General features: G+C 35.8%; 3 protein-coding genes and 1 long non-coding RNA gene across 4 annotated transcripts in view; 2 read left to right on the top strand and 2 right to left on the bottom strand.

Moving 5' to 3' along the window:
• Window positions 1–24,377: 24,377 nt before the first annotated feature.
• On the bottom strand, window positions 24,378–120,830 carry LOC140755102 (uncharacterized). Its single transcript, XM_073090301.1, has 8 exons — window positions 120,583–120,830; window positions 54,884–55,256; window positions 51,050–51,561; window positions 43,147–43,248; window positions 40,423–40,531; window positions 38,902–39,048; window positions 31,956–32,090; window positions 24,378–25,606 (listed from the first exon to the last, which is right to left on the bottom strand). The coding sequence occupies exons 2-8, from the start codon at window positions 55,098–55,100 to the stop codon at window positions 25,488–25,490; spliced, it is 1,341 nt and encodes a 446-aa protein (XP_072946402.1). The 5' UTR covers window positions 55,101–55,256; window positions 120,583–120,830; the 3' UTR covers window positions 24,378–25,487.
• LOC140755110 (uncharacterized) lies at window positions 115,455–119,233 on the bottom strand. Its single transcript, XR_012103734.1, has 2 exons — window positions 115,783–119,233; window positions 115,455–115,689 (listed from the first exon to the last, which is right to left on the bottom strand). It is a non-coding gene; the product is annotated as an uncharacterized LOC140755110 (long non-coding RNA).
• A 12,635-nt stretch (window positions 120,831–133,465) lies between the features above and the next one.
• LOC140755092 (uncharacterized) lies at window positions 133,466–134,766 on the top strand. The gene has a single exon (XM_073090288.1). It carries the CDS (start codon window positions 133,545–133,547, stop codon window positions 134,730–134,732), a length of 1,188 nt encoding a protein of 395 aa, XP_072946389.1. The 5' UTR covers window positions 133,466–133,544; the 3' UTR covers window positions 134,733–134,766.
• A 6,489-nt stretch (window positions 134,767–141,255) lies between these two features.
• Window positions 141,256–144,179, top strand: part of LOC140755214 (uncharacterized) — a 3,566-nt gene continuing 642 nt past the window's right edge. Inside the window, exon 1 of the mRNA XM_073090426.1 lies at window positions 141,256–144,179. This exon is cut by the window's right edge and continues 642 nt beyond it. Coding sequence (XP_072946527.1) covers window positions 141,488–144,179 — 2,692 coding nt within the window. The 5' untranslated portion in view covers window positions 141,256–141,487.

The following is a 144,179-nucleotide window of genomic DNA, read 5'->3' as shown; positions in this document are numbered from 1 at the left end:
ACTCATGGTAGTGCTACTGGTTTGAAGTGTGGTAAGGGAGACTTACTTTTCCGAGACGTTCCTGCTTAGTCCTCAGGGGCAGCAGCGTATCTGTGATCAAGTAGGTATCCTATCTGGGGTTGATTTAAGATGTCCATGAGAGGCAGCGGCATTTAATACATTTTTTTAATTATTTGAATTGATGCGCAAAGCTTTTGGTATTTTCAGTCTTCTTATTCAAAGAACTTGTCGACAAACTCAATCTAGCCTTTTTGAAGATAAATTAACAAGAATGGAAAACGATTCATAATATTTTTGGAAAGTGAAGTAATTTTTAATCACATACTACATAGGAAAGTAGATTCGATGCACATTCAATCAAATTGTACACACCTTCATTAGAAAAGTTCCGTCAATAAACGTAAATTATTAGGTGAGGTAATATCCCAAATCTGATCCCATGTATCTCTTCAGGGATTTTCCGAAGCAAATCTCCTTTTCCGGGAGCGGGTGATAAATGCCTGTGCCAAGTTCTGAAGCGTATTTAATTGTGATCCTGAATGGTTGTGACGTAGCCTTGGAAGATTCGATTTGGGATTAGGATAAATGTTTTCATGACAAATGCGGAGATTTTTTTGGAGGAGTGTGAGTTTATTGTTGTGTCTGTTCGTTTATGTTTTGTTTTGTTGATTTACAGAAAGACAAAGATACAGGGATACAAAAAACGTAGGTGTTAGAAGGGAAATCAAAATTTGTCCTATATTTACGCCTGGTCGAAATTATTTGGATGATGTTTTAGTCACTATCGACGTCATATCAATTCCAAGTAGAAGTCATGCTAAATTATTACAAATTCATTGCTTTCTCCAACTTTATCACAATCTTCACATCATAAGACGGCTATAATTGCTTTTGCGACAATTTCCATATCCCAAAGTTGGACATGGCTCTCCCCCAAACAAGAAATAAATAAAGCTTTGTGCACTAATAACCCGTGCACTAATAACCCAGACAAGAAATCTAAATTGATTAATTTGATGTCTAGCCGAGAATCGAATCCTGAACCCGCTGCCTGTAAGGCTGCCATAGTGACTGCATTGCCCTGCATGTCATGTACCATAGAACATCTGGGGAATACTCCACCACATTACTACAATACGAGATAAAGACTAAGCTATGTCTAAGGTATGAGAAAACTGATACGGCCTCCGATAAACTATGCAATAATACAGGACCAACAACTTAAAGTTTCCTGCAAAGCAAGAACACCATCACTTTCCGACCGCACCCCATGTTGATTCACTTTGAACGACTATTTACACAAGCCAGTCTATACGCACTACTGATATATGGCAGAAATAGATGTGGTGGTCGTTACAAAGATGTTAATAAGACGCTTTTTAAACTCACAGCCCCACTATAGGATGTACTATGTCATGGGTACTGTGGACAAATACGCATGCAAATAGACAAACACCCACACTTAGATGAGAAATCTAAAATCATCATCCAGATATCTGTTGGCCTGAACGAACCTAGAACCCTCTGCGCGTCAGCCCGGTATGGTGACTGCTTCGCCACGGGAGCGAATAAGGACCTACTATTTAAACTTTCCTCCGAAGTAAGAATTTAACCATAAGACCGTCAGTATGGAACCCCACCCCATGTTGAATCATTTTGTAGAACGACTATTTACACATGCCAGTCTATGCGCACTACTTGTATATGGCAGAAATAGGTGTGTTGGAAAATACGCTCTCTATACTTACAGCCCCACTATAGGATGACCTATGTCACGGGTGTGGACAAATACATAGGCGAATAGACAAACAGCTACACTTAGTTCAGAAATCTAAATACATCCTCCAGATATCGGTCTGGCTAGGGACCGAACCTGGAACCCTCTGCGCGTCAGCCCGGTATGGTGACCGCTTCGCCACAGGAGCGAATAAGGACCTACTATTTAAACTTTCCTCCGAAGTAAGAATTTAACCACAAGACCGTCAGTTTGCAACCGCACCCCATGTTGAATCATATTGTAGAACGACTACACAAGCCACTATGGGCACTGCTGATATATGGCAGAAATAGGTGCGGCTACACAGAAGTTGCATCGACCATAGCTCTCTGAATAAACCACGTTCTCTCAATTAATGATTACTTACGAGCAAACGATTAAGACGTGAATCCGCAGCAATAAACTGTCGAAATAAAATCCGCAGAGTTCCGTTGAAATAGCAATTTCCACGCCTGACCAACTGTTATTGTGGGCGCGAATGATTTATTTTATTAGTTCGCAAACTAATTTATCGCTAAGCCGGCGATACAATTTTACGAGCGGAGTGCAATGCTCGAAATTTTTATGACTAAGCGCTTGTGCAAACTCGCTACTATTTAGCGCATTTCATTTGATGAATGATGTTTATATTGATTTGGCTGTTGTTGGATATTAATGCTTAATGCATTACAAACTTTGAAACGCTATATTTTAAAACTAGCTGACCTGGAAAACTTTGTACCGCCTCAAAATCTATTTATCAAATATATTTCATATAAAATATAACCTATGTTACTCGTAGATAATGTAGCTTTCGAATGGTGAAAGAATTTTAAAAATCGGTCCAGTAGTTTTTGAGCCTATTAATTACAACCAAACAAACATGTTTTCCTCTTTATAATATTAGCGTAGATGTAATGAAAGATACAATAGTAACAAACAGGTTCATGATTTATTTGATGATGCAATTTACCTTTAACCTTTTTACCTATGCCGACAGAACTTTATAAATATTTGTTACTCATTATAATATAATGATGCTATGGGCTGTTCGTCATGATACCAGTTAATTAAGTGCTAATACAAAAGCCTTATATATATAATTTGCGATTGACAATTACATTACGTATACATAATAAAGACATAAATGTATTTTTGAAGAAAATAAATTATCTGTTAATTGGTGGTTGACAAACCAAATTGTCTACCATCAATTAGTCTCGAGAACTTTGAAAAGACCGGGAAAAAATGAAATTCGTAAGAGATGCACCTTTGACATTAAAACTAATATGACTATTACACCTATTTCCATACTGTTTCATTTAGTTCTCTATTATGTCTATTAACTGAAGCTACAAATAGGGTTCTTTGTGTCAATTAGCTATTGATAATGGCGTACATTAACATAGCGCTTACTTTGTTTTATTTTATAAAAGATTCGATTTTTTAAAATAGACTCGCGACTTCTCAATAAAAAGTAGCAAGTCTAACAACATAAGGGCGGTACTACATGAGCGATAGCCGACTGCCTCCGCAGAAGTCGCTAACGACAACCTTCGCCCACTCTCGTCGTCAACAGTAACCATTGTATCGTCATCAACCACTCGCGGCAAGAACTGTCGCTCGTCTATTACCTCACTGTCGTTTGTGTGTTCCCACCCTAATCTTGAACCGTTTTATCGCACCGTAAAAGACAGTTTAACTTCAAGTTGATTTCCATTTGATATGAGCGCCATTAGTTATCATAAAAACGAAAGCGAAATGTACCAGATAGCTGCAGACAAATCGGCATAAAACCGGGAAATTTCGAATTGATGCGAATTTTAATGAGTTTTCTTCTGATGACTTCATTTTCGTTGTTTTTGAGATAAAGCGAAATTTTAACGGATTCGATAAACGTTTCGCTGCAGAATCTTTTATGCAAGTGTTTTTGGGTTAGCAGATAAATTGGGAATTTGTTTTGCACTGTTTTTAAAAGATTTAAGTGGAAAGTTTATAGTCCACCGGATTGTAAGTCGTCACTGACATCCAAGGGGATCTGTAACTATCTGCATATGGAACAGGGATTCTACCTGAAGCGATTACATATAATGTTAGTCCTGAGGACAGAGGTCGCCTTTTATATAGGTTAGTCAGTCAGTAATTTATTAATTAAATATGATTAACTTTTATACGCGCCATATAAACACACACTAAGACACCAAATAAACACACAAAGAAGACTTCATAAATACTAAGACCCAAACAAAATTCATCTTTTAGTTTTTTGCTTGTTTGGAGATTGAACCTGGAACGCTCCACAAAACAAAGACCGCCAGAAAGTGCAAGACATGACGATAGCTGTACCAAGTACGCAAAATTTCCAACAATATCCTTTAGGACCACTGCTGGGCTCGGGTCTCCTCTCAGAATGCGAAGGATTAGGCCATAGTCCACCGCGCTTACCAAGTGCGTATTGGTAGACTTCACATACCTTTGAGATTGTTTTTAACCGACTTCAAAAAGGAGGTGGTTATCAATTCGGCCGGTATCTTTTTTTTTTTTTTATTTCTCAGATATGCAGGTATCACGATGTTTTCCAAGCCCAACAGTGGAACACAAAAGCTTAAGTTTCAAAATTTAAAGTCATTTGGTATTACAATTCTATTGCCTTTGCAAATATGTTATTATCACGGAACATAATATGTACTGAATGTGTTATGTATTACGCATTACAATGTATTATTTGCATTTAAAACACTTCAAATGAACTCCATTCAGTATAATAATCAGGTCAATGTGACTTTAGATTTAATATTGTTACACAATAGAAAGTTATCAATTTATAACAAAGGAACAAAGTAACAATTAATAAATAATTATTATATTTATATATAGTCTATAATGTAAATGAAAATACACATTTACCTGCGTAATTACTGTATTTGGTTTGCTGTGTCTGGTTTGAAGAACACTACCCTTAGTATGTGTTTTTACGTTTTTGACATAAATGCCTGTTTTTGTATTTGTTTACGTATTTCCCATACATTTCTAAACAGTTCTGATACAGTCCGCTAGGGGCGTTGATTAGAAATGTATAGGCAAATAGGTAAACAAATACAAAAACAGTCATTTTTTTTATAATATAAGAGTAGCAGACGAGCATGCAGTCCACCTGATGGTAAGTGGCTACTGCCGCCCATGGACATCTGTAATAAACCCCAGATAGGATTAGATATTCCTACCTGAGGTCGGCCACAGATGCGCCGCTACCCCTGAGGACTAAGCTGGAATGCCTCGGAAAAGTCTTTCTCCCTTACCACACCCTTCAAACCGGAACACAGCAGCACCTAACACTGCAGTTATTAGGTAGAAATAGGTGTGGCGGTGGTGCCGCCGGAGTCGAACCACAAAGGGTTCTACCACCTACAAAAGCCTTTTTGTTGAAACGTAAAATCTCATACTGAGGTACAGTAGTTTATTATATTAGTAAATGAAACATTACTATTGAACTATTGCTAATTAATTTAGTCATTATAACCGCATTGAAGCATTTCTTACGGACTCTTTTAGTAAAATAGAAGTGGATATCGAGCATACAGTTCATCTGATGATAAATTACCACTGCCTCTCATGGATATCAACCATTGATAATTATACCTATTAGAGGAATGATTAGATAAGATTAGAGCCTTACTTTAGCCACAGTACAAATATGGAACAGTATGGAAACTAAAGCTAGTTAATCCAAGCAAAAAAAGATAATTCTTATTAAGTATTATACTTTTAAATACGGAAAAAAGTGTAAAATTACAGCTTGTGATACAAGTTACTTTGATTTTTTGTAGATCTTCAATTTGTTATTAATTACGGCATAACCTTTTACGAGTCTTGACGAAAGCATACAAATGAAAGAAATAAATGATATGAATAATCATAAAAATGAATTAAAAAAATTACAACTCCGGTTTTTATAAAGTCGAATTCAAACAGCCGTATACCACGCAATACGCTCGTGTCATTTTTAAAAATATCGCGGAAATAAATAGCTAACAAATAGCAACATGACCACTCGTTTCGATGCGACTCTCGCTACTGCAGCACTGCGAACACCGCTTAGAGGTCTCGTCGATGCGCATGTTTGTGTGAGTGTGCCGTTTCGAACGCTTTGCCCTACAAAACTCAACCACAATCTCCCTAGTTTCCATACTGTTCCATATTTCTACTGTGGCTTAGGTACGCAGTAATTTAACATTAAAAAATCTACTTTCTACTTATTAAGTTGAATAATTTACTACTTTACTTACTTTTTGTATTTAGTGCTTGTCTTATAACATGTGTGTACCTAAATTTATTATATTTGATTGTTGTAAAGTAAAATTAGTTTCTACAAGCGAATTTCAACAATAAATTGGTGAGTTACTAAAATATTCTCATACAATTCCAATTTCGCATTCGAAAACTGATATTTGTGTAAACCAATTGAAACATTTATCGTACTTAGCGAAATTTTGATTGCATTACAAACCTTGCTGAACATTTTACTGGAATCAGTCATAAAGTTTCCAGACATTTGCTTTTTTCAGGCAGATAATAATGATCCCGAACAGCTGTTTCATCGAGTTATACAAAGTTATCGAAAATTCTGACTCTGTGATATAACTCCTGATCGCTTAATCGATTGTGCTTAAATCGTGTTATCTAAAGTTCTTTATCGAATTTAGTTTAATAATAACCATTTAAGATTATAATTGTTCTTATTATTTTATTCAAAATGCATATCATTAGACGAGATTTTGCCCGCGGCTTCGCTCGCGTTACGAAGTAATATTATTAAGTAAGAAGATTTATACAAACTTTCATCCCCTATGTTATCCCCTTGGGGGTAGAATTGATCAAAATCCTTTCTTAGCGGATGCCTACGTCATAACATCTACCTGCATGCCAAATTTCAGCTCGATCCATCCAGTGGTTTGGGCTGTGCGTTGATAGATCACTATGTCAGTCAGTCACCTTTGAGTTATATATATTTAGATGATCGGCTGCATGGGTCCACCTGATGCCAAGTGACTACTGGCGCCCGTGAACGTCTGTAATCAACCCCATGTAAGATTAGAGGTCACCTACAGATGCGTTGCCACCTCTGAGTACTAAGTTGAAACGTCTCGTTCAAGTATGTTTCCCTTATCACTTAATTCTAACCAATAGATAATAGAGCAATACTTAGAGATGTATTATCGTGCGGCAACCTACGAAATCGAACTACTAAAATGGTTTTACCACATTATTCATTCTTATTCAGTCGACCATTCAATGGTGGTAGAAACTTTGAGCTCTTTCCCACTAAATACCTTTACTTAGGAGAATATTTAAAAAGTTGCAGCCATAATAAACGAAAAATATCTTACATTTTATGTAAACCGCTAAACAGATTAGTACCTACTCAGCACGCCGAACTTATTCAATGCCCTCTAAACTTGCAAAGAACAAGTTCCATACTAACAAGTTCTGAACAAGTTTCTAGAAGTCTTGGGCCGCAGACTGACCGCTAACTCGCAGTTTTCTTGTATTTTATATTTAGATCGCTTTAACATCTTATATATAAAATTCTCGTGTCACAATGTTAGTTACCGTACTCCTCCGAAACGGCTTCACCGATTTTCACCAAATTTTATATGCAATTTCAGTAGGTCTGAGAATCGGCTACTATCTATTTTTCATACCCCTAAGTGATAAGGGTTGTTCACCCTTAACATTTTTTTATTTATATGGCAACACAATGTATTGACCATATTATAATTAAAATGTACGTCTTTTTTATAATATAGGAGTAGCACAAGAGCATTCAGTTGTGATGGTATGTGGCTACTGCCGCCTATTGGCATCTGTAATCAACCCTAGATAAGATTAGATTCCTATCTAAGGTTGGCAATAGATGCTTTCGCTGAGGACTAAGTTGGAACGCCTCCGAGAAGTTCGCCTTCCTTACTACATCCTTTAAACACGAACACAACAGCGTTTGCCGTTGCTGTTATTAAGCAAAAACAGGTGCCTTTGAAGTCAAACCTCAAAGCGTTCCACCAACTTCAAAATACATTTTAGAGTTGTTGTATGAAAGTTCATATACTTCGTGGAAAGTATCGGACTACTTACCACGTATGCAGACTTCCATATCAGGTTTAAGATGGAAAGTATAAGTTCAGTAGATCGTACTTTTATTTAGAACTTCACTTGGGATTTAAAGTTAATATTGGATACTATAAAAGGTAATAGTAAGTAAAAGACAATAAATACTACTTAAGAGTACTTACTTATGGAAGTACCTATATTTATTTGTGGTTATTTATAAACCATTAATCTGTAATTAGACTCTACTCTAAATGCAATTTATCTAAATCAATTCTATTCAAATTTCTAGTTTAGGATATATACTTTGTTGAGACGGATTTGAAATTATGTTAAATTTATACTTTTAATAGCAAAATAATGTTTACAAGTTTTAAAGCCAGCTATAAGAAAGGTATGGAATTCGTTTTATTTATAAACGTTATATGAGTACAACTGACCTTTCTATTCGTCTGAGTCACATATTTTAGATATCAGGCCAAATTTATTACCCAAAATTCAGCAAATTCGAGATTTGAGTACAATGGACTCGTCAAGAAATCCATTAGATTATATAAAAGTATCCGATGATTAACAGTATAAGGTTATCAGAATCCGAACAAGAATATAGAAAATGCTTACTCGCATAATGTTAAAGAGCCACATTTTATCATATCGGGACCAAATGGAAGTGACTAAGCGTTAAATTCGACGTCTACAATATAAACGGGGGCGTTAACACGATCCGCCCGTTAAACGAAAGTACAATTGGAATGGGTCCATTTTATTTTACAGACTCCTTAGGGGCCAGATAAAGTATTTACGCGAGATGTGACACATTGTGTCTTACTGAGAACTGGTAAATTAAGAACTATGAAAAGGTGCATAAATTATTCATTGGGTCCATTTTCCTTAACAGTACTTTACCTGGCCCCTAAGGAGTATTTACGTGAGAGTTGACACTGTATCGTATCGTGAGCAGGAAACTAAAGAACTTTGAAAACGTTAATAATATTTTATGAAATTGGTTTATTTTTCTTTACGGGCTCCAGAGGGGCCAAATAAAGTATTTACGTCAGAGCTGACGATTTGTGTCGTATAAAGAGCTGCTAAATAAGGAACTATAAAATACTCGTAAATATAAAATATTAGAAAAACATAATTATTTAGAAAACAAGTACTTAATAATTCTTGTGAAACAGAAATAAATATTTAGTAAAGAAAATTTAAGTAAGCAGTATTCCAACCCGATATTAAAAACAACTATCTACCTAAATAAATAGCTCTTTATTAGATAGTGTACTACATATTATTAGTATTATATATTACTGTGTGTAATGTGTATAATAAAAAATTACGTGTTTATGTGTATATTAAATTTTATTAAACAATTACGATAATATTAGACTAATCCTAGATACTTCCTTTTAACCCATCGTATTAATTCTGCCAGGTCATTCAGCTGAAACCATATATTATACTTGAATCCAATGGGGTATTTGAATGCACTAACCACATTGAGTACCGTATCTAATAGTATTAGATATATCAAAGGGCTATTCTATGTATCGGGCATATTCTAGTTAAAGCCTTGTTAATGAACGGGTAAAATCTAAGCGTATAAAGTTTCAATGCATCATGTTCTAGAGGCCCACATAAACACACGTGTATTGGGAAGAGCGAAGGTAATCAAAATTTTGTATGCTGATGGAAACAGTTATTTATTAAATAAATTTTAAACGCTAATAAAGGTTTTGATATTGAACCTAGAAAAAATTCTATATCTCCATTAGAGAACTTCACGTTTTGATTCTGTAAATGAGGAAAATAATTTTGTTACAATCTCACAACCACGTCATTAGGATTATTTCAATAAAATTTAATATAAATATATATTGAGATCAGAGAAAGTACAGAGGTTACGTACTTTCTCAAAGGTAATTGAATTTCAAGTCCAAATATAAATTAGGGGAACGCACTTCGTGCTTCTTGGTAATTATTTTATGAAGATAAAATTGATAAAAATCTGCTGAAAAAATAAAAAACTCAAGACGAAATCACCTTTGAAGCTAAGACCTATATTTCTAGCTTATGGTACGACAAGTCCTTCACCAAATGAATAGGGTCCTCCGAAAATTGAAATGAGCTGATGGAATTTCATCCAAACACCCCGATTTGGTCGGGAATTGTATTGGTTCTTTTAAATTTTTTCCGTTCTTGTTTTCAAGAATTTCTCCACATAAATTTAACAAGCTTCTAATGAGGCGTAATTTTTGGTATTTTGCCCATTACTTTCGTTAAATATTTTTAAAACAGCTTTAAGCATCATTTTTGTAATCTTAAGACTTCATTTACCTCTACAGATCGACATAAATACAGATTCAAAAAGTGTATTGAAAAATACAGTTTCGTTTGCTACTAAACAGGGGACTATCGAGAGCCGTAGATTTATCCAGTGCACCGTGTTTTGAGGTCTCCAGTTGCATTCCTTAGAAGTTCCTGGAATAGTCTACGAAGCCCGAGGACAGCCATCGCGTTGTTTTAGTGGTTAAAATGTCACATAATGCGTATCACTCCCATAACACCGAGTAACTTTTAAAGGTTTCCCTGTCAGAAAAATAGGGTACCATTGCTATAAGTAAAAATTTGATGGTGTTAGAACCCTTTGTGGTTCAACTCCGGCGGCACCACCGTTACACCTATTTCTTCCTAACAGCAGTGATAAGCGCTGCTGTGTTCTGGTCTGAAGGGTGTGGTAAGGGAAACTGAATTTTCCGAGGCTTTCCAGCTTAGTCCTCAGGGGTAACGGTGCATCTGTGGCCGACCAGAGTTAGGAATATTTAATCCTATCTGGGGTTGATTACAGACGTTCATGGGCGGCAGTGGACACTTACCATCAGGTGGACTGCGTGCTCATCTGCTACGCCTATATTATAAAAAAGGAATGATAAATAATAAAATTAATGAATGTTCATCTCGACAGTCATTGGAATATCTGGAATATTTGACGTTTGTGTACTGTATGACAAATTAGCACATTGGGAAGTACACCCTTTGTACAATACCGCTCGCATTCCAACCTGACTTATGGTACATTACCCAATAGCTCTTCCGGTCAGCAAGCCAGTACGTTGCATTGGTACCATACTTGTGTACAATTGTACTGTTATGTACATTTCCACTTAAGTTACTTCTAGTAACATCTTGTGAGCACTGCCAGTGATAGCCTAGTGGTTAAGAAACTCGGCCTCTCGATCGAGAGGTCCGAGGTTCAAATGCCAGGCACGCACCTCTGATTTTTCAAAGTTACGTGCATATTAGAAATTAACTATCACTTGCTAAACGGTGAAGGAAAACATCGTAAGGAAACCTGCATACCTAAGAGATTTATAAAAAAAAATCTCAAAGATACGTGAAGTCTACCAATACGCACTTGGCCAGCGCGGTGGACTAAGGCCTAATCCGTCTCATTCTGTGAGGAGCCCAGCTGTGGGACAGTGGGTTGATGATGATGATGATGATACATACTTATATACTTTCGTTTGTATGCATTAGTTAAGTAAAAAGCTGTTTGACATCACCTTAATTTAATTTATTTAGATTTAAAAAAGAAAGAAAGAAAGAAATCGTGTTTCGCAGTTTGCGGACGCGGCGTCAGCTATACCAGCGCACAAAACTATGTTCTTTTCAATTTTGAAACAAAACGGCTACTCCGTGTACACGGCGGAAGAGAAAAAAAATGCTCAGTGAGTTCACATCGTAATGGGATAACTGGGTTGATGACGATGTTCCATTGTGGCAAACATTCCTATTCCTAATTTCCATGGCTTCCAACTCTGCGCCAGTTTCCTTTTTAGCTTCGTTTGAAAAATTGATTACGTACACAGTTTTTGTGCCTCTTATTCAAATTTCGTTGAATCGTGTGGGCGTGGAGCCTTCATTATGATTTTTGTAGTGCAATTTCAGAGATTCGCGTGTATATTCTAAAGTTAACTCGTGTGTATAATGTATGTAGAGATTTGAATTTTAAATTTTATTCAGTATTACTTTAAGAGTTGTTTGTTTTTCTGTGATGTTCGTGCTACTGGTTTTATATTTCACTTTAAAAAAAATTGAAGTTAATAATTACAAAAATATTTTTGATTTTAAACAACTCCTACAGGTAAAAGATAACATTTATTAGTATATATTTTACCAATAAATCCATAATACAAGTGTACTGTATTTAATTTTTAAAGAATGGGCTAAGGTGCTTAGAGCTAGGTATAAAATATAATAGTTACGTAAAATACATAATAATATAACATTTTCTACAATTAAGTAAGTAATGCAATGCATTCAAAAATAAATTTCTATTTTTATCACTCGCTTATACTGATATAGTGATAATATCGCGAAAGTACATATATTATTTGATTAGGACATCTACTAAGTATATATACAAAGTTGGTTTGTATTCACTAATTTAAATTAAAATACATTGGACAAGAAATATTAATTAAAAAGACAATTTAGCAGTAACATGTTCTGTAACAAATTGATCGTAATTCAGTTAGTCTCGACGCCGGCTTCCTCACGTCTCATCACTTTCTAAATTGATTCGTTCGTGTCTTACTTACCGTATGACGTTGGAGATTTTTTCGCACTGTCTTCTATTACTTGCTTATGATACTAATATTGGTCGGGTCAAATAATATATATATTATTATGTACACACTGTATTATTAAATATCAATTAGTTAGTAGTATGTTGCCAATTAGACTTAAGTCAGTTAAATCTCGACCCCGTCTTCTTCACCTCTCGCCTCGTTCTAAGTTGATTCGTTTCTTTTTCACTTACTGTATCATATTGGTATATTTTGTCTTATTGACGCCCATTTCTTATATAAGTTATATTGGCTGTGATAAATTATAAAGAATCATAGTACATATATCATTTCCCTTCTTGTTTTCAAGAATTTCTCCACATAAATTTAACAAGCTTCTAATGAGGCGTAATTTTTGGTATTTTGCCCATTAATTTCGTTAAATAATTTTAAAACAGCTTTAAGCATCATTTTTGTAATCTTAAGACTTCATTTACCTCTACAGATCGACATAAATACAGATTCAAAAAGTGTATTGAAAAATACAGTTTCGTTTGCTACTAAACAGGGGACTATCGAGAGCCGTAGATTTATCCAGTGCGCCGTGTTTTGAGGGCTCCAGTTGCATTCCTTAGAAGTTCCTGGAATAGTCTACGAAGCCCGAGGACAGCCATCGAGTTGTTTTAGTGGTTAAAATGTCACATAATCCGTATCACTCCTATAACACCGAGTAACTTTTAAAGGTTTCCCTGTCAGAAAAATAGGGTACCATTGCTATAAGTAAAAATTTGATGGTGTTAGAACCCTTTGTGGTTCAACTCCGGCGGCACCACCGTTACACCTATTTCTTCCTAACAGCAGTGATAAGCGCTGCTGTGTTCTGGTCTGAAGGGTGTGGTAAGGGAAACTGAACTTTCCGAGGCTTTCCAGCTTAGTCCTCAGGGGTAGCGGTGCATCTGTGGCCGACCAGAGTTAGGAATATTTAATCCTATCTGGGGTTGATTACAGACATTCATGGGCGGCAGTGGACACTTACCATCAGGTGGACTGCGTGCTCATCTGCTACTCCTATATTATAAAAAGAAGAGATAAATAATAAAATTAATAAATTATTCATCTCGACCGCCATTGAAATAGCTGGAATATTGGACGTGCGTGTACTGTATGGCAAATTAGCACATTGGGAAGTACACTCTTTGTACAATACCGCTCGCATTCCAACCTGACTTATGGTACATTACCCAATAGCTCTTCCGGTCAGCAAGCCAGTACATTGCATTGGTACCATACTTGTGTACAATTGTACTATTATGTACATTTCCACTTAAGTTACTTCTAGTAACATCTTGTGCACTGCCAGTGATAGCCTAGTGGTTAAGAAACTCGGCCTCTCGATCGAGAGGTCCGAGGTTCAAATGCCAGGCACGCACCTCTGATTTTTCAAAGTTATGTGCATATTAGAAATTAACTATCACTTGCTAAACGGTGAAGGAAAATATCGTAAGGAAACCTGCATACCTAAGAGATTTATAAAAAAAAATCTCAACGGTACGTGAAGTCTACCAATACGCACTTGGCCAGCGTGGTGGACTAAGGCCTAATCCGTCTCATTCTGTGAGGAGCCCAGCTGTGGGACAGTGGGTTGATGATGATGATGATGATGATACATACTTATATACTTTCGTTTATATGCATTAGTTAAGTAAAAAGCTGTTTGACATCACCTTAATTTAATTTATTTAGATTTAAAAAAGAAAGAAAGAAAGAAATCGTGTTTCGCAGTTAGCGGACGCGGCGTTAGCTATACCAGCGCACAAAACTATGTTCTTTTCAATTTTGAAACAAAACGGCTACTCCGTGTACACGGCGGAAGAGAAAAAAAATGCTCAGTGAGTTCACATCGTAATGGGATAACTGGGTTGATGACGATGTTCCATTGTGGCAAACATTCCTATTCCTAATTTCCATGGCTTCCAACTCTGCGCCAGTTTCCTTTTTAGCTTCGTTTGAAAAATTGATTACGTACACACTTTTTGTGCCTCTTATTCAAATTTCGTTGAATCGTGTGGGCGTGGAGCCTTCATTATGATTTTTGTAGTGCAATTTCAGAGATTCGCGTGTATATTCTAAAGTTAACTCGTGTGTATAATGTATGTAGCGATTTGAATTTTAAATTTTATTCAGTATTACTTTAAGAGTTGCAATTTTTTCTGTGATGTTCGTGCTACTGGTTTTATATTTCACTTTAAAAAAATTGAAGTTAATAATTACAAAAATATTTTTGATTTTAAACAACTCCTAGAGGTAAAAGATAACATTTATTAGTATATATATTTTACCAATAAATCCGTAATACAAGTGTACTGTATTTAATTTTTATATAAAAGAATGGGCAAGGTTCTTAGAGTTAGGTATAAAATATAACAGTTACGTAAATTAAATAATAATATTGAATTTTCTACAATTAAATAAGTAATGCAATGCATTCAAAAATAAATTTTTAATTTTTATCAGAAAAGTTTTCTTCATTAGCGTGTCCAAATATAGAAAGTAATTATATTATTTTATTAGAACTTCTACTAAGTATACATACAAAGTTGGTTTGTATTCACTAATTTAAATTAAAATACAGTGGACAAGAAATATTAATTAAAAAGACAATTTAGCAGTAACATGTTCTGTAACAAATTGATCGTAATTCAGTTAGTCTCGACGCCGGCTTCCTCACGTCTCATCACTTTCTAAATTGATTCGTTCGTGTCTTACTTACCGTATGACGTTGGAGATTTTTTCGTACTGTCTTCTAATACTTACTTATGATACTAATATTGGTCGGGTCAAATAATATATATATTATTATATACACACTGTATTATTAAATATCAATTAGTTAGTAGTATGTTGCTTAACCAATTACATAAGTCAGTTAAATCTCGACCCCGTATTCTTCACCTCTCGCCTCGTTCTAAGTTGATTCGTTTCTTTTTCACTTACTGTATCATATTGGTATATTTTGTCATATTGACGCCCATTTCTTATATAAGTTATATTGGTCAACCCCAGATGCGCCGCTACTCCTGAGGACTAAGACGGAACGCCTCGGAAAAGTATATCTCCCTTATCACACCCTTAAAACCAGAACACAGCAGCGCTTAACACTGCTGTTGTTAGGCAGAAATAGGTGTGGCAGTGGTGCTGCCGGAGTCGAACCACAAAGGGTTCTACCACCTTTAAATATTGATTATATTTGATTCCAACTTACTCTGTATTACTTCATTTGTGATAAAACACAATTAATATAAAATCCTTACAAATAATGGTAAAAAGTCGACTTGTGTATTACATGTTCCGAAATAAATTGAACGCAATTCCATTCTCGACGCCGGTTTTCTCATGTCTCATCTTACTCTAAATTAATTTATTTTAGGCTTACTTATGAACGGGGATATAAACGGATATTTGAATTAGACTTTCACTTCTTCTTAATATTCCTTACATTTCATTAAAATATTAGGAATATAAATGTTGAATCCTTGTCAACTTGTAAGTGGGTAGATGTAAAAAATCGTTACATTGCTAACGACCAGTCGTTGTCTTGTGTTCATCGAGAACGTGCACACATTCTGTATGTGCCCTCTTGCGGATGTTTTATACGTGTAGTAACCGTGCTACCGAGTGTGTCTTGTGAAGTGCATAGATATTACTCCTCCAGAAGACCAGGCCGTACGTTTGTTCGAGCTAAGTGACAGCGCTGTGCTCATCATTCCTGACACGATTAGAGTCTGCATCGATCGTATTAGAAGGCAAGATGATGGTGTTACGTGTATACTAATCGTGCTACCGAGTGTGTCTTGTGAAGTGCATAGAAACTACTCCTAAGGAACATCAGGCCGTGTATTTTTTCTAGTCCTGTGGCAGCGCGGTGAGCAACCTGACACGATACGAGTCTGCAGATTGGAAGGCAAGGTTAGTGGTTTTATGTACCTACTTATCTGCTTTGATCTGGATTATATCATGTATTTTTAATTACGTAACATGTCTCTGTAGCTATCCTTAGCGTAAGCCTGTGTTACTATATGATGAACACAAACATAAAATTATAAATAATACTCAAAATATCAATTTGTCTGCAACCTATTCCGAATCAAATTGGATGCAATTCAGTTAAGTCCTGCGCTGGTTTATCTGTCTTATCTTGCTCTGAATTAATTTATCTTTATCTTACTTACTGTGTGTGTCGTTAGGAAGTTTCTAATTGTAAAGTTTTGAAAATAAGAGTAAATACAAAGTTAAAAATAGTAATGTAAATATAAATTCGTTTGCAACAGGGCTTCGAAGAAAATTAATGCAATCCAATAAGCCTCGGAGCTGGCTTGCTCATGTCTCATCTTATTTTAAACTGATTTATTTCTGTCTTCCTGTCCGACCTCGGAGACATATTTGATTTAGACTTTCACTACTCTATTAGTATTGCGTTGATTAAAAACAGAATTAGAATAAACACAATCTTTAAAAAGTCAATTTATCTGTAACATGTTCCGAAATATATTGGACGCGTTTCAGTCAAGTCTCGAATTCAAATTGCTATTATTACATCTTGCGTTGAATCTATTTATTGCATATATTTGATTATATTTTATTTAAACTTATAAAAAATGTCTTTTTTAATTTTGGTACTCTTAATTTGAATTATCGTAATATAAAATCGTTTTTTTTTTCAAAAATACTTTAAGTAATTTACTTAATACCTAGTAACAAAAAATATTTAAGAAGACAATTTTTCCTTCAACGTTGTACAAATTTATGCTACAAAGAGGGAAGGCATTGGATTATAACATTGGATTTTGTAAACATTTCACATAATTATTCCGAAAAGTTCTACTTTAGAACTGAACGTTTATTTCCGTGAAAACGTCAACAAAGTTATAATTGATGCAATATAATAACAGTGCAACGGAAAGTGCTGCATTAAAAAACATTTGACTTCATACGTCACTAATCCATTAGGCTCAATTCTATTTTTGTTTATATTAGCTTTGTAGATAAAGTTCTCTTTCACCGTTATAGTAAGAGATAATAAATTAGGATAGGATAGACCGTCAGGACTACACCCTCCAACTTCAACTACTAGGCTATCTATAGGCTATATATAACTGCCTATTATTCATTAATTTATTTTCCGTGAATAATACTTATAGATCGTTTATAGTATCGATACAATTTAATTTAAGAATAAATGTTATTATGTATTCCTCATTTGAATTAAAAATAAAGGTAATGTATTCATCAATCAAAACTTCATATGCTTTCAAATTCACATTTACAAGAATTGTATAATTGTATAATTCACATTTAAAAGAATTGTATAATTTCATTGATCAAATTCAGAAACTTAGTCAAACTTAGATAATCACGAAAACCCCAAAAAAGTCGAAAATAGACGTAACAGAACGTCAGAGCAACGGAAAGCTTCATTAACAAGCATTTGATTCCGTCACAAGCCAATTAGCGTCAATCGACGTTTCGTGGTGGCGAGTGCGTGAAAATATAATTGCTACACTGTTCTTGTCCAATCAACTGTCTGGCGAATTGACTGGTAACTTTATAACAAAGTTATTGCAAAGTTTATAAAGCTAGTGACTATCTAAATTACTAACTTATGTACAATATTGTATATGAAACTAAATAGTAACTTTATGTGCGTCTGTAACACCAAAATGAAGAAATACTAGTGAACTGACTTTCAGTTTAATAAAAATATTGAAATAATGATTTTAGTGTTCAGATTTTATGGGTTGTTGACTTAATTAATAAATTACGTGCATAAATAAACTTATGCGTACCTATTAAAAACATCGTAAAATCTTATATATAAAGTTATTTACCGTACTCGTCCGAAACGGCTTCACCGATTTTCACCAAATTTTATATGCATATTCAGTAGGTCTGAGAATCGGCTACTTTTTATTTTTCATACCCCTAAGTGATAAGGGTTATTCACCCTTAACATTGTTTTTATCTATATGGCAACACAACGTTTGCTGGGTCAGCTAGTTTAATTATAATATTAATAGTACCCGACGACCCTTAATGACACGATATTAGGACCAGAATAAAAATAAATATATTATATAAATCAATATTCTATCAAAAATGTTGTGTGTAGCTCAAAGAACTAATGAATGACCCATTTACAATGTAAGAAATTTAATTTAATTTTACGTTAAAATACCCAGTAAGTTTGCTTTAGATTTCAATATCCACATCCAATTTTTCACACCGAAACAAAACGTTCACACGTTTCCAGTATATTTCGTTATAAGAAAAAAATATCTGATAAATGCTACGGACTACATACATTATTAGCCAATATTTGATTTCAAACGACAAACCAATTAGTAGCAATTTGGTTTCTGTTGTAGTCTGTTCTGTTGAAGCGTGAAATTGTTAATTGCTGTTGTTGTTGTGAGATCACGTGCGTAATGACATCAAATTACAAACAACAGAAGGACACTTTTGTAACATTTTGACGTGTTTTTATTTTTAAAGCAAAGCTTTCGAATATTTTGTGTCCATATCCGACCATTTTGATTTCTTACACCATGTTGATTTTCCGTATACAATTGTTTTTATATGATTCGTAACTTTTATTTACTTTCCTAGCAATGGAATTTAAGACTTAGCCAGAAATCGCATCCGTGTTAGGCAAATTTATTATTCTTATCGATCAACACAATCAAAACAGGTTGTTCGATGAAATTAAAAATCAAATTATGTGTTCAGATTGTTATAGCGAGAAGGATTAGGCCATAGTCCACCACGCTGGCCAAGTGCGTATTGGTAGACTTCACATACCTTTGAGTTTTTTTTATCAATCTCTCAGGTATGTAGGTTTCCTCACGATGTTTTTCTTCACCGTTTAAACAGTGACAATTAATTTCTAATGCGCACATACATTGCAAAAATCAGAGGTGCGTGCCTGGGATTGAACCTCGGACCCCTTGATCGAGAGGCCGAGTTTCTTAACCATTAGGCTATCACAGGTATATTAGGAATATAAAAACCCTTATGATTTGCTTACTTTTCTTAGTAAATATTTATTCAGTGTATGTTCTTTTGTTATAGCATCAAACCTTCGACAAAATACTTAAAAAAATGCTTTTTGTGTTATAAAGACTCGCTACAAAAGACTGAAAAGCGAACTTTTTGTGTGAATGCTGTAATTTTACAGCCTCCAATAGGTGAAATACCGGTACGAATTAGGATTGTGCAAATCCATTGGCACAGAGCCAGACTAAGGCTTGTGTTCCATCGTAAGCTATAATCTAAAAACTGGAGGGAGCGATAAAAATATTATGGCTACAAACGTGTCTTTAACATTATGGATATTATATATACAACAGTTTCTCATTGAAACCTCTTTTTTCATGACGTATAAAAGGCAACAAGCACGGCACTCAATACCGAGTAGTCCATTGATCTGTAACCAATCTCAAAATGAATTAGTTTTCCTAATGAACAAAAGAGTGTGAATTCTACTAATTTACACTTTACCAATATAATAATTTCTGAGATACATATACTGTATAGTGCATTTCATTTATTCAGAAAAAAAATTAAGTAATTACTTATAGTTGACGACCGTTGGAGAAGGCACCATACCGGTCTGACGTGCAAAGGGTTCCGGGATCGATTCCCGGCCAGACCGATGTCTAACCCGATGATTAACCGGTGTTTGTATATTCGTTTGTGTGTGTCCATAGCACCCACGATACAGGGAATCTTAGTGTGGGGCTGTGAGTGTAGAAAGTTTTTTTTTTATAGTGAGTTTCGAAGATATCATCGCTTATCGCTTACTCGCATATAGCAGAACTTGTTCGCAGCAGTACTTAAAATACTTTTTAACGTATAAAACGATTTAAGTACTAAATAAAAGCTCTTGCATAACTTTGTTACTATTCGCAAAGTACTTGTAAGTAAGTGCTAGGTTTAATTAAAATACTACTTAGAGTTATTATTGCAGATAATACTTGTAAAGTTATAAGTATTTATTAGCGTATAAACATTTTGGTTATTTCACACTATTTTTAACTGGTTTGAAATTTGTAGGTTTTATTGGAACCATTATTTTTATGATAGGTACTAATTTAAGTAAATTTTAAGTCTGTCTAGTGTTACAAGACTAACTTTTTAGCGTTTTGCTCAAAGTAGACCTAGAACCAATCTTATTCAATTTTTTGGCACTAACGTCACGTATTTTTGACTTAAAATACCATTGTTATACGCTTTCTTATTACGAATATAATCAGACTTACTGAGAAGTCTGCGTTAAATAAGATATTTGTTCGATATCACGCGTTCCAACTTAGTCCTGGGGATATATCTGAGGCAATATATCTCAATATATCTGAGGCAGACTTCAGGTAAAATTTAATTCCCATTCTGGGTATGAACATTTATTAAAATGTCCATGGGCAAAGTGATCACTTACCATCAGATGAACTGCATGATTGATTAATTCTTCAAATCTTCAAAAAAATATATGTGATTTAAAAATAATAGTGGTTTCGACGTGGTTATATTACAATTTTTAACAAGTTTTTTAAAATATAAGTATAACCGTATTAAAAGATTATTAGGATTTAAATAAGAAAGAAGATTTACATAAAATATTGTAAGTGATATAACGGAACAAGAAATATAAGAAAAAGTAAGATAGATAAAATGTACAGGAAAAAGTTCGCTAAAAGATAAACAAGGCGATTGTTATTCACGATGCAAACTACGGAAGAATAACAAAATCTCTTTCAATAAGGGTGAATTGAGGATTTTTCATAAAATAGCCCGTTAGATTTTATTAGATTTTATCATTATCACGTCGCCTATCACTATACTTAGTGAACAGAATTTAAAGATTTTTTCCTAAAAAGTAGCGAAAAAATTCTAAGTGTGTGAGCGAAGAAAAAATGTGGATCATGATTTTAACGAGTAGGTATGTATGTATGTTCATTTGTTCTCTTATAACTTCTAAACTTTTTGAAGGTAGAACCCTATGTGGTTCGACTCCGGCGGCACCACCGCTACACGTATTTCTACCTTGTAACAGCAGTGTTAGGCGCTGCTGTGTTCCGTTTTGTAGGGTGTGGTAAGGAAGACTACTTTTTCGAGACGTTCCAGCTTAAGGCTTAAGGGGAGCGGCGCATCTATGGCCGACCTCAAGTGGGAATATCTAATCCTATCTGGGGTTGATTACAGATGTCCATGGGCGGCAGTAGCCACTTACCATCAGGTGGACTGCATGCTCGTCTGCTACTCCTATATTATAAAAATAACTGGGTGGCCTTTTAAAAATCAGTCACAAGCTTCCTCTGAAGCTAGTTAGCACTTATCTTAATAGCTCATAATTTAGGCAGCTCAATTTGATTTTGACTTCAGTCTACACATCGAGTGGTTACATATTTCCCGTTACAAAATGTAGCACACGAGCATACAGTTCACCTGATGGTACATATTCGTGGTTTGCCCAATAATATTAGGTCCGAAATAAAATTAAGAGGCGATACCCATAGATTAGTAAAGATTACTCACTCCTAACAACAAAAAATGTAAGCAGTTTTGACGATTAAAATTTCACTTTCATCTATTTCCGTGTTTGAAAAATATTTAAAAAAATGTAGTTTTTAGAGCATTTACTAATGAAACGATATTTCTCCGCAATTTTTCTTCGATTTCGTGTTTTTGCACCACATAACTGCACGTGCGCCATTGTTCCGCGTAAACTACACCAAGACAGTCGGAGACGTTATACATAGGCTGACACATAGTCAGCCATTTAATGGCTTCCTTCAATTACAAGGCGGTGAGATATCTATACTTATCAATGGCAATACCAGACAAATTAACCGATGATGAATGGAGGATAGACGACTATTTGTTATTCCTTCTTTCTGTGTGTGTTTAGAAATGGTTCCAGTACACATTTTCCGTTTAAAATGAAAGGTGTGTGAACCGAATGATGTTTTTATTATAACTCACTTAATAGCATCGTAAGCCTATTCCCATTCATCTGATGGCAAATAATACAGCCGTGCCGTGAAATATTCGTAATTTGCCCAATAATATTAGGTCCAAACAGAATCAAGAGGCGATACCAGGCAAATTGACCGGCAATGAATAGACACGGCAACAAAGACCTTGTCCCATTTAGACCTATCTGCTCCAGACTCCGAAATCACTGACCACTCCAATTGAATAAGGGTTGAATTAATAGGAATTTGATCACTAATCAATATTAAGTATGATGAGTTGAGGTCTTAGATATAACGTTCTAGACGAGGGTAGAGCTCTTTACCAATTTCTGCCTCATAACAGCAGTATTCAGTGCTGCTGTGTTACGGATTGAAGAGTGATCTTAATTTTCCAAGACGTTCCAGCTTAGCTCTCAGAAGCAACGTGTCTGGGACTGACCGTTGGATAAGATATTATCAGAAATATTATCTGGGGTTGTTTACAGATGTCCATAAGCGGCAGTAGCCACTAAACATCAGGTGGACTGCTTGCTCGATTGCAACTTCAATATTATAAAAAAAACCTGTGCTTAGTTACAGTAATATTGATGATAAAACGGGATTATTTGGAACCTCATACCATAATCTAAGCGTGGTTGAACAAGCGATATCAGTGAAAGATTGTAACATCACGGCCTAATTACATCGCAGCGTGTGACATAGCTTCCGCAGTTTGTTACGAAGTAACTTTACACAGCGTCAGGTTGTGGGTATAACTTTGTCTTTTAGTATGCTCTAAAGCTTTTTGGTTGAATATATTAGTGGCTGCTATTTTATTAATAGACTTTAGAATAAAGTTCGAGGTTCCTGGTATATTTTGTGAACAGTTTTCAATATTTATCGGTATTACTATAGGATACATACCTTTTTTTTTTTGTTTGCGAGGGGGAAACCTTCAAAAGGTACCCGACGACGTGGGAGCGACGCCGGGTTATGTGGGATTTTTACCGCACTACAACCCCCCCGGTGGCCGTCTTCGGCGCTTGGTGGAGAACTCCGGGATCTCCGATGTAACACAACCGGAGTCCTCCGAGCGCGATGCCCCAATCGGACTCTTCCCTGGGGGAGCAGTTTACGCTCCTCCCACACACCTAGTGTTTACAACGGTATGCGGCCACACACACCGTCGTCCTTCCCGGGGCTACTTGCTGGACGGTTCGAGCTCCCACCCTTGCCGCCCGCAACCCCAGAAGCCCCCTTTTAGTCGCCTCTTACGACAGGCAGGGTATAGGATACGTACCTAATAACGGCACTGTTAAGCACTGATGTGTTCTGGTTTGAAGGGTGTAACAGATACACTTATCCGAGGCATTTCAACTTAGTGCTCAGAGATAGCGACATATCTATGATTAATTTCGGATAAGACTCTCATCGTATCTGGGCTTGATTGGAAATTCACATGGGCGGAAGTAGGCACTTACCATCAGTACCCTTAGTGCCAGTTAGTAGTTTTTACGTTTTTACAAAAATGACTGTTTTTGTATTTGTTTATCTACACTAATGTTATAAAGAAGAAAACATTGTTTGTTTGGTTGTAATGAATAGGCTCAAAAACTACTGGACCGATTTTAAAAATTCTTGCACCATTCGAAAGCTACATTATCTACGAGTAACATAGGCTATATTTTATATGAAATATATTTGATAAATAGATTATGAGGCGGTACTAAGTTTGCCGGGTCAGCTAGTTTCCCTTATATTTCCAATCAGTTCTGATACAATTCGCTAGGGCCGCTGATTGGAAATTGTATTGGCAAGTACGTAAACAAATACCAAAAGTCATTATTGTAAAAACGTAAAAACTCATGCTAAGGGTAGGTACAGATGGACTGCATAAATAAAACATTCTAATGCTAATAAATAAAACAAAACGAGCTTGGCACGTTAAATTCAAAATTCTTATGTATTCTTAAAATCATATTGTTATGACAGATAATTTTACATAATATATATCGCTTACTCAAGAATATATTTCACATAATATTTACATTTAACATTATTGTACTCAATTGGTATACTTTCATTATTATCAACTGCATTAAATTGATCAACTTTGATAATTTGCGGGTTTCCAGCTTTAAGATTATTTGTTTCTAAATACAAAAAAATTGCCAAAAATGTATTTAAAATTGGAACAGTATTTAGTAATGGAGGCAAAATAGGATAGTGTTTACTTAAACTTAATGATTTTTATCGACAAAACTTCATTACCAAATTGGTTTAAAAAAATGTTATAAAACCATCTTGCGACACATTACCATGGTATAAAAAATCTTATAAATCTGTTTAATTAAGTAATTAAAAGAAGAAGGATGAAATTATAATACCTTAAGCTTCTTACAAAGATATTTGTAAAGAAGTAATTAGTTGCTACCAAGTAATCTCTTCTCAGTTTGCTTAGCACGGCTAAGTTATTAATTTCTTTCATACCTTGATATTATTATTAGTTACAAGAGAAAAAACGATATGCAGCAACGAAATAAATAATATGACATGTATACGAATATCAAATCTAAAATAAATGTAATTCTAACCAAATGAACCGATACATAAATTACTTTGACATTAAAACATAATTTTATTAACTCTTTCAATTTATTTTGAGCCGTATTATATTACTTATTGTCAAATTGTTCTCTTTAACGAATTCGGTATCTGGATCGAATGCGATCTTAGTAATTCAATTATAGAGAAGAATAAATAATAAAACAATTGTGTCACGCATTCGCTATGTACACAACACATTGGTATAGTCCGCGCTAAACTGCTAGTCCGCTCTGAAGTTGTTGCGAGCAGGTGTAGTCATACATTTGCTATGGCGTTGCGATTCATTTCTATATTCAGAGCGGACTAGCAGTTTTACGCGGACTATACGTCCAAAAATACACACATAAACCTCTTCTATAGAAACATCCAAACTCTTCTAGCTGGGAACCCGCATGCTTAACATTTGAGAGACTGAATATTTTACAGCGAACTTTGTTACTTGCTACGCTATCCAAATTCCAAATTTTGTTTGACCAACAAACTAAGAGATATGAGGAATATGAGCGACTGTAGAAGAAGAGCTGATGAAGAGTTATTTCCGTGTTGCATCGCGGCTGGGGTTTCACCTGTGGACAAAATACAAAGATTTAAGATGCTTTCTTCCCTTAAAAAAATCCATTGCTTTGCCTACTTAACATTTGACAATTTCTTCATACTAGACATCAAATTTTGATTTTTGGTAGGTTAAAACTGGATAGATTGATTATTAGCAATGGACATAAATACCAATAGTCCACATCTATGAGAGTTAAGATTTTTTACACAAATTTTTAATACATAAGAAATTTGTGTCAAGGCCGAGGCTGTGTTATAGAAACATACCAAAACGAGTACACAAACATCCAAACCAATAATTGAAATTGTATTAATTCATGAGCTTAGTTGGAGATTGAACCCGGTACCGTGTAGACCCAAATGGTGATTCCTGATAACTGATATCCGAGCGAATGGTCAAATAAACATTAAAAGCTTCCATGAACATATAATTCGTAGAAGCTTTTCGAAAATCCTTTGATGTGATCAATTTCACCTGATACTAAGAAATATCAATAAAACATACATAGTAGTAATAAATTCAAGCATTGTTAATACATATTTCAAATAAATTTGCATTTCAAAATAACTCAGCGTAACTGACCGAATTTCTAGAAAATGTTTTGGCCGAAGTCATAAGTTCGGACGATTTATCGTACAGAAGCAGACGTTAGCAAAAAGAAGTCATATATCGCGACCCGACAGAGATAGATAACGCAGCTGCTTCGCTAATATTAGAGTAAAGGGTTGCCGTACTTTATATGAATTTATTATTAGTCAATCTTATATCACCAAAACTTTTACTTTTGGGTCCTATTACAGTAGTAGTGGTTATTTTAATTTTGAGTTATTTGATTAATTTTTAAATGAATCTTAAATAGCTTGAATATAGTTTCATAAATATTAATGGAAATTTCATCTCCTTCAGATACATTTGATTATTATTTAATCTTATTAACATAAATGAGTACTATTGCTACTCTTTGTAAAAAAATATAATCACATTGAGTTTAACTTTTTTGAAAGATAGCACGAAACCGGACAATTTATTATAGGAGAAGCAGACGTTAGCAAAAAGAAGCGTTATCGTGTCCCGACAGAGATAGATATCGCAGCTGCTTCGCTAATATTAGAGAAAAGGGTTGGCAAATTTCAGCTCAATTTATTATGAAATATGAAGAAGATTTTTATAAAATGTTCCTTATATCGAAAGTGGATACTATTCTTGGGCTCATATTATACCACAATGTCCACTTGACATTCAATAACCTTCAGTCCGTTCTTGTATTTCTATTATTGAATGCGAAAAAAATGACAAACCTTTTCGATTTCTCATACAATCTAAATTAAACTACGGCTTAAGAATTCTCATTGTAATCAGTTATACGATTGCATAAAAATCCCAACGAAACTTATTCGATAAAAATTTATTCAGAGTACATTTCTGTAACAAAAATCCTCAGAAATAAGTAGATAAAGTAACTTTGTACAAAACTGAAACTCTTAATAGGTATTATGTAACAACTTTGTTATCTTCGAACAGAACTTTGAAATTCCGCGATTCTATTTCGCACTGTAGGCAAATCCTCTTCACTAATGACATGTTTGAACAAGAATCGAATCGCATTGAAATGTCCATCGTATTGAATTGTAACTGATTGTATATGAACACGGTTATATACTGTGAATATTCTGTCATTATGTCATGACGTAGTATAAGTACGAATAGGAAACTATAAAAAATCGAAATATATATAACTCAAAGGTGACTGACTGACATAGTGATCTATCAACGCACAGCCCAAACTACTGGATGGATCGGGCTAAAATTTGGTATGCTACCTGCATGTTATGTTATGACGTAGACATCCGCGAAGAAAGGATTTTAATCAATTCTACCCTCAAGGGGATAAAATAGGAGATGAAAATATTACTTCGTAACGCGAGCGAAGCCGCGGGCAAAAGCTCGTTCTAAATACGGGTAAAAGGGCACGTTTTCTACTTGACGTTAATATGTAAAAAAATACGTTTAGAACGTAAACATCTTTGTTCGATACTCCATCGCGTTTTGGCGACATGCTGCGTTCTTTATCCAAAATGCGTGTCGAAATTTAAAAAAAACATGTGTTACATAAACAAACTAACTGTAACACATTAAATGTCTGAATAACATTCAGAAAACTGTAAATATTTCACCTATAATTACATTACTGTACGTTTGGCCATATTTGCACTACATTTTGAGCGCTGGTTTAGTTTAGTTAACAAAACTGAACAAAATATTCATAAAAAAATTGTGTAACACATAGCCCTTACAATAATTCGCCTAAAAGACATTCAAAAGCTGTAAATATTTCACCTACAACATTACTGTACGTCTGGCCACAGTTGCACTCCAGTCTGAGTGCGGGCTTAGTACAGGGCAAGCGTCGGTGTAATTACTGATGCTAGTGCACTTGGCTGACGCTGGGTCGTCTGGGTCTCTTAACGTAACGTACAACGTCGTTTCATGACGGAATGAGGCAAAAATCTTTACAGAAATCCTTATTACAATTGTTTAATTTGGCACTGAATTCTTTTCTGTATTACGAGACATGACATCTCGTATGACAATTTTTTTTTTCACTTATAAATCAAGAAAACTGTGATAACTGTGTTTATATAATTATTTTTGAGTATGAAAATGGTGAACGAGGCTGGTTTTAGTACCCATTTCATTATACCTATTCTAATTCTAATGAAATAGAAATGACTTTAGTTTATTACGGAAAAATATAGAGTAAATGCATTAAGCAAAAGTGGTAATAAATATATTTGTTTCCGTTTAGCCAATGAGATAAAATCAGCAATAAGAACGTAGTTCACATGAATAGAACTGTAAGCATAGTGAGTTAAAAAGCTAAAATAAGTAAATAAAAATGTATTTTTATTTCCATAACGGAATTTAAATCTACCATTACATCTGAAGGTGGTAGAAACCTTTGTGGTTCGACTCCGGCGGGCCCACCGCCACACCTATTTCTACCTAATAACAGTAGTGTTAAGCGCTGCAGTGTTCCGGTTTGAAGGGTGTGGTAAGGGAGACAGACTTTTCCGAGGCGTTCCAGCTTAGTTCTCAGGGATAGCGGCGCATTTGCAGCCGACCGTAGGTGGGAATATCTAATCCTATCTGGGGTTGATTACAGATATCCATGGACGGCAGTAGCCACTTACCATCAGGTGGACTGTATGCTAGTCTGCTACTCCTATATTATAAAAAAAACATCCGAATAAGCTACAGCAATTTTCTCAACAAAAATATTTTCATTAAAACATTCAAATGACAAATACATAATAATAAACATAATCCTATTAGAACAAACTACGACTGTAGGTGTTTGTATTATTTGTTCTATCAACAGTTTCACGAGACCCTATCCGATGTAGAGCGGAAGAGACGGTGTAATTACCGACGCTAGTGCCACTTTGTCTAGCGCCACTCACTCACAGACCGGGCTCGTTTAGGCACCAACATTTACTATTTGAGCTCGATTCACATCTACTGCTATGAAAAGTTTTCAGGTCTACCGAGCTATTAGCACCAGTGCAAGTTTTCATTCATGCATTTCAGACACGCGTCTTTTAATTATTTCGTATTTTTTCAATAGACGGAAATAACTTCGGGCTCAAATACCTGCACAGAAAACATCATTGTAGAGAAAGTTGAACGGCCCTCGTGGATGTGTGCAAAGATGCCATAATATTTTATGTTCTGTGTTTTTACGTTTGTAGCATTTATGGTATTGCTAGTATGATTCGAGCTCTGAACTTATTAATAAAATAAATATACCTGAAGATCAACTTTATATTTCAAAAAATATTGCAGGGTATTTTATCACTATTCAAAGGAAATATACGTTATCTTTGACGCCTAATATACTTGGGTATATTAGGAGTCAAAGATAACGTATTTTTCTTTTTTAACACCAACAAACATTGCTATAGAAAACCTTGAACCAAGCACATCATTAAGCAATGAATAGGCAAAATACAGTGAAACATCCTATAGATCTTAATCAACTGTTGCACTACAGCCTATGTTCCGTTGCTTAGCGCGAGTGCAATTACTGACACTAGTGGCACTTCTGATGACTCAAGCTTTGACTGGCGTCACCTGGGTTCAACGATTTAATACTTTTAATTTAATTTTACGTATACAAAAATATTAATTAAAATTATTTATAAAATTTAATTTAATAAATTTGATTAGCATTTGGTGTGTAATATGTAATTTAAATTCAAGGCATGCCAGGTTTGTTATGTGATGTGCGTTAGAAATTGTTTAATCGGTAAAGAAAATCATCATGAGGAAATTTAACTTGAAACTTCTCCCTAAATTCTCAAATGTATGTGAAGTTCATGTTACATATATCCGCACTTGGCTAGTGGGGAATTTAGGCTCTTCTCTTTTTAAATAATACTCGTAGACCCAAGAGACGTTGAATTAAAAATATTTCAATAAGTTTAAATTTAGTACAAATATTGTTTTTAACAAAAATATTTTTATTTCCAGTACGACATATATTATTATATTATTTGGCTGGAGTGGTCCCCGTATCGATTTGACCCGATGAGGGTTCGATCCCCGGACAGACAGGTATCTGAATGACAAACATTTACATTTATGATCTCTGTCTAGGTTTTTGAGTATTCGTCTTTGTGTTACCGGTATCCACGTAGCGTAGCCTAGTATAGGTCTATGAATGTAGATTTAATATACAAGGTAATTAATGAAAACTCTTAAGAAAATCTTACACCGACTCACTGACGAAACAATGTATACCGGTGCATCAGCAGCACGGAATATTGCAAAGGAATTTCTTGTAAATAATCTAAATAAGCAACTCAAAGCTCCCTTTGGGGTTACATAGATAATGAAAGCTCGTTACGTCATAAAATATCTTTTAAGATATTACAGCCGTAATTTGAACTGCAGAAAGTTCTTAATAACAGTTTATAAGAAATTGCAAGACAGGGAAACTATGCTTGGATAATAATGTTCTATTTATGTCAAGAGAAACATTTTAAGAGGGCATAGTTTTATATTTTTACATTTTACAATTATTCACTACTTTTTATTCACTACTTAAATTAAATTTGCCTTGTTGGCTCTGTGTGTGAGGATCAAATCTTGTTATAACATTTTAAAAGCCAGCTAGCTATTACAATTGGTTTGAATGATAACGCATGATTGTATATGTAATATTGTTAATACTAAATCTAATCTAATTGAATTTAGAATAATGTCACTAGACATCTCAAGATGGTGGACCGATAGTTTTTATTCCTCCACAATAAGGATATCAAATGAAAAATTTCCAAGTAAACTTCTTTTTAAAATTCATCGCAGCGAAAATTTGCCTGAAAATAGATATTTTTATTGCCAATTAAGTTGAGAAACAACATTTAATGAACTTTTAGAAATAATACGCAAGTATTTATTTTTGCACATTGTGTAATGGACTCAAAAATACTTTTCTTACCGGAGATGGCTTTCGCTGACAAAAAACAAATGTTTGTCCGCTAAAAACTTGACGGTATTTTAAGGTTGTGTTGTAATTGAGTTTATTTTAAGATGAACCTCTTGTGAGAATCTTGGTTACATCAACATTTTGAGCTGTTGAGGTCTCCTTTCCTGGCTGGTTCGTATTTTTATTGTGACGTAACATTGTGTTAGATATTTTGAAATAAAATTAAAATGATTCTATTGTTTTTTTTATAATATTGCTAATTATGCCATCCATCTTCATCATCATTACGTCATTTAATCTTCACATTGTGACATTAATCTTATTTATATATTTTCTGGTTTTAAGACTAATAACATATTATGTTCTTTAAATATTTTTGGCTATTTTAAAATACAAGATAACGAAAATTTAATAATCATACCCCATGACAGCTTAATTACATTTCTCTGCCACATTCTTCCATGATAAACCTCGATGACCTCGATATCCCCTTATCACACATTTTACTCTTTCTCGACCCCATGCCTCCACCTCACGTCCATCCTTCCGCTTGATATTCATATGACATTTCCCTCTCTAAACCTGGATTGACCACCCACTTAACCTTGGGGTTGGTTTATTTTTTATATTTGTTCATTACATTAGAGTGTTTTAAATAACATTATATTATTATAAATCCAGGAGGCATTAGAGCATCTGAGATTTAGATATTGCCCGGGCAAAGGGTATCCTCGAGACCCGAATTTCCTGACGACCTCCCTTATTTTGACAATGCCACAATATGATATACGATGATGATGATGATGAAGTGTGCCCAGGAGTAGGACGTCCCATCTTAGCTAGCCTGGATTGGTGTTAAAACAATACTCACTTTGTACAACATGAACGGTAACGGAGGCGGCTCTGGCGTTGGCTGGTACACAGGTGTAGTTCCCCGCGTGTCGTGGCTCAGCCTTGCCTATCATCAGTTCGCTGGTCTGCCGGCCGTTGTGGACGCTGACGCCATCTGGTGGACAAACGTGTATATGATGATCGGTAAAGGAAGTAAACGATAGAGAGAAAATAATTCCGAAAATAATTCTTAGTAAGAGAGTTTTACTGGTTCAGTTATTAACAATGAATGTAACAATTTATTTTATGATGAAAGTAGCAAACGGACATGCGCAGTTCATCTGATAATGTGCCACTGCCGTCTACGCACATCAGTAATCGAGTATATATAGGACTTTGCCACTTCTGATGCCTAAAATGGTCGCCTTATACGTGGTATACGTAAGACAAAGGTCATTCAGACAATGTACCGAAAGAACTGCTTTACGCTAGATATAGGTGTGGTGATGTTACGATCCTGGTCGATCCATATGGATTCTACCAACTTTAAAAGATCAGGCTCTTCCTCCGGTCAATTACAGGCAGCAATGCATGTATGCAGAGGAAGTTACAATAGCATAGATAACTCCGCCTTACAATACCTTTTAAAGTTTGAACTATAGCTCTGTAGCACTATTTATCGTGACGCTTATAAATATAACAACGAAGAATTCTACCTCCTATAAATTCTAAAATACAAATTTAAAAATACAAATGCTAATTTCCCACGTTTCGTAATAAACATTTATTTTTCCTAGCAAAATGGTTTACATCAAGCTAATTCATTACCGTGTGTACAAAATGGCGAAATGTTTGCTGCAGGCAACGTGTCCGGTGGAACACGCCTCTTAAATCTCCTCTATGCTTCCGAGCCAAATATTTTAACATGTGAATGATAAATAACGCGCATTTTTCATGTTTTGCATTGAATTTTTTTTTCAAGAGTCAATTATGGCATTTACTGAGTAATCTGTTTTTAACGAGCTGGCGGAGCGGTTACAATGCTTGACACGCGGAGGGTTCCTGGTTCGATCCCCGGCCAGACACATATCTGAATGACGAAATTAGATACTTGTTTTGTGTCTGCGTGTTTATGTATTCGTCTTTGTGTCTATTCATGGCACCCGCGATACGTGAAATCCTATTATTGTGAGGCTGGCTGACATAGGCTATATATATACAGGGTGAACTATTCAAATAGGCCTTCAGGGCTCAATCCGAAACTACAAGGATTAGCGAAAAATGCTGAAAGGATTTACGAGGCCGATTTTGATAAAAACTAAAACGGAATCATTACTTTTTTAAAATATCATTTTCCCTAACCGGGAATCGAACACATTGAAAAAAAACATTTTGAAAAATAAAGTTTGGGATTTGGCCCTGAAGGCCCGTTTGAAAAATATACTCTGTATACGAAAACAATGTTAAAATGCAAACTTAAGTTGCTACTAGTTGACAATAGCCACCGCGTATCGTGTAAACTGCTTGCTAGTTTGCTACTTCTATATTATAAAAATATAGGCTCCTTTTTTAAACGGACCACTTTAAAATATAGAAACGGAACAGTAGAATCAAGCCAGATCAACCTAGATGCGACCAATTATGTCCGTTCCGATCTCGGCTTGTTACTCAGTCCACCACAATGCTCTGTTACGCAGGAACCTAAATGGAATTGCTTGTTTCGTTTGAAGAGCAGAATTGGGTTAGATTTGTCTCTAGTTTACTAGGTTATTCAATGAATTACAATAACAATTTGCCAGAATTTGATTTTCGTGAAAATTGTTTGTATCTGTTATATTTGGAATACTATTGTTCTATTTGTATATGATATCCAAAAAACAGTTATCATTTATATCACTTGTATTGGTTTTCTGTTTATGGTATTTGATAAAAATAAAAAAATATAGTATGTGAAGTTATTTCGATTAGCAGTTCCTTACGCCAAGATTGCTATTAAGGTGGTAAAACCCTTTGTATGTAGTTCAATTCCGGCACCATGAGCGGCAGTGACTTCTTCCCATCATATGGAATGTGCTCTCGTATACTGATATTGTATTTATTAAAAGTAAGTGTTCCATTTCTTTGTTGTGACGTACAGAACCCTCAAAAAGTTAGAAACAGAGCTGTAGAATCAAGCCGGATCAACTTAGATGCGGCCAATTATGTCCGTTCCGATCTCAGCTTCTTACTCAGTCCACCACAATGCTCTGTTACGCAGGAATCTAAATGGAATGGCTTGTTTCGTTTGAAGAGCAGAATTGGGTTAGAGTTGTCTCTAGTTTGCGAGGCTGTTCGAATTAAAATAATAATTTGCCAGAATTCGAATTGTGTTCTATTTGTATTTGATTACATACATCCAAAAGTAATGTTAATTTATGACTAATTCTGTCCGCATTGCTGTTTGTTCTATATATTTTATGAATATATAATAACACATCCAGCATTCAGTATTATTATGGGTTATATTTTCTGAAATATAATTTAAAAATTAAATTTTAATTTTTTAGTCGTAACTCATATGCACTGTATTTCTCAGGAACACGTGTACTTTTTACACCTCTTGTGTTACCCTAGATTTCTTCAATTAGGGTAATCGATAGATAGATAGATTTTTTTATCTGACGTGCCATGGATATGGAATAAAAACAAAAAATAAAATTTTAAATTCTTATTACATGTCTGTCTGGCTGGGCCTTGAAACCGGGTCTCTCTACCTTACACAGCGTTCGCCAAATCACAATTCCAGATATTTTGCCATCGAATATGACTTTGAGAAACAATTAACTGTTCTTGGACTGCAGTATACAATTTTGAACATCGAATGGACAGCAAGTCCATTTATAGTTAATTGTATCAGGCGTTACTTTGCGGAAATCCATGCTTTTAAGTTAAGATTAAAACTACTTCGCAACAATCCGCTACAAATATGTATGATGGTATATATTTTAAACCATGCAGTATGTACCACCCTCCCTCCCTCAAAGGATGCATGCAGATGCAAAAATTAAAAATATACACCACCATACATACCACCACCAACACGTGTTTCGCTCCAAAACGGAGCATCATCAGGGTTAGTTGACTCTACGACGGTTAATCGCTAAGTGACGCTGTCAACCTAATGCATGCCTTTTATAATGGTATCCAACCCTCCCCTCCACAATAAAATGTAAACAACTGATGACAGTTGTGTGATAATAAGGTTATAGATTAATTATTCGCATTAAATTTGCGAATAATCATCTGTTTACTGATTGTTGGTAAAATATGAAGTAAAGGAGAGCTGGACACATTAATTTGTTCATTCAGCAGTGTAATCCTACTGTTGTTATTGTGCTTAATAATCTCCCGTTGTTCTAATATATTAAGTCTACAGCCCTTGTCACCCGTGTGTAAAATTTCATACGTATGGTTACTTGGCACATTATGGCCCGCGTCTATTAGATGTTTAGCGAAATTTGACTTGTCTGCGTGACCACTTGTATACGCGGCTAGATGTTCGCGATAACGAATATTAAAATTTCTCCCAGTTTGACCGACGTAAACGCCATTGCAATCAGAACAAACAATTTTGTAGACGCCTGATTGTTCATGTCTACCTCTTTTTTTTTCTTTACAGTTACAGATGGATTTAATATTATTGTTTGTTCTGAAGGCAACGCTGATGTTATGACGGCGAAGTGTTTTAGCAATACGCTCTGAAATAGGACCGAGATAAGTCAAACTGGATCTATACTTAAGAGGAACCACATCCCTTGGTGCCACATCCCTTGGTGCCTTGGTCCCTTGGTGATCAATTGTATGCCTTCAGAACAAACAATAATATTAAATCCATCTGTAACTGTAAAGAAAAAAGAGGTAGACATGAACAATCAGGCGTCTACAAAATTGTTTGTTCTGATTGCAATAGCGTTTACGTCGGTCAAACTGGGAGAAATTTTAATATTCGTTATCGCGAACATCTAGCCGCGTATACAAGTGGTCACGCAGACAAGTCAAATTTCGCTAAACATCTAATAGACGCGGGCCATAATGTGCCAAGTAACCATACGTATGAAATTTTACACACGTGTGACAAGGGCTGTAGACTTAATATATTAGAACAACGGGAGATTATTAAGCACAATAACAACAGTAGGATTACACTGCTGAATGAACAAATTAATGTGTCCAGCTCTCCTTTACTTCATATTTTTACCAACAATCAGTAAACAGATGATTATTCGCAAATTTAATGCGAATAATTAATCTATAACCTTATTATCACACAACTGTCATCAGTTGTTTACATTTTATTGTGGAGGGGAGGGTTGGATACCATTATAAAAGGCATGCATTAGGTTGACAGCGTCACTTAGCGATTAACCGTCGTAGAGTCAACTTACCCTCATGATGCTCCGTTTTGGAGCGAAACACGTGTTGGTGGTGGTATGTATGGTGGTGTATATTTTTAATTTTTGCATCTGCATGCATCCTTTGAGGGAGGGAGGGTGGTACATACTGCATGGTTTAAAATATATACCATCATACATATTTGTAGCGGATTGTTGCGAAGTAGTTTTAATCTTAACTTAAGTCCATTTATACATTTCCGTTAAAATAAAGACAAGCATACAAGTTATAAAGTTTACTCCGTGACCCATATAGGTAACGTCAGTGCTTTTTAGACTAGAAAATACATTTTAAGTTCAGCCTCGGCACCCTTTCGTCGAGTGCTCGCCACTCAAATTAAATACTTTTTATAAAATAAAAATTTTCACTATCTCTCAAATATCTTCATAGACGTCGAGATTTATTATTTTGATGATAATAATTTGAATGATTACAGGTGTTTCAATAAAGTCTCTTTTATAAAGGTGTTTAGACATGTCTAGATAATAAGTATTCTTTATTATTCTAGTTTTAGTATTTAGTTTCTCTTTGATTTCTCTGTATTTCATTTTTCTCATTCAACATTAACGATATTATTTGATGTTACATTTCTTTTAAAGTAACATCAATCCATTATTTATTTATAATCCACTTAGAGTCATAACTTATGTGAAAGGAATAATTTTTATACAAGTAACTATTCCTGATAATCCTAATAATTTAACCAACAATAAATTTACCAATTATTATAAACAACATTGTTTCTCTGGTAAAGCAGCGAAATCTACGCCAGATATTTCAACATAATCCTCAACAAAGACGGCAACAAAGGTAACAAAGACTTGCGACCGATTTTTGGTAACTTTGGAAAGTAATACACGTACAAGATTTCATGTCGCCTACAGTTGCCGATAGTCGTCGTCAGTTAACTTCACTGACGATCACGTGTTACCTCCCTAACACTTTAATATTGTTTGCACAATCACTTAAAATAAATTGACGATCATAAAACGATTATTGATGTGAAACATCTATAGCCGCACGTAAAACCGATTTCTGGCGTGGCGACGCATGCCGTGGCGACGCGCCGCCACGCTATACGATGGTATATATATACAGTCTATATGCAGTAGTGTGTACGGTGTGGCGACGCGTCGCCATTCGCAATCGTAATATTTTATTTTATCATTATGACATATTTAGTTCCTATCACAATATGTTCTTTTCTGCATATTACTTTTACAAAATAATGTCGATGTTTCACATCTGCCAGGCGTCCCGTGACGGCTCACATTTTTTTTTTATAACCATGATATTTAATTAATTTCATCTCTATGACAATTGTGTCGGAATACATAGTAGTCAACTGCACATTATTTCTAAAGAACCATTGAACACGGCTTAAGCGTAATCACAAAGTATGAATGCGAAGAAACTCGCTGACACTACAATTAAATATCCGTATTACCGTCCCCGCATGTTTGCGACCATTGTTCCCTCTACAAATGCAGAATCACTATCGGAACAATGTTCAATGCACGCTACTATGGTACCTTGTCATACGGAATAAGGAACAGAATTGCGTATGCTTTACCCGCTCTATGACTGAGCATTCAAGCGACCATGCATTCGGGAGTTATAGCCCAATGGAGTCGCATTCAGCATAAAATTTTGAATAATATTGCAATTGAAACTTATGGTTGGGGATGTGTCAGCGATGACTTATCTTGGGTTATGGCTGGCTTATCTCGAAATTGAGATACATTTTTCAAAGAAAGAAATGTTTTGTTATGAGATTAGAGATGTCGTTGATTGACTGAACGTTTAAAATTTTTAAATAATTAATGTCTCAATATACCAAAATGATAATCAGATTTGAATAATATAAAAGAAAAAAAAACAATTTGAAAATTAATTCAAAGTATTTCCGTCAAGGTTTTGAAACTTAAAATAACATCTAAAAACAACATTAATTCATTATCCATATTTAAAAATACTTTTAAACATTTTGAATTTCACTGAAGATGTTGATTAATTCTGAAGATGTAAATGATATCTTTGATGAGAATATTACCAGTCTCATCGAACTGAATTCTAATTTTAGAAAATCATTTCAGTTTGTCTTATTCAGCTTCAAATATACAATTTAACGCAATAGGTTGGTACTTCCAGTAATACTAACTGCAGTTCTATTTCTACAAAAATATCTAGGATCATTTTATTCTTCCCAATAGACTTCATAGAATTGAACTATTCATTCATTCTTAGAAAAATATTTACGAACATTTGTTGTTCGACTCGGACGGTATCACCGTTTCACCTATTTCTTTCTAATAACAGTAGTGTTAAGAGCTGTATTCTCGTTTGAAAGATGTCATACTTTTTCGAGACGTTCTGAATTTAGTCCACAAGGGTAACATAATGTAGGCAACCTCAGGTAAGAATCTAATCTTATCTGTGATCTATTACACATTTTATGTGACCATAGGCGGCAGTAGCCGATTACCATCAGGTTCACTTTTCATCTTAATTGTTCAAATTTTAACAATTCAACAGATGTAAATGGTAATACTCACTTAAGTCATAGTTGATCATTCTGTTCTCGAAGTACCAGAAGACGTATGACGGTGGTTCCGTCGACCTCTTGACCACGCAGACCAGCTTGAGCATCGATCCTTCGTGGATTATCTTCTCCGACTCCCCCACTATTTCTGCATAGGCGGCTGTGGACATAACACAATTTTGTAGCATTTGGAAACAAGATATTTCTCGTTTTATCGTAATAATTAAGAGACACTGTTCATCCATTAGCACTACTCTAATGGATTAACTGTGTTCTTCGCTCTCTGTTTAAATTTATATACTCGTAGCTATATAAATGTTGTTTTGAAATTTGTTTTCTTTTTTCTTCTCTTTATCCGCCTTACGGTGGTTTAACTAAACAATCTTTCCAACGTTATGCTTTCCAAAGATAGACACTTGACAATTTCTTCATACTGGACATTGTCAAATTATAACCTTTAAATAAAAAATCGGTAGATTGATTTACGGGCGTTATTATAGATTGGAACTAATTTATAAGATCAAGTCACATCGGGACAGCTCATGGAGAGGTTAAGTCACATCGAGAACAGGCCAAAATTACGTCTAGTGGTTAAATTTCATGCGAATTTCCAACGGAGGTCACGGTAAACCCAGATATCATTGAATTGTGTAGTTAAGCTTTATCAAACAGTTTATGGACGTTTTCAAAATATCAGACACGAGTTTGCTAACATTTTGTATCTTTCTCTAATCTGAATTTCAGAAATGTTAGAAATTTAGACGTAAAAAAGGTCGTCAAGTACAGTACAGTAGAAATACAAATAGTTTCTGAAATTCAACAAAAATAAACGGTATTCAAGAATTTTCTCTATAATTCTAAGTAATGCGGGCGAAATAGGAGTATTAGGTTTTAGAATTTTCCGCGAGCCGCAGAGGTTTTTGGAAGACTGGCGGGCTGTAAAGTAGGTACACCCAAGATCTCTTCCACTACCTTCCAGACACCTTTTTCCGTCAGTACTCCATAAAATAGATTTGAAGGTGGTTGAATCCTTTGTGGTTCGATTCTGGCAGCACCACGGCCACATCTATCTATTTCTATCTAATACTAGCTAATCCGGCAAAATTTGTACCGCCTCAGAATTTATTTTTGAAATATATTTCACATGTGCTAACCTTTCAAACCTTTCCTGGACTTCCACAAATTATTCTAAACTAAAATTAGCCAAATCGGTCCAGCCGTTCTCGAATTTTAGCGAGACCAACGAACAGCAATTGATTTTTATATATATAGATTAGTGTTCAACGCTGCTGTATTCTGATTTGGATGATTTGGTATGGGAGTCATACTTTTCCGATGCGTTCCAACTTAGTCCTCAAAGGTAGCGGCGCATCTGTGGCCGAGCTCTGGTACGAATCTAATCCTATCTGGGGTTAATTATAGTTGTCCATGAGCGGCATTAGGTAATTACCATCAGGTGGACTGCATACTCGTCTACTACTTGTATTATTATAGAAAAGATGTTCTCAGTGGATCTGGTCAATCCGTAACTTACCAACAAGAACAAGCTTGAAGAAGATGCTAGTAGGCGGATGTGTGGGCACTTGGCACTCATAGTATCCCGCGTCGGCAGACGTCGCGAAGCGTATGTGAAGCGCCCAGTCCTGGTGAAGAAATTATAATATTTAGTAAAGAAGTTTTTGGAATAGTATGCTTCCTACACTGACAGCTCCACATTAGGACTTTCTGTGTCGTAGATGCCATAAATTCATCTTTAAGATATCTGTCAGGCCAGGAATCGAACCTGGATATCTCTTCGTATCAGATTGGTACGGTGACCGCTTTGCCGCAAGACATGTTACCATACCAATCTCTATTTCCATTATGATAGTAGAAAACGGAATCAGAAGAAGTTTTTCAAAATGATAATATTTTGATTCTCTGCTCGATTTTTTATAAATATTTTATTTCGAACTTCATAAAACAACCTAGATGGTCTGTTTACGCTTCTATTAAAAAAAGAAAGGAAATTTGAACGAAAAATTCAAAACATTGTATCACACGTTTGTTTAATATGTAAACAAAAAGTATGGATTTCATAACATAGGTACTAAACTCAGTTTTGTTGCTTTATTAAAATCAACTTTCTGAATCTGTAATATCTGTCCATAAATTCAGGAAATTGAGAGTTATTACTATAAGATCGTTTCCAAAGGGACAAGAAATTAAAACATTATCCTACATTGAGTAGTAATTATAATTACCAAATACCTCCCCGCTTAGTAATTAATATAAAAGAGAATAATGTACGTCACACTTACAATTTAGGAAAATTAAACAATGCCTCATGTATTAAAACCCATATAGCCACTGGGATGTGCCAAAGATTAAGTCATACAAACATACATACATACATATATACATACATACATACGTACATACATACATACATTCGAAAAACATTGCCTTCCACAATCGAGTAAAAAGTAAAACTTATCGTTTTCGTCTCAGTTTTCGTTTTAAAATTATTTACTGTACAAAACCGTAGAATATCAACCTATTCAAAATTGATAATGTTTTTTGAATATCGAAAATATTGGTACGTTGAAAATTTCATCAATATTCACCATTAAAGTAATTGCTTTTAGCTGTTTATCAAAATACGATCCATCAAAAACAGGAACAAGAAACGAAGTTCAATTGAAACTCGTTTCATAACAGTATGGCAATAAAATCAACTGTAATCCAAATCCCGGTTCTATCAGCAAATTAAACAAATTGCTCAAGTTTTATTGAAACATCGCGCAAAGTAATCACCAAGTTTGTTCTGCTAGAAAATTTCATACTATCACAATACTGTTACTGTTTCCGAGGTTATCCACTTGAATCGGCTGATTCATTCCTATTCACACATACCATAACCTCTGATTTTGTAGGAGTTTTTTAAGATTGATGTATCATAAGAGTATATAGTCCACATGATGGTAAGTAGTCACAATCTCGCATTTGATGGTGGTAGAACTTTTGGTTTGGCTTCTGAGGTACTGAAATGTTAGGCACTGCTTTGTTCTGGTTTGAAGGGTGTGATAAGAGAGAAATACTTACCCAAAGCGTTACAATTCCTGAGAGCGAGCGACGCATCTGTGCCCTACCTCAGGTAGGACTCTAATTTTATCTAGGATTGATTACATATGTCTATGGGCGCAGAGGCCTCTTACCATCAGATGGACTACAAACTCGTTTGCTATATTATAACATGTGAACTGCATCTTCCTTATTCTTATAGCTGCCTTGTGACGCCTATATTTTTTTAAAATTTGTATGGGATATAGTGCCTCTCATACACGTTGCGTGTCTCTCATACAAAGTGTTGCTAGGTACAACGCAACAATTTTATCACCGCGATATATCTAGTCTGCATGATCCACACTATATTTAGGCTGCAAAAACTGATTCTGGCAAACACAATTTTTCATTTTATACGAAGCACCCGCTCAGATAGTCATCGGTGCGTTGTGGTTGTGGTATGTGTGAATAGGCTTAGTAAAGGTCGATTTCATTATATTAGACATTCTACTTAAACTTTACTTCTCTTTTAATATTCCTTTTTACTTTTGTTTCATCGTAAAAATTGGAATTATCTATTCAAAAATCAGAATAAATAATTAGTTCAACTTTGAACGAAGCAAAATATTATTATTCACAATCCAATTCATAAGTAGGACATTTATTACCATATCTCACTCGTAGTGAATATAAATGAATGGAAACAAAGTGGTTCAAAGAACTTCTGTTTATTACAAAAACATAATAATGAGAAAGTACTCGTCATAATATTTCTTGAATTAAATTAAGATCATTATATTTTCTTGCTTTAATTTTTTTGCGTTAAATACCGTACTTTGCCTTGTATCATGATTTCCTTTGTAATTCATTTTAACCTCTGCTTACTTTTGCTTCGGTTTTGACTTTTAGTATAATCAGTCCTTCACCTCAATCCCGAGGTTGCTCACAAATCTCCATTGATAGCAGTGGCCCTTTACTATCAGGTACATGATCAGGACAACACGATCTTTTACTAATTTTAAAATTTAAATGAGTGACTGTTGCGACGTGAAAGAGTTCGAAAAGGAAGATGACATAAAACTTAATTTCAAAATGGGTGATAGTGAATAAGTACATAAAACAAAGATAAGTTATGAACATAAAAAATATACAAGTACAAAAATCGCAAAAGTATTGGTTAGTAATATAAATACTAATGTAAAATACAGATTACCTTGACATGTCGTCCATGTGCAGAAAAGAATCTGCTATCAGCGCTGTACGTAACCAGACCCACTGATAGCAAAGAATAGTCTTTTCTTCTTATCCACGTTACCTAAAAATAATCAAAAGGTTAGAAAATCTGACAAATGAAATCTTAACATAGGTATGGGTCTGTATACATAAAAGTAATCGGAATAGATAATGATAAAATATTAAATTGATTTAGTAACGTGAACGACGCAGATTATAGCTAAAATAACACAATTGAATACGATAACCATATGAACAATGTAATACTGCGATGGTTTTATTATGAAACAACTCAATTAAATTGTGCAATAAATAAGATTTAAAATAATATAAAACGGATTGTCACATCATTTTCCAGTCCAGCAAACAATTTATTTGTCCCAAATCTGAATGCAATGTTCGCAATATATAAACGGTTATTGTTGCTGCATTGCAACGTGACAAACCATTACTATGCTTCCATTATATTTAATAATACACTTATACATTCAATACAAAAGCTACATTAAAAGAATAATAGCCTTACATATCACTTCCAAAGAAAACGGAAAAGAAAACGAAATATAAAGGAAGAATGATACGATTGGATTCTAAAAGCGGTAAGGAAAAAAATGATACCCGATTTGCTACAAAGGAAATCAGTGTCAAAATAAATCACTCGGAGAGAGTGTGATAGAAAGCAAATGTACCTCCGCCCGTAAACGACAGGTGATCAAGATTTTGTTTGTAGCGAAAAAACAAAATTGTTGAGAAAAAGCCTGTTTAGGTAACGTAGGAGCGACAGTAAGCTAATTCATGAGTGACATTTGCGCTGACGACGACTGACGTCATCGACGATCGACGACTATGACGGGCTACCCACAAGCCTGTCGCAGGGGCAATCAGGGTGTATCATGGCGGTACATTTGCCTGCCGTGCAGTGTCCCAGAGTATGTTGAAATGTTTAGGTTATGGCGGCAGGAGCAATCTAAGGACCAAGGGTGGTCTCACACCCCTGCCACCCTACCACAGGGCCGATCTAGAAAATTTCCCCTCTTGCCTACACACATCACAATTAAGGGTTATCACCACTCTTACAGCCTAGTCTGCCCCTACGGCAGGTGTATGCGTAGTCCGCTTATCGATAGCAGTTGCTAACGACAGGCGGCGACAGTCACTCTGCGTTTGAACGCCAGACCGAGCAGCCCCGCCTGCTCGCGCTCTAGTGTTTCCTAACCCAGAATTTTCTCTGGCCTTTCGGCCGGTTCTCGCCTACTCGATATTATCGATAGCGGTCCGTGCTTTGTTTATTGCCAATTTATTGGGAATAAACAAAACTCACGTCCCGACGCGTTTGAGTTGGTGGATACCTAACGGTGCCAACGAAACCAGCTAGCGTTGACCCGGTGCGCTGCTCAGACCTCTCGGCCTGAGAGAAACCGGCAGACCCGGTCCCACTGCACTTGGGCTATCCCAAGGGTGACGGTAGCAGTTACTTTCCCTTAGGGGTAATTGCATTTCCCTCCCCCTCCCCGTTAGCTCCCTGCCTCGGCAGGGAGGCATCCCAGGTTACCATGGCCTACATGGTAACAGATAGGTTTTTCGAGGCCCTGTCCTCCCTCTTGAGCAAGGAGCTCAATCGCCCATTTGACTCAGTCAAACTCCGCTCCCTTTGCGAGCCCTTAAAATCCGTAACGGATCCCCTGTCCGTTACTGATTCACCCGCATCCCCTGATGCCACCCCGAGACACGAGATGGACTTCGATGCCATCTCGCTCAAACGCCCCGCCTCCTCCGACGAATCGTCGGAGCACACCCTCATCACCGCCCCCTCCTCCGACGACGACCAGGGTTTCACCCCTGTCAAGTCGAGGAAGACCAAGAAACGACCGGTGAAACGCGTCGCTAAGGCGACAAGTGAAACCTCTTCCGAGGCCTCTTTCGAAGCCACCCCAGCCCCAGCGGCCCCCGCTCTGGCCCCCGTGCCAAAAGCCTCCACTCTGGCCCCCGTGCCAAAAACCTCCACCGAGCCCCAGAGCTCAACCCCCGCGGCTAAGCCCGCCAAGCCAGCCACGCGCTGCGAACCGGCACTTGCCAAGTGCAAACCGCCCCCACACATTTTCTTCAGAGATAAGTCGAAATGGTCCGACTTCTCTAAAACCCTAGTGGAAAAACAGATCCACTACACCAAGGCACGTAACCTTCGCGACTCTATTCGCGTTTCATGCCCCACCACCGAGGACTTCAGGAGCCTCATTAGGCTCCTAACTCACCTTCAACTCCCGTACCACACGTACGCTTTAGAAGAGGACCGCAAAATCAAAGCGGTCCTTAGAGGTCTCCCCTACGAGCTTCCCACCGACGAAATCCTAACGGATCTAGTCAACCAAGGGTTCCCCGTGGAAGGTGTACACAAGTTGTACAACCGCAACGGGGTTAAATACCCTCTAGCCCTGGCCATTCTAGCCAAGACCCCGTCCTCCAAGGACATTTTCAAGGAGAAGGAGCTCACAATCTGTGGCCTTTCTGAGATCATGGTAGAACCACCTAACAAGCGTGGCTACCCTGCCCAGTGCCACCGCTGCCAGCTTTACGGCCATGCAGCGGCGAACTGCACTGCCCCCCCAAGGTGCGTCAAGTGCCTAGAACCCCACGCCACACGTGAGTGCAAGAGAACTCGTGAAGACGAGTCCCCTCCTGCCTGCGTGCTATGCACCACTTCAGGGCACCCGGCTAACTACCGTGGCTGCCCTAAAGCCCCCCGTCCCGCTCAAAAGAAGGTTGCTAAAAAGCAGCCCTCGAAAGCAGGCCCACCTCCGGTCAATTCGACCAATTTCCCGCGGCTAGGGGCCTCCAAAACCCCAACCGCTCCCATGAGTTGGAGGAAAGTCGCACCCGCGACCGCCCCACCAACCCCGGCCCCTAAGGCCACCCCCACTCCCCGTCCCACCCAAGACGCATCGGTAAGGGAACATATCACGTTCCTTAAGGACTGCGTTAAGGGGGTGAACCTCGACGAGATCATACTCGTCTCGCAAAAGATGCGTAACGCCAGCCAGGCGGAGCGCATCGCAATCTACTCTGAACACCTAGCGTTGTTCAAGTCCATTCAATGAGTAACGTTCATACTCAACCCCTTCATCCCGGTCGTCAAAAACCTAAAGGCGTCTCGCTTATCTCCTTCAATGCACGAGGTCTTAAGCCTTGCATTCCCGAACTCAAGGAGTTCGTCCGCAACAGGGATATCGACCTGTTGCTTGTTCAGGAAACTTTCCTCAAGCCCTCCCTTAAAGGCGTAAGTCTCCCCTCTTACGCGCTTGTACGTAATGACAGAGCCGACGACCGTCGTGGCGGAGGCACTGCCATCTACTACAAGAGATCCTTCCATTGCACCCCTCTGGAAACACCCAAGCTCACCAATATGGAAGCCACCATATGCAAATTAGGCATGACAGGACACCCGTCCCTGATCATAGCCTCAATTTACCTCCCCGCCAATAAAGCCCCTCTCCAAAGCGACTTGGAGGCCCTCCTCTCGCTCGGAGACTCTGTCGTACTATTTGGAGATTTCAACTGCAAACATACCGTTTGGAACAGTCGTCTGACTAACACCAACGGTAAGAAACTCTTAACCATTTCCCGCGCACTGGACTTTGATATCTTCTCTCCAACAGCGCCAACCCACTACCCCGATCGGGAAGACCAAGAACCCGACGTGCTGGATTTCGCCCTCCTTAAAGGCGTCGCGCTCAATACAAGAGCGATCGAAACACTGGACGATCTGGGCTCAGACCATCGTCCAGTCTCTCTACAGTTAGGTCCCTATGATCCAACTCCCCATACCTCCTCGAAAACCTTCACTAATTGGGAAGGGTACGAGAAATCTCTCACCTCGGCCATAGAGGCCCCCGATTCACCGTATACTATTCCCCCAGACTACCTTGTTAGCTCGGAGAAAATAGACAGTACGGTGAACTCATTCACCCAGCTAGTTCAGACTTCGCTTCATGACAACGCGAAGGTGGTAGAGGTCCCGAACCGCAAACTACCTCGCGAGGTCAGGAAGCTAATCCAAACTAAAAACGCAGCCCTCAGATGGGCCGCCAAGTATCCCACCCCTGTCCTTAGGAGGCGCGCTAACGCCCTCCAAAGGAAAGTCAGATCCCGGCTAACCGAACTGAGGGACTCCAACTGGAACTCTCTCATGGAGGATATCCAACCTTCTCATAAGGCATTCTACAAAATCGCTAGACGATTTCGTACCGAAGCCTTCTCAAGCACTCCCCCTCTCACGCGTCCCGACGGCAGCATAGCCTTCGAAGACGCTGAAAAGGCCGAGTGCTTCGCAGATAGCATCGCTGCGCAGTGCTCCCCCAGCACTCAACCGTGCGACCCTATCCACATTCACAAGGTGGAGGAGGAGGTCCTTAAAAAGATCTCTCTCCCTGTCACCTCTGCCCCCATTAAAATCACTACAGACGAGGTCCGGACCGTCATCCGCGGTTTGAAACCTCGTAAAGCCCCAGGTCCGGATGGTATCTCCAACCTGGCGCTCAAACACTTCCCCGAGCAGGCACTGACCCTTCTGGTCATTATCTTCAATGCCTGCCTCGATCTCAGCTTCTTTCCAACAGCCTGGAAGACAGCAACAGTTATCGGTATTCCCAAGCCTGGGAAACCGAAACATATTCCCTCCAACCACCGCCCCATTAGCCTCCTCAATGCAATGGGCAAGGTTTTCGAACGGGTGATCCTCGTTCACATAAGAGGGCACCTCTTCCCAATAGATGCTCCCCCACTCATCATTCCTCACCAATTTGGCTTTCGCCTCCAGCACTCGTGCCCCCAACAAGTCCACCGCATTGTCGAGTACATCACAAGCGGGTTTTATCCAAGACGTAACAAGACACTAGCAGTCTTCTTCGACGTCGCCAAGGCTTTTGACAAAGTCTGGCATGGAGGACTGGTATACAAGCTATACCATTCTGGTCTTCCTGATCGCCTAGTCCGCATCGTGGCTTCCTACCTTCAGGACAGAACCTTCCGCTACAGGCACGAAGGTATCCTCTCTCCCCCACGCCCCGTAACAGCCGGAGTCCCTCAAGGCTCAGTGCTCGCGCCTACATTATTCATATCGTACTCCAACGATATTCCTATCCCCAAAAATGGGGTGCAGCTCTCACTCTTCGCCGATGACACCGCCCTTTACATCCAAGGGCAAAAGGAGTCATCTGTCCTCGCCAAACTCCAACGCTCGGTCAACGAGTTAGGAGATTGGTTTAGGAAATGGCGCATCGAAGTCAATGCGGAGAAAAGCTCCGCAATGCGCTTCGACCACAAACGCAGGCGCTTAAACAACCTGCCCTCCGTCAAATTACTTGGGGCCCCCATTCCATGGAGGCCCACAGTAAAATACCTAGGAGTTACCCTTGACCCGGGCCTCACCTTTAGACCCCACGTCTCTAAGGTCACCCATACCGCCCGCTCTTACATGAGCCGCCTCAACGCCATGATTGGCAGACACAGCAAGTTGTCAGCCAGGAATAAGCGAACGCTGTATGAGGTTTGCATTCGACCGGTGTTAACATACGCCTCTCCAGTCTTCGCTCACGCGAATCCCACCATCCTAGACAAACTCCAGGTCATACAAAATCTCTTTTGTCGTCGGGCACTTAATGCCCCCTGGTATGTCAGAAACGCTGACCTCCACCGCGACCTGGAGCTCGCTCCAATACAACAAGTCCTCAGACAATTCTCTGAAGCGTTCTTCGACCGCTCAGAAAACCATTCCAACCCCTTAATCAAGGGTGCAGCGGACTATCCTGCCCCTCTTCCTACCCGTTACAATTGCCGTCGGCCAAGAAATATCTTGACCGACGCTCCTAACAAACTCTCCACCGATGTGGAGAATCTTCTGGCCGCCCACAGGGGCGTACAACTCTCCATAGAGAATCGTCTTCCCGACGATTCTAATCTTATTCATGATACGTTGACACCTTCAGTGTCATCTATCCAGCGGTAGCTCTCTAGGGAGCGCCGCTAGCACCTCTCGCTCCGCAAACGAGAGGTCGCTATCCGATGTCGGCTGTACGGTCCCCTTGGACGAATGCCTTAAAGGAGTTTTTAGTGGGATGGTCCTCCAAAAAAAAAAAAAAAAAAAAAGCGGCGACAGTCGACGACGACCGCTGATGACGCCTCGCAGCAGTCTGTCAAAATACGGTCGCCATTTTGCGATGGTGTTTGGTCGTCGGTCGCTGACGACAGCTGCCGGCGCTGACTATCGCTCTTATATTACAGGCCTAAGATGTTTTTTTACAAGCAAAGTACTAGTTTGCAATTTACTTTGCAAAGGAGGCAATAAGAATTAATATAAGAAAAAATAAATTCTACTTGAAACAAGAAATTCTACTATTCTTGTCATTTCATGGTCTGACGGAATAAGTCGTTAAATTAAAAATCTGCGATAATACTACTGACGTAGTTGTTTTGTCTTCTTATTAATTTCATTACTTCAAACTCAGTACATTGAAGGTTTAGAACATTTAAAATTTAATGTATAAATCCACAACTATTTAATTATATGCGGCTATGCTGCTTTTATATGCAGAAAAAACTTTTATTAGCAGCACAAAACGTTACTAAAACAAAGTTAGAAGCTGTAAAAATGAATGTTTCATCAGATGCGATGTAATTACGGGAATTTATTTCACTAGACAGTTACGAACAGAATGAGTCCTTAGACGCTGAAGCCTGGAGGTTAACAAAGTTTTGACTGCTGTGTAATGAGTGCCTTGGAAGGTTTTCTAGACCCATTAAATATGCTAAATTTTAGACAAATGTATTATCATCGTTACAAGTTCCAAAGTACCAATTACAAACTTATCTTGGGAGTAACAGAAATGTTTTATTTAGCTCTTCCACGGATATATTTCTAAAGAGAACTTATTGTGACACTCGTACTCGTATCTAGGAAGTGTTGGCGCTTCGAAAGTCTTGTCAACCGACTTCCTTTAGGCTCAAACTTTGTTTAATATATGCGGGAAACATGTGAGACTTTCATTGGGAATAATTGTGCTAAAGCCACAAGAGCGCTACGTTTAGACAGAGTATTACTTTTCATCTACAAACTACTGAAAATGAAAATGCCATAATTTTATACTAAATTCGATACGACCAATAGACGTTTTGACCAGTGCATCCTTCCTGTCATGACATATGGAGCGGAGACATGGACCCTCACTAGCCAGCACATTGCCAAACTCCAAGTTGCGCAGCGAAAAATGGAACGTGCTATGTTAGGCATTACGTTGCGAGACCGTATCCCTAATGCCGAAATCAGAAAAAGGACAGGAGTGTCTGACATAGCGCGAACCATAACGCACCGCAATTGGCAATGGGCGGGGCATGTCTACCGAAGGGATGATGGCAGATGGACCCGAAAAGTCCTCGAGTGGAGACCAAGACGAGGCAAAAGGAATGTTGGGAGGCAACCCGCACGATGGACCGACGACCTGGTCAAAATAGCAGGCCGCCATTGGATAAGAATGGCGAGCGATCGAGCAACATGGAAACACCATGAGAAGACCTATACCCAGCATTGGGTGAATAATGGTTGAAGAAGAAGAATAGACGTTTAGGAATTTAATCAAAATAGATTAAACGAATTGGGCTGTCTAAGTACAAAGCCTTAGAAATTATGTAATCGAGCACAAATGATATTTGATGGTTAAAATAAAGTGATAAATGTGCCCGTTATTGGCAAACATGGGAGCTAATATTATTGTTTTTGTTTATGATCAAACATAAAATATTATTCTAGTGATATTATTTAATTGTATCGTACAGTCGAATTTAACTGTTAACAGGCTTATAGTGATATAATTATCTTTAGATGGGAAACTTACCGTGTTTTCTGTGATGTCACTAACTTCACAATGCAGTACTGCCGTCGTACCTATCTGAGCTATAACTGTTGTACAATTGTCAGTCAAAAATATACCGCTTTTGCCACCTTTACCACTTAATTTATTAACAACTGACGCGGCGGAATCTCTGTACATTTTCTTAACTTTATTTAAAGACTTAGACAACGTTGATTCATCTAGTTCCTCTACGACTTCCTTATCTGATAATCTTTCATGGTGTTTATTGTGGTGTCTCTCTTGTCGTGCTATTTCTTTAGCTTGTTCTTCAATTATATTATCTATGTTATTTACATCATCAGTATAGTCCTTATCTAAGATTGAAGATGACAGGCGAAGAGGTTTAGGTAATTTTGGATATGTAGGCTCACTGCTTATAATATAAACGTGTGTTGTGAATGCCTCAGAGGCATCTTCTTCATTCACTGTTGTATATATTAGTGTCGTTTGCGTTGTAGTTGTTGTTGTCGTCGTCGTCGTTCTTCTTCTGTGACCTGAAAATACGCAATACATTAGAATCCAATAGTAAATCATAACCCTGTAAGAATTACAATTAAATAAACTTATAACGTATATATTACATATATAAATATATTGAAATCAGTGAAGTATAATTAGATTTTTTACGATTACTACTAATGCGATTTATTGTATATTTTGCGGAAAAAATATTTTTCTTTCTTTCTTCTCTTTCTATAATCCACATGTGAAATCAATTCCCTGATACACAATAGTACCCAATAGTAATTGAAATACCCAATCAGAAAACCAAAGCAGAATCAAATATTGGTCCGTCACACAAATACAAAACCCGGATATCGAATCGTGAACTAGCTATGAGTGCCATTACCGTTGTGGCACTACGTTATATCAATATGACAATAGGAAACAGGAATACTAACTTGCTTCGTGGAATTGTTTGATACATTAGATGTGTGTTGCATGTTAGAAAGGCATAGCCACTACTTCGATATACGTATTAATGTATAGATTATTGGACGCTTTGAGATTCGTAGAGGTTGGAACCTACGTCTGACATCCAAAAGTTGCTAAGTTCGCATTCCGGTCAGATGGACAACTACTGAGGACTTTTTTATAATATAAGGTAGCTAAAGAACATGCAGTCTTGCATGGTCAGTGGTTCTGTCTTGTCAGTGGTCTTGGTCAGTGGCTACTGTCGCCCATGGACATCCGTCTGGCACTGATGCATCGTTCCCGCAGAGGACGATGTTGGAACGCCTCAGAAAAATAAGTACTTCTCTCTTACCACACCCATCAAACCAAAACCCAGTAGAGCTTGACAGTGCTGTTATTAGGCAGAAATAGAGATCGCAGGGATGCTGGCGGAATCGAACCACAAAAGGTTTATCACCTTCAATTTACAGAGAGTAGTGTACACAAATATTATACGTTTATATTTGTATATAATTGAATGATTTGTATAAAAAAATCGAGCATAGTAAGTGGTAAAGTTTGACAAGAACTAAGTGTAACATTTAATGAACAAGCTGTTCTACATCAAAACAATTTCCTAGCAAATTAATATTTGCTTCATTATTTCGATCGTAAGATAATAATTATTCATTTGACCCTTTGATGCGGTCTCAGGTAGACCAAATTTCAATTCTGTCGGTTAATTGTTTCGTGGTTCGGTTTGTAATTACTTTTATAATTACAGACTTTTACTCGATTGGGTCTTTAGAAAGGAAATTAATTTTCGCCCATAGCTAGCGTATTGATTAGAGGACGGTAGCAAATGGGTCTAGATTGATAAAAAATCTATTCAAAGGTATGTGAATCCTATGGACTTACAATTGGATTTGTGTTTTTTTTTATATAATGTAGAAGTAGCAGACGAGCATGCAGTTCACCTGATGGTAAGTGGCTTCTGCCGCCCATGGACATCTGTAATCGACCCCAGATAGGATTAGATCTTCCTACCTGAGGTCGGCCACAGATGCGCCGCTACCCCTGAGGACTAAGCTGGAACGCCTCCGAAAAGTATGTCTCCCTTACCACACTCTTCAAAACGGAACACAGCAGCGCCTAACACTGCTGTTATTAGGCAGAAATAGGTGTGGCGGTGGTGCCGCCGTAGTCGAACCACAAAGGGTTCTACCACCTTCTAAGTGGAGGTGAAATCCCAGCAGTGGGATAAAAATGGATTAATGACAATGAGAATTTGGCACGTAATCGCTGATCTTTTGAGGTAATGATTTGAAGGTGTTAGAACCCTTTGTAGCTCGACGCCGAAGGTACCACCGCTACACTTATCTCTGTTAAATAATAGTAGTTTTAAGCGTCGCTTTGTTCCACTTTGAAGGTTATGGTAAGGGGGATTGATTCAACATAATCCTCAAAGATAGAAACGCATCTACTCGTAGGCTGACCTCAGGAAGGACTCTAATTTAATCTCGGGCTGATTAAAGATGTCCAATAGCCACGTACCATCAGGTAAAGTGCATCATCATCAACCCATTACTGTCCCACTGCTGGGCACGGGTCTCCTCATAATGAGAAGGAATAGGCCATAGTTCACCGCGCTGGCCAAGTGCGTATTAGTAGACTTTACATTCCTTTGAGATTTTTTTTTACATAAACCTCTCAGGCACGCAGGTTTCCTCACGATGTTTTCCTTCACCGTTTAGCAAGTGATAATTAATTTCTAAGACGTACATAACTTTGAAAAAAACTGCAATGCAAAGGTAAACTTCATGCTCGATTGATACTACTATGTTATTAAAAAAATGAATTGATATGTAATCGTTGATGCTCCTCAAAGAAAGTTTCAATCTTGCAAAACATTAAGAATTCCAGGTGTTATCCCCAAAAGACAAAGTTTCATTAAAGATTTAGTGTTACTAGGGATCGACCCATATTTACTCTGTACACAAGAACGCTGTAGTTACGTCAAAGGTTTCGAGTATTTCCCACTCCGGTGCAAGCCTCCACGGATGTCCGTTTTGACCAGACTTGATGAATGATTATACCGTTAAAGCCTTCCCTGAACGGTGAAAGTTTATTTTAACAATTGATTCATCGGATTTTTATGTCAAATTTCACTAATATCAACGACGATTTTTTTAATGAAAACTAGATTTTGTTTATAAATGGATATGGTGATGATGAATGAGAAGATCTCTTCATGGAAGTGTAGTGTGGTATTTTTAGGGATAGAATACTGTGATGAAGAATATGAAAAAAAATTATAAGAGACAAGGTCACTTCGTGTGCGTAGACCTCGGGTACGGAGGGTAATATAGAAGACCAAAGTGAATGTTCAATCTTTTGTCAACTGTAGGTGGGTAGAAGCAAATATCCACCAAAGTTGTCTCGCCAATGTCGCTTCGTGCGACCAGTCGTCGTCTTGCGCTCGGCGGGCACGTACAGACGTTCTGTACGTGCCCTCTCGCTGCTCCTTTCCACGTGGATTACCCTTGTGCCGCGTGTGCATTGTGAAGTGCAGAGACTACTCCTCGGGGAGATCAGGCCGTGCTTGCATACTCGAACCCCGTGACAGCGCCGTGCGCGTCCCTCCTGACACGATTCGAGTCCGCAGATAGACTTGGAAGGCAAGGTTGGTGGTTTTTCTGCTGGGACGAAGATTGGGTCATACCTCTCACACTATACAGTCCACTTATATCATCCCGTGGGATTGCGTGACGGTGCCGGCATACCTACACCCTCGCGGTCTGGCCTTCGAGCTGGATCGTACAGTGAATAATGGTCTATTCACTTTGGTATTCTACATTACCACGTATTACCATATAAAAACATGGATTGTACCCCTGACGTATATAAAACGACACAACTTACCTTTCTTGTGATGTCGTGTGAAGTTCCCAAACACGCTGCCCAGCCTCTGTTGGTTTCTTGTCGTACACAACTCCAACGACTTCAAGTCATCTGCGTTCTGCGCAACTAAAATGGAAGACCTCTTCGACTCCATAGCACCAGTGTTCACTAGCAAATCCGCTTCGAGTAACAGAACAAGAGTGGCATAGAGTAGCTTTAGTTCTTTACAGCAAAACATTGTTTTGGCACTGATCGTGTTGAACGTCACATTTGGAGTAAAACGTCATCACATTGCGACACTCTTAAGTTAATAGTCATTATTGGTTAGTGTCCACGACTGGTCTAATTTTATCTTCTTTGTGCAGTAGCTCCAAAGTCTTCGAGGCTGTGCATTCTGGAACAAATATAATTAGAATGATTAACTATAATTGCCTTTTGATTTTATTTATCAAGGGTCCTTTTTAAGAATCAATTACAGATTATGGATTGCCTATTGGAATGCCCTGACTAAGTATGTCACCCTTACCACACCCTTCAAACCAGAACATAGTAGTGCTTTTGAGGCAGAAATAGGTAAGTTGCTGGTGTTGCCGGGGTTCCACCACCATCTATATTGCCATTGCGCAAAAATTCTGACATTAAATCTTCTCACGTAATCATAATTGATAAAGTAACTTTAAAAGTTCAGTTCAGTAATCGAAGACCAATATATCATGCAACTGTCAGCTTCATCTGGTGCATGCGAAATAACTGATATCTGATTGATACGTAATTAAAAATACTACAAATATATTTATTTAACTATCTTTTTATGGGTCTCATAAGCGGATTATATTTTTTAATGACGAAATCGATTTAGAGGAAAGAATCTTCTAGATCGTCATCAACGCATAACTGTCCTACTTCTGGGTTTAACCCAAAGAATAAGACCATAGTCCACCGCGCTGTTCAAGTACAAATTGGTGGACTTCGCACACCTTTGAAAACCTTTTATTTTAATTTATAAGAAAAAAAGTGAACCCAGAAACACATAAATAATTTCCAAAACGCAAAATTTCCATAACATCAAAAATTCATAGAAATTTGAAGAAAATCTGCCTGATATGTGAACCTCTAAAATCTAGTTTCAAGCACTAGCTAAAGCCTGTAACAAACAACATACATAATTTAGGCGCACTTGTTTGAACAGGCTATTTATGTATTTTTGTATAATGGGCAGAGTACTTCACTAGACAAACAAACACTGAGTAAGGGTGACAGGTTGGGAGCGATGCCTACGGTTTTTGTTCCACAAGTAACATGGGTATATCAATAGCTTACACACGTAACAACATAATTTTACATAATTATGACATTGACAATATTGTATTTATTTTTATAGATATTCAAAATATTGTTGTAGTTGTTTTTAACGTACTGTGCTAGAAGGAGGGTTATGTTTTTAGAGTAGGTAGACAGTTCAAATTTTCACAATGTGTGTACTTCAATGGCTGCTATTTATTTTCTATTTTGGTTGTACGGAACCTTCTAGGTGCGGGTTTCACTTGCACTTGGCCAATTATTAATACTTATTCGAATGTCTGCTTACCAAAGCTCGAAATTGGTCAATTCTATTAAGCTGTCATTGTTTAATATTTTTCGTAGGCAAAACATTACATAAGTTGATTGATTATATTTAAGTATTTAATGGACTTAACAATAGAAATAAAACTAATCTATTTCGCGTTTACAAAACTCTATTGTCAGTCTTGAGTGCCGCATTACTTGAACTATCGAATTCATTAAAATTGACCTTTAGACTGCTGTACAAAAACGTTTAATTAAACAAACAATTCTATTTTAGTTCCAATCGATACAATAGGTCATTTAGTACACCGGTATCCTACACACAGAATAACTAATGTTTTATGAAAGCTTACAAGACATATACTATTTATTTATGCGTGAAACTAAATTTATACATTTTATAAAATATTGCAGTAGCAGACGAGCGTACCGTCCACCTGATTATGGTAAGTGGGTACTGCCGCCCATGAAAAAGTGCAATCAACTCCAGATACGATAAAATATTACTAACTTAATCGGCCATAGATGCGCCGCTATGCTATGCTTAGCGGAACGCCTCAGAAAAGTATCCCCTTAAAGCCCTTACCACACCCATCATACTAGAACACAGCAGCGTTTAACAATGCTGTATAGCGGTGGTGCCGCCGGAGTCAAATTGCAGAGGGTTCTACCACCATTTTTTTTTCTTAACGAGGGGGAACCCTTCAAAAGGTACCCGATGACGTGGGGGCGACGCCGGGTTATGTGGGATTTTTACCGCACTAAAACACCAGCTGGTTGGCTGTCCTCAACGCTTGTTGGAGAACTCCGGGATCTCCAAGTGCGATCTCCGATCGGGCTCTGCTCTGGGAGAGCAGTTTACGCTCCTCCCACACCGTCTGGTGTTCACGACAGTATGTAACCACTCATACCGCCGTCCTTCCCGGGGTCGCTTACTGGACGGTTCGAGCTCGCATTCTTGCCGCCCACAACCCCGGAAGCCCCCTTTTAGTCGCCTCTTACGACAGGCAGGGGATACCGTAGCCCTATTCTAGTCCCGAACGTTTTACCACCTACAAAACAAACAAACCGGTAAAAAATATATTCGATGTTCATAACGTTACGAAGTGTAAAATTTCTCATAGCGTAACCATTCGATTTTCCTTATGAAATTTCTTTTAAGTTATGCTCCTTTGATCATGGGAATGTAGGCGTAACAAGTTTGTTTTAAACAGGAAATGTTGGACTCTGTCGTTCGGTACGCTGGTAAGCTTTGGGCAAAATTGTTAAACATTTTATTATTATAAAGCTTCGCAACAAATTTTATTCGTCTGGTAAATATATTAAAATTGAGGTAATATATAAAGTGAGATATTTTTAAACTTTGACGTGCACTTTCGTATTGTACATGTGTAATCGTTTCTTTTTTAATTTAGGAAGGAAAATAGACTGATCCCAGTTGAATCTCGTCAAAGACGGTTAGGCAAATAGACAAACTATATTTAAGTACTTTTTAGAAATATAATTATAAGCTTGATAGTTAATTTTAATATTAATTTATACAAAGCACATTGGTGGCAGGTTTGAAAACTTTGCATGTGTTTTGTTCCACTTATTTTTTTTATAAGATAATATGGTTTATGTACAAAATCGCATATTTATAGCTTAGTCAAAAAAACCTGCACAAATTCTTTGAAAGTTCCTTTGAAAAAGCGACACGTAGCCCGTAGCCAACGTAGCGCGTAGCAAGCGTAGCGCATAGCAGACTTAGCACGTAGCAATATCGTAGCAAATATGTCATGTTCCCCATGTACGAATATTCAAATAGTAAGAAATGTAATGTAATGTAAAGTAATAAACACTCGTTATTAACATAATCAATCAAAATTTGTCAATATTTAGTGGTCAGAAATTGACAAATTTAAAATTTTGGTACGCAAAACATTGGATAGCTAGCTTATCAATAAGAGGCATTAGAAAGGGACTAATATTTATATCACAAACATAAAGTTTTATATTTTATACATGTTATACTAGAATTCATTTTATACTGTCTTCGTAACTTCATAAATATCAAATAACTTACCAAAAGGGCAAGTTCAAACAACGATTAAAGTTTTCCTCGAGACATAATTTATGTGCTGCAGTTCCCAGAGGATAGAAGAGTTCTAGAACAACTACTAGTAGTATATACTTTAGCAAACGTTGATACCGCTACGTATAATGGAGGACCTAACCAAACAGAGTGCGTATATACCTTGTAGATATATAATGTGTAGGTAATATTGAAGTGAAACGTCCTTAGGCGATCCATGAGAGGGAATTACGTTACGATTTTGTAAACGGTTACGCTGGCACGTTAAGTTATAATAACTATAGATATATGTTTACTGTCCCTTTATATGATATGATAAGTGCCAATCTTGGTATGATTTTTTTTGTTTTGTAATAACTTTCCTTTTTGCGTTTGTTGACATTGATAAACGTACTGTTTTTATACGCATGAATTATATTCAGCGCGTTATAATAGCGAATTATACGCGAATTATATATAAGATAGTAGCTATGAGAGGTCACCCATCCACAGTTTGACCACACCGCATATTAATTAACTTTAAGGACCAGTTAAAAAACAATCGCCTACACAACGCCCAAACTATAGCTATTAATAGGACACTATTCAGTTAATGTTGACGAGTTTGCTATATATCACCCAAAATAGCAATCCAAGCGACAAAGCGTGATATTTACCCAACGCGATAGTCAAACGATAATATTTACTGCTGTGTGTTCAAAAGTACCTCTTTAATATTTATTATGCTATTCAGCAAATTGGTGTTCACATGTAAATATGATATCTATTATCGCCAACAGCATGTTGTAACAGTTGAAGTGGCACGCAGTTGTGAGTAAAATAAATATTTAGTATGTTTGTACTCTACAACTAACGACAGAGTGTTGTGCAGTAGTATGGAATAATGGATCGGAAGTTTAACGACTTTGCTACTAATTATGTATCCAAATCCTAACTGATATTGTAGATATTAATGTGAGTTTGTTTATAACATTTTCACACTTAACTACATAACCGATTATCATTATTATTTGTACTCACGTTTACAGGGATTCAGGCAAGGATATAGGACACATTTTTTCCCGAATAATGCCGTTCTTGAAGAATAGATAAAAAATACTGACCGCGAGAGTAGCCGCAGATAAAAGCTAATATGTAACAATGGATCAGAAATTATCGAATACGACACGATTCAGTTAATTTTGATGAGTTTGCTATATATCGCAAATAATAGCGTTACGAGCAACAAAGTGTGATATTTACCCAACGCGATAGTCAAACGATAATATTTACTGCTGTGTGTTCAAAAGTACCTCTTTAATCTTTATTATGCTATTCAGCAAATTGGTGTTCACATGTAAATATGATATTTATTATCACAACAGCATGTTGTAACAGTTGAAGTGGCACGAAGTTGAGTAAAATAAATATTTACTATGTTTGTACTCTACTACGAACAGATATAGTTTAGTGCGGTCATACGGAGTTATGGTCGGGGGTTTATTGAATTTGACAGTTATTGTGTGTTTGTATATAGGCATTTTACGAATAAACTATATCCGACTTGTGTTAAAAATAGTGGATGCCGGCTTTGCGAGGATCTTAATTAAGATGTAATTAGTCATTTTAAACCTTTATCGTGTGGATTTCGATTTCGTATGTTCATAGTATGGTTATTAGTACTTTTTAGGTTATAATTACTTAAATAATGACATTTATGGACAGAAATAGTTTCCGGTGCACATGTTTAATTAGTGTAAGTAATCGTATTTTACGGAGAGATAATTAAATGTTATATAATTATTTTCGCCGCTTCGTATACAAAAATATTCTGTTAAGATTATTTTTCAATAAAATATTTGAATTTGAGTTTGTTATAAAAAGCCGATTCCTGTCTGTCTGTATTTCCAGACTAGTAGCCGAGGCGGTAGAAACGATTTTCACAGAACTTTTATTTGCAGATAAGAGATTAATTAACTTGTAATTTAATTTACCAATTTTTATATCATGTAAGTAATCTTATATTTTGAATATCGATCAACCTAACAAAATGGTTCACGATCTCAAAAGAGACATAAAAACGCCATAATTCGTAGTTCCGTATCTCACCTCGTTCACGTTAATTTTGTGCTTTTTATTATGCTCCGTGGGAATTTTTACGAGCCTTGTTTTAATGAAGTTTATTATTATTTTTAATTGGGTTCACTAAGTTGGAGTCATCAAATGTAAAAAGTAGTGTTTCCGTGATACAAAAATAAAAGTGTTTTACAATATTGAAGTAATAAACAGCAGTCTAACTTGATGGTAAGTGGCTGCTGCCGGCCATGGATTATGTAATCAATTCCAACTAAAATTTAATGCTTTCCTGAGTTTGTCTACACACACATCGTTACCTCTGAGGCCTAAATTGGAGCACCTTAGATTAGTATGACGCTTACACCACACCCTTTTTTTTTGTTGACGAGGGGGAAACCTTCAAAAAGTACCCGACGCCACGGGAGTGACGCCGTGTTATGTGGGATTGTTACCGCACTAAAACCCCCCCGGTGGCCGTCCTCAGCGTTTCGTGGAGAACTCCGGGATCTCCAACGGAACACAACCGGAGTCCTCCTAACGCGATGCCCTTCTATCGGGCTCTGCCCTGGGGGAGCAATTTACGCTCCTCTCACATCCCCTGGTGATTACAGCGATATGCGACCACACAAAACCGCCGTCCTTCCCGGGGTCGCTTGCTGGACGGTTTGAGCTCCCACTCTTGCCGCCCGCAACCCCGAAAGCCCCTTTTAGTCGCCTCTTACGACAGGTAGGGGATACCGTAGCCCTATTCTGGTCCCGGTACTACAGGGACACCGCGCCGGAGGTCGCTATCTACGCCCTCGGCGTCTCCGTCTCCGCGCGGGATCGGCGCGCTCCCTGGCCCGTTCGGCGTCCTCTTTTGCGAGTATAACGCGGTCGCAGAATGCGACCACGCTATTCCACGCTTCGCCTGAACGGACCATCGCCGCAACAACTGTTTCTAGCGAGAGGTTCGGCCCTATGTACTGCACCAGGATCTGCCGCTCGGGCTGCCATGCTGGGCATTCCTCGAGTGTGTGCTACGCAGAATCGCTACACCACACCCACCAAACCAGAATACAGCAATGCTTAACAATCCTGATATTAGGCTGTAAAAGGTCTGATGGTAGTGTCTCCGGGATGAAACTCCAAGGGGACCTTCGGGTAGAAAGAGTCTAACATGACATAACAAAAATAAACTCTTTCTACGCTTTCTACACTCAAAGCCCCACACTAGGATCCCCTGTATCGTAGGTGCGATGGACATACACATAGACGAATACATAAACACCCAGACCCAGAACAGATAACTAAATTCATCAATCAGGTATCTGTCTGGCCGGGGATCGAACCCGAAACCCTTTGCGCGTCAGATCGCTATTGTGACCGCTCCGCCATGCGGGTTGTCAAAATATCTCATAAGATTTGCCGCCAGTAACTAATTGTCTATTACCTCCAATCCTCCAAAGATTAATCAGTTAGAAAGAAAATATATTTGAAATGAAACTAATAAAATGCTCTAGAGAAAAGCAAGAACTCCAAATCGGATTACGGTTGGGGAAAACATTAGTAACCTGAAAATGTTTGCTGAAAATAGTGTCCTGAAGAGAGGTCGGGAAGGGCGTTTAATTGTAGGTACAAAAAACGGGAGAAAGGAAAAAGCAATCAAAGAAAAGGAATCATTGGCAAGAATTTGGCGAAAATAGCACTTCATTTTGGACCTTTCTATAGATATACTTTTAATTGTTTCTACTAATCGTCTTCTATACTAATATTATAAAGAGGAAACACTTGATTGTTTGTTTGTTTGTATTGAATAGGCTCCGAAACCAATGGACCGATTTGAAAAATTCTTTTACCATTAGAATACTTGATTATCCGTGATGAAAATAGGCTATAGATAATTTCCAAAAGCGTTAAGGATCCGTATGATAACTTCGGTATTGTAATCAAATGTCGCAACGGGCTGATTGATATATTAATGGGGTTGGAGCATTATAGTGTGATTTCTTCCAGTGGATGTGGAAGGCAAAATTCGAAAATAAATAGCTAAAAATGTTGTAAGGAGTAAAAGTTGTTAGGCTGTTTTTTGAAAAAAAAAAAACTTTGTAAAATTACTGTTAAAAAATCCTTGCTCGAGATTGAATTATTTTAAAAGAAAATTCTGATTATTTTGCGTGACTTACTGATTGTGTCGCTTATAATGGCAGTCTAGATAATGCCGACCCACGTAGCAGAGCGGTCACAATAATGGACTGACGTTTAAAGTGTTCCGAATTCGATCCCCGGCCAGGCTGATATCAGAATAATTATCTTTTCTGGGTCTGGGTGTTTGTGTATTTGTCTATGTGTGTGTTCATGGTACCCACGACACAGGGAATCTATTATGGGAGCTGAGACTGTAGAAAGCGAGTTTTTTTTTAAATAAATTATAGTTATTAGAGATTAAAGTGACGAACTAAATTAAAAAAATCTTTACAGTTCCATAAAAAACGTGAATAATTACAATAAATTTTAGTTATCACTATATTTTATAATTCAAGTATTGAAGTCGAAAGTTCCACAATCGTATCTGCTTAGCATACGGTACCCTAAAACATCTTTACAAGAAATTGTCGGCCGAATAAAATATCCTTATGTATTATTCATGTGTGGCGCAAGATGAGATATGGATAAAATATATTCGCGTACCATTTTGTGCGTGGCACAACACTTTTTGTACTCTGAAACAATCTTTGTTTGTTTACGGATCGAATAGTAAAATATTTCTAAGTATCAAAAGTAAGGAAGTGTATCGGTGGGCATAAGGAAATGAAGAGATTTTGTATAGAATGTATCCGTAAGAAACAGTACCCTTAGTATGAGTTTTTACGTTTTTACAAAAATGACTGTTTTTGTATTTGTTTACGTATTTCCCATACATTTCCAATCAGTTCTGATACAGTCCGCCGGGGACGCTGATTGGAAATGGGCAAATACGTAAACAAATACAAAAACATTTTTTTTTATAACTCATAATAAGGGTACATCTCTGTTTTATTTTATCATACTTCTGTCAATTTGAAATACTCGTAAGTTGAATTGAAATACTCGAGAAATGTACCCACTTCCAGATAAGGAATAATTTGATTTCTTATTATATTTAGGGTCGTTCAAAAGGTCTGTAGGAAGCTTTGTTCATTTATTTTCAGATTGCAGATTTCAATTATTTTTAGACAAGCTTATATTTAAATTTCTAATTTGAAAATATGAAAATATAAAAATATTTTGTAACATAATTTCCAAAACGAATTTTATACTTAATTATACAAACGTTATGAAATGGAAAACGATTATGTCAAGATGTGCTAAGCAAAACAAAAAAAAATTTAACAAAAAATACAACCGACTTCTATGTCACTACAAAGTAATAAATAATTGAAATAAATGTTGGTTTAGTACATATCTGTGAAGTCGGCGCTCAATATATTTAGTTGGATGACGATGTAAACAGCGTGTCTAATATGAGGGAGAAAATGAGGGGCATTTTCTACAGAACTCATCGATGGATCCTAACCATATTTAAATGGGACCAATTTCCAGCTCGTCCCTACATAATAAAAAAATAATTATTAAAATCGGTCCACTAACGGCGGAGTAATTCGTGTACATACATAAAAAAAAAAAAAAGATACCGACCGAATTGATAACCACCTCCTTTTTGAAGTCGGTTAAAAAAAGATGTGATAACTTAGTGGTACACTTATATTTGCCTAATAACAACTATATTTGCTCAGGTGTGGCAAGGGGCCATACTTTTTTGAGGCGTTTCAACTTTGTCCTCAGGCATCTTTGGCCGACCTCTGATAGGACTATAATCTTATCTGGGTTTTTTTTTTATAATATGGAGTAGCAGACGAGCATGCAGTCCACCTGATGGTAAGTGGCTACTGCCGCCCATGTACATCTGTAATCAACCCCAGATAGGATTACATATTGCTACCTGAGGTCGGCCACAGATGCGCCGCTACCCCTGAGGACTAAGCTGGAACGCCTCATAAAAGTCTGTCTCCCTTACCACACCCTTCAAAACGGAACACAGCAGCGCCTAACACTGCTGTTATTAGGTAGAAATAGGTGTGGCGGTGGTGCCGCGGGAGTCGAACCACAAAGTGTTCTACCACCTTCAATTGTTCAATTCTTTGATTTCAGATGTCCATGAGCAGCAGTAGCCACTTACCATCAGATGGTAAGCTTTTTCCCACTTCTATATTACATTTAGTGTACAGCCAGTACAATTTCATAAAACAGAACTGTAAATTCCTCTTCATTTATCTTCGATAAACTATAAACTACTTTATACCAATTATTTAAATTCCGATAGCATCTTAAGTTAGTTTCCCGTTAAGTCCCGAGATTGGGCATATCGCTTACTTTATTGACCATTTCGTGATTACGCAACTGGAAATGGGATAACGGGAAATCCCGGGAATATAATCAGGAATCTTAACTTAATCAACCAACTGCAAAAGTACAAGTTTTAACGTTATCAGACATTTCTAAGTTTTGCTTAGATGAGTATAACTTTGTAGGATTCGACTGCTTACTACTGCTAAATGACAGCCATATTTTTATGTTACCAAAGTATGTACATATGAGAACATTTTATAATATCTAAGTACCAAACTAAAAAAATATTTATGATGATATTTTTTTAATAAGTGACTGAAAATAAAGAACAAAATGGAAAAGTTCAAAAAATATATAACAAATTTATTAAAACTTCAAATATTTTAAATTTTCCAAATTTCTGAAAATCAAGGTCATCGCCATCTAAACGTTTAGTATTTAGTAATATTATTATAATATTATAATCGTAATATTTATGGTACACCGGTTATAGGGATGGTATTTTACAAATTTTTACTTATTGGATGGGAAATAATATAAATGGGCCATCACCAACTGTATTCTTACAGTTATGAACCATAAAAACTATATACCGAATACATATAACTAGTGATATAGTACTAATATATGCAATAACGCCCAAAAAGTGGCGTTTTATGCTTTTGCATATCATCATCATCATCATCATCAACCCATTACTGTCCCACTGCTGGGCACGGGTCTCCCCTCAGAATGAGAAGGATTAGGCCATAGTCCACCGCGCTGGCCAAGTGCGTATTGGTAGACTTCACATACTTTTAAGATTTTTTATAAATCTCTCAGGTATGCAGGTTTCCTCACGATGTTTTCCTTCACCGTTTAAGCAAGTGATAATTAATTTCTAATACGCACATAAATTTGAAAATCAGAGGTGCGTGCCTGGGATTTGAACCTCGGACCCCTCGATCGAGAGGCCGCGTTTCTTAACCACTAGGCTATCACATATATGGCTTTTGCATATGCCAATATGCAAATGCATATAATCCGATGTCTACTTATAACGGTAGTGTTAGGCTGATTTACTCTAATTTTAAAGGAAGAGAGCATTATACGAGTAAGTCAGCGTCATAAATTAGTTATCTTAAGCAGCAACGCATATACGATAAGACTCCAGTTCAGTTAAATTTAGATTTATTTAAAATGTTATTTGTATGGGCGCATATATTTTAAATATTATATGGAGCTAGAAAGCGTTATTTTAATACATAGGACATTATTTTAAATTATTTTACAATGTTTTATCTTTCTTATGATCGTATTCGTAGTATTATTATTTTTCTATCTTCTTTATGTTACATGTAAATGGCTAGCAATATTTTTCAATGAAAATTGTATTCTTCTTTACACAACATTGACACAGCAAAAATAAAAAGATTAAATTTTATATAAATAAAAAAATGTTAAGGGTGAACAACCCTTATCACCTAGGGGTATGAAAAATAGATAGTAGCCGATTCTCAGACCTACTGAATATGCATCAAAAATTTGGTGAAAATGGGTAAAGCCGTTTCGGAGGAGTACGGTTACTAACATTGTGATACGAGAATTTTATATATACTACATAAACTGAAATTTAAGAGTAATGTTTTGTTTTATTTTATTTTCCACCCAGTGTACCATGAATCATCTATTATTCAAAATAATAGTGCTGTTTCTCAAGTATCAAGTGCGGCGTTGTTCGCAAGTTACACAGTGACTACAACTTAATTTATTTCATTCAACGTTCACTTTCGTCAGTTCTTTGTGGCAAATTTTATAAAAACTTGTAGACCAAAATAAAAAAAAAAACAGACTTGTGAATAAATTAAAAAAAGAAACAAAAAGAACCTTTAGAGAAATAAAATGTTAGAAACTCGATAACAACACTACTGGATCACAATATAACTAAGAACCAACTTCATCAAAATCGGTCAAGCTTTTTAGAGAGAAAATAATGAAGAACACGCGCTTACTGAAATTTTATAGGCATAAATATTCACATACATAAATACTACTTACAATATTTCTATCATAAAAACAATTAAATTATTATTAAGAATAAAAGCGGCTGACTTAATTAACTGACATAATTATTAGATTTGTAATATTATACTAGTGATAAGAGGCTATCTTAACCAGTAATAAGGATTAATCAATGATCAAGAGGGTAATTTACTATAATTACGGATCTACCCACACTAATTACTGTGGCAGCCTCTACTTTGATGATATGAAAACCATTATATTCAATCACCTTTATTTCAGTACCCTTAGTATGAGTTTTTACGTTTTTACAAAAATTACTGTTTTTGTATTTGTTTACGTATTCGCCCATACATTTCCATTCAGCGCCCCTAGCGGACTGAATCAGAACTGATTGGAAAAGTATAGGAAAATACGTAAACAAAAGTAAAAACAGTCATTTTTGTTAACACGTAAAAACTCATACCAAGGCTACTGTTCGTACCAGCCCATATAAATTTGATAATATTATAGTTAGTTAAATCCTCCATTATTTTACTATGGAACCGCAAAACTATAGTAATACAAAAACATTCTAAAAGTTTGTAAAATACTCGTATGTCTATATTTCTATCGTGGGTTTTAATTAAAATATTCTTCTGTGCATAACCTTTTGTTTCTTAGTAAAATAACCCACATACGAGTATATATTTTAACAGCCCAAAACAATAGACAAAAAACAAAGTTGAGGTTGATAGAAAATCTGTTGTTTCTTTTTCATTACGCCAACAATAACGTCGATTTTAATAAGGAATTTATTGTGATATAACATAGGTAATATTGATGAAAAACTATATAAAAATGGGTTATGATTGGTACATATTGGCCAAGAGCGTGGTACGAGTAAATGGCAGGCTAACATATTAAGTTTTCAATAGTAAAAATTCATTTATGGCGGATCCCAAGCAGGAGATTAATCCAATTCGAGATTATAGAGGTAGCCCTTAGGTATTTTTGTAACTACACAATTGAACTTTGCTTTATTGGGACGACACGATAGCGGCACGACATATGCCACGACATCAGTGAACACATAAATAATCATGGAATTCTACTGCACGTTGTCTCCACGGCACGACACGACATCTGTCAATCAAAAATAATCCATTCAACAGCTCACAGAATACACTACACAATATAATGATAATGGTCACAGACAGATGGATAGACAGATGAACAGGCAAATGAGCTTACTTAGCAGATGAGCTGAGATATGTAGCTCAGTCGCCTATACAGAGGGTTTTAAGTTCACACCGTGATCAAAAATGTCCTAATAATAGATAACGTTCGGGGTATTTGCATTTATGTACCTAACATTGCAATAAAAGGGAACCATACGGTGTATAGAAAGCATCTAACTTATTACTACTTACTCTAATTATAAAATTAGAGTCTGCATTATAAATTACATTGTGAAGAGATAAATAAAGATATTTATTATTATTATTATTATTACAATTTTATTCTCGTTGGTCAAATGGAAGTACTTAAACCAATGACATTTTATACTTATAGTAGTATATCGATGACTTAAACAGAAATAATGTCTACCAGCAGACAAACAATTAGCCGGTCGTTCATTGTCAATGTATTAGTTATATAAGCGGTTTTGTGGTACGGATTAATGTAGTTAAGCTTGCATTGTATGAAACAATCGATTTTACGTCCAATGAGCTTATATTTCAACACAAGTTACATAATGTTACGGAAATGTACATAATTAATATGTGATATAAATAATTATAAACGTAATTATTGAAAGTAAGAATAGATTATAATATTAAATATCCATCCGAATAACAAAAATAAAAAAGATTTAACAGAATTAAGATTTTGATTTCCTCATCAGTCTTATACAATTTTGATGAACAAGCTTAATTAGGATTCGTCGCTAATAAAGAAAGAAAGTTAAATATTTAATCCGTATTTTTTTAATTTGTGATTTTTCTAATCTCTAAAAATACAAACCCAATGTACCGATAGAAGTATCTGGAATTATATCATTCTGTTTGTCGCTGTAATAGTTGGATATTAATTAATTCATAATGTTATATAATATATTGAATAATCCCAGGTAACATAATCAATCTTAACCAAATTTTGTCTACCTGAGTTCTAAATTTTATAATGATTGCCCCGAAATAAAACACCAAATTTCTAACTTTTTTAGGCAAATGGCATTGATTAAAAACGATGATTATTAAAGGGCGTAAGAATGTAATAATAATAAATCAGTAGTCAATCATAAGCAAGACAAAAGAAGTGGACAAAACGAAACTAACTATGATAAATGAGTATTATACCAGCCAGAGTCCAAAATAATACCTCCATTACCATTGTTATTTGGAAAAGTGAGGTAATAAAAATGAAAACGGAATAAAAACAGGAAAACCACGAGGCTACGAAGCGAAAAATGCAGAATTGTAAGAGCACGCGATCATCTGATAACGCTCGCTGTTTTACAAATTTCGATAACAGTCGATAGCTTCGTCCTACTTTATCGCTACGAGATAGAAGGGGACGGAAACATAAATCGAGGTCATCGATAACATCGGTATGAGAAAACGCTGACAAAAAATAAGAACGTACAGATGGGAAGTCGGTTCTTCAATTCAATTTATAAGCTCGTCGATGCAAAAATTCTCTCCATCGTCCTTTCAATTCCCAATATACTAGAATAGGAATATTTTAGGGCCCGAATGAACAAAACGAATATTGACGAGCCTATTCAAGTCACTTTTCAAGTTTTTTTTCGGTTGGATACTGGCTACATTGCCACCTATGTTTTTCCACGATTTAATTTGCTGGACTTATATATTTATGTATCTAACGGAATCTTTGAACTCGATATTTAGCCATTTTGAATGGTTCTATTTATTTCGAATTTCGAATACTTAACAAAAACTGAAAGTGTTCAAAATTTGGACATTTTAATATTTTTTCCCGATCTCCTCATCAGGATCGTCAGGATTAACGATTTTTCTTGTGCAGTCTTAGCGTGGTTTTTAATTTTTAAATTTAAATCCAATGTTTCGTATGCTATATTCTACTTACAAAAATTGTCACGTCTTCTTTACCATAGTCATTATTTAGTATTCATCTTGTTATGATAGAAATCATAACAATTATAAATTCTTGGTGTACTGTCAAATATCTTGTTCCCAAGACATTTGACAGTACACTAAGTATTTATACTGTACACTAAGAATTTATTGGGCAAAATCTTTAAATGTCACAAAGACTTTTATATTATGACAAGCTTCTTTCTTATACTTAGCATTACATAAGAATCGTTAATGAAAAAAAATATTGTCTGAATTAAAGCGTCTATGAGTAATGTGTGTATTGACGATAATCTGTGTTATAATTTTATTACGTAGATTGTCACTATACAATCAAATTACTGGGCATTAGCCTCATACCAGGATATGCTTAGCTTTAATCCCAAAGGTTTCATTGCTTACTGCGCTATACTATTGTTATTAGATTATCCATCTACTTTACCTTGTTAGCGATTGTATTGTATTGATTCAAAGTACAATGAACTAGAAACACAATGGTGTAACTCGAAAATATCTTGAGCTTTATTCCCGAATGGGAACGCTCGTCTCAAAAGTGGATATCTCACATATCATACCGGTCGTACATTGTTGACTAGTACATTCATCTTAAGTTTCTTTCTGTCTTATGGGAGCATCGTTTTTTGAACTTTGATGTACGTGTAGCAAGATAAACTTCATGATTAAGTTTATCTTAGTAAGCCTCATGGGTTTCAACTTCAACTTCAAGTATTTATCCTTGGCCAATTTCAGGTAAGGCTATTATATTATTTGGGGTTGATGACTATTGTTCATTATTGGCAATGGTCACCATCAGGTGAACTGCATGTTTGTATGCGACTTTATAAAATTTTCTAAACATTCGCATAATTATTCGTTCTTCTCAATACATCTTCGTCCTTTGCCCACTATTCTGATAAGGATTACTCACAAAGTTCTTAAGACCGTTTTTAAATATGTTTTATTAATGTTTTCGCCTTGATACAAATTACAAGACTTATGTACTCTTTTGATACGGTCAAAGTAATATTGACCTTGGAGAATATTAGCTATTACGACGATACGATTCATAACTCATGCAAGATCGATATCTTGCTCGGGTGCGACTGTTAGTTTAAGCACAATGCGGAATATACCTATACTTCTTTGTATTTGCCCTGTTGGACAAACACAAATACAAATGCACTTTTTATTACACTTTATTTAACATTCTGTAACATCTATCATTTTCGTACTTAAATTAAATTAGAAGACATTATTTGGGAATTTCTTTAAAATTATTAAAAAAAGGCTCCCCTGGGTGAGAATCTGGCTATTTATATTTTACGTTTATTTGAACCCATGTTTCAATAGAAACATTGTAAACCTTTTTTTTAAATGTAGAAAGGTAGTCAAAACACTAATTGATTTAAGTAATTAATATTATTGGACTCTATTAAATTCCTACCTATACTCGTATTGTATACTATCAAATAGTGAGAGTGCAAAATAAAATAATTTACATAAATCACCGTGGATAAGTACAGATATCTCACCGCCTTGTAATTGAAGGAAGCCATTGAATGGTTTGATGACAGTGACAATTTCAATTGTCAAAACTTGTTACATTTTCTTGTTAGGAGTGAGGAATCTTTACTAATCCATGTAAATCACATTGATATTTTTTATTATTATTTTTCCATTCTAATACCCATACCAACCTACTGTTATGTATATTTTTATTTAAAACAGCTTCTTTAACTTTTATTATTGCAACAATATTTAGCCTTAAAGCTAGAAATAGAACAAGCAAATCAAGGACAAATGCCAGTGGAACAAACGAGGAAAATTTCCCATGCAACTATGCATACACAATTGTTCCAGATATGAAACATCTAACAAGTACTGCGGAAAGTGAAAGCGAAATGAGCCCATCGCCTGCGGACAACCTCACTTGTATAGCATTCAGAGACACGACAGTACAATTGAGCGTTTCTCCTGAACAAAGCCTCCGACCCATTATAACTACCAGCCAATTTTATACCTTAACACTCACACCAAGAGAACATTTCTCTGTGCCTTGAATGCGGGTAGTTACTAAGTGAGGAAACCGGACTAAACCGGTTCAATCTGGCTAAAATTTTGCTTCCTCAAAACATGCGTCATGGAACCGCAGCGCTGAATATCGGACATTTGAATTTTGGGAATTCAGGGAGCGAAAGAGACGCATAGTCGCTGATTGACAATACAGGAAGGAGATGGAAGATGTATCGGATGCTCGGAAATACTGACATGTTCTGATTAGCTTGTCAATATCAGTTGAAGCCGGCGATTGGTACTTTAATCACTCGCTACATGCTTGGACGTAAATGCGGTAGTTTGAAAATTTTCTCGTACTATTTAAACAAGCTCTCGATATGGCCTTCGGAGTTTCAGCGAATTTTGCTCGTTTATTTAGTTTGGTAAAGCGTTTTATTGGAGAATAATTTGTTCTGGCGTTCAATTTGCTGGCCTAACTGGAGTTTAGAGTTTGTTTTAAAATAGCAGAATTTCTATTATCAGGCATCTTTAGAATATATATTTATAGTATAAATTACAAGCCATATCTTTATTCTATACCTGTATTTGCTTATTTTAACTATATGAGGAAGGTAATGTTTTTCGATCGTATATAGATAGGTATCGCATTCTTTTACACGCCTTGCAAGCTAACCGGATTGACGGATTTAATACTGAGGTGTAGTTGGATTTGTATAAATTATGAGAGTGACAAAATTATTGGTCTAAGATCCGAAGCTAAATCGAACTGGACCGAGCTGATAATAGAATGAAACTCATTTTATAATGAAATTAGTACATTGGGTAATACATTAAAAATGGGTTTGCTAAAAAAATCCTGGACAGGATAATTTTAATTATTTTTTGAAAAATTAAAATTTAATTGAAAATTAAATTTTGCAACATCAAGATAATAAGAAAATTCTATTCTGAGTGAATGTTAAAAACATACCGAATGTGCAGGCTTTGGGTTGCCTATTATTTACGTGGACGAACTACTGGGTTGTCAGGTATAAACAGGTATTTCGCTGGCAACTACTTTCACTCGTGATGATAATAGATAAAATTTTATATCAGTAGAAGCGCTGTTTTATTGTGAACACGTTGATATACGGTTGTCTGCAAAATGAAAATTTTTTTAGCAAACCCATTTTTAATGTATTACCCAATGTACTAATTTCGTTATAAAATGAGTTTCATTCTATTATCAGCTCGGTCCAGTTCGACTTAGCTTCGGATCTTCTACTATATATTTTTCACCGAGTTTTTGTTTTGGCTTTAGGCATAAATAGTCTACGTGTAAAACAGAAAAATATTTTAGAAATTATACTATCACAAATTTGAAGAAATTTAATCCATCTTGCTTATAAGATCTTTCGAGCGTTAAATTTTTTCTTGCAATATAATGTCATAAGTTGTTTCTTTAAAGTAAATAACTTTTCACGTAACAAGAACGGCCATATTTAAATAAATTTAATGTAAAGTAAAACAAACGCAAAGCTTATTTAAAAAGGTACTTTACGACATAAATACGTTTAACCCTACGCATATATTACGAGTACTGAAAAAAGCGGCAAAGAAAACCTTTCCAACAAAGAAATGCCTAAAGCTTTACAAAGGGCTAAACTGCGTCTACCTCACATTCGTCTGTGTCAGAAAGGTTCTCAAGGACTCCAGGACAAATAAAGTGTACCCAGCCATATTAATTTAGTCGGAATTGGATGGAACATTTCCCTGCAAACGGTGTTTGATTTTCATAGAGTAGAGGGCACTCCATCATTGACGGTTCATATGATTCTATACCGAACCGAACTGTTTGGTGCAAGTGATGAAATATGACGTAGCAACGTTACGTAATAATATATTAAATAATCAGTTGTTTTTGAAGGTGATAGAAATGTTTGTGATTCGACTTCAGAAGCACCATCGTCAAAGCTAATTTTATGTAATAAAACTAGTGATAGGCACTACTGAATTTCACTTTCTTATGGAACATGGTAGAACCGTTTGTGGTTCGATTCGATGACCTACATCTGCCTAATAACAGCACTGTTGAGCTCTGCTGTCTTTTGGTTTGAAGGGTGTGGTAAGGAAGACATACCTTTCCGAGGCATTCCAACTTAGTCCTTAGGCTAGCGGCGCATCTGTGGCCGACCTCAGACCATATCTGGAGGACCATATCTAGGAATCTTACCATATCTGGAGGTAGCCATTTGTTTCGTATGCTACTCATCTTATATAAAAATGTGTATTAAATGCTTATGACTTAAACCAAACACCAAGCCTCGTTCCTCAGGGATCAAACAAGCGTTCACCGCGGGAAGTATTTCGTTGGGATTGAACTTATTTATAAATATTACGATACTTAGAATAAGTTGGTACTCCATTTTTTGGAACGTTATTTTCTTTATAAAATAAATGTGATATACTTAACTTGTACTTTAATGCTGTGTTAATGAAAATATACTAACATTTGTTGTCTACCCACTATTGTTCCACTGCTGAACACGGGTTTCCTGTCAGTTGGTTTTAGGCCACATTCCATCACACTGAATCTCATGTTCATTTGTTGCTAAACTTATTTTTATACCGAAAAAAAATATCTCATAAAGCAGAAGTAGATCCCAATACATCTTAGATAGATATAGACTTTGGTTATGGAGTTGAGAACTTAATTGAAATTAAATTCCGATCCTTTTTGTCTATTAGATTGTTACGAAAATCTATATGTTCTAATTGCAAAAAAAAAATAGTATTTTCCAAAAAAGTTTAGCATTTAATCGACCAGAAGGACAGGACATCGTTCAAGAAAGTTCAAACAACTTTTGGTATAAGAAAAAATAATTTTAGAACCTGTGATACCAAAACTTTCAAGAGAAATTCAAAAGAAAGTCAAATTACTATCATGTTAGAATTTCTGCTTATCGTTACTTTTACAATACCCTAAGTGGCTTTATGTGAAATATTTTTTACAAAATTGTTTACTACTAACACTTATGTGTATCTCTCTAAACCTTTTCTATTGTGAATCGTCTAAGGAAATCTCGAAAGTATTTTCTATCCAGTATTTGTCGAGGGCGGCAGGTGGAATCCGTTTCGAATGCACTCACCAAGCCTTGCCTTTGTAAGAAGTTTCGGATTTTATTGCGAATGTTTTGTTGCTTATTTTTCAACGCTGCATTTTTAGAATCCGTGGAATACTGCCGATTTTCTTGTTGGTAGAAACGGCTAGGAAATAAGATAATGGTACTTATATTTTGTTATAAAGTAGGTGTAATCTAATTTTGTCGTATTTAAATGGTACATTATAATTTTCTAAAGTACTCCATAAATTTATCATAATATTGTATAACAATGAATTAATTTCCTCAAATTTTAAATTATACTTAGAAATAAACAGTATATTATTATTTTACCCAGATGAAATTGGAATATACAATACAATACAATACTCTTTATAAACAAATATAAAATAAACATTAATTAAAGGTACAACTAATATTGTATAAAAAGAGATCCAGGGTAGGGGTGTATATGAGAATAATGTAGCGAGAGTCATATTTTAAATATATCAGCAGCTAGAGTACTTAAGAACAGAAGAAAAGGAGAGAAAGAGGAGAATACATATAGTAGGAAATAATATAATAGTATAAAAATAACAGACTAACTAGGAAGCAGATTATAATGATAGATTAAATTATTTTACTTGATTTTTAAAAGAATGCAGTGACTGCGCACGTCGGATAGTAATCGGCAAGGCATTCCATAGGCGCACAGCCACTGCAGTAAAAGATTTGCTAAAGAATTATGAAGAAGAAGAAGGAGTTAATAGGGATATAATTAATAATTATAATAACAGATGTAAATAATGAAACCGCTCTTTTATTTAAATAATTAGGTGTGTTAGGGTTAAACAAGATATATATAAGAATATATTTAATCTGAACATTCATTTAGTTCTAAATTCCATAAATAGGTTGAAAGCACGCGCATACAGTGCTAAATTCGACAAATAGATTTAGGTAATAAATAAAATGAAATCCACGCGGTAGCGTGTCAGCCAAGTTCTAAAAAAACAAAACTTACCTTTTACAATATTATATATAATTCAGTACAAATATCTTTTACTTTTTAGAAATCTAAGTTACGTTAAGTTTGTAATAAAAAAAAAATAGAATTTTTTCATCAATATTATGAAAAGGTAAGCCGAAACAGTAAATAAATATTCTACTTCACTTACATTAAACAAGAAAAGGTATTTATTCATTACTTCTCTTCTAAGACTATAAAATACTATAAATAAAGCTTAACCTACGGAAACGCAATTTCACCTTTCGGCAAGTCAGATGAATCTGACTTGTACGTGTTGAACTCTACGTGCAAAGTGATTTTAGAACGACTGATGCAGGAAATAAATTAAATGTTTTATTGCATTTTATTCACCGCACCGAAGATATCAACATTTTATTTTTAAGTATCTGGGGTTGATTACAAAAGTAATGATCAGATTTCATGTTCATGGAAGCTCGTCTGCTACTTTTATTTATTTTTTTATTAATGCTTTAAAAAATAATTTCAACTGAATAAATTTCGTCGTGTACTGCTATCATTTAATTTTGTGACAGGAGTCGGCAACTTTGGGCAGTACAGGCCACATAGCTACATGAGGTAGTTGACGGACCTCGGAATCGGAAATCGGCTATGAATTTAACAAAAAAATTAAAATGGAAGATCCTCGGGCCCCATATTCTAGGAACCCGTGGGCTCTAGGAAAGGGTCGCAGACTGTGGATTGCCGATCGCTGATTTAGGATATGATCTTAGTATATTTCTAAACAAAGTAAGCTTTCAAACACCAAAACCCCATACAAATTGAATATGTACTTTTTGAGAAAAACGAGAACAACAAACGTACATACATACGTACATAGCGAATACAGAATCTGTTTTTTTTTTGTAGTCGCTAAAATCAACAACGTAGACACAGACATACAACCTAAATAGATATGACAGTTACAGTAGTAAATTCACATATCAACCACAGAGAGACCAACGCCTTTCTAGCATATTTACCTACTTCAATGTCTTTAGGTATCTGACCTACGGGCAAGATAAAATCTAAGTAGCACGCAACACAAACGAAATGCCTACAAAGCGTAGGGGACGCTTAGTGCGGGATCTAGGTTACATAATAAAAGAGTTGATGTATGATTTTGTTCATCAACCCATTTCTGTCCCACTGGGGGCATGGGTTTTTAGAGTGAGATGTTTAGCTTTAGTCTAGGCTAAGTGCTGATTGGTAGATTTCACACACCTCAGAGAACTGTTACCCGATTGAGAAGGGTAATATTATTCGAATTTATGTATGTATTTATTCTTATCGTCTTACACAATTTTATACTTTAACATTACTTTTGACTTACAATGTATACTAAGTTACTTTGAAAATGTAACAAAAAATGTATCTTCAAGAAATATGATGTATAACACATGTGTGAGCATTACACTACCCGTTATTTCTCGGACCTCGACTGAAACCAGTTTGTGTAACGATCGGCAATAAATCGTGACTCGGACCCATCTTACACTTCACATATTTATGTTTATGTCTTAATAGTTTAGTCTGTATTTAGTTTTTGATTACTATAGACTAGTTATTTCTAGCAAGTGTGTCATTCATACCTTAACAACACATCTAAATCGCCTTTAAAAGGTTGTATACCTAATTAATTATAAACCTAATTTTACATAAAATAATTAACAATTAACAAATTTAATGTCCATTGGAGGTTAATATCAAGTAGTTAAGTGACCTACAATAATTTATTATCTAATATTATGCTGCTATAACACGTTATTGTATTCCGGATATTAAGAGGAAACAACATAAGAAACTCCATTACTTTCTCATAAACACATGTCATGTACACTATAGAAACAGAATGTAGTTAAGTTTCAAGATATATGACTGTAACTTACGCTCGAGAAACATTACACTACCCCTTATTTCTCGGACTATTCACTGAAGGCAGTTAGTGTAACGACCCGCAATAAATCCTGGCCTTCGGGATCACACGTACGGCTTACAAATATGTTAATGCCGTTAGGTATTTTGTAAGCAGATTTAGGGATTTTCGTTCGTTTGATACCCTTTTTTATTCTATATATCTTCTTAATTAAATTATTTAATGCAAAACTTATGTTGCCCATTTGAAATATATTTTAAAATATTTATTTAATTACATTTTGTTGATGTAATATTTTTTCGTTACATTGTTTTTTTAATCAAAATACCATCACAACATCTTCGTGACGTATTTATATTATGGAGAAATAACTGTACAAAGCAATCGATAACATACAATACTTATTTTATACATGACGAACCGGGTGGCTGGGCGGTCACTAAACCTGGCTGACACGCCTTGAGTTCCGGGTTCGATTCCCGGCCAGATAGATATCTGAATGATGATCTGGGTCTGGATATTTGTCTACTCCTTCTTCTACCATTCACGAGACTTAAATCGTAGTGTGGGGCTATGTGTATAAAAAAGCTCGTATAATTGTCACTGGTCTAATTGCTCCTTCCGCCTCCAAATCATATTACCCTCTATCGCTATTACATCATTGTTCTACATATAATTATATGTACCGATATTACAAGTGATATTTATTTGCATTCATCAAAAAACCCACGTGATAAAAACCACGCATAAAAAAAAGTGTGATAGAAATAATTAAATAAGCTAAGATTTATATCAGATGAAAAGCGGGATAGCTTTACCCCACTGATAATAAATTTCTTTCGAGAGAAACTCGCCGTCGGGAAATAATAAATTGTTAGTTTCTTCATAATTACTTAGCAGAAATGTACAATAATAGATGTTTCTAATAATTTCTGATGTCATGGCTAACGATTTCCTAGTTATAAGTTATTTCTTCGGTATTACGGAGAGATTTTTAGGGTTCCGTACCGAAAGTGGAAAGACGGAACCCTATTTAATAATAGGGTTCCGTCTTTCCACTTTCGGTGGAATAGAGAGCCTCCGCTCTCTATTCGTATGTCTGTGACAGGCTATATTTCTTGAACCGTTATAGATATACACATGACATTTTGATATAGTGTTTATTGAACAAATACTAAGAATAAAAAATTAATAAGAAAAATAATCCATATGCGAGAAATCTGATTTGTTCGGCATTTTGCCTACAAACTTATTGAACCGTAATAGTACATTTATTATCATGTTTGCAATAATTACAAAATAAACAAACACTGAAAATAAAGATACGAAAATTGGTGGTACGGAACCGTGTGTTAATTCGAATCGCACTTAGCCAACTATTTCAGCATTTCCTCTTAGTAATTCCTTACTTCCGCTATTACGTAATCTAAGCCGTCGAAAGGTTACAATAAAGATTAAACTATTTTATATTAACAATCAGTACCGATAGTTAAATGCCTAAGTATGTAATCCGTCATTTTAAATTGCCACTAACGGTCAATTTGTCGAATGACTCACCGTATTTATCGATTTGGTTTCGCCTAGAAACTTACATAAGGTTAAAATCAAGAGTATCTGTAACCTCACTTTTTTATGTTTTTAGAACGATTTATGGTTCGACTTCGGCATCATCGCCACAAGTGATTAGTACTGCCTCTACCGATATTGTGGATTTTTGCTCAATCTTGTTTAAGTAATGGTTTTGTTGGATGGTAGTTGACTTAGATTTTTACTTTGAAAGGTGGTAGAACTCTCTGTGGTTCGACTCCGGCGGCACCATCGCCACACCTATTTCTGCCTAATAACGGCAGTGTTAAGTGCTGCTGTGTTCTGGTTTGAAGGGTGTGGTATGAGATATATACGGTTCCGAGGCGTTCCAACTTAGTCCTCAGGGGTAGCGGCGCATCTGCGGCTGACCTCAGGTAGGAGTATTTAATCCTATCTGTGGTTGGTTACAGATGTCCATGGGCGGCAGTAGCTATTTACCATCAGATGGCCTGTATGCTCGTATACTACTCCTATATAATAAAAAAAAACACACACATCCTTCAAACCAGAACACACCAGCGCTTAACACTGCAGTTATTAGGCAGGAATAAATGTGGTGATGGTGCCGCCGGAGTCGAACTACAGAGTTCCTCCACCTTTAAAAGTAAAAATCTAAGTCAACTACCATCCAACAAAACCATTACTTAAACAAGACTGAGCAAAAATCCACAATATCGGTAGAGACAGTACTAATCACTTCTGATTAAGGCTTTGTAAAGATTTTCTTAGAAGCCATGCACTTTAAAAGAAAAGAAAATGTAGGTTATGCGGAAAAGATTTTTCTAGACGACAGTTGCGTAAAAGTAGTGACTTAGACAATAATAATTGTTCTTTAATGACATTTTTGTTAAAAACAATTAGTTAATTCAAAATAGATTATTTACAGAACACTTTTTGAATGTGCAACTACCACCACTTCACAAGGTGTTTCGTTATGAAAAAAAAGCGGCGAAAGAAATTCCATAACACCTTTTATTTTAAATAAATGGTTTATACAATGGCAAACTTAACCTAATGGTACATGTGGAGCTGGAGCTACTTCAGACCACACCGTTTTATCAAATAATCACTTAGCCTATATTACGCTTTACAACATACACACACACACTTTTTTTGTTTGTTTTTTTAACGACAAGTTTAAACATTTTTTCTGTGAGAGTCAATATAAAAGATGCAAATATAAAACAAGAAATCCGATTGCTTAAAATATAGTATTTGTCACACCAAATTTAGATGAATACAACGTTACATAATATGTTAAAATCCGTCAAGCCAATTGGGCTATAGACCGTGCAAAAAAATGAGACATACATACATACACTCGTATGTATGTCTCACATACATTCAAAAACATTACCAAATACTACATTACTAAAAAATGGTAATTAAGCTGTTCATAAGAAAACATTTTCATTATTATCTAATATATAAAATTCTCGTGTCATAATATTAGTTATCGTACTGTTCCGGAACGGCTTTACCGATTTTCACCAAATTTTATATGCATGTTCAGTAGATCTGAGAATCGGGTACTATCTATTTTTCATACCCCTAAGTGTTAAGGATTGTTCACCCTTAATATTTTTTTATTTATGTGACAACACAACGTTTGCAGGGTTAGCTAGTTATACATAATTATAATCAAAATACGGGATGTTTGCAAAAAGCTTTTGCGCCCCAAGCTGGAATTAATTTCGAAGCTTGAGTGAATTATTTATTGAAATAAATGAATCAACAAATAATTTTACCCAAAAATTATTTACGTGTGAATAATAATATAATGTGTGAATAATAATATTATTAATAAGTATTATAAAAGTTTTATGCAATATGCAGTTTTAATCACCGTTTATTTGGAGCACGGTAGTGTGTAGACCAAGTTGCATTCGAAATAGTTCCAAATTTTTTATTACTGAAACATAGTACATTTGTTAATGTGATTTGAAACTTTCGTAGTAATAAAACCTACTATAAATTTGCTATTGAAAAGTAACACTTGAGTTAATGATGTAAACAAGCTATAAATAAATAATATAAAACAAAATTATAAGGCATATTTTAGATATTAAGTGTGACTATGTAATTTTGTATGTTTCATAAAGGTTGAAATATTTAATAACGAAATGATTAAACGTACATATATTATATATATATATAGATATATTTTAATCATGATGTAACTTTCTTTTATGATAAACAGATAAATATAAGGTAAATAAAACCCTTGTTTTCCAGTAAAACTGATTAAGTTGTATTTAATTTGTTTGCAGATAATCTCTTTCTCTTCATCAACTGACTATCATTATGTTTTCGTGTATGAATTTATTTATGATGTATGATTGTTTATGCCAGTCCTTTCAATTTTACCGAAACCCAATATTATGTTTATTAAATACCACATAATTGAAACCATGAGAGTAAAATATGCGTCATGTTAAATACAATAAGCGGTGATTTTAATTAGTCTATTCAGAAATGTTCATACAATATTATATTTCTCTACAAATATTTGCATTTAAAATTTAATATCAACTTAATTATTGTACTGGTATTATTTTCAACTGGGATGAAGAATGGAAAAGTTAATTGTTAATTAAAGTTAGTGTTTATACATTATATTCACCCGCCCGCCTATTTATTTATACTATTTGAAGGTGGTAGAACCCTTTGTGGTTCGACTCCGGCGGCACCGCCACACCTATTTCTACCGCAGTGTTAGGCGCTGCTGTGTTCCGGTTTGAAGGGTGTGGTAAGGGAGACAGACTTTTCCGAGGCGTTCCAGCTTAGTCCTCAGGGGTAGCGGCGCATCTGTGGCCGACCTCATTACGTTGATTACAGATTTCCATGGCGGCAGTAGCCACTTATCTTCAGGTGGACTGCATGCTCGTCTGCTACTCTTATATTATATAAAAAAAAAAAAAACTATTGGCTGAAAATATGCATTAATCAGTTTTAGTTTCGTTCTTTTTTTCTATGTATTGCTTCTTTCTTCATTCCTTTTTCTATATACAAATGTATTTTTGTACCTCCTTTCCATCTGTTTTTTGATAACTTTTAATAGAACTGTATTACGTATAACTAAAATAATTATTTTACATTTCTTCCATCCCTCTAGTACGTACAAATTACAATATATACAAATACAAATATGTACCTTTGTACCTTCTTTGAAATGCCATACCTTCTTAATTATTTTTAAAATTAACTGCCTCATGTATAGCTAAAATGATGCTACAATAATTACCTGTCAAGTACACATGTTCCTACACATTAGATACTGTGTAGATGTCAATAACTTGCAGTATAACTCCTGCACGCTACAACGAACATCCGGCTAAATATTTATCTTGTAGACGTGAGCTAATATTTGTTCCAGCTTGTTCGATTCACAGTAGTAGTTTTGGTTGGTATTTTATTGGCGGAAACATATTAAGTTTATAGCTTTCATAGACATGTGAAATTATGTTGTATATTTTGTATCTTTTTGTAACATTGGTATGGTTGTGTCATTCTTTTCCGAGGCGTTTTAACTTAGTTCTCAAAGGCAGCAATGCGTCTGTGATCGAGCTCAGGCAGGAATCTTATCTTCTCCATGGTTAATTACAAATGTCCATGGGCGGCAGTATTCACTTACCTTTAGTTAGAATGGTGAGTCGACTCCTACTTCTATTTTTCTATTTTCTTTTGTATCTTCTTTTCAATTTTATATTTTTAATTATTTTTCAAATTAAATCAAATTGTATCGTGTATCGCTAAAATAATGCTACAATAATTACCTGTCAAGTACACATGTTCCTACACATTAGATACTGTGTAGATGTCAATAACTTGCAGTATAACTCCTGCACGCTACAACGAACATCCGGCTAAATATTTATCTTGTAGACGTGAGCTAATATTTGTTCCAGCTTGTTCGATTCGCAGTAGTAGTTTTGGTTGGTATTTTATTGGCGGAAACATATTAGGTTTAAAGCTTTTAGGTATCTTATAAACTTGTAAAATTATGTTGTTAATTGTTGTATCTTTCTTTAACATTAATATGGCAACGAAGACACTTTTTCGAGGCATCCCAACTTCGTCCTAAGCGGTAGCAATACTGAGATCAAGCTCAGGTAGGAATCTAATCTTCATCATCATCATCATCATCAATCTAATTTTATTAGGGGTTTATTACAGATGTCCATGGCGGTACTATGCACTTCCCTTTAGTTAGTCTATCACTCCATTTCTACTTGTATTATTTTATTATATAAAAAACATGGATACTACTACCTACCTACAGACATTTACCAATACACATCTTACAAAAATCAAATAATAAATATACATATAATCGTCATAATTTAATAGGCCCATTTTGACACATGCCATCGCTAGAAGCATGCAAGCAAGCAAGCTTAAAAGCATGTAAGCATGTGATATACAAATCGAAAACTAAAGAAACTGATTTTCACGAAAAAAACGATTACACCCCATCGTATTGTATAGATTACTTAATGTTTTGTAAACAGAATACCTATTTTATTTTTCTCAATCATCTAAAGATTTAATGAAAAGGAGAAAAGAAAATAAATTCTAGTGTAATTTAAGAATTTAATCATGTTTAGAAATTTAAATAAAGCATTGCGCGCTATTGTAAACGATATTATTTTCGTTTTGCATTCACTAAGTAACAAAGTCTTGATTATTTCATTGTTGTTACGATGAAAAAGGGATAAATAATTTATTATTGGTAATTCTAAGTTTCGATTAGTTGTGAATCGATTATGGTTTCTTCCGAGTTCTTTCAAGCCGCAAGCTCTAGCCGTCACGTGGTCGTAAACTGCTACAAAGTTAGTTTAAAACATTAACGACATTAGGGTGGCATGTGTGAAAATGTGCCTATTAAATTGTGACGACTGTAGTGTATTAGTAAGTACCCTCATAATTAGATACTAAACATAGATACGAGTATGACGTGCGGTAGTGGTGCGCATCTGGCGACATCGAGTTAGCTGTCAGTTGGTCTGGTACGTCACTCTTAGTGTGGACGTCGTGCGGGTAGGATAGTAGTGAACCGATTTGTATTATATTTGTACTAACCGAACCAGTACAACGACTATAGAATGTTCATTCATAGAAAGCCCCATAGTAAGTCTCACTTTCTATAAATAAGAATAGCAAAACACTGTTATCATCGAAAAGACATTAAATCCATTTATGAAACTATCAGTTAGAAGTTTAATATACCGTTTCAGATATACGCTTCAAACCTATAATTTTCAAAACAAAATGATCCAAACTAGCACTTACAACTTATAAAGGGCTATTAAGTTCATGATTTAAGGGAAGCCAAATTATAGGACACGATTAACACTTTACAGCTGAATAAATAAGGTTTTGGGGTTATTACCTATCATGTGTTACGTACTGGTTTGTTCCCACACTTAGGGGAAATTGGAGAATATTTCATTATGTTTGTCTTTGTGGGATAGTGCAGGTTTATTATCTTTTATATATATAATTCTCGTGTCACAATGTTAGTTACCGTACTCCTCCGAAACGGTTTTAAGCTAATCGGCTAATATCTACTTTTTATACCCCTAAGTGACAAGAGTTGTTCACCCTTAACATTTTTTTATTTACATGGCAACACAACGTTTGCCGGATCTGCTAGTTATTTATATAGAATTATAACTTGTCAATTTACACTTACTAATTACTAGGTATTTGCGACATGAAATTAGAGCCGTAACACATTTTAATTAATTATATCTTACTACTGAAAATATTTAATATTTATAGTGATTTAGTTTAAACGCACGGCAGTGAAACAGCCAAGTTCTTATATTGTCTTCGATACGATCTTTTGAAGGTGGTAGAATCCACTGTGATTTGACTACGGAGGCCTCTTCTACATTTATAAAGCATTTAATGTTAATAAAAATAACTTGAACAAAAATAAAGTCACGTTTAAACTTGTTTATTTTACGCTTCTTCAAATATTATTACAAGGAATATTGCGCTTCTGAAATGCTGCCTCAAACAATGAAGCTTTGCAATACAAAAGATTATTCCAATAAAAAGCAAGAAATTTCCAGCCGATTTGTTCCATCGAAGTGAATCCAATTTTATCCGTTAAGCATTCATCAATTCTTAATTTATCAGGCAACAGAATGATTTTACGATTGACTAGTCAGAAGAAAATTATTTATAGCCAACCACAGATAGGAATTTAATATTATTTTTATTATTATTTTCTGGGGTTGTTTTCAAATATCCATGAGCGGCAGTGCCCACTTACCATCAGGTGGACTGTATGATCGTTTTTCTAATTAGATAAAACATGATTAACTTGTAGACTCCGGTCTCCTTAAATGGTAGAGCATACCTCAACACACGGTTTTATACGTATTATTTTAATTATACATATATTTATATATTATATACTAACCTCCTCATTAGGAGTAATAACTTATCTTAGAGGAATACCTCTAAGAGTCCAACGACTTAATCCGAATCTAAGTAGAATAGAAATCTTACCTACAGTTACTCACAAATAGGTTTCTACTGTTAAATACCGACTTAATTGAAATGCCTTAATGAAATGCCTTAATTATTGGACTCGTTAGAGCTTGTTAGAAACCTTAAGGGTGGTTTAAAGGTATCTGAAACTGGTTGGCCGTTAACCAAACCTTTCCTCTACTAAACCATTATGCTACTTTATGTCTTATATTGGGAAGAGACTAATGTCTTGTGAAGAGACTAAAGTCTTGTGAAGAGACTAATCTCTTCCAATGAGACGAAACAGACGAAGCTGCAGACGAATAATTAAATATAGGAAGCAAAACACGAGCAACAGTTCATGTTAAAGACAATAGCTAAGTGTCGCTGATGACAGATGTCGACAGTCAACGACAGTCAGTGATGATCGGTCATTGTGTCCTGACGACAAATTGACAGTTGGTGACGCTCGTCGGTTACTGGCAGTACAATCGTCAACATGAACTGTTGTTCGTTTATTATTTCCTTAAGAACCTATTTTCTTTACTAAGACACATCTTTGCTAAGAGACATATATTTAATTCCATTTAACTTTATCATTATATTGTCCATCTTATACCTTGCGGAGTTGCTTAATAGTAAATAAGGGTCAAATGAGAACCTTGGCGATTATTGTCCTGTCCTAATCCTGTCTGAATCAAGATCATATACACAACTATGGCAATAAAAAAGAAGCTCCAATTAATTAGTTCTTGGCCTTCGATTTTGGGAAGAAACGTTTTGATACTAGGTACCTATGTCATTATCTGAGACCTTGACTCCATCACGCTGATAGTACATTAAGTGTGCCTTACACTTCATTCAAGATAAAGCGAAACTTATTATTCTCGATGTCGGGTTAATTAGGGCCTCATAGGACCTTGATTTGATTACTTTGACTCAAATATTCCCGAACAAATTATCTATGTAACCTCTCTTGTCACGTGACATATAAGAGTAAGTAATAGCAAAATACTGATATTTGATCTACTTGTGAATGAAGAACACAAGCCGTGTACGTTCTGTAATTGAACTACAAATTCTACAATGCTTTTGCCAATAATCTGTATTTGCCCCAGTTTTGCATACATATATTCGCATTTGTAGGGGTAGTTAGGAAGTTAGGTATGCTATGCTTTTTCCATACTGGATTTGTGTAGGAAGGTATAAGTTATTGGCCAACACATATTGAATATATTAAAACCACCTTTTTTAACGAGAGGAAACCTTCAAAAGGTACCCGATCCTGTGGGAGCGACACGGAGTTATGTTGGATTCATACCGCACTAAAACCCTCCCGGTGGCAGTCCTCTGCGCTACGTAGAGGACTCTGGGATCTCAAAAGGAACGCAACCGGAGTCCTCTTAGCGCGTTGGCCCGTCGAGATCCGCCCAGGTGAGCACGACGCTCGCCACGGACGATGGTATGCGACCACACATACCACCGTCCTTCCCTGGGTCGCTGGCCGGGCGGTTCAAGCCTCCGCCGCCCGCAAATCCGAATATTCAAACTACCTATGACAAGATTTAACAAGTGTCCAATGACAAAATGAAGTGATCGCGCATATGAGTCCGCTAACGGTGACCCATACGATTTCCGACCGCGTTCCTTGATTTTTATTAAAGGTCAATTTCAACTTACACAAGCTGTGCGCTGTGAACAATTAACCTTTATAGGTATTTCTGAAGAGAAATCTTCAGGAATCAATAACTGAACTTTATAATCATCAAACTATTGAACAAGAACTTTGAATTGCGTACGTGAATGCGAACTTACCGGAATACCTAAACTTAGTCTTCTAATTCTATTACAGAAGTCAGATTGAAAGTTTGACTTCTAACTCTAGCGCTTTGAAAGAATAAGCGCTTTGAAAGAATAATGGTAAACTTAAAATTTCTGCTTGATCTTAAAACCATCAGGTGATATAAATGTATTGAGAAACAAGAAAATATAAATGTAAGTGTGAACGTTGTATGGGTAAGATTACTTCTTATTTAATAATCAATTTGTTTAAAAAGTATTAGTATTAGTTTTTTATTTATTATTATTAGTATTTAACTTACCCACGTTCTCTACTTCACTATAAAAAAATCTACAAAAATATAATTTCGGAATTAAATTCCAGAAAATGTTTAACACTTTAAGCAAACTTGTCTTCATTAGTTAAATAAACGAGGTATTCAAAATTCTAATATTTGAAACTTAATTCAGTCCATTCAAAGTGTAAGATCGCAATTAATCCTCTTATAAGAATACGAGGTCCAAATTTCAGTTTGAGCTATAATTTGGACCTAATTCGGTCTGGCCTGGGTTTCACATAGAGCTATGAATCTTGAAATGCCATTAATTATTTAGAGATGGGCACAGTGTATTGTAGCCAGAGATTAAAATTGAATAGAAGTGGCATTTGATAATTTAAAGGCATTAAGTAGTATTGATATTATAAAAAAATCATGAGAAGTATGACGACTACAGAATCTTACATACGTTATTTGAATTAATATTTTATTTAAAATATTTCGGGAATATATAGTAGAAGATTCCGATATAAGACGACCTTCACCGAGCTGGTTATTGGATGAAACGTTTTTATATCAAACGAAAAATGTCAAAAAGTATAATGCAAACTAAATTAAACTACAAAATTTAGTCCAGTATATGTTTTTTGTTCTTGAACATGTCACTGGTTTCGTTAATAGAAAAACATACTAATCGAAAGTATGTATAATATGCAAACGTTAGGTTGACAATTTGTTTCCCTGTATATACCCGCTTACCCAAGGGTTGTGACAGGAAAATAATAGTTAACCTAACGTTTGCATATTCTATAGGCTTTATACTTTCGATTGGTATATAATTTGTCCATAAATTACACCAGTGAAATGTTTAAGATATTTTTTTAATTTAAAAATAAAAACATAATCTGGACTGAAATTTCTTAGATAACCCATTTGCAATATAATTATCTTTAATTGCTAATCGAAGTAAAAACTAGAAAATATTTTAATGACAATTAGAATAAAATTTAAATTTTTTAAATTATAATTCAATTCAGAGTAAAAAGCGTGGGATGCTTGATTTTAAATGTTACAATAATTCTATTGGCAATTATCTATGCGAGAATAGTTATAAACCGCAGTAAAATGCAACCCACGCTTTTTACTCCCAATTGTTTTTTTTTAAACTTAAATTTTATTATAATTTTTATTAAAAATCATTTTCTAGTTTTTAGTTCAATAAGCAATAAGAGCGTGTTTGTTTTTGTTTTTTTTAACTATTATTTATTTTCGTTGTCTGTAACAAACTCATACATTGGAGACTTAATTAATCTAATAAGGATAATGAGAAATTGTTATCAAATTATTGCATTGTCATCGGTCCTTGATATGTGTGAAAAGTTTCAAATTAATCACAGTTGTGGAAATTGGTGAAAAATTGAGCTCAAAGAATCCGTTACATACATACATAGATACAACCCAAGCTAATAAAAGCGTGTTAATAAGATGTTCTTGATTAAAGTCTTAAAATAATAAACTTTATAAAAAAATACTTTGGTACATACCTTTTGACTTTTGAGGGACAAGGTTGCAATGAAGTCATTTCTAAATACCCGTTGATCTATGGTATAACAGCCAGTACCTGTGTATTAGGTACTGCCTTGAATATTGCTCATAGGTTACGGTCTTAGAATAAATAAATGCTTAGTAACGACTTAATATTCATTATTATGTCATAGTTTGCTTATTCATAGTATAATAATATAAGCATAGAACGCAACTAAGTTATAAACTACTAAATTAAAATAATATACTCGTATATAAAGTACGAGTATAGATATCTCACCGCCTTGTAATTGAAGAAAGCCATGTAATGGCTGACACGTGTAAATTGGCTGACTGTTTTTCCATTACGTCTACGACTGGCATGGTGTAATTTGCGCGGAACAATGCCGACATGTGCAGTTAAGTCGTGCAAAAACAACACGATCGAAGAAAAAGTGCGGAGAAATACTGTTTCATTCGTAAATGCTCAAAAACTATTTTTTTTTTGAAACACGAAAATAGATGACAGTGACAATTTCAATTCTCAAAACTGGTTACATTTTCTCGTTAGGAGTGAGTTATCTTTACTAATCTATGCTCGTATATTAATAGTTCTAACTATAACCTTGAAGTAGCTATTTGAATTCCAGCTGATAGTTAGTGTGCAATGCCTCGGTTATAGCTATTACTGTCTCACTGCTGGGCATAGATTAGTAAAGATTACTCACTCCTAACAAAAAAATGTACCCAGTTTTGGGAATTGAAATAGTTGCGTAAAAAAGTTTTGCCACGTCTCCGTGCTAAAATGTTCCTAAAATATTTGAAATAATTATTTATTTATTATGTAAATTACGCAGTATTAGTTATATATTCGTAAATTTTCTCTAAAAATGTTTTTTTTTGTCAAGAATTCGAAAAAATAATTTACCATTTGTGGCTTCATTCAATTTCAAGGCGGCGAAGTATCTTTACTAATCTATGCTGCTGGGCATAAGTCTCCTCTCAGAACGAAAGGGGTTCAGGCCATAGTCCACCACGCTGACCAAGTACGAACCTTTGAGAACTTTTGTTAACCTCAGAAGGCAGGTTTCTTCGCGTGTCTTTCGTATCACCATTATAGTGAAAGTTAATATTCAAAATGAAATATTTTGAAATATTGGTAAAAAATTGCGTGCCTGATATTTTTAACCTTGATCCGTAATTAACGAAAATTAAAAAGGTATATAAATTTATATGCATTTTAACAAAAGATCTCCATGTTTGTGATAAATTCACAATTCAAGTAAATTCGCAATTCACATATAAATTGAATTTATTCATTCATCCGTTCTCGCGTTTCAAATATTCATTCACTCATTGTGAGTCAATGTAATGTACTTTTCTTATAACTTACAATTTCATGGATTTCTGTAATGTATGAATTTATACGAAGAATTTAATTATAGTATTTTACAGTTCAATAGAGATCCTCAATGTACTACTTTTGATGCAATAAATCATTTTTTATCTTTTTTATTTTTTAAATCGTCTTCTATTTGATTCCTGGACACAGAGGGTTCCGTTTTATCTGGTTTTTTTTTTAAATATTGATACATATTAGAAACGGTTTAATAATAAAACCGAAAAATGCCAAAAAATACTAATTTCATAAGAAATTGAAAAAATTGAGGGTCTACATATAAATGTAGACCCTCAATTTTTTCAACTTTTTTTTTAGTATTTTCTGTTATACGGCCATAGTGATACATACTCCATAAACATAACTATATTCAAACAACTATTATGGTTCATGCGATAGAGCTCAGTAACAGACGGTCAAAGAGACGGACAAACAAAGGAACCTTAGTAATAGGGTTCCGTTTTTACCCTTTCGGTACGGAACCCTTAAAAATCTTACATATACATATAACTTTTACGTTCAACATAACGACTATATTAAAAACAGGACTTCCAAAGCTTTTAACTGGATATAAAATGTTTAATGCTTTTAATAATCGCTCAGAAACCTTCGTTAAAAAACCTTTTAACATGATGACTTAAATAAAATGCAACGGAATAGGAACAGAGAATATAAAGCGGCAGACAGAGCGTAGACTGCTCATTCATTCACCCCTATTATGCTTAAAATAAAGTAAGGGTAGCTAAGAGTCTCGTGTCTCGTTCAGTTGTGAGATTTTTTAATTATTACGTGCAGGTGTGAGAGGCGCAGTCACTGAGTAATTACAAGGGAGGCTCTTTAACTAAGTCCTCGTGTGCTGAGTCTTAGTTTTCAGTTTGTAATTTTGAATTTGGAGATTCGTGTTATATATTTGGAGATTCGTGTTATATATTTGTGTTGTAAGGGAGACAGACTTTTCCGAGGCGTTCCAGCTTAGTCCTCAGGGGTAGCGGCGCATCTGTGGCCGACCTCAGGTAGGAATATCTAATCCTATCTGGGGCTGATTACAGATGTCCATGAGCGGCAGCCACTTACCATCAGGTGGACTGCATGCTCGTCTGCTACTCTTATATTATAAAATAAAAATATGACGGATCGTGTGACAATATGTTCATTAATCTGTCATGAAGTTAATGATATGAAAGTAAATAGATAAGTCATTGAAATAGAACCCAATTTAGTTTGATTTTAGTAAAGCTTGGAAAACTAAGTCTAGTACGAGATTATAAATAAAATGTATTTACAACTAACTGACTTATAGTTAGTAACATGAATAGATAATTATGTAAATAGATAACTCCTTGAAAGGAATAAGACCCAATTAAGTTATACTTTTATTTAAATTAGCTTTGAATCTTAAAAATCCTAGTATGGAGCTATAAATACTATTATTTACAATCCAATGGTATATTATGGAATTACAAAATTTAAGACATTTGTAACTAAGTATGCGTAGAAACTGAGTTACATTTCCATGAAACATGTAAACGTGTTTTAAACGTCTTACTATTTCGCGCCAAGAAAACACCACTTTGAAGGACACTAAAAATATATCTAAGGACACTTGAGTATTTAAGACGAATATAATGACACCTTAAATGTCGAAATTCATCCAGCCTCTCGTAAGATCCGAGGGTATAAATAAATTCACAAACATACAAGATACGCGCGAAAAATAAACCTTTCTTAGCATTCGGGTAAAAAGACAAAAGTAAGTCAAAAATGTTTAGAATTAAAAGAGTGTTCTACACATAATAAAATCTTACCTAACTTTTCGAGCTTTGCGACAGAGTAGATTTATTAATATTAAAGTTTATTAACTAACAAAGGTCTCTAGTTACACATGTCTTAATTAAGCTCATAGTGCTTATTAATTGTACATTAGCCGGCCTCATAATGTGTTGTCTCCGCATATTTTAATTACACTACCGTCCTTTCTGACAAGTTTGTGTACAATTTTACTTTTAAAAATATTAACTTGGAACTGGTATGATGTAGTAGCCATGCTAAGCAAAAGGTTTTGGGTTCGATTTCCAGCGAGAAAAATTATTTAAAAGTTAAAATTATTATTGTTTGCGTTCTGGGTCTGAGTAATTAGGTATTTTTCTTTGTGTGATGACAAATACCAAAACAGTCATATTTGTCAAAACATAAAAACTCATGGTAAGGGTACAACAGGAGTCGAGGTTATATGTGCGTATTTAGGTAAATACTAGTTTTTATTCGCGGCTTTGCTCGCGATCAGAGTTGGAAGACAATAAATAGTTATTTTTATTAATCCTTCGGTAGCAGTACTTTTTCGGGATAAAAGACCTGTACTCTCTATCCCTGACAATGTGTGTAGAAAATTTCACATTCCCATTCATTGGTAGTTACAACGTGAAAGCGTAACAAATAAAAAGCATACTCACTTTCGCATTTATAATATTAGTTAGGTTAGGTTAGGTTAGACAAGTTCCTCCCCAAGTTGGAGTGCGCCTTGTCGTGATGGGGGGGCTCAGTAACCCGTTGCAATCCAGCAACAGGTGAAGCTAAAGCGCTCCAGTGGAGGTTGGGATACACTGCGTCTGTCACGTATCGGGTGGCAGTAATATCTCAACGGTACGCTGCGTCTGTCCCGTATCGGGCGGCAGTAATATCTCAACGGTACGCTGCGTCTGTCCCGTATCGGGCGGCAGTAATATCTCAACGGTACGCTGCGTCTGTCCCGTATCGGGCGGCAGCGCTATCCCTTTAGGTAGTTGTGGTTCTTTCCATAACGGAGGCATTGACGTAGGACACGGGGGTGTCACACAAAAATCAGAGGTGCGTGCCTGGGATTTGAACCTCAGACTCCTCGATCAAGAGGCCTCTTAACCACTGGCCTATCACTGCTTAAACCGGTTATAAGTCTGTAATTCTTATAGTAAACAGAAGACCTGAAGTTATAATACATGTTTCATGAAAACAAATACGTAAATCAAACAGCCTTCCGGATGTCTTCGCGTTTGTCTTTCAGTTCAAATAGGAGCAGAATCTGAGGCTTCATCTAGATCCTTTAACAATGCAAATGTTATTAAAACTTCCCCAAGCAGAGCTGAGGAAGGATTATATTTCTTCAAACTTTCTTTGGTTTGCAGTTTTTGTACTTCTATGAAACTGATTTTTTTATATACAGGAGTAGCAGACATGCATGCAGTCCACCTGATTGTAAGTGGCTACTGTACTCGACATCAGTAATCAACTCCAGATAATATTATATTCCTACTTGAGGTCGGCTACAGATACGACACTACTAACTTTCCTTAGCTTGTAGTTTTTGTACTATTACAAAACTCTTTTTATGTATTATAGGAGTAGTAGTAGAGCATATAGTCCCCCCTTTGGTAAGTGACTACTGCCGCCCATGGACATCTGTAATCAACCACAGATAACATTAGATTACTACTTGAAGTCGGTCACAAATGCGCCGCCACTGAGAAATAAGCTGAAATGCCTCGGAAAAGTATGTCTCCCTACCACACCCTTCAAACCAGAACACAGCAGCGCTTAACACTACTGTTATTAGGCAGAAATATGTGTGGCGGTGATGTCGGAGTCAACACAGGGTTCTACCGCTATCAAATTCAATCTACATCTGAATAGAACTATCAATGAAAAGTAATTAGGGAGTGCCACAAACTAGAATCCAGATTCGAGGAAAAACTGCATCGGTTTATATATTTGGTATATCAATTTATTAGTTTGTATCAAACTATTAATTGGACGAAAAATACGATATACCGCTCAGTTTCGAAGTAGATTGAATTTCTCGATTTCAAAGCTATATTTGGATAACGAATACTGAAAATGTATTGGTAACTTAACTGGATTAGTCCGGGCTAGTTATCGCATGCGACTTTGCTTACAAATAATTGGACAACTAGACGAACTCGTAAAATCAAATAACAGATTTTCTACTTAATTATCAGGCGTTACTTTGCGGAAATTCTATCTATCTTCTAAGAAGCATAGCCTTCTTTAATAATTGTTGAGCTCAAAATTAAAATTATAGTTATGAATAAATTTTATGAAATTTACCAAATTACAATACACAATTATAAATAAATTCAAAACATTATCAAGCATTATTTATTTGTTTCATATAGGTATTTTATTTTGAACATAAATTTAATCAAATTTTTTGTTCAAGGAGAAATATTTAAAAATATTTTTGCTGTTATTTATTGCATTTACAAAATACGTGGTGAGTTTTTGAGCGGAATATATACGATATTTTTAGAGAAAACACTTTTTTTTAAAAGAAAACTCAGTGGAAAGCGTTCACATTCCAAAATCTAAGTTTTTAGTAAGTAAAAAAGCAGTGGAAGTAGATTTTTCCTAAAGTGATTTTTCGGAAATCTCATAACAGTAAAAGTACATAATGAGAACTCTCGATATAAATAAGCATATATGTTATTATACATGTAAAGTTTTCATTTTGACAGACATAAATAGGCCATCTAGTAACTCTACTGTATTTGTTACCATAGAAGCGAATGCATTGACCAAACTTAATCTGTCTCCCTGGAACAGCTCAATAGATAAAGCGAAAAACGCCGATAAATAGCGGTTTCTTGTATGGGGACCCTCTTTAGTATCGACCTTTTTTGTATATTTACTATAGCAGCCATCATTATACATAATCTGTAAAAAATTCAAGCGTGTATTTAATAAGTTTCAAGCAATGGAGCCCTGTGAAAGACGAACAGACAGTGGAGGCTCAGTGATAGTGTTCCGTCAAACCTCCGGGTAACCCTAAAAAATTCTTAGTAAAAAACAATATGTTAACAACTATTTGAAATAAAATATTTTAAAAGTAAACAGTAATATACGCAACACGTATTATATCTTCTTTCCAAGGAAAAAAAAAACATCAAAATCGGTTCATAAACGACGAAGTTATTCCCGAACAAATATAAAAAAAAAACATATATACAGTCGAATGGAGAAACTTCTTCCCTTTTTGAAGTCGGTTAAAAGTAATACACGCAACACGTATTTACCTACATTTTCTTATCTCCAATATTGATACCTACTATGTTTTACTCATTCCGCCCACAAACATTCACTCATGAACGAATGATTTGATGGATGGATCCGTCGTGACCGAAAGACAGTCGCTCCACGTAATATAAGAAATGTGTGGGGGAAATGGTTTGTCTTTGTGCGAACATACGGCACCATTTGTCATCGCCTTTTGTACAGTATAGATGAAATCTAATTTTTGCAATTTCTTTCTGATAACGCTACAGTTTTTATCTAAATTGTTAAATGATTGGTTATAATATATTTAAAGTGACGTACTAAAACGACAAACATTGAAAAGAAATCTCGGAAGTAATTAATTATATGAAGCGAATCAGTTTCCAAATCATTAGGGGACAGTTATTACAAGCTTTCTTACTTATAAGCATTAAGAAGCAAATACAACAAAAGAAGACTTACAAAATAAATAATTAATTATTTAACAATATCGAAGAACGATTTTGTTGTCGGAAATAAAGGTCACATGCTCCTTAGCGAAAACTGATATTGTATAAATCAAAGGCAAATTTCTCTAACGCACTACGTATAGTTATGTTTGGTCTACTTGAAAAAATATGTTATGGAGTTTCTTTCACCGCTTCTTCTCCTTAACAAAATCTTTCTTATTTGTAATTCAATATTCTACCACCACATCGACGAAGTTCTTTCTATTTTCAAACAACAATATATAAAGATTCTGCAATATATAAAGATTTAGACAACAAACTTAAGAAAACATTTTAGAACGGTGACGTGGCAACACTTTATTTACGCAACTTCAATTCTCAAAACCGGTTACATTTTTTTGTTAGCTATCAATCTATTTATTTTACTATCTAAGAAAATCCCTATCAGTATCATAAAGACAGTTCGGAAAACTTCAATATTCCTAGTTTCCGTTCAAAAATCCCGAAGTTTCTTCGCATCAAAGTTTTATCTTCGAGAATAGGTAAGTTTAGCCTACAAGTTCCAACATAAGCTTGGACCGTATAAATTTGAATAAGTTCGACGGAGGCTCGAACATATTATGTCGACGAATATCTCAAAGGGATGGCGAATCCCTTCGTACGAATATTTTTGTGGGTTCACGAAAATCCTTTCTTACTTACCTTCTAATATGGTTAAGGTATTTGTAATCTAAATATACTCATGAAGGGCTTATCAAATAAGGGCCAAGTTATTTATATCTGGTTTCCATAATATACGAGTTTTGTAATATAGAAATTTTAATGTTGGACACACAATACATATATTATGCTCCTTATAGAAGGCATCCTGGGTGGCTGGTATGTGTATTAGTAACATTTTATTCAGCTTCTCAAAGTCTGGCATTTTAAAGTTACATGCGTATTAGAAATTGATCATCGTAATCAGTGATAAATTCTATCAGCTATAAATGTGAAAAAAAAAGGTCCTAAGGAATCAGGTCTGAGTGATATTTTGAAGAAAAAAAGTTCTCAAACATGCGAAAATTGGTAGGTTCGATTTCTATTGCGCGCTGGTCTATGAGCTATTTCTTCTTACTGACAGGAGACCAGTGTCCAGTGACAATATTGGGTTGACAACGAAACAATGCCAAACAAAATGGCATTATTTTTTAAACTCGCCAATATCAATGAAACTATTCAAGAAACAATTAAATTTGCAATTTTTAAAAGTTGCTAATATTGTTATTACCCGACTGCCAAGGAAGGGTTATGTTTTTCGCGCGTATCTTGTATGTTTGTCTTTCTTTATTTGATCCGATCTAACAAACGGCTGGATGAATTTCAACAGTTAAAGTGTCATTATATTTGTCTCAATGACCCGAGTGTCCTTAGATAGGTGTTAGTAAAAAAAAATCAAAATGGCGGATTTTTGGCGCGAAATAGTAACACATTTAAAAAAAAAAAGTTAACCGAACCTATCGAGTAGGGTATCAAATGATAGGAAATTAAACGGAGATTATAAAAACATAATTGTATATATATAAAACAGTAAGGTAACTGACTGACTGACTTACTAAATGACTTTTTCATTTTTCAAAAATCAACGTACAGCCTAAACCAAGGACCTTACAGTTCTGAAATTTTGCACACAGGTTCTCTATATAGCTTGAATAAGTACTAAGAAAAGCCTTTTGGAAATTCTACCCTTAAGAGGGTAAAATAGGGGAAAACAGTTTTTTTGAAATCCTTTAATTTTGAAGCAACTACTATAAACTTTTGTATTTGGCTTACTGGATAGGAACAAGAACACACTGATTTATCCCCCTCCGAAAAATCAACCCCGTAGAGGGTAAAATAAGGGTTAAAAGTTCATTTGAATAATCGTCAATTTTGAAGCAAACACTATGACATTTTGTATCAGGCTTGTTGGATAAAAATAATGAAACGCTACCTCTAACGAGGTAAAATAGTGACCGAAACTTTGATTTACTGAAGTTATATATTTTATAGACCGTAAATAGTGAATTTTTTCGCGAAATAGTAACACGTTTTAAAAAAGTTAACCAAACCTATCGAGTAGGGTGTCAAAATAAAGGAAATTAAGAGGAGATTACACATACATTATATAATATATCTTATGTATATAAAATTCTCGTGTTAGTTACCGTACTCCTCCGAAACGGCTTCACCGATTTTCACCAAATTTTATATAAATTTAAGTGATAAGGGTTGTTCATCCTTAACATTTTTTTTATTTATATGGCAATACAACGTTTGCCGGGTCAGCTAGCACATATATACTCATATATACACATCGAGATGACTGTCTGACTAAATGAGTGAGTTGCTGTGCCAGAGATCAACGCAAAGGGAAACCGCTGAACTTAAGCGTGCTGGAATTTTACACATAGGTTCTTTATATAGCGTAAATGAACACTACGAGGATAAAATAGGATAATATTGTTTGAACATCTATTGTTTTTGAAGCAGACATCTACTATAAAACTATGTATTTGGCTTTCTGGATAAAAAAAAACCAATGTGAGCCGTCACGGGACGCCTGGCAGATGTGAAACATCGACATTATTTTGTAAAAGTAATAGGCAGAAAAGAACATATTGTGATAGGAACTAAATATGTCATAATGATATAATAAAATATTACGATTTTTGCGCATGGCGTCGCCACACCGTACACTATACTGTATATAGACTGTATATATATACAGAAATCGGTTTTACGTGCGGCTATAGATGTTTCACATCAATAATGAAATGCCTATTTCACTGCTTTTGGAAATTCTACTTCAGCCTTTTTGGTGCAGTCGGGTTTTTGATTTTTTTAATTAATTACTTGTTCCTTAATTTAATTTCGCTTATTCTGACTTATTGTTTGTTTTATTTAACTCAATTTACATTACTTGGGAATGACAAACAAATTTTACAGTTTTATATACTACCCACGTTCCTATTAGGTGCTCACTGTCTGTATCTAATTTCCATACACTTTGCTTCTGCTAAGGGATAACTTCATTTCCTTGTGGGTCCTGAATTCTTTAAGTATGTGCGACTTTCGTATGCAAAACGTTGTTCCACAAACTCTTAGGAACGAGGTCGGTGTAATCGAGTTAGGGTTACTCGAAAGAATTGTTAGTCTCCAAAAGAACGGTTGCTTGTCGTCTAAAATGTTGGAAGTAATGCCTGTAGTATTTTGTGTCGTAATATGAAATAGATATGTTTGTGCTCCACTGTAGAGGGTTATTTTTAAGGATATGGGAGTAGCAGACGAGCATGCAGTCTACCTGATGGTAAGTGGCTACTACCGCTCATGGACATCTGTACTTAACCCCAGAGAGGATTAGACATTCCTACCTGAGATCGCCCACAAACGCGCCGCTACTCCTGAGGATTAAGCTGGAACGCCTCGGAAAAATATGTCTTTCTTAACACACCCCACAAGCCAGAACACAGCAGCGTTTAACACTGCTGTTATGACGCAGAAATAGATGTGGCGGTGATGCCGCCGGAGTTGAACCATAAAGGGTTCTACCACCTTCAAAATAATGTCGTATGTAATGCCTACAATTTTTATAGTATAAGGAAATAGATCTCTTTTTAACCCGATCGTAGAGAGTAATGTTTTTTGAATGTATGTAGGTATGCCTCTTAATTTGCACGCCCTGCAGATCAAATGGATTGTAGTGATATCGTAGGTAGGTTCTTAGTAAAAGGCGTGTTGCTTCTTTGATAACTTTATTATAACTAACTTAATATTACTCTCGCACGCAATTACTAACTTATATAACGGCTTAGCTCTACGCCACAGGATTGTCGAATTTTAATATGAAAGGTGTCGTTGGATTCGTCTAAATTGGGAGTGATATGGGATGCTATATAACTATTCAGTTAATTATTTATAAGCAGTCGGTTTTTGTTTTTATTAGAATGGCAATATTATTTTATCTATGTGTAGAAGTTAACCTTTTAAAAATAATTTTACCTTATTTTACACGGAAAATCCACCCAAAATAATACGACGATGTAGAATTAATTTAGAATTTAGTATCACTAGGTCCTGCTTGATAAATCTGTTATTATCCGACTGCTGCGAACAGATTTGCTTCTACAGTAAAACTATTTAGGTCCAGTAGCACTACCATGAGTTTACAAAAGTATTACTCGCTAGATACTGCGTAAAATAAATGTATGAAAAATTGTACAGCGCCTCTGGTGGTTACTCGTAGAAGTAAAATCCGTAGTGGCGTAACTCGATACGTAAAAAACCTATCGAAATCAAATCGCTAGCGAATGTCATTATGATCTATTGCCATACAAATTCGGTCCCATGAGTCATTAATTTGACAGACGTTGTCAAGAAATACCGTAACGATAGTAGTTATGTTATTCACTAGCAAAATGACAATAGTTTACTATTTACAATTTCTATAGTGGCGTTTCTATGCCAACTCATGGTAGTGCTACAGGGCATAGTATTACGATGGAGATTGGTAAATTTATACATTTCGGGAAAATTATGACGAACCAGGTATATGTGTACTTGGTGCGTTTAAAACGTAAACGTTTTTGACTTAAGGTAGTGTTAAAATTTACTGAGTCCTTTAATTGGTTGAAAGTGGAACCTAAATCTTTAAAACCTAATCTGATCACTTTTCAGGTTGAAGTAAATTCAAATACTTGTAAACATAAACAGTATCATAGTACTACACACAAATAAACAGCATCTACACATTACTGCCTTGTATTGAGCACGATTCTCCTCTCAGAATGAGAAGGATTAGGCCATAGTCCACTGCGCTGGCCAAGAGTGAATTGGTAGACTTCACATATCTATGAAATCTATTAATTTAACATTTCTAAGGTATGCAGGTAACTTCACTTTGTTTTCCTTCGCCGTTTAAGCAAATAAAAAATCAGAGGTGCGTGCCTGGGATTTGAACCTCGGACCTCTCGATCAAGAGGCGAGTTTCTTAACCACTAGGCTACCACTGCTTGTTTGCCACCAAATAAACGAATTATATTAAATCTCTTGACAAAAAACATTCAGAACCAAAACTAATAAAGCTGTTTGCAGAATTCGCTTCCCGATTTCCATTTAACACCGTAAACTCTGAGCTCTCATACATCATTCAGATAAAATAATAGGACACGGCTGTAAAGTTGTAAAGTACAGGTGTGGATTTGGCTGTCAAAATATTATCAAGTCCTCTGTCAATACTGAACTCAACTTTGTTAAGGGCTCTTCTAAGCAATAAGCAGTAATCTAATGAAATAATAACCTAGAAGCGTATCCTCTCGATCGAAGGGTCCGACGTTCAATTCTAGGCACGCACCTCTGATTTTGCAAAGTTAATTATAATACGCGTTAGAAATTGTAACTATCTTTAACTATGAGGGAAATGAGGAATCATGCATACCTGAAAAAGTTCTCAAAAGGTATTTGAAGTCTACTGATATACACATGAGCAGCTCAGTTAATTAGAGCCTAATATTTTTCATACTGAGAGGACCCATGCACAGAAAAGGGACAGTAATCGTTTGAAGGCGAAGAGCTCTTCTTAAAAAATATCAGTTGACTGTTGAAAATCGTTGGCTTCCGCATCATGAAGTTTTCCGCTTGGACGTGAACAAGTGAACTTACCGACAGAGTGACAGGTGACATCTCAGAGCGAGGCGACAATAACGACAAGCTTAAAGAACAAATCCATATAAATGTATGAAGCTACGTAAACTTGCGACATACATACATAGCGGTTACATAACATGTATACACATAACTCATTACGGTTCCCTGTAACATGGGTACTATGGGTGCATAAAGAAGTACGTCATAAATATGGATACCAAGGAAAAATGTACACATACATCTACACTTCTTGTGCTACTTGCTATAGTCACAAAAATGTGAATAAGTTGTACTTATGTTCTTTTTTATAATATGGGAGTAGCAGATGGGCATGCAATCCACTTAATGGTTAGTGGCTACTGCCGCCCATGGATATCTGTAATCGACTACAGACAGGATTAGGTATTTCTACCTGAGGTCGGCCACAGATGCGTCGCTACCCCTGAGGACTAAGTTGGAACACCTCGTAAAAGTATGTCTTAAAAAATATATAACACTTCATTGTTTTAAGTTTATTAAAACGTTAACTACTTTAGCATAACCAAACAAAATACGTAACTGTTATTTTAATATCAGTAACAAAACAAACTTATCAAGGTGAATTTTCTTTATCAATCACGCATAAACCAAATGTGAAATTATTACGTTCCATATAAATGTGCGTATTACAAATAAATTATTATCACTTGCATACCTGAGAGATTTATAAAAAAAAAAATCTCCAAGGTATGTGAAGTCTACCAATACGCACTTGGCCAGCGAGGTGGACTTTGGCCTAATCCTTCTTATTACGACAGGAGACCCGTGCCCAGCAGTGGAACAATAATGGGTTGATGATGATGATATAAATGTATCTAAATAGAATAATGTGACTGATATTGAGTCTCAGTGAATGAAATAGCCATATGAAAAACTCGTATTTATGTTTCCAGCTAAAGCGTGTTTGAAAGACACTATTGCAATTAAACTGTACAGTATACTGGCGCAGTGTTATAACTAGTGAGAAATTTTCACAAAAATGAAAATGAACATTCCACGCGCGCTAAAAGAAAGGACGTGTGCTTATGTCGAGAGTTTAGTGTTTTCATTCAACGGTACAATAGAAACACTATGTGAAACGAATTTCATTTATTTAACAATAGGTAAATGTATTGATAATATGTAGAAAGCTTTTTAAGAAGATTAGGCACCATTTTTTTTAATATAGAAGTAGCAAATGAGCGCACAGTGCTCGATGATAAATGGCTAGTGCCACCTTGGACATTTGTTTTCAACCATTGCTACCTTTTCTTTTTTTTTATGGGCCGGAAACCTTCAAAAGGTACCCGACTACGTGGGAGCAACGCTGGGTTATGTGGGATTTTTACCGCACTAAAACCCCCCGGTGGCCGTCCTCAACGCTTGTTGGAGAACTCCAGGATCTCCCGACGGAACACAACCGGAGTCCTTCAAGCGCGATGCCCCAATGGGGCCTGCCGTGGGGGGCAGTTTTCGCTCCTCCTACACATCTGGTGTTCACGACGTTATGCGACATCACATACTGCCGTCCTTCCCGGGTTCGCTTCGGTGTAGTGTTGATGGAAACACGAAGGGTTCTACCACCTTCAACATAAATAAAAGAAATATATGTTTGAATGAAGCACTAAAACTTATAAATTAATTTCCATAACAAAGCATATAAGAGTTAATATACATTGAATCACCCAGTGTACTACAGATACGGATTAACGAATGGGCAATTACTTAAATTGGGTACGTGAATAAGCAGTGACCGTGACGAGAGCAGCGACTGTCGAATTCCCCTTTTCCGTACAGCTTTATTCTGATTCCAATTATTGCTGAGTTCGGCCCTGTTCAACACGAGCGCGGGCTATGGGCCGTGTAAATTCGGGAATTTATGATAACGAAAATTTTGCACCTGCACTCATATTATAAATCTAGGAGTTTGAAGATACCAAACGTTTGGAAAGTTATGCATAGCAGTTAGTAAATGCTATGCATAACTTAACATATTATGTAAGCTGTAACATAAACGCTTAGAAATAAGACAGATGCAGTTTGTAAACTCTTTTTTTGCGTCATTATGGAGCCCCAGGACGCTATGCACGTTGTCCCTGTAGTTCCGGGACCAGAATAGGGCTACGGTATCCTCTGCCTGTCGTAAGAGGCGACTAAAAGGGGGCTTCCGGGGTTGCGGACGGCAAGAGTGGGAGCTCAAACCGCCCGGCTAGCGACCCCGGGAAGGACGGCGGTATGTGTGGTCGCATACCGTCGTGCACACCAGACGGTGTGGTGAGCATCAACATCACCTGGGCGGAGCCCGACGGGGCACAGCGCTAAGAGGACTCCGGTTGCGTTCCAGTTGCGTTGGAGATCCCGGAGTCGTCTACGCAGCGCCGAGGACGGCCACCGGGGGGTTTTAGTGCGGTAAGAGTCCCACATAGCCCCGTGTCGCTCCCACGGCACCTTTTATAGGTTTCCCCTCGTCAACAAAAAAAAAGGACGCTATGCACGTGATATCAGTAATAATTCAAAAGAAAATACTTGAATGATTAAAAAATACATTTTTATTTCAATAATTTCTCGTTAGAAACAGTTTTACTTACTGCAAGACTATGTCGACGTCAAATTACTTAGGATTTTTTTTGTATGTACGAGTATAACATTATTCTCATCTTATTAGCTTCAATTGATTTCGAAAATAGTGCTATATAATCAATGTCTCGCATACCGAAGATAAACTAGAAGATAGATAGATTATTAATAACGGACACGCTCTTTGATATTGATCTAGAGATAGATAGAAATGTATATTTACTTGGGTTGATTACATATGTCGACTGCATGCTTGTCTGCCCATATTGTAAAAAAAATTAAACAAATACAAATAGTTTTTAAAATCACATTAACTTTTTATGTCGTTTCATACGTTGATTATCGAAAATAATAATATGTTCGCGCTCACATATTGAAAAACTTATAATGATTTGTGAATTTCAATGAGAACAAACCGCGGGTTATAATTATATGATTTTCAAAATATTGTAGCCGCAAAATATTTTGGTTGAAACAGATGCTGTAAAATGGAACAATCGGAAAATGTAAATACGTATTTAAATGTAAATACGTATTTTAAATTACCACATTATTGGCTTCGATAACATTTCTTCATTAATACATTGGTATATTATTTAATATTATATGTTATTACACGTAAAGGTGATAGAACCTTTTTTTTTCTAGCGCGTGAAAGCCCTTTTTCAAGATGGCGACCGAGGGAAGAGTTGCGACCCCACAATTTTAGATTTTAAAGTTGCTTTCACATCAAGTAAAATGGCGTCCTCTGATTTTTGCGTGCTAAGAACCAAAAATTGTTATATTTCAATGCATAGATTAGTAAAGATTACTCACTCCTAACAAGAAAATGCAACCAGTTTTACAATTGAAATTGTCACTGTTATCTATATTCGTGTTTGAAAAATATTAAAAAAATGTCGTTTTTAGATCATTTACGAATGAAACGATATTTCTCCGCACTTTTTCTTCAATTTTGTGTTTTTGCACCAATTAACTGCGCTTGTCGCATTGTTCCGCGTAAATTACACCATGACAGCCATTTAAACCGCTGACAGAATCGTCAGCTGTTTAAGTCATTTAATGGCTTCTTTCAATTACAAGGCGGTGAGATATCTATACCTAACTATGTTTCAATGGATTAAATTTGGTTAAAACAGTTACACGAAGCGATCTTAATTAGTCTTCAGTCTTTTGTTCGCCTCGTTAGTGCGTCAACAATATCACAAAAGCTCATTATTAAACTAACTTCCAATTTGCCTACCAATAAAAAAATTACGATTTCTAGTAGGTAGAAATTTTCAAATGTCCATTTTTAGGAGAAAAAACATTTGAACATTCTAGATTATTGTATAATAAATATTGAACTGTAAATATTTACAGCTTGTCAAAACCTTTCAAGATTAAAGTATTTTAGGTTATACGTTCAAATGACCCTATTCGAAAAGGGCCTCAAGGTAACATTAACCTAGGTCAGCTGTTGAATAGTCTTGAATGTACTGCAGTATTCTTAGATGGGGCGAATACTAAGCTAAATAGAAATTTTAAAATTAAAATAGCGTTAGTACTTGGGTAATTCTTTAATTTTAATTTGAAAGTAGAATTTGTTTTGATGTTTAGTTTGTGTAATGTGAAATTTGACAGTTTTTTAGTATTTTACTAAAGAAAAGGTACCTAATATTCAGTTTGAAACTAGAATTTTGAAATTGCATAGTTTTTACCCGACTACAGAGGAATATTTTTCGAGGGTGCGCATATAATTATGTATGCCCTACAGTCAAATATAAAAATACCTTAATTTTAATTCAGTGTTTTTAGTTTAAAATTAGATTTCGTTTAGTTTTATATATTTTGCAATATGATTTTTAGCTCTTTACAAAAACTTTTTAGAAGGTGGTAGAAACCTTTGTCATTCGACTCTGGCAGCACCACCGCCACACCTATTTCTGCCTCATAACAACAATGTTAAGCGCTGCTGTGTCCTGGTTTGAAGGTTGTGGTAAGGAAGACTTAGATTTCCGAGACGTTCCACTTAGTCCTCAGGGGTGACATCTGTGGCCGACCAAAAAAACAATCTTCTTTTACATCTTGAGTTAGGTACATAAGGAAGAAATAGAAATGAAAAGGCTCTTAAGCAACATTAAGGTTGAAAGTTTTGAACAGGAAACCTAGTTTTTAAGTTGCGACACCATTGAAGTCAGTGGGTTCTTATAATTTATTTTTTCCTAGAGTTTTTACCAAGTTTGTATTTAAACGTATTTCCGTTTAAAAATACGTCAAATATAAAATAAAATAAAAGCATTTCCTTTATGGGGAAACCTTTATTAGGTAGGTATCCCTTTATTTTTCTTATTTAATTCGTTAGGCTGTCCATCATCAGCTCTTCAAAGAAACCTAGTAGAGAGCAGGACGAACAGAAAGACGAATAGTAGCATGCTTAGTAAAACGGTCGTTATCGTCAACTTGCTATTGTCCTACTGCTGGGCACAAGTGACCTATCAGAGTTAGGTTAGGCCATAGTCCACCGCTCGCCAAGTGCGGCTTGGTAGCAAACGTTTTAAGAACTATGTTTTTCTAAGAAATTTCCTCAAAAAATTTTAATCAATTGTTTCAACATTATTACCGTTAAAGCAGGTAATCAATGTTTAATACACACATAATTTGCAAAACTGGGATTGCATAATTGAGAGGTTAAGATCAACCTCTAGACTATCGCTACTTAAAACGGTCCACAATGCTTCATTATTAAGCTTATTGGCTTCCCAAAGGACTTTAAAAGTAACCTACAATTCAATTCCGCTGGGAATCGAAACAACCATACTCGATGGTGACCATTCACCATCATATTAGTCACCTACCATTAACCTTTGGAACAAAAGATTAAAGGTTAACACAGAGAACGCCCCTTCCATTAAAAATTGACCAACCAAGCCCCCATTTAATAAATGGATACCAATTTACTCAGAAAAAAAAGCCAGAATGAGTACCTATAATAAAATAATTAAGCTAACTTGGAAATCTGTAAGTTCCATGCTATAAAAATAAAAATAAATCAATAGATGTGCCTATTATATTTAATGCCATACAAATTTCTTAGAATTATAGTAGAACGTATTATATAATAGACTAGGACCGGACATGGATAGGAAAAATGTCATCCACTTATAACCAATTGGTAATAAGTCATTCTAAAATATACGTCAATCAAAGTTTTTTTTTAATGTTGACACTGTTCTAACAATAATTATATTTAATCTCTTTCCCTATTCTTCAGAACTCTTCAACATGCCATAATACTATATCCAGTGGCCACCCACACCTATGAATTTGAGAACAGTGACAGTTTGCCATCAGTTAGACTGCAAACTCATCAACTACTTCAATTTCATAAAAACCATCACTTTTTCACAAGATTGAAGTTGAAACTAAATAAGCTCAAATTTGAAAATTTATTATGTATAAAAGGGCAAGAAGCCTAGGTCGTTAGGTCAGTTTAGGTTATTTCAGGTCACAAGATAAGTCTCGAAAACGATTACCACTTTGACAGGCACATTTTCATAATAATCACCATTTTTATTTATAACAAGTAATAGCTCAGTGATATAAATTTCGACCTCTAAAAACTGAGTTTTTTTTATAATATAGGAGTAGCAGACGAGCATACAGTCCACCTGATGGTAAGTGGCTACTGCCGCCCATGGACATCTGTAATCAACCCCAGATAGAATTAGATATTCCTACCTGATGTCACAGATGCGCCGCTACCCCTGAGGACTAAGGTGGAACGTCTTGGAAAAGTCTGTCTCCCTTACCACACACTTCAAACCGGAACACAGCAGCGCCTAACACACTTTTAGCTAAGATTAAAACAACTTTGCAAACAATCCGCAATATGCATGATGGAATATATTTAAAAACATGTAACCACCAACGACACGTTTTTTGCTCCGAAACGGAGGTCCATTAGCTTAAGCTGGCTCTACGATGGTTAATTACTAAAAAAGTTTAGCAACTAACATTATAACAATGATTTCCACAATGACACATTTTTTTTTTTGTTAACGAGGGGGAAACCTTCAAAAGGTACCCGATGCCATGGGAGTGACGTCGGGTTATGTGGGATTTTTACCGCACTAAAATCCCCCCGGTGGCCGTCCTCAGCGTTTGGTGGAGAACTTCGGGATATCCAACGGAACACAACCGGAATTCTCCTAACGCGATGCCCTTCTATCGGGCTTTGCCCTGGGGGCAGCAATTTACGCTCCTCTCACATCCCCTGGTGATTACAGCGATATGCGACAGTCCTTCCCGGGGTCGCTTGCTGGACGGTTTGAGCTCTCACTCTTGCCGCCCGCAATCCCGGAAGCCCCTTTTAGTCGCCTCTTACGACAGGCAGGGGATACCGTAGCCCTATTCTGGTCCCGGAAATACAGGGACATCCACAATGACACCTAACACTAACTACTAACTTTACAATACTTTTTTCATGGCTTACTATCTCTATTACATAAAAATGATACCAGATAAAAACTTGTATTCAATTTAACCTTACAAAACAAAATTGGGGCCAATGGATTTTGAACAAAATTTGATTACGATTCGATAAAATCAAGTGGCAGCCAATGCTAACGAAATTGGCCCGTGATACTGAATAAGTTGGAAGCTGTGTGTAATTCTATGTTTCTTTTACAATATAGGAGTAGCAGACGAGCATGCAGTCCACTTGATGGTAAGTGGCCACTGCCTCATATAGACATCTGTAAATCCAGATAAGATTAAATATTCCTATCTGACGTCGGCCACCGATGCGCCGCTATCCTTGAGGACTAAGTTGGAACACCTCGGAAAAGTATGTCTCCCTTACCCTTCAAACTAGAACACAGCAGCGCTTAACACTGGTGCACTGCTGCTGTTATTAGGCAGAAATAGTTGTGGCGGTGGGGCCGCCGGAGTTGAACCACAAAGGGTATTACGACCTTCAAAATCAAGTCTAAATCAAGCTTGTGCGCCTCTATAAAAAATATGGATTGTATTCCGATATTTATTATATAATGTACTTCGCTTTTTCATAACAATATGTATTCGAAAACAGGGTTGGTTTACAAATACGACTTGTGTTGTTACAATATGATAGTTGTATTATTTCATCGTTACATAAAATAACTATTAGGAATATATTTACCTTGAGAACTGACGGCCAAAAAGGGTACCCCGAATAATCCCTTACTACTTATATTGAAAGGCCGAATACGAAAGACAGGTACAACGCCCTTAGATTGATGGATCTTCACGTATTGTTACGTCATCAATTATTACTACACAATAGTAAAAGATGGAAGACTTCCTTTGTTGCAATGAAACTGACTTATTTTATTTAAGAAGGCATACCAACTAAGTACATAAAATGAATCTAATATTAATATGACAATTGGAAAAAGTTTTAAAATATGCACTTAAATTACAGGTTTTCACAACATTAAAAATAAGTAAAATCAAAATCAGACGCGCTAACGTCCTTCCAAAAACACATATCTTACAATAAAAGTTACTTATTTACAAATTCGGTATAATACAAACTATATCTATATTAACATGTAATTAAGAACTAATGGATAATATTATACAAAAAACAAAAAATACTAAATATTAATTAATATTTTTTGACTTGTTATAAAGAAACTTAACACTAACATTCGTAGAGATTAATATGTTGTGCTTCGGATCTCACGAACTCATTATACTCCAGCTAATTCTATCCCAATTCTTGAAGAAACTTAACACTAACACTCTTCAAAGAATCAAATCCTAATCGGATAATTAATCAATTAATTAATCAACCCATTTGTATCCCACTGCTGGGCAAGAGTTTCCTCTCAAAGGGAGAAAGGACGTACTCCATCACCCTAGCCAAGTGCCGATTAATTAACTTTACATTCACACACCCTTATTGAAAATAGAGCCCTTAGCTCTTAGCTTATTGACGGTGTATGATTTTATCTTTCAAAATATAACTCAATTGCAATACGCCCATACCTTGGATTGTTATAAAAATAAAACTTTGACTGCTTTAAAATACTTATCACTCCCACAATTTAAATTAATCCAATGACATTACAAATGTTATAATTGGTCCAGTCGTTTGGCCTGTAGGCTTTGCCAAACATTGTCCCTGTAGTTCCGGGACCAGAATAGGGCTACGGTATCCTCTGCCTTTCGTAAGAGGCGACTAAAAGGGGGCTTCCGGGGTTGCGGACGGCAAGAATGGGAGCTCAAACCGCCCGGCTAGCGTGGTAGCATACCGTCGTGCACACCAGATGGTGAGGCGAGCGTCAAGCTCACCTGGGTGGAGCCCGACGGGGCACCGCGCTAAGAGGACTCCTGTTGCGTTCCTTTGGAGATCCCGGAGTCCTCTACGTAGCGCCGAGGACGGCCACCGGGGGGTTTTGGGCGGTAAGAGTCCCACATAACCCTGTGTCGCTCCCACGGCATCGGGTACCTTTTGAAGGTTTCCCCGTCATTAACAAAAAAAAGGCTATGCCAAACAATGAGACAGACATACATACATATTACATACTCGAAAAATATTACCCTACATAGTCGAGTAAAAATAAAGTGTTCCTGAAGTACGAACCTTTATCGTCATTGTTAGAAGTTGAATTTCTAATCATTAGACTATCTGAAATTTTCAAAAATCTTTGTCATGTCCAATAGGTTTTTAGGAGGTGTAGTAATTGGATAAATTTACCAAAGTTGTAGTACAAATGAACCAATAAAATTGAATTTTTAATCAAAACCGCCAAACATAGTAGGTAAAGTGCGTTAGTTATTCTGAAGAGGTGAAACTGAAAGCACTGAAAATTTGTAGGTTGTATTTTCAGTGTGTAATAACAAGTAAAGTTATGAATATTAACTACTCTCTCTCTACTTAAATCTAGGTAGATCAAGTGTCGGTTGCGTAGGAGAAATCACTATTATTTTGAAAATATTAGAATAAGACTCATGTCAGATGCATGCATGCATGAGCATGCATGTAGTCTCTCTAATTGTCGGTGGTCGTTCCCGCCCATGAATATCTGTGATAAACCCTCCATACATAGATAAGAGTCCTGTCTGAGGTCGACCACAGATGCATTGGTATGATTGAGAACTAAGTTGGAACGCCTCGGGTAAGTATGTCTCTCTTACCAAACCTTTCTACCCAGAACACAGCGGCGCTTAACACAGCTGCTGTTATAATAGCACAGCTCTTAGTAAGCAGTTATAGTTGTGGCGGTTGTTCCTCCGGGGTCTTTTTTTTGTAATACGAGTATAGGAGTAGCAGACGAGCATGCAGTTCATCTGATGGTAAGTGGATACTGCCGTCCATGGACATCTGTAATCTACCACAGATAGGATTAGATATTCCTACCTGAGGTCGGCCACAGATGCGCCGCTACTGCCTTGAGGACTAAGCTGGAACGCCTCGAAAAAGTATGTCTCCCTTACCACACCCTTCAAAACGGAACACAGCAGCGCCTAACACTGCTGTTATTAGGCAGAAATAGTTGAGGTGGTGGTTTCTCCGGGGTGGAACCACAAAAGGTTCTACCACCATTAAATTTTTGGATTGCATAAATTGCCAAATACTTTTCAATTAATTGTTCTAAAAAGCCACATACGCTTGTAGTATACAGTAAGTCCATTGATTTATTTTACATATAAATTGGCTCGGAGAAATTCCTTTAGGGCGGAGGTATAAAATATTTGTTACCGAAATTCCGTAGGTACGATCTTTTATTAAGGTCCCATTTTATGTCGTGTAGGAAATAAGGTAATGCCATCAAAAACAATGCTTGTAAAAAGATCCAAGTCTCGCCATTCAATTCTTCTACCGTAAAAAGTCTTGAGATCTATGTAATACCAAGCCGGTAATGTATGCAGTCCCTACTTAAGGGACCTTCTGTCTTAAGGTATTTTCTCACTATCTAACCTAACAACATCTCATGGGACCATACCAATATTTAAAATCTTTTATGTTCTAAATAAATTAACGTGGCAATCGTACTGCAAGTCACATTGTGTTTTCATCTTATCATATCGCATCACACAAGTACGATTGCCACGTCAATTTATTTAGAACATAAAATATTTTTAAAATTGGTATGGTCCCATGAGATGTTGTTAGGTTAGATAGTGAGATAATACCTTAAGACAGAAGGTCCCTTAAGTAGGGACTGCATACATTACCGGCTTGGTATTACATAGATCTCAAGACTTTTTACGGTAGAAGAATTGAATGGCGAGACTTGGATCTTTTTACAAGCATTGTTTTTGATGGCATCTCATTCCTTTTTGTAGATATTTCTACTCTTTTCCTTTCCGGTACCTTCCACTAGTTGAATCTCAACAACAGATTTTTTAAAGGCAATTAAATTGTTTAGGTAGTCTTTGTAGTTATGTAAATAATCTTGCCATTCATCATCACTTTCATTCGAACATGACAATAAATTAAATCTAAAAAAGTTACTATTTTGACAACTGAAATTATGCCCGTTATCCTCAGGAAAAACTTCTTCTAAAAACATCTCTACTGATTGTGATTTATTTATTTATTTATTGGGATTTAACGTGTCTTCGTATTAAATAATCGACATCCCTTACTTTCTTCTGAATATCCGACAAAAATCATTGGTAATCTTTCACTGACTTCGTCGGACTCCGGTTTTTGATATAAACCACAGTATTTACTGCTCTTGCTCAAATTAGTTTCAATTTATAATAGACTTCTGACTTCTGAAATGAAATGAAATATTTATTTAATAATGATAACATTCGTTTTAGACTTCTCGCATATACAATAATAGTTCTGTTAGCTGTTTCAGCCACAACAATTTGTTTAGGGGTATACAGTATCGCCTTCTAATGTAGAATTCCATTTGTTGATAAGAAAATATTGAAAGCTCTATTACAAAATGTCGTCCCACCATCTGATCTCATACATTTGTTCGACTTGCTAGTTCCTTTTTCAACACTTTATATTTTTGAAATTTCTTAAAGACTCACTCTTATGTTTTAGAAAATAAACATTCATCGTGTCATTCGAGAATAATAGTCGATAAATAATAACATGTACCTTGAACCGTTGAGTGAACTAGCTTCCATGAGACTACATAAATCTGTATGTACGATCTCCAGTATATCGTTCGTTCGCGTTCAGAGGTTTGGAAATGGTTTCTTACTAGTCGTCATATCCGTCGGTAATGTTCATTATCAAGACCAGTCATAATATTCTTTAAAATTCGCATATATTCCGGATTAATATGGGCTAGTCTTCTATGCCAATATTTATTTGACATTGTCAAATTACATATCGGTGATTTGACAAATTGTATATATACCATTTACGTTGTGGCCAGTTGCGATGATAATATCCATAGAGTTACTAATAGTGCAACCATTTTTCAAGAAATTAACAGTAAATCCTTTTTCAGTAAGTTTACTCACCGCTAACAAATTCATACTTAAAATTATTTATATTAAAAAGGTTTCTTATAATAATTTCCACGTTTTTCCGGGTAGGTACTAACACAAAATAAAAACTAACAGAAGTCAATCTTCATACAAAGTGGGCTGAAGTAACGCACACGTAGACACCACTTACCGACTCGTTATCTCGGGGGGACTCGAGCGCATACGTGCGCGACTGTCAGTTCATTTCTGACACGCGTTTGTAACTGTTTTGTACAAGCAATGGAGCAAAATAAAATACCCTAATTGTGCAATGGACGGTTGTTTAAATTCAACGTTAAACTGTGGATTTTCGTTTTTTTATAGCTATCAATTATCAAGCCACTAGGAGCTGATATTTTTGGTGATCATGGCAAGAATATGTTATAAAGTGGATATCTAAGCTCGATTTATATAACAGTTTCCTATTTCGAATCATTTGAAACGAACTTAACTAAATTTTTGTAATATTGCGTTGAAATGTTACGTACCTAATATTACGTAAGTTGAAAACATGATTTTTTGTTCGTATATATATTGGTTTGTCTTTAATGCCATTTGGTAGGTTTATGTCTAAAACGGATAGGGCAAAAGGAATTGTGTAATTAGGGTAATCCGTTTAGAAGTTATTAGGGATTTTCTATTGTGAACATTGTAATTTTTTATGTGCTTACATATAAAAATTATTTTCATAGACATTTATTTATGCTCAATAAGGCCGAAAGGAGATGTTTCAAAATGTATGGGCTCCCGGCCACCTTTTGTACACTATATTAAAAATTAAGAAAACATGCAAAGAAGGGGGTTAATTTTCTTCAAATCATGTTCGTTTAATTGTTAAAAAACAATAATTTACACTTAAACTTGCAACACAACAGTGCAAAAACATCATGGCGGTAGTGATTACCATAATAATGTCATCTGTCATTCTATTTTAACTTACTATATACATTATATACTTTTTAATATATTTTTTACGCGAATGGGCGTAGATATATAAACATTGTATTATGTGTATTGAGAAACAAGGCCTATATTTGATAAACATTAATTATATTTACTTTCATAAATCTTGACTTAAAACAAACATACCAAAATATGTACTTCTATACCAATTTATTTTAGTTAAAACATTTAAGTGTGTAAATAAAACAACTTTAAGTACACATTTGATCATATTTTACTTACTCTTCACTTAGATACATTATTTATTCATTTTAAATATCTTCCCTTATCAATATTTTCATCCTGTGACGAGCTCAGCCCAAACATCAAACAATGGGCATAATGTGAGCGCAACTACCTACGAGTACGGTTCGTTGCCCAGCGATGCAGTTGCAATAATAACTGATTATTTTGTCATCCCAAGAATGTCCTAGTCTTGCTAATGTAATTATCTAAAAAAGAGAAATGTAAAAATATTAGCTTCTGTAGTTTAAAATTATTTACGATTATTTCACGATGAATACAACAACTGATGTATATTTTACCTGATGATATTGAATCCTTGTCAACACAATCCACAGCGATCGCACGAAAATCACAAGAGTCCATAAAACATAAGCTGGGTAAACAAGTAAGGTAGAATCACTCCATAATCGTAAGCAGCACAGAGCAGAAACATATTCAGGATTAAAATGGAATCTTCTCATCAGTACCTACATATTTATTCAACGTTTACATTGGAGTCCACTATTATAATATGTATATATCCACTTTTACGCATATCAAATTGACAACTTCTTCTTTTTTAATTTGACATGTCACTTACATCTATAAAACCAGATACTATTTAAAAGGTGGTTTTGTTATTATTGTTATAAATAATTAATTAAATTCAGAAATAATGACGGGATACCCAAAACAAAAGCCAGGTTGTAAAGTACTAAGGTAACAATAACTTTACGACAAAAACAGCGAAATACAGAATTACCGACATCCAAAGAGTATAGTAACCTATGTATGGGGTACACATAGGTTCCCGACATCGACAGTTTTGAAAACTTGACATTGACAGTATTCCGCCATTTTTAATATTTCAATGAGGATTGCTTATTTTAAATATTTTTAAACACGAATACTTTAGGTTATCAAAATATATGTGTATTTTTCTTCAATTATACAAATTATTCGTGTTTTTTAGTTATAATGTACATGAGATGGCCGAAAATGAAACATCTCCTTTGCCTAAACACTTGTTTCCTTGGAAACAAACTTATTATTATTTTATAATGCGGTGACAGTTGCTAAACCTCACGACAGTTATTGTATTTTTTGTATGTTACCGTTAGATTGTAGAATACGTTAGCATACACATTAACTAGGCTTAAGATTAGCTAGAAAATATGCAGATTAACTATGTAGTCAAAATTCGAAACATCTTTTCAGACTTATTCTTAGGGCTAAAACACATGCCTTTTTACGACGCGACGACGTATCGTGACACATAGCGACATCGTGCCGCAAAGCGATATTGTTTCGTGAAAATATACAATGTTTGTCGTAAATTCATGACACGACGACGCATCATGGCATGCACGGGTCGACGTCAAGGGGTGAAAATTGATACAATCTCGTTTTGTACTTTAGGTAATGGACAAGCTAATCTGCGTTTTAACTGATTTAGGCACATTAGCCGTAACATCTAGTTTTTTTCTCATGACATTTGTCAGAAATTCGGAATGTTTTTGATATTATATAACTTTTTAGGGTTCCATACCCAAAGGTTAAAACGGAACCCTATTTCTAAGCTGTCCGTTCGTCTGTCTGACATAGAGCTCTATTTCTGGAACCTTAATAGATAGAAATTTAAATTTTTTACGGAATATGTATAATGGCTTTAACAATAAGTACTAAAAGTAAAACGAAAAACTTTCAAATAAAGGAGAGTTGCCATACAAGGACCTTCTTTTTCTTTATAAGAAGGAAATCTTGAAAAGGTACTCGACGACGTGGGAGTGACGCCGGGTTATGTGGGACTTTAGCCGCACTAAAATCCTCCGGTGGCCGTCCTCAACGTTTGTTGGAGAACTCCGGGATCTCCGACTGAACGTAACAGAAGTCCTTTAAGCGCGATGCCTCGATCGAGCTCTGCCCTGGGAGAACAGTTTTCGCTCCTCCTAAACTATCCGGTGTTCACGACGGTATGCGACTACACATACCGCCGTCCTTCCCGGGGACACTTATTGGACGGTTCGAGCTCGCTGTTGCCACTCCCAACTTCGGAAGCCCCCTTGTAGTCGCTTCTTACGACAGGCACGGGATATCGTAACCCTTTTTTAGTCCAGGAACTACAGAGACAAACATATAAGGACCTGCTATTTTTTAGCGTTTTTCATTTGAAATGTTCACAATGCATTATATGGCTGCTATAACATCAATTAGTAAAAATAAAAATAAAATAAACAAATATTTTTGTGGTACGGAACCCTCAGTGTACGAGTTCGATTCGCACTTCACCCATTATTTGAATTGAATTTAAATTGAAGTTGGAATTGAAAACGTCTTTTATCTCGAGAATAAAAACAATTGACGTCGCCTATAATAGTAGGGGAGCCCAAGACGGGATTTCGAGAGTGACTCGAACGCGGCAGATTAAGATATGGGAGATACCTTACATCCTATAGAGTATCTTAAACTATCCATTTGGGGGGTTCAACCAGGGAAGTCCATTAATAAAAAATCGTATTATCTATAGTAGCTTAATTACATGCTGAAAACAATAAATTTATAATCTGATGGTTTGAGGGCGGCGTTAGGGAGTAATAAGGTTGCAAAAAATCTATACCTGGACATACTCGAGTGCGGTATTTTTTTTAATACAAAGGAAATAATGCTAGAAAATATGCACTATCTGATAGCGCCATTTATTAGCATGGATCCCTGGAAAGTAATGGTGTACAACAAACTAAAGGAAAAGGCAAATTTTATGGAAAATACATTATTCTTTATATATTCTCATTCTGTTTTTTTTTTCAAATCGTCAGTATAAAAAACCCCTCCACTAAATCGTCAGATGAAGGGTTATGATAAGTAAAACATCAGCTGGAATTTCCTGTATAATAATCTTACGCCCTCGAGTGTGTCAAGATAACGTTTTTTTTTTGCATTTTCGAAGAGTCACTGACAGTCTTTCGAATCGAATCGTCAGACTTTCGAATGGGGGACTCATCTGGGGTAACTTCATATCCCCTTTGAAAATCTAATGTGCTGGTTACTTTTTTTCCATTTTTACCTCTCGTATGGCTGTCCCCCTATGCAAACCAGCAGATAAACATATTTCCGGCATCAGAGATATATACTCTATCACTAACCTTCCGCGCCTTGAGTATGTCTGACTCTGCTTTTTACATTTTTCGAATCATCTAGAAACTATTTCCACGGTGAAACGAAAAATATCACACAACCTTTTCTTCACTCTAACGTGTAATCTACACAATCGTATACGTCCTATTGACGCTCGAGTTTCTACCCATTTAACATCATGGGCTCCCCTACTACTCGTACATTTCGCGGACAGAAACACAGATTCATTAACTGCAAATATAACTTTGTAATCCTATATAACTTATATAGGATACAAAGTTATTTAATGTAGTTGGTGTATCTAGATAACTGGACAGAAATTGCAAAATATTTTAGTTTTTCCATGAGTTATATACTAAACACTAATTGTACCCTCAATTTCAACCTTCTATGTCTGCTGGAAGTGCCTTAAACTTTTGATGATCGGTCAGTCAGTCAGTGAGTGAGTGACAAAATTACGAACTTTAACTACTTGTAATTCTTAAACTACTGGTTCAAATTGCATGAAATTTTAAATGTACCGTGTCTATACAATGCTTGCTTGGGTCCTGAAAATTCAGGCTTCTAGCTTCATATGCAACGAAGTTACAGGGGGTCAAAAATGGGCCGAATTGCTTCGGGAAAAGTATGGTACGGCCGTGCCGCTTCTTTTGGCTCGACTTGGCGGAGGCACTGCCGTGCCTCCAGATGTGTTTTCGAGATAATGCTTTATTTAAACCTTTGTGTTGTTAAAATACTTAAATATGGACCTTTTCATGGGTAGACCTTAGGGATACCGAAAGGGCTCTCTGGTGGTAAGAGGTCACTGTTGCCTGAACACTTGCTATAGTAGGCACGTCTGTGAATGGTCGGCCCTGAAGATGAGTTTTTTTTGCACATTTTTTATACAACATAGGAGTATCAGATAAACATGCAGTCCAATGAGGACTAAGCTGGAACGCTTCTCAAAAGAAAGTTTCACTTACCACACCCTTCAAACCACAACACAGCAGCGCTTAGCACTACTGTTATTAGGCAGAAATAGGTGTGGCGGTGGTGCCGCCGGAGTCTAATCCCAAAGATTTATACCACTTTATTATTTTTGTTAAAAGGAAAGAAAATTATTAATCACAAAATTAAATATAAACAGTAGGTTATAATACTAATGGGCTCCCAGTATTTGTTGATAATACATCTATGGCGGTATTGGCGGCAGTTACCAACAATTTGCGTGGTAAGGGAGACAGACTTTTCCGAGGCGTTCCAGCTTAGTCCTCAGGGGTAGCGGCGCATCTGTGGCCGACCTCGGGTAGGAATATATAATCCTCACCGGGGGTTGATTACAGATGTCCATGGGCGGCAGTAGCCACTTACCATCAGGTGGACTGCATGCTCGTCTGCTACTCCTATATTATAAAAAAATGTATTAAGTTTTACCGGTTTAAAAAAGGTCCGGAGGATTTTGGTTTATAAAACCATTTTTAAATACCAAGAAACTATATTATTCTACCTTATGCCTAATTAGGTCTCTTATTAGCGACCAATTCAAATATTGCCGTTATTTAAATATTCGAAAGCTGGCCATCAATTAAAATATCGAGGCTTTTATAAAACGAAAGTGGATCATTAATAAGCTAGTAGGACAGACCAAAAAACAAATATAAGTATATTTTTAGTGAGGTAGGCAACCAATTTTTAAAATATTTTTTGTATATAATATGTATATAAATCGATTGGTCACGTCATCTTCCAAGAATATGTTGCCAATAAAAATTTGCTTTCATATAAAATGATCTATATTCAATACAAATTTAAAAAGTAAAAATTGGTAATTAAAAAAATACTTAATAGTTTTTAAAGTATGTATTATTATATTTTCCGGAAAACGCCGGGAAATCTTCATCGAGATACTTATGTAACGGAATGTAAATCCACACGTAAAGTTAGTAATTGACATATTACATCAATATTTAGGTTTCAAAAACTTTACAAAAAATATAACTGACCTTTTTCAACGATCAAGTCATAGCGCCTTCTTCACAAACTGTCACTAAACACAAATTATTCGCACTAAAATTCAAACTAGAACAGTAAACTTGACACTAGCACAGGCACAAAATAATCTTATCACACTAATCCTTGATAACAAAAAAATAAAAGCACATTCGAATTTTAAACGTCCCGCGTCCTTCAAATTTTAAAACGCGATCTTTAGAACAAAACGCTAGGGCTGTGCAACGCCGTGTTGTCGACGGCACGGATCAAAACGCACTGACTAGGGTGCTGCTCATTCAGACGTGCGAGCGAGAGAGGGCTATTTTGAACACAGGAGGGGTGTGCGAAATCTATATAGAGCTTATAAACTGCCCACAGAAATACTACGGAACCTACGGGCATACGTTTTCGACGTCAATAGCCTACGGTGTTAGATAGTGGACCCATTTTTGACCGAATATTTCCTCTAACGTAAGAGATTCTTCAGAATCCCCGGGTAATTTTATTTCCTGCCGGGTCTATGAAATATGGTGAGAAACTACTTTCAAGGCTATTTTTGATATTGGAACACCGAGTAGATCTACAGAGTAATTTTCTCGGAACTACACCTAATCTTGTAGTTATCGCGTGATGTTTGCACGATCCGAATAGCGGATCCGATAAACATACTCTTTTATGTTATAAGACGCTTGAAGATCTCACGAATTGAAACTTTTGTTGGTTCTGTTCTAAAACGTAAACTTATTTAACTTATATAAGTGAAATTGCAAGCTTGGCTCGTAATATGGTAAATTCATTCATTAATACAAATCTGTAAAAAAAACCTGTTTATCGATTTGTGTGCAGTGTTAACAGTATCCACTAGACAGGATATCCTAGGATAGAATGTAAAGAGTACAAATAAAGTCAAACATTATGGATATATGTATGATACGTAAAAAATTGAACAGACATTTGTTGTTGTTCTTTCTATATTCTATATTTCTATATTCTATTTAGAGTTTACATGCAGTAAAATATTTTAGGCTAACGCTTATGTATTATCACTTATAATCCTTAATGAGAACTTATGAATAGAAAATTATGTGTAGTTGAAATGCTTTCAATATCCGCTATACGAGATATTTCAGGAATTTTGAACATTATCACAGCGAGCTCGCAAGATTCATTATACAATTCCTAATTCAACATCTTAGTAGTTTAGTTTTCTACTAATCTCGGAGATAACAATAATTGTATGAAAGTCAAAATATGCATAAAACACAAGGTGTTCAGTGGCAGATTTCTAAGTTTGAAAATTCGTAAAAATAATACATCACCTATAAGAAGAATGTTTAATGTAATTTAATGACAACAAATGTGGATTTGATTTTTTGAAAACGACGTTCTCTAAATGGCGACCATTGATATTACAAGACTCTTCGAGTCTAGCGCACATCTTTACAAAAATGCGTTTACAGAGCGACTGAGGAATTCGCCAGACTTCAGCTCGTGTACTTTCTTTAAGTTGTTTCACAGTACTCGGATTTGTTTTATATATGAAGGATTTTAAAATCTCCAAAACCATAATCATAAATCGGGTGACCTAGGTGGTCACGATTTGCTACCATTTCCAAGAAAAAGACATATTTATCTTCAAAAAAGAATACACTTCTGAATGAAATAAATAGCGCCAATATGGTGTGGTCATTAATATACTCGAATGAAGTGAGCGGGAAGGATACCATTTATCATTTTTCTATAACATTTCTAGCGTGTATTTTCCCTATGTACATTGTACACCTCTTCGTGGTCAACATTCAGTGATGGTTCAATGAAATTCTCCTGATAGACATACCATCAAAGCGTAGTGTATTCCGAAGAAGCCTTTGTGGTTCGATTCCGTTTACCATCTACCGTTTACCATTGCCACATCTGTTTCTGCCCGATATAAAAAGTCTTCAGCGCTGCTGTGTTCCAGTTTGTGGGGTGTGGTAAGAGTGATATGTTTATCAGAGTCGTTCCAACTTAGACCTTAAGGGTAGCAACACATCTGTGGCTGATTTCAGGTAGGACTCTTATCTTACGAGTATCTGGGACCGACGACAAATGTCCGTGGGTGGCAGTAGTCACTTACCATTAGGTGGTCTGTATGCTCGTTTATTACTTCTATATCATAGAAAAGTTTACTTCCTAAATTTTTCGTAACGTTCCAACAACACAACTTTGAAAAATTAAATCTTCAGATTCTATGATTCTAGGCTTTTTACATAACATATTATTACGAATGTATTCTATACATATTATTCAGTCTTGCATTCATAGTGCCGCTATTAAAACCCGAACATTCGAGTTCGTCGTATTTAGTGAATGGAATTTTAACACCTCACAATACACGAAATAATATTTTGAGCTAATGAAATATGATAAATAATACAGATTCAGGAAGAGTTTATATTGTAATATCTGGTAATGAAAGAGTAGGTTAATTAATATTATAACTATGTATATCGCGAGATGTATACATTGAGTTAAATACAATATTAACTCAATTAATACAAAATTTGATTAAGTATAATATTACTTGTATCGGTATCGAGTATAACAATGTATTATCTTAATATCAACTGGTAATTTTCAAGTATAATGAACATAAATACTTAGCATTTTAAGACATGTGCCCAGGAGTGGGATAATCATGGGTCGATAATGACAATGATGATCTAATTACTGTTTAACGCAGTTATGATAGTAGAAAAATACGCTGAAACGTTTCGTGTTGTATACACAGTATTCGTTTCATTCAGATGCATTATGTCTAACGCACTGCTGTACGTTCAGATTATATGTTTAACAAATCTGACGTTATATTGATTCCAACCAATGCATTTATATAAAATTGAAAAATTAACTTTTTATTCTTGATATTAATAAATTCAAAATATCTCAAAACATATCTCTTTCTACAGCTAGCATCAATAATGTCAATAACAAATATGAAGCTAACGATATTAACAAGCCATTTAGGCTTTATCCTATAATTACTTAAGCCAGTACTAGCAATAAGCACATACCAAAGCCAGGTAAGCTAGACACAGCCGTTAACATTACATTCCCAGATGCAAATTTCAGCTAACACGAGCTAACAACCACTAATGATCGGACGTTCTGTGTTGACGGTCCTTTAATATCAAATGCTACTGCGAAGTCGAAATTGTGCTAGCATTTTGCTGAGTATGGGCTGTCTATCGTAAACTATATTTTACTTTGATAAAATATCCTTAAAGTATTTTGTTACAATCAATTTCATATAGTGCCTACTCAAAATAGAGTACCGATAACAATTCATGTATTAAAACTAAAATTTAAAATAAAGTAAGTTAACAGTAGAAAACTTGGAAAGTATAGAAAAAGCGAATGAGAAATTAATTGAGTTCTTAAAACCAATTCTACATAAATTGCTTTCGCTACTAAAATACTTTTAACTTCAAGGCATGAGGATTCTCTCGAAAAATGACAACTTAGTAATATTTTTGTACCATTGTGCAAAAATACACCTTTGGTACACTGTTTAAAAAGCAAATCACCTTGAAAGTTTAAATAGTTTTAAAGCCTCGATTTCTCATTATAATCATTACCTGCAATCAAACAAGCATGCAATCAACCTAATGAATCTCCAACTTACCTACGTGGAAGATGAATTATATCTTAACCGTATCACAAGCACGTTACCACTTCTGACAATGAATACCTTTTTCCCCTATGTAATATTAGCTTTGTTAATAATAGCTCCAAAATATCTAGGTCTACGAAAATAGGTATAATTAAGGGCTGTACAAAGCCGTTAGCAGTACTAAGGGATTAGGATAGACAATAGTCAGCTAAGGGATTAGGATAGACTACACGAACATTAACATAACCATTTCCAATGCAAATTGTTGGTACACAGTCAATAATGACCTAATGGTTAGTTGCTCCACTGTCCTTTAATATCTCACTGGTGCACGAAATTACAGGATAAAGTAACGTGTGTGGTAGTTAGTATTTGAAACCATCTTTCAATTTTGTTACAGTATAAAGATGTAACGTTAAATTGTCATAAGCGAGTCTGTTTTTCGGGTAGCAGGTTAATTCGCTCTTGAGTTTTATAATGAGGTTATCATGGACCAATTGCGACAAATTGTAAAAAAAACACATATAATATTGTGAGTCCCATCACGCATAAACATGACAGTAAAACGGTCAAAACCCAGTAAATAAATCATTTACATTTTCCTAGTCAAGGATCGAACCAGAAACTCTCTAGGTTCAGAATGAAAAGTGTTAAGATATTTAGGACGAATAACTTAGATAGCACTGTAAGTTTCATCGAGATGTTATTTTTATTACATTAACATCTATTTTCAATTAAATGAATTCAACATAGGAGATAAAAACTCAACCAAATATACACTTCTAACTAAGTAGTAACCAGAAGAATAGATAATACAACTGTATCCTACTGGTTTTCTTAAATTAATTTATCCGTGTAACATTGCATCAAGATTCCTGTTCCGAGACATGGAAAGCTGGGGAAGCTTCGAGATTTTGCGCTCACGAAGCAAAGCGGTCACGGTTATGCGGTTATTGACATGCCAATTAGTCGATGTCTAAGATTCGAAGAATCTTCCTCGTTACGGATGGCTGGTTTCACGACGGAATTGAGGGATGAAAATCTGAACATTTTCAACGATATTGGGTTTATCTGAGTATAGTGTTCAAAATAGTGTTATTAATTATGTTTATGAATATATTTAGAGTAATTGAGCAGAGTTGGTTCACTCAAAATTCCTACAAGTATTTTTGGGAAATAATAAAAAAAGTATTAATTTGAAGAACTGGTAGCCTATGCCATCGATAAGACAAAAATAATATTCGAGTCTTACTTGATGTTGGTCTCAGGTCCATTACTCCCTGTAACTAATTTACGAGTCTAAATAGGAACTCCTTGTGCTAGAAGACAGAAATAGATGTGGTGACAATGTCATAGTAGAATTCTACTTGGTTTGACTTTATCAAACCTATTAGAATTCTACCGACTTTGATAAAGGACAAAGTTTTGTCCATTGCAAGTTATTAATAACCCAACGAGATCAAACAGTAATTCTGGTCTAGATCCAGATTCATATATATATACTTCGTGTTTAGAACTGTAACAAACAATCTCCGTTCCAAACTTTAATGACTCCTAAACACCAAAATACTTAGAAACAGGGATTTTGCAAATAATTTAAGGCCTCATTGAAACCACCAAATATGTGCGCGGAAACTTCCGCAAACTGCCAAATAATAAACCTTTATTAATACCAAATAGTTTGACTTTCCAACGGAACTCATACCAGCTACGGAACTGGAACTTAATCAAGAAATTTAATCTCAATTTAATGAACCAAGCCTTTTATAGGTTAAGGACCAGTTATTTTATTTGTTTCAATATCATGTTGATAGGAGCATTGAAATTTACATTGAGAGAAACATTGCCATCAGGTCTAAGAGTGAGACGACTTAAGCCATAGTTCATCGCGTTGGTCAAGTGCGAATTGGTAGACTTTCAACCATTGAAAATATTTTTTAAAGAACTCTCAAGCCTGTAAGATTATGATGTTTTTCTTCACCGTATAACAAGTGATAGTACATTTCTAATTTCTAACACGTTCATAATTTAAAACGAAAAATAAAAGGTGCGCACATTTAAAGTACATAGATAAGCCAAATTCAGCACATAATTGAAATTAGAGCCTTTTCCTGTCAAGCAGGTTTATGTCCACATACGTATCATTTGCATCATACCGTTTCACAGATACTTTTCCTGTCATACGTATACGCTCGCGAAACGCGAAGTGATTACAGAGGTTATTCACGCATACGAAGAGGATACGCCTTTTTGTATTTCCTGTCACATATGCGGACGTACCGCGTGACATGAAACGCCCTTACATAAATAAATAATTCTCCATGTCGACCTCAAGTATATATTATTATTATTATATATTATTATATATTATTATTATTATATATTATTATATAGTAATTTATCTATTTAGCTTGTAACAACTGACCCGACAATAAAAACGCTGATTTGTTTTTAATAGCAGTGTTCTTCAAATTTATAAAACGCCTTTTGTTCATTCAATACAACTTCATAAAGCGAATCTCTTGCCTTTGAAAAATTCAAGCACGCATTTTTTGTACGCAAAGAACCTTTTCATCGCAGAATTTGTATACATCGTAATCGGCCTTAGATTTATCCTTCAGAGCCTCCTACTTCCTCGTATTTAGTTGTTTATGAAACGAGCATTTTGTCTCATGTATTTTTAGTACAAAAAGGAATTAATTACGGATGTTATAAAGATTCTTCTTAGAATTTTTGATTATATTAGTAATTAATTTTCTAAAAGTCCTCTAATGTTTCAGCAACATTCAATTTTAATTTGTTCATTTGAAGTGTTAATTTGTAAGTCATATAATTCAAAGGTATTTTTTAACTAAGTAACCTTCTACAATGAAACTCTTAAGCGCTGTTCCTCTCTGGTTTGGAAAAAGACAAAATATACACGAAACATTTAAATTTATTCCTCAAGGGTAGCAAGGTATTGTGTATTCTGGAGGGGAGCATGCATTTCAGTCTTAATTTGATTATACCACTGCTAAGATCTAACGTAGAGTCATATACCCTTGTCCCTACTTCAATGCTTATCGATGTTAATAGGTGTCGACCATGCGTGATGATGACAACATACAATTAAATGGACTCCGTAGTCATTAACTACAAAAAAATTCAAATAATTGGCCAAGTACGAGTCGAACTCACACACTGAGGGTTCCGTACCATAAAATTTTCATTTATTTCTAATTTTAGTAATTGTTACCATAGAAGCCATAGAAGCAGAAGCCATATAATGCATTAAGCATTGTAGAAATGTGTACAGTAGATAAATCGAAAACCGCCGAAAAATAGCGTTTACTTGTACGGCGACTTCCATTTATTTTTAAACTTGTTATTTTTATTATTTATTATTACAGCAGCCACTGTTATACATATTATGTTAAAATTTCAAGTGTTCATTACGGTTCAAGAGATAAAGCCCTGTGACAGACTGACACAGAGCGGAGGCTTTTTAAGGTTTTGTTTTTACCCTTTGGGTACGGAACTCTAAAAAGTAACAACGTCCTTGCACTAACTGAATCATTAAGTAACTGGCCTCTTAATGAGATATCGATTGACATTAGTATCGAGTCGTGTTACAAGCGACCATCATAAGGTCACATGTTTTGCTTCAGGCAACGACTTAGTGCAGTCTTTAACGCTGTTTTGACTGGCGCTAAGCGGTGGAACTGTTGTTTTAGCGCTGTACGCCTTATAATGGGTATCGGGAGTACTAGTACTACTAGTACGACTACTAGTACGTATCGGTAGTACTAGTACGACGGCTTTTATTACTGTGGAGTTTCTTGCATTTTGGTTAAAGGGTGTGGATGAATGATGACTTATAAGTTAGATGACAGTATTAGTCCTCAAGCAGTGATAGCCTAGTGGTTAAGAAAATCAGCCTCTTGATTGAGGGGTCCTAGGTCCTCATAACTTCCACATCCACGTCCACATAACTTAAGCCGAGTTTCTTAACCACTATGCTATCACTGTTTTTTTTTAAAGTTATATGCGTATTCCTAATTCATTATGATTTACTCAAACGGTGAAGGAAAATATCGCGAAATAACCTGCTTACCTATGACATTTAAAAAATGTTTCAGAGGTATGTAAAGTCTACCAATTTGCTATTATACAGCGCGATAGACTATGACCTAATCCTTCTCATTCGGAGAGGAGCCCAGCATTGGGACAGTAATGGGTTGATGATGATGATTAGTCCACAGATGTGGTAGGGCATCCGTGATGGTATTGAGGTGGAATCTCTGTTCCATATAAAATAGGTCAGATATTTCCATGGGCGCCAGTGACCACTTACCATAAGTGGAAAATGTGATCAATTACAATTTCAATCTTATAAAAATATAAATTTGTATAGAGATTCGTAATATCTTTTTAAATGTTTAAATTAATAACATGACCTAAGTCAACTTTAAATAACAATCGAAGAAGTGCCTTTTCACAATTTTTTCTCGTATGCCGTTGAAGGGTGTCTACCCATTTATTGAAATCAATGATAGCATAAACTGCATGGGATAAAACTATTTCCACCTAATAACAGCAGTGTTATACCTATAGACTTATTCGCCAACAAGTACGTATTTCAGTGACGGGTTCATTTCGGCGATCTTTTTCGCAGAGTTTGGTAAGGGTAATATACCTTTCCGAAGCATTCCAAATTAGTTCTCTCTCTCATCTCTGATCGACCTCAGGTACGAGTCTAATCTTATCTTAAGTTGATTACAAATGTCATGGACGACAGTAGCCATTTACCATCAGGTGGAATGCTCATCTGCTACTCTTACATGAAAAACCTTTATTTTAGAATCGTCTTTGAAATCTTCAACGTAAAACTTGTTCGTACTTACATATTGCACATACGTTCGGACCCTAAAATGTCTAAGGGTCTGCCAATAAATGAGGTTATACCCTAATTCAAGATCACGAGGCCACTCTGACCTCGACAGCTGAGAGCTACTTAATGTATTTTAAGTGGAAAATGTGATCACATTAGGAACCTTTGAGTCTTCGAGTGAGGTAATTTGCGAAAAGTGTCGCTATTTTGGTTTCGGTTCAAATAAAGACACTTCTGCTTATTAAAGTTGTAGAATGCTGACTTCTTTAAAAAGATATAAGACCTTGAGCTGCAATATATGTAGGTTTTATCTATACAAATAAATAAAATTGAACATTATGTATGTAATATCAAAATAACAAGTTAGTATTAAAATCATATGAAAGTAGACACTTTGGTTCAGTTTTCAGACGAAAACTGAACCAAATTTGACGGATCTTTTATTGGCAGTTAGTTGATGTTGTAAGAAACTAAGGTAACTTTTATTTCAGACAAAGATTAAGGGGTTCCGCGTATAAGATTAAAACTCTTGCAATCTCCCGAGTATTTACCGATTTTAGTGGAAATGTGATCACATTAGGAACCTTTAGGTCTTCGAGTAATGTCGCTACTTTGGTTTCGGCTCAAATAAAGACACTTCTTCTTATTAAATTTGTAGAATGCTGATTTAAAAAGACTTCTTTGAAAAGATACATGGCCTTGAGCTGCAATGTAAGTAGGTTTCATTTGTACAAATAATTAAAATTGACATATCTGTATGTAATGTTAAAATGATAATGCTTTTTGCACTCTACAATTATTTCTCTGTCATGGGTGTTATACATACAATGACGAATACACAAACAGCAAGACAGAAGTTTAAATTCATCATTTAGTCCTAACCGAAGATTGAACCCGGAGCCCACTACGATTGAGACCGATATGGTTATCACCCCGCAAAAAATTTAAATCGTCAAAATTTTAAGCAAAATCTGGAGGCACGGCAGTGCCTCCGCCAAGTCGAGCCAAAAGAATAATATATTTTTGTACATAAAACGGATTAAAGAAATTTTGATCGGTTTACAAGTTATCAAAGATAGTTTTACAGAATATAATGAAGATTACGAAATCAAATGTAGTATTAAAACTATTAAAACGTGCTAATATAAACAAAAGTTTTATATGAAATCTAAACTACTACTAATTTTACTGATTTTGCTCTACCGGGCATCAAACCTAGTACCTCATGCAAATTCTCAATGTTAAATTGCCACACTTTGCCGCTTGCCCGTCTCTCTAATAAGATCCAGGCCATCGTAAGCAGATTAAAACAACCGCATTCCACCTCAAAAGGAAATAAACGAATACCCGTTCTACTCGCTCGTTCAGTAAGACGAACTTAATTTATACTGGATTTCCCGTAAATTTGGGATAGCAATGCAGTCCAACTGATATTGACCGTTCTTTCGTAAATGTTGTAGAATTCTCAGTTGATCAACTCCGGCGGCACCACCGCCACACGTATTTCTGCCTTATAACAGCAGTGTAACGCTGTGTTCTGGATTAAAGAGTGTGGTAAAAGAGACATACTTTTCCGAGACATTCTAGCTTAGTCGTCAGGAGAAGCAACGCATCTATAACAAGATCCATATAGAACAGGTATTCCACCTGAAGCCAATCACAAATGCATTGACACTCCTAAGGGCTGAGATGGTCGCATTATGTATAAGTCAGGCGGCATTCATACCCTGTTACCGAAAAGCAAGAACTGCTTCACGATAGAAATATGTGTTACGCCACCGATAAAACCAAACCGATCAAATAGTCTGCCTACCTTATCCTTAGGTATACATATAAACATAGTTTTCTTTCACATGAAAAAACGAACGAAGTAGTGCCATAAATATAAACAGTTTCATTAATATTACACAAACCAGTGTCTATTTCAGTTACACCGGAAATGATAAATACATCATTACTTCCTAAAACTTTGTCAACGTCAAGAGGCTCATTAAATTCAACGTTTATTGGTTCCCAAAAACAGTCATTGCCTATTCGCCTAATAATATACGATATTTAGTAGACACGGATAAAAACGGAAAGTACCGCTTATTGAGTTATTTATAAGCAATTAATAAGTATCAGTTTATTGACGACTTATTTTTAGCAGTGGCTTCCGTTTAAAAAGTGTTTTTTAGGGTTCCATGCACAAACGGTAAAAACGGAACCTTATTACTAAGACTCCGCTACTTGTCCGTCTGCCCGTCTATACACAGGGCTCTATCTCCTGAACTGTAATAGATAGACTTGAAATTTACAGAATATGTATGATGGTGGCCGCTATAACAACAAATGCTAAAAAAAGAAAAGTTTAAAATATAATAAATTTAGAAACCTCTATTTTTCGACGTTATCGCTTTATCTACTGAACCGTAATAGACTGTTCAAATGTTCACAATGCATGTACTTCTATGGCTGCTACAATAAGAAATATATAAAATAAAAAAATAAAAAACTTTGTTGGTACGGAACCCTCCGGATTTGACTTGTACTTGGCCATTTATTATTTATATTATCATATTTTATAAGGTACTCATTACTTCTAATGAACCTGTATAAAAGACACAAAAAGAGTCCTATTTAAAGCTACTTAAAGAAAGTAATTAATTAATTTGAAGACATCGTGTAATGTAAGTTTACTTTCTATTTTAATGTTGTGGTGAGGCAATTCATTATTCAGTATTTAAGTGGTCGTACTTCGTTCGAGAACAATAGGAAATTAAGTAGATAATACTTGTGTACATTACACAAAAATACGTTTTTTCAATTTCCTTGCTCAAATAAAGTAAACGTTTTCGATAAAGATTGTAGTTAAATGAGGTGGTCTGCCTTAAAGGAAATAACTTTACTCTTTTTTATGTCCACCTGATGGTAAGTGGCTACTGCTACCCATCGCCATCTGTAATCGACCCCAGATAGTATTAGATTCCTACCCGAGGTTAGTCCTCGGGTAGGAATCTAATGCTGGAATGCCTTGGAAAAGTCTCCCTTACCACACCCTTCAAACCAGAACACAGCAGCGGTTAACACTCTTGTTAATAGGCAGAAACAGGTGTGGTGCGGTGGTGCCGCCGAAGTGGAACCACAAAGGGTTCTACCACCGTCAATTCCTTAAATAAAACAGCAGATCACTACATCCTATTTATAAGACAGAAACAGGTATTGTCAGATACCTACTGAGTTTACCAGTTATATACACTATCCTGTTTAAAGACTAGTATTATACACACTGTTATAAGTTTATAACTTTGATAAGTAAAATAGAAAGATATTTCACCGCTTTGAAATTGAATGCAGTCACAAAAGGATGATTTTATAATTTATGGTTTGAATTCTTGACAAATAAAACATCTTTTTAGAGGAAATTTACGTATAAATAACTAATACTATCTTATTTGACGAAATAAATAAATACGTATTTCAAACATTTTAGAGACATTTTAGAACGGAGACGTGGCAAAACTTTATTTACTCAACAATATCAATTCTCTAAATTGTTTACACTTTCTTGACAGAAGTGATCAATCTATATTTTACTCATCTAAGGTCTACAATGAAATTATGTGGACATTACCCCCAGTAAATTGACTTAGACAAGGAATCTTGGAGATAAGGCGGGATAATCATATTTATTTCCCTTGCATAATGTACTCTACCCTCCTTACATCTTCTGAAATTCCTTTGAAGCGGGATTAATATCAGGTTTTGTATGCCACATAAAGGCTTTGCGTCCCGTCAGTTTAAGGGATGCAAATATTTTCAGATTTCGGTTTCTTTTGACAAACAAATTATCTACGGTTTTATAAGACGCCAGTCTGGTGGACAAAAATAGTATTTCGTAAAAGCGTGCATTGTTACCGATTTATTAAATTTCAAATTATGTTATTTTTTTTGTTACAATTTCATTTTTAAAAATGCTATCAACATTATTGTTATAGCACCGAAATACGTTATTTAACTCTACATATATTTTAGTTACTCTAACTCTACATATAGTTAGTTTCTACATATATTTAATTATGATAGATATCTTAGAATAAATCAAATCAAATCAAAATTCTGTATTCAAAATAGTTTCTTTGCCGAGTACTTTTTGAATAGTATGTATCGTTAATTAGCAAGTAGTAGTGATTAGGTGATTTGGAATATTTAATACATAAATTTAAAGGAATTGGACTGGACATAAATTTTTCAAAATGTTAATTATACATAAATTCTGAAATATCTCAAGAAGAAAAGGAACAGATAATTAATAAGTTTAACTTTTTGGCCCCAAATATTAAAATTCTCGATAAGGACTCTCTTCACTTACTAGGTTCACCTGTTTTGCAGATTCAATTCCTTCATTCGCCCAAAATCAAATTCAAAATTTTCACAACGTTTCAGACAGATTATTTAAAATTAATTCTCATATGGCATTATTCCTTATTCGTAATTGTCTATTTGCCCCTAAATTTATATATTTTCTTAGATGTAGTCCCTTTTTCAAGTTTTCGAACATTTTAAATGACATTGATACCATCATCCTTAACACATTATCATCAGTATCTAATTGTCAAATTTCGGACCGCGCTTGGACCCAAGCCTCTTTACCTATTAGATACGGAGGTTTGGGAGTACGCAAAATTTCTAGTGTTTCTCTCCCGGCATTTTTGTCTTCAACTCATAGTACACAAGACCTAGTTTCGAAAATTTTATCAAAATCACTAATTACCTACGACGTTGCGTACATGAGTGAAGCCAAATCTGCTTGGGTATTGGCCTGCCCAAATCAAAATTATCCCAAATTATTACACGTCCAAAAATTATGGGACAAGCCCCTCTATAAATTAACCCATGAATCACTTTTGAATTCGACAGATGGTATTACAGAGCGGGCTCGTCTTTTAGCAGTATCGGAGCGAGAGTCAGGTTTCTGGCTACAGGCTCTTCCATCGAGCAACATAGGGACTCTTTTGGATAATTCCACTTTGTTCCTATGTGTGTGTCTGCTTCTTGGCTTAAAAATAAATGAGCCACATCGTTGTGTCTGTGGAGAAGGCGTCGGTCAGTCTGGTCATCACGGTCTGTCGTGTCAACGCAGTGCCGGCCGTATGTCGCGCCACGCAAGCATCAACGATGTCATCCGTCGGGCCCTTGTCACCATCAACGTACCGGCCACTCTAGAGCCGAAAGGTATAGTGCGTGATGATGGCAAGCGGCCTGGTGGATTGACACTCGTGCCCTGGAAACAGGGGAGGTCCTTGGTATGGGATGCCACATGTGTTGATACCATGGCTCCATCTCATATACAGGCGACCTCGATGCGTGCTGGAGCGGCGGCTGAATCTGCTGAGGCTGTGAAGCGGCGCAAATATGCTAACATCTCACAGAGTTACATGTTTGTGCCTTTCGCAGTCGAGACGATGGGACCGTGGGGACCAGAAGCGAAGCATTTCTATAAAGAATTGTCTTCGCGCCTGATTGAGGCCTCCGGTGACCCAAGAGCTGGAGCTTACCTCGGCCAACAAATTAGTTTGTCAATTCAGCGAGGTAATGCTGCTAGTATCTTGGGTACACTTCCACGGGGCAGCGATTTGGCTCATTTATTTTATTTATAAATTTTAGTGTTAATTTTATTAGTTTTAATTTATTTTAAATAGTGTTAAATTGTTTATTGTTTAAATTTATATTGTTGTTAAACTTAAATAAAATTAAGCAAGTAGTAGTTAATTATAATTCATCTTTAAATATCCAGTCTTCACATAGTCCAGAAAATCCGCAACGGTAACAAAGAACATAGTTTCTTCAATAAGTACGTAAACTATTTTGGCAAAATTGCGAGCACAGCTAATTCATGATATACGAGTACAGCAACATATAAAATATGTAGTAAAATCGTCCACAAAGGAGTCAACTAATGTACTGTTGGCCTCCAGATATTCTATAACATGACATCAAAAAGACGTATGTAAGTCACGAATAAAGTAGTGTCCGACACTGACGAGGGTGTAAGCCTTTGCACACATTGTGAGCTGCCACTTTGTCGGTGTCGAATTGAACGTGATTGACTGACACCTTAAGAGATGCTTAGGGTTCCGACCTTAATCATCGGATACTTTTGACATTTTAAACAAAAAAAATAACTATTTATATTTACTTATCCATTGCTTACAGGCCATTCATTAATTATTTTAGGATGATTTTGGCAATTTTTGACCCCCCTCCCCCCCTATTCTCACGTAAGTAAAGTAGTTTATGACACTGACGAGGATGCCTGTAAGCCTTTGCACACATTATGAGCTGCCACTTTGTCGGTGTCGAATTGAACGTGATTGACTGACACCTTAAGAGATGTTTAAGGTTCCGTCCTTATTAATGTCATGATTTCCGAATATAACGAATTCGTCGTCGCGGCGACGTCGTCAATCCACTACGATTCCACTGCTGGGCACTGGCCTACTCTTATGAGAAGGATTAGACCATAGTCCACCGCGCTGGCCAAGAGCGTATTGGTAAAAATCACATAGGTACTTTTGAGATTTTTTTTAAATCTTAGACAATAAAAATATATTGAGTGATTTAAATTCACTTATCCATTGCTAATTACAAGATTATTAAAATTAAATTTGTCTAGTGTTTGAATACTACAAGTACTATCCGAACTTTTCTTAACTTCATAGAATATTTTCTTGTTTCATACTTAAAAGAACGTATTTCGTATAATATTCGTATTATGTATCCATTTTATCGATTGTGGAAGGTAATGTTTTTGAGCGTATTTAGTAGTAATTATTACGATTTAGTGTCAAACAAACAAGCTGTAGGACTACCACAAGTACAAAACAGTTTACAAAAGTATTACTCGCTAGCGACTGCGTAAAATAAATGTATAAAAAATTGTACAGCGCCTCTGGTGGTTACTCGTAGAACTAAAATCCGTAGTGACGTAACTCGATACGTAAAAAACCTATCGGAATCAAATCGCTAGCGAATGTCATTATGATCTATTGCCATACAAATTCGGTCCCATGAGTCATTAATTTGACAGACGTTGTCAAGAAATACCGTAACGATAGTAGTTATGTTATTCACTAGCAAAATGACAATAGTTTTCTATTTACCATTTCTATAGTGGCGTTTCTATGCCAACTCATGGTAATGCTACTGGTTATGACCACAGACAAAAGTGACTTTTAGGTCATGTCATTTAAAAATAATTCTATAAGATGTTTGAGATTTTTCTGATTGATCGAACTGATATTATAGTATTGTAATACCGCGTACGGTATTTTATCTTACAATTCCTGCCAGGGAATTTATTCCCTTCCTATATTCACAATTTGTAACGTGAAAAGTCATATGTATATTTGGTTCCTGATTCCTCAAGGATTTTTCGTATGGGGAGATGGATATCGTATGGAAAATCTTTTCATGCATTTTCCTTTATCAACGCCTTGCTTGTGTATAAAATAACAATATTTTGTTAACTTTCCGATATGTTTTTGTTCATGAAAGAAATAAGGGTAATGTTGTGTGTGAAAGAAATGTTTTTCGAACACTCGATACTTTTTTATATAATATAGGAGTAGCAAACGGGCACGCAGTCCACCTGATGGTAAGTGGCTACTACCGCCCAGATAAATCAATGATTTACTGCAGATAAGATTAGATTCCTACCTAAGGTTGGCCATAGTTCAGCCGCTACCCCTGAGTACTAAGCTGGAACGCCTTAGAAAAGAATGTCGCCATTACCACACCTTTCAAACCAGAACACAGCAGCGCTTAACACTACTTTTAATAGACAGAAATAGATGTGGCAGTGGAGCGTAGTGGACATGTGATTTACCGTAGATAAGATTGGATTCCTACCTGAGCTCGGCCAAAGATGAGCCGCTACCCCTAAGTACTAAGCTAGAATGCCTCGTAAAAGTATGTCTCACTTACCACACCCTTCAAACCAGAACACAGAAGCTTAACACTGCAGTTATGAGGCAGAAATAGGTGTGGCGCTGGTGCCGCCGGAATCGAACCATAGAGGACTCTACCTTTAAAATACTAAACTACTCGTAACACTAATTTAACACAATCTGTATAGGTATGTGTTTCACACTTGAATGAGTGGCGAGAAAAAGAGCTACAAATTAAAAGAATGCAATACTATGCATTTCAATCGGTTTTACGCTCGAATTACTAAAGAAGTCGGATTTATTACAGTCTTTGCACATTTTTGTAGCGTATTTAAGGAATTGTTGTTGTACCATTAAAAATATGTTTATATTTTTCAATTAAACAGGGAATTAAACACGGAATAGGGAAGTTAGAGAAAGTTTTTTTATTGAAGTAGCAAACGAGCACGCAATCCATCGGATGGTAAGTGACCACCACCCATTGCCACCCATGACAATTTATAATCAATCCCAGATAAGATTATATTCTTACCTAGTTAGCACAGATGCGTTGCTATCCCTGAGGACTAAGTTGGAACGCCTTAGAAAAACATGTCTCCATTACCACACCCTTCATACCGGAACACGAGCGCGCTTAACGCTGCCAATCATTTAATCAATCGATTAAAAATGCAGAGAAATTTATTTTCGAAATCAGTTTCTTGTAAAAAAAAATATGTTTTTCACACAAAGAGGTTCTTAAAACAACACTCCAATACAAAACCGAATAAACATTACACTCGCCAAAAAAATAAATTCCCAAAATAATTACATCCCTTAAATTAAGGAGAAAACAGCAAAAAGCTCTTTATGTGAACGCTCCACGCATACAGATATTAATCCCAGCTCAAAGACATTTTAGGCCGCACGAGTACATTATGCAGGGAATAAATATGATCATCCCGCCTAATCCCTAAGAATCTTTATCTGTAAGCCGATTTACAGGAGGCGATGTCCGTCGCTGTCGACTTCCCTTAGGAACACGTTTGATGGCTATCGAGGAACGAGTAGCGACGGAAAGCGAGAAAATAAAAAGGATCTGTTGAATGTCAAAACGATTTAAGTATGTGAATAAAGAGGGCTATTAAAATATGTTTATAAGGATAGCAACATGTGGTAGTTAGGACTTCTGTGCCATTTATTGGTGATATGTGTTCATTGTGTAAATCTAAATCAAAATAAACAGTGGGACATAGCTATTTCTACCTTATAAGAACAATTAATAGCTATTTTCTTCAAGTTTGAAGAGTGCCGTTGGACAATAACATTTACGTAACGTTCCGACTCCTCACACACACATAACAGATCGTAACACATTTATGATTAATCGTAGGTAGCACTCAAATCCTTTATGGGAATCCGCTTAAGTATTGGTTCTCTGCGACTCCGCTTCTTTTTTATATAAGCAAAATTTTATTACTTTTAAATAGCTAATCTAATATATAAAATTCTCGTGTCACAGTTTTCGTTGCCATACTCCTTCGAAACGGCTTGACCGATTTTGATGAAATTTTTTGTGCTTATCCGGTATCTATGAGAATCGGCCAACATCTATTTTTCATCCCCCTAAGTGATAAGGGTTGTTCACCCTTAACATTTTTTTTATTTATATGGCAACACAACGTTTGCCGGGTCAGCTAGTAACTACTATAACAACGTTTGAACCTTGTAAGTTCCGAGGAGAGCGTGGCTGTATAAGTTTGTTAATCAATATTTTGTATTTTGTTGTATATCAGATAATGGATTTTACAAAACAAATGCATCTTCATAATTCTGCAGGAACCATGCAATTGACTGAATGACATTGCAATTGCTTCATCTCTGACATAGATAAGCGAAATCTATTATAATTCTCGTACACAGTGAGACGTACCGGTAAAAAGATATTTGTGTGAAGATTAGGGGATATTTACGAGTACAGCGACATTGTTTTTCGTATCGTCGGAGAAACCGTAAAAAGTTACAGCTTTCGTATGCCACTATCTATTTTTATTCGTCTGACCGCAAATGTAGTAAATCGGGTAACATCGTTAAAGGAATGATATGTTTTCGTCTACTAATTTTATGGATTTTGGTGCTCGTTAAAAATTCGTAAGGGATTTTGGGGATGCGTTTTGGTATTTTAAATAGCAAATCTATTAGTGTTTTAATGGACTGGGGAAGGTAATGCTTTTGAGTCTATATTTATAAACATCTACGTCTCTATTATTCTTTGGTATGTCCTGCCCAAAAGTACGTCGGATTCTCCTTTGATCCGTCTAAATTGTGGAAGTGACGTCATAGTCTATATTTTCGATCGGATTTTTTGTTTTTATATAAATTTGCGCTGTTTAAAATAGACTATTTTCGATACAATCATTTATTTTAAGAGCAAAATGGAGTCAACTTAAAGTCACATCACACATCAGACATGCGTTTTAAGTACATATCACGGTGTATTATGGTCACAGGCGTATCTATGTATGTGTGTAGGTAGGTGTGTAACGGAATCTTTGAACTCGATTTTTACCCACTTTGAACGGTCCAATTAATTTTAAATTTTGACCTCGGACCATTTTGAGGACAATTATCAAGAACCGATGACAATACACGATTTTAATAATTTCATCCCATTCTCCTCATCAGGATCGTCAGGAATCACGATTATCGATTTTCCTTGCGTGATTTTAGCGTGGTTTTTAAACTATAATTATTATGGAGTTTAAAAAGGTCCATCGGCAGCAGTGGCCACTTCAGGTGAACTGCTCACTTATTCCTACAACTTCAAAAACCTCACAGATCACCAGAGTCGAATCACGAATACCCACAATTTAAAGTGGAAAGTGTAATTGTTTGTTCTCAGTGCAATGCTACGCTTGAGATCTTGGGAATGCTTCGAATGGCTCTAATTGGATTTAATTGGAAAAGTATACTCTTCGGTCTTTGTTTTTTCCGAAACGATAGTGATCACTTACGGGTACTTTTCTAATGAATAACGTTTTTACACTCATGTACCCTTAAGATTCGAAATCTTTTTGTTTTATAGTTGTAGCAAACGAGTATGCAATCTCATCATCATCATCAACTCATTACTGCTGAGCACGGGTCTCCTCTCAAAATGAGAAGGATTAGGCCATAGTCCACCGTGCTGGCCAAGTGTGTATTGATAGACTTCACATACCTTTGAGATTTTTTTTTATAAATCTCTCAGGTATGCAGGTTTCCTCACTATGTTTTTCTTCACCGTTTTTGCAAGTGATAATTAATTTCTAATACGTACATAATTTCGAAAAATCAGAGGAGTCCGAGGTTCAAATCCCAGGCGTGCGTGCCTGGGATTTGAACCTCGGACTCCTCGATCGAGAGGCTGAGTTTAATCTCTAGGCTCTCACTGGCTGCAATCTATTTGATGTTAATTTCTACTGCCGCCAATAGACATTTGTAATAAACCCCAGATAAGAGTATGAGTCGGAGGTGTGATGTGTGTGTGTGAGATTATGAGTGAGTGATTATAATGAGATTTGTTGCTACCCCTAAGGGTTCAGTTGGAACGCGTCAAGAAAGAATAGCTTCATTATCACACCCTTCAAACCAGAGCACAGCAGCTTTTAACACTGCTGTTATTAGCCAGAAATATGTTCTAACTGATTTTCTTTTTATTTTTACCAACGTCGAAAAAAGACGAAACAGTCGAAAGAAAAGGTATGTACGTATACGTGAATACATTTATTGAGATAAGATTTATTCAAAAAACGCTACAATACCAGACCAAGGTTTCAACCCCAAAGCCTTTTGAGAACGCCGTTTATTTCAGTAGGCAGACATGCAGAAAATTGGGAAGGTCATTACACCGGCGCGTGTCTATAGACTGATCTAGATAAGAGAACATTTGTACAGTGTACACACAAAATGAAAGTATTGTAGATGTCTAAATGGTAGGTAGACGTAGACTACATTTATACATATGTAGATCATCTTGAAGTGTGTAATTCTTATCTCAAAGTTATGTTCGTGTTTATCTGCCTTAGAAGGTAGATAGCAGTAGACTAGGTATTGTATTTAAGATTTATTTATGAAAGTATTTAGGTTAATTTCTTTGAAATCGTGTACAGCCTATTATGCGTTATAGGATTTTTAACGACAAAGTTAAAGACTATAATATTTTATATAGCAGGTTGCTATGTAATAATTCAATTGACTTAGGAAAAAACCAACCCAAACTGTACGAGACTAAATTAGGGTGGTTAGTTTCTGGTTACGTAAAGCAATCCAATGCCGATTCTTACCAATGTCATTTTATAAGTGAACAAGAAAATATTAATGTGTCTCAATTCTGGGAGTTGGATTCCATCCCCTCCAAATATTCATTAACCAGCGAAGAACGTGCCTGTGAAGAAAAATTTAAAAGAGATACATATCGCAACGAAGAAGGCCGTTTCGTTGTCACCATGCCTCTAAAGAGGGATCCCAAAGAACTAGGAGATTCTTATGCAAGAGCAAAAACTAGATTTCACGCTCTCGAGCGTAAATTTCAGAGAGACCCTAAATTCAAAGAAAAATACGTAAATTTCATGTTAGAATATGAGAAGCTAGGACATATGACAGAAAATACAGCTCCTATTCACAATTCCTGTAATCATGTCAATTCATGTTCATATTTTCTACCACACCATGGTGTTTTTCGGGAGTCAAGCAGTACAACTAAGCTTCGTACAGTGTTTGACGCTTCAGCAATCACAACGTCCGGATTATCCTTAAATGACATTCAAATGGTTGGACCCACAATCCAGGATGATCTCCTATCAATTCTTTTACGATTTCGCCAGCACAAGATTGTCATTTCAGGAGATATTGAGAAAATGTATCGATCTATAGACATTAATCCTATTCAGCGTTCGTTACAACAAATTATATTTCGTTCTGACCCTTCTAAGCCGCTCAAAACATACACCTTAAATACAGTCACTTATGGCACAGCTTCTGCTCCGTATTTAGCAACTAAATGTCTTTCTTCTCTTTCTGATACAGTTGAAGATCCATCTGTAAAGTTAGCAATAGTGAGAGATTTTTACGTCGACGATTATCTAAGTGGCGGTAGCTCAAGAGATGAGGTTATGGTACAAACCAAAGGTGTAATTTCCACACTCTCTTCGGCCAATTTTAATTTACGCAAATTCAAATCTAATTCCCCAGAATTATTAAAGGAACTTCTCACAGGTAGCACCGATTCGGACCACTTTCTAGAATTCTCGGAAAATTCGAATACTCTTTCTAAAACCTTGGGTCTCATGTGGATCGCTGTCTCAGATACGTTAACCTTTTCAATAAATATAGAAAGACACAAGACGACCACCAAAAGAAATATACTTTCAGTAATAAGTCAAATTTTCGATCCTCTTGGTCTCGTAGGCCCCGTCGTAGTGGAAGCAAAAATTATCTTGCAAAGCTTATGGACATTGAAACTCGGTTGGGACGACATTGTTCCACATGATATAAACGAGAGGTGGTTATTATTTTCGCAAAACCTGTCTCATCTGAATACATTGAATATACCGCGATGGATACTTCAAGATAAAGCTATAAATGTCGAATTTCATGCATTTTCAGACGCCTCTGAACGAGCTTACGGCGCGTGCATATATAGTCGCACGTGTTGTGAAGACGGTACAGTCCATATACAATTAATAGCATCTAAAAATAAAGTCGCGCCGTTAAAGCCAACTACCATGCCGCGGCTGGAATTGTGCGCCGCTTTATTATCTACTCGATTATACGCCAAGCTAGTAAGTTCGTTAACAATACCTGTTACTTGTAGATTTTGGTGTGACTCTACTATAGTGTTGGGGTGGTTGGCAACTCCAGTTCAGCGTCTAAAATCATTTGTACGCAACAGAGTAAACGAAATTAATGAAAATACAGCCGGATATCCGTGGAGCTATGTGCCGTCTCTTGAGAATCCCGCGGATCTTGTTTCTCGTGGGGTCAAAGCCGATGTTATTAGTGCATCTTCACTGTGGTGGTCAGGACCACAATTTTTAAAACACAACAAAGATAAATGGCCCAAATTTCCCGTCATAAACGAGCAACAAGATCTACCGGAGGTGTGCAGTTTTGTTCATGGTGTGACCGAGTATGCAACCACAAATATTATTTCTGGACTTATACAAAAACATTCGAACCTAACTAGACTTGTACACACAGTTTCATATATATATAGGTTTTTGCACAATTGTAGAAACAAACATAAAAGGTTAGTGGGTAACTTAAGTTCTAACGAATTGCTTAACTCTATGAATATTATTTTAAGACAGGGTCAAAAAGAAATGTTTGCTGAAGAATATTCCCTTCTAAAATCAGGAAATCAGTTACCATTAAAAAACAGACTAGTATCTTTAACCCCATTTATTTTAAATGATATAATCAGAGTAGGTGGAAGACTCGATAATTCCCCTTATTCCTTTGATCAAAAACACCCCATTATTTTGTGCAGTAAACACCACATCACTAAATTAATATTTCGTGATAAACACTTAAAACTTTTGCACGCAGGCCCCCAGTTGCTTCTCGCAGATATTAAAAATACTTATTGGCCACTAGGTGGCAGGAATCTCGCAAGATATATTGTTAAACAATGTATCGTATGTTTTAGGCATAAATGTCAAACCGCTCAGCCAATGATGGGTCAATTACCGAAGGTTAGAACTAAATTAGAATTTCCGTTTTTGCACGTAGCGGTCGACTATGCTGGGCCAATCTTGATAGCAGATCGAAAAGGTCGTGGTTGCAAGTTACTTAAATCTTATCTTTGCATTTTCGTATGTCTGGCAGTCAAGGCAGTTCACTTGGAGCTCGTGACAGATTTAAGCAAAGACACGTACGTAGCAGCCCTGCGTCGCTTCATAAGCCGGCGAGGTAAACCCCAAACGATTATGTCCGATAACGGTACCAACTTTGTAGGTGCTTGTAATGAATTACAATCATTTTTCTCAAAATTAAATATATCTGGCGAATTGGCAGATGACGGCATAAATTTCTTCTTTGCACCTGCATATTCACCTCATTTTAATGGCATAGCCGAAGCCGCAGTTCGTTCCACAAAACACCATTTACAAAGAATTTTGAAATTAACACATTTAACTT

This window comes from Epargyreus clarus, unplaced genomic scaffold (genome assembly GCF_041222505.1).
Source record: "Epargyreus clarus isolate Ecla_fem2 unplaced genomic scaffold, WU_Ecla_fem_2.2 ptg000032l, whole genome shotgun sequence".
NCBI lineage: Eukaryota > Metazoa > Arthropoda > Insecta > Lepidoptera > Hesperiidae > Epargyreus > Epargyreus clarus.
The sequence above is the reverse complement of the archived record's forward strand: the minus strand, read 5'-3'. Positions and strand labels throughout refer to the sequence as shown.

Excerpts from the sequence above, each read along its gene's own strand:
- LOC140755102 (XM_073090301.1), bottom strand. The coding sequence starts at position 55,100 with ATGTTTTGCTGTAAAGAACTAAAGCTACTCTATGCCACTCTTGTTCTG. Across the intron at positions 39,049-40,422 it reads CTTCAAGCTTGTTCTTGTTG|CCGCCTATGCAGAAATAGTG; the intron begins GTAAGTTACGGA and ends TTATGTCCACAG. Across the intron at positions 25,607-31,955 it reads TACCGTTCATGTTGTACAAA|GTGAAACCCCAGCCGCGATG; the intron begins GTGAGTATTGTT and ends TTTTGTCCACAG.
- LOC140755092 (XM_073090288.1), top strand. The coding sequence starts at position 133,545 with ATGGCATTATTCCTTATTCGTAATTGTCTATTTGCCCCTAAATTTATA.